The sequence below is a fragment of the Rhipicephalus sanguineus genome, chromosome 11 (assembly GCF_013339695.2).
Source record: "Rhipicephalus sanguineus isolate Rsan-2018 chromosome 11, BIME_Rsan_1.4, whole genome shotgun sequence".
Lineage (NCBI taxonomy): Eukaryota > Metazoa > Arthropoda > Arachnida > Ixodida > Ixodidae > Rhipicephalus > Rhipicephalus sanguineus.
In genome coordinates this window covers 2,921,158-3,043,053 of record NC_051186.1, presented here as the reverse complement: position 1 = coordinate 3,043,053, position 121,896 = coordinate 2,921,158, and the positions used below count along the sequence as shown (strand labels likewise).

The 121,896-nt window shown below is 47.1% G+C and overlaps 4 protein-coding genes across 7 annotated transcripts in view; 3 read left to right on the top strand and 1 right to left on the bottom strand.

Moving 5' to 3' along the window:
• Nucleotides 1-367: 367 nt before the first annotated feature.
• On the top strand, nucleotides 368-58,859 carry LOC119374469 (transient receptor potential cation channel subfamily M member 3-like). The gene is given in 32 exon segments (XM_037644577.2): nucleotides 368-495; nucleotides 1,018-1,110; nucleotides 3,208-3,387; nucleotides 5,152-5,370; nucleotides 7,132-7,309; nucleotides 8,378-8,579; nucleotides 9,424-9,580; nucleotides 10,661-10,757; nucleotides 10,827-10,948; nucleotides 12,729-12,920; nucleotides 14,159-14,287; nucleotides 14,830-15,032; nucleotides 18,777-19,029; nucleotides 20,617-20,701; nucleotides 20,788-20,836; nucleotides 23,511-23,640; nucleotides 24,063-24,206; nucleotides 26,869-27,099; nucleotides 35,610-35,681; nucleotides 35,683-35,785; nucleotides 37,658-37,720; nucleotides 39,959-40,067; nucleotides 41,242-41,425; nucleotides 42,373-42,521; nucleotides 44,243-44,385; nucleotides 46,555-46,774; nucleotides 47,655-47,810; nucleotides 48,704-48,790; nucleotides 50,122-50,215; nucleotides 55,953-56,051; nucleotides 57,761-57,940; nucleotides 58,727-58,859. Coding segments are annotated over 32 exon segments (4,500 nt in total). The 5' UTR covers nucleotides 368-429; the 3' UTR covers nucleotides 58,838-58,859.
• On the top strand, nucleotides 51,284-55,457 carry LOC119374470 (uncharacterized). Of its 3 annotated transcripts, XM_037644579.2 has the most exons (4): nucleotides 51,559-51,651; nucleotides 52,565-52,755; nucleotides 53,837-54,059; nucleotides 54,674-55,457. In XM_037644579.2, the coding sequence occupies exons 1-4, from the start codon at nucleotides 51,606-51,608 to the stop codon at nucleotides 55,273-55,275; spliced, it is 1,062 nt and encodes a 353-aa protein (XP_037500507.1). In that variant the 5' UTR covers nucleotides 51,559-51,605; the 3' UTR covers nucleotides 55,276-55,457. The 3 variants fall into 3 exon arrangements, with proteins under 3 accessions (XP_049266739.1, XP_049266738.1, XP_037500507.1); XM_049410782.1 differs by lacking the exon at nucleotides 52,565-52,755 and having other exon boundaries at nucleotides 51,284-51,651; XM_049410781.1 differs by having other exon boundaries at nucleotides 51,284-52,755.
• A 42,951-nt stretch (nucleotides 58,860-101,810) lies between the features above and the next one.
• LOC119374215 (uncharacterized) lies at nucleotides 101,811-110,346 on the bottom strand. The gene is made up of 5 exons (XM_049410832.1): nucleotides 110,343-110,346; nucleotides 105,378-105,481; nucleotides 103,342-103,481; nucleotides 102,604-102,671; nucleotides 101,811-101,827 (listed from the first exon to the last, which is right to left on the bottom strand). Exons 1-5 carry the CDS (start codon nucleotides 110,344-110,346, stop codon nucleotides 101,811-101,813), a joined length of 333 nt encoding a protein of 110 aa, XP_049266789.1.
• A 2,833-nt stretch (nucleotides 110,347-113,179) lies between these two features.
• LOC119374121 (glucoside xylosyltransferase 2) overlaps nucleotides 113,180-121,896 on the top strand; it is a 102,792-nt gene continuing 94,075 nt past the window's right edge. For both annotated transcript variants that reach the window (XM_037644188.2, XM_037644186.2), the window contains exons 1-2: nucleotides 113,180-113,479; nucleotides 116,573-116,742. In XM_037644188.2, coding sequence (XP_037500116.1) covers nucleotides 116,720-116,742 — 23 coding nt within the window. In that variant the 5' untranslated portion in view covers nucleotides 113,180-113,479; nucleotides 116,573-116,719. The remainder of the gene's footprint in view (nucleotides 113,480-116,572; nucleotides 116,743-121,896) is intronic.

Genomic DNA, 121,896 nt, shown 5'->3' with positions numbered 1-121,896 from the left:
CCCACGATGTGCGCACAGCCACTTCACTTACAAAAACACGTCGATCCACTTGATAACGCTTGGCGCAATACCATAAAATACAGCATAGAAGTACTCGCCGATTGCTTCGCTTGAAGCCGATTCCCGCAACTCGTGTGATCGCCCCAATTTTTCAACTATGGAACATTTTGTCGGCGCACTACACTGCACCAACAGAGTTGTCAAACATAATACACGCGTTCACACACAGCACAGGCAGATTCTAGTGACTATATAATTCAAAACCTAGACTGGATACGAGAGGCCAGGAATGCATGCGCTTTAAAAGGGACAGAGGAGGAAGAAGACCCACGTGAAGAAGCGTGAAGAAGCGTTCGCACGTGGAATTGCTGCATCAGAAGAAGCGAAGAGGCGCGTTCGAACGCGGCTGTCCCTGCCTGAGCAAAAGTCATGGCTGCCAAGTCCGAGTCTTCGTCCACGGCGCCCAACCGCAAAGGCTCCGTCGCCGAGCACACGGTGAGTACTTAGAGAGACCGACAACCGTCCACAAAAGTGCTTGTCGTAAGGCATTGGTGGAAAGTACATTGGTATCGACCATGTAGCGATATAATACAGCAGGGCGTTCGAAAGCTGAGTGAAAGTTTTATTTTTAAGTTGACAGAGGAAGCTACGAGAAGCCATAGTATGCCGCTCCAACTTTCGGAAGAGCTGTAGCACTATACGACGCGAGTAATCATATTACTCCGTGCCTGTTAGCATACAGCGAGGTGTTTCCCGTATAATGGATTTCCCGTTCGTGGCAATGACGAGCGGAGCAAGCCAGGTGATGATTATTGCTGTCAGAGAAACGGACTCGATCCCAAAAGTTGCGCATTATTTTTACATTCAGTGTCCGAAACGTGCATACACGCCTCGCGCGGGTTCTGTTGGCTGAATATCGTGGAATTGGAGCACAATGCGTTGATTACTTTCCGGACTTCTCTAGCAGCAGACAGTCTTTGGTGGTCGCTAGTCTCATGCGCCTCTTCGCACTCGCAGATGCAGTCGGCCACTGTCGACGAACCTTCATCGCGGTACCTTTGCGGCAAGGGCGAGATCCACTTCTGGAAGAACTTCATGTTCGAGCCAGAAGTAAGTGCATCAACCCTGTCAGAACTGCATGTGATCAGCTTGCTCCTTGTTATTTTGCGCCTACACCTGTATCGTGGCTCCAGTGAAGACAATGTGCGCCATTCAAATGCCAGGCCTCTTCTTTTGTGCGCGCTTGTGTCACGAGAGACGTGTATGCATTTGGTGCGTCATAACACAAGCAAACGGCGCATGTGCACACTGTTTGAAGAACTTATAGCCAGCAACTGAGCCAGAAATTTTTTTCTGTTCGTTCGTGCGTTTGTATGTGTGCGTGCAACAGTGAAAAACCTTCTTCCTGACTACGCGAGTGCTTAGAGTTGAGCAAACCGCGACAGAGCGCTAGCCTCAATATTCGCATCGGTCGCCTCTTCACTAACGTGTTTCGTAGATTAAGATTGAGCATCTGGCCCCGGCCAGGGTAGCCGCATTTGGTGAGGGCCTAATTCAAATTTATCCGTGCAGTTTAGAATAAGGTGCAGTTAAAGAACGCCAAGTGCTCAAAAATGATGTAGAGGCCCGGTTCCTGACCATATATCGCAGTCTCGACTCTTAACTAAAAGTGCTGAATAAGCTACGTCGGTGGTTTATACTGACAGCAAACAGCGCGAAAGAGCATGATCACTAAACGGAGACACACGAGACAAACGCTGACTTCTAACTTATTTTTTTTTTATTCACAGGAATGCATTATATATGATGCGATATGTAAGGCATCTATAGAATGCATTCCTGTCAATAATAAAAAAAAAAGCCTCGTGTCTCCGTTTAGTGATCATACAATGCAGGAATGTATTACATGCATGCCTATAGAGTGTAGCACAAAACCATTTCCACCGTAAGGCATGGCTCAAAAGCAAGCGGTAGTTTAAGCAAATCGATTGTTTGTTAAGGCTCGTTCACAGCTGCGACCAACACCGTTCGCGCCACCAAGTTAATTAGTCGCAAAGCGACTGGTCGAAAACGGTCCCAAATGGCCACTTGGTTGCAAAGCGGTAATTCACAGCTTAAGGGTAGTTCACAGCTGGGACTAGCACCGTTCGTGCGACCAGGTTACTCTCAAAGCGACTGCTCGCAAATAGCCGCAAATGGCCGCTTTAGCCGTAAAGCGACTGCTTTGCCTCAGTCATTCGCTGCTCGGTTTTTCAGTCGTGCGACTGCAGTTGCACACCTCTGAACCAATCACATCCGCGGGAACATGGCATCAGTCTATTTTACGGGGCAGTGACAATGCGAGCGATATGCAAGCAGACGTGAATTGTTTGTGGCGACGGGTATAAATCGCAGGCAGGTGTGAACGTCGGTCGGCTTGAGTCGCTTTAGTAGCAGGTGTGAACGAGCCTTCATATAGGGCGACCGACAGTTTACCCGCACAGCACTATCCATGTAGTGGATTCTATCTAGCGTGAATGTCTCGCACTTCCCGCGTTCGGCACTGTTCTGTGAGACCAAGGATGATCAAGCACGTAATCAGCGAGACAGCCCGGACGGCTAGGGCAAGATGCGGCCGCGTGAGTAAACCGCCGGGAACTCAGTTCCCATCTAACCGTGAACTGAGTTACCTAGAGGGTGTATGTATGCGCAGTTGACCACTGTCGTTAGGCTCTCTCTTATTCTTCATGCTTTCCCCTTCTATGAAAATGTGTTTTGCCACTTGGACCGCGTATGCATATTTAATGCATTCCTGTCAGTAAAAATTATTGGTTGGATGTCAACACCCGATTGTAAGCAGGGCTTAACGCGGGGGACGAAACACAGAATTCGTGATCATGCGTTTCGTCCCCGCGTTTCTCACTGTTTAATGTCAGGTGGGCCCATAAACTGCAGCATTGTTCATGTGAGCCGCTGTTCACATTATTCAACGGCCGCGACACGAGAATATTTTGCCAATCGTATTTTAAGTCACATCAGCTCGAACACAACGATGGCGCAAATACATGTGTGGGTTCACGAATAATGCAGCAATTTGTTTTTTTTACTTGCTTCTTTAGTGCTTCCGATTCTATCACGCAGCGTCTGAGAAGGCGTTTAGCAGCGAAATTTGTAAGACGGGATTACACCTATAATGAAGGCACCATTTTTTTATTTCTCTCATCGCAGGGTCGCCCTTACATTCGGGTGACCCACGACATCAGCATTGAGGAGGTGCTGACCGTCCTCACCCGTGACTGGAAGTTCACCCTGCCTCGCATCGTGCTCGTGGTCGTATCGAGCCTGGCCACTTGGCAGGAGTGGAGCGCCCCCAGGCAGCTTGAGAACTTCAAGGAGGGCCTCATCAAGGTTTGCTCAATTTCCGCGTGGGGCACTTCTGTCGGCAGTGTGCAGCAACTCGAATTCGTTCCATGGGAGCTGCCTGGTGGTGAAATATTTTAGTGAAGCTTCTTGTAGAGGCACGCTTGGGAAAAGGCACTAGTCCGTGCGGAAGTGGCTGCCCAGCGCTTTCTATCACGTCAAGCTGGCTCTGGAGATGAGTGGCGATTCATCGGAACTCTGGTTTGGCTGGTTTCGCTGACTCATAGAATTTTGTCCAAGGCCCACCCTCTATCCATAATATCTGCAAATGATGCCGAATGAGTCCGGTTCTATCGTTCCAAAAGTGCGCGAGTTCTTCAGTGATAAACGAAGTTTCCGAATAAGGCGGAGATGGGTTCCGACGGATTAGCATATTGCGCAGCTGGCGCTCGGCATAGGCGGTCACCAATTTTGAGTGCCTGATAGCATCACGATTTAGTGCTGACCCGAGTAGAGAAATTAAAGGCAGCGGTGTGCGCGTTTTCGTTCTCTATCCACTTCTGATCACCCGACAACGAAGAAGTGTGCTGTGCTCTAGCTTGCAATGTGGCGTTTTTCATTTCGACGGAGGCAAAGTGCTAGAGGCCTAAGATCTTAGATTTAGGTGCCCGTTAAAGAACCCCGTAGGTCGCAATTTCCGGAGCCCTGCCCTACGGCGTCTCTCATAATCATATTTTGTGTTAGGACGTAAAACCCCGAAAATTTTAAATATTTTGCGGCGTATTTTGGATATTTTAGCTGCCAGCGGTGCAATCCGCCACATGCAGAGTTCAGGAACCCTGCCTGCGAGTCTGTCATGATGACTTCAGCTGTCAGATTCTCGCTGGGTAGCGGATACGGCAGCGGGAACCTCGACAGTTGTGCTGTTGCAGTAGTCCATAGGCGATGCTCCGCAGACAGTATGCATGTTGGGGTCTACCACAGCAGCCGTGACAATGTCGCTGGATCGTGCGGCAGCACCGATGTAATTCGTGTCCTCTCGTGCAAATCAGTATTACTAGAGTGCCCGTACTCGCACTTGTCACTTTTCATCATCAACGTGGGTGCTTCATGGACACAGGTGTGGTCTTGAAGAGGCCACGTGAAACCATGGTTGTAAGTACTTTGCCCGATCGACCACGCAGAAGAGGATATCTATCTTCATATCTTGGAGCAACACCTCTCGGCGTTTTTCAGAGGGGTATAGGCGCTCCTTCTAGACGGAGAGGTGTGCTTCTGTGAGTTATATTATGTACTGCTAATTGTAGGAGGTGCTCTGCTGAGGTTTTTGGCAGCCGCAAAATTGCTTGTAGGCGAGCTATGGATTAGCTTCTAGCTTGGGCGTGTCGCGATTGCATGGTGCGACGTAATAACTGACCTTATTGATTACGAATCCTTGAACCAGGCGTACAGTATTCTTTACGCGGGAGTGGGCACCGCTTGCACAGACACTGCAATGGGATAGCAGGCGGTGTCACTTGAACCATTCAAACGATGAAACACATACGCGCCAAAGGTGAAACATGTACCAAACTATGAAACACGAACGTGCCAAGGAGATAATGCGAAAGATACGCGAGCAACAATTACCCATCAGCTACTTGCTTATTTTGTGTCGTTTTTGTATTCAGTGAGGAATGCTTCTAAATGAGCTGTTGTTGGAACACCGCCGTTCATATTTCTCTCTGTCTCAATGTGTCCGTGCTGAGCGTTCTCGCTATGCCTCACGGCCCGGTTCTGTTCGCACCAAACAGCTATTCCACTTTGTCGTAGGCGGCCAACACGACTGCCATGTGGATCCTGACGAACGGCATCAATACGGGCATCGCCAAGGACATCGGCTCGTGGGTCAACGAGGAGCTGGTGCAGCGGCTCATCATGCGCTGTCACCGGCACCCGCACACGGACTTCGAGAAGCGGCCGCCCCTATGCCTGGTGGGCATCGTGCGCGAGGACCTCCTGACGTGCGCCGACAAGTTCGAGAGCACGAAGGTGGGGCACCGCCTGCGTCGTAACTCGGAGCCTAGCGTCCCCACTTGCGTTCTAGCATGCTCCAGATACCAGGCGTCGCTCATTGTCTCTTCGAACCACGCAATATTGAAGGCCGGGGTTATTCCGACCATCTTTCTTACAATGTGGTGAACGCTAACCGAGCTCGTAAAAGACGGGTATCAAACCCGCGACCCGCGCACCTTTCTCTAGCGACCCTGCCCGCACAATGGCTGTCCTCTTCCCATATGTTATGTGCTATTTCCTCAATCAATATGTTCGTGAGCTACACAGACGCGATTGACCTCAGGCATTTTTCGCGAGGCTCCCCATGCTGTCGCTACATCTTAAGACATAACCGTGGACCGAAACCTCTATGTTTAAGAATCGCCGTCCTGATTTCAGTCATGCTGGAGACCAGTATCGATATGTTTCTCAAATCCTGACTTCCAATTCTCTTTCTAAATGATCCATATATGACATAGGTGAAAGGCCTTCTCTCAAATGGCAAGTTTAGCTGACATTTTGTTCAACCTCCACCCTCCCCTCAGCCCGTTCATCCTCTTTCAGTGTTTCGGCCCTTGCGGGAGGAAATATCGTCACTGTGGCCCGCCAGCTGAGGCGAGTTTGAGAGCCCTGTTGCTAAGGGTCGCTGAAGTGAAACTTGTCTCGTTTCTTCACCAACGATCCCGTGACGCGGTCGGCGAATGCCCTTAATATTCTTGGCTCTCCTCGTTCACCCTCGCGGCGCCTCCTCGCCCGCCCGCGGACTAATTCAGGCTCGTTAATTTCACCACTCGTAAGCAATGTGATGCTTCTACCTTTTACAGGGACTAATTAACCTTGTAGAACGCAAGACAATGCTGAATCAGAATGTTCACTGAACTCTTGTAACTGCCAAAAATAAGGCAGATACCACATTTTATGCTAAAGTAAATATTTTGTAACACAGACTTCTTGGAACACTGCTAATCGTAGCGCTGAAAATGCCATCGTGACTCCTCCGAACACTCTAATTTGCTTCACAATAGCTGGATTTAGTGCATACGCTGGAACTTGGGCACACGTGTTTGCCATAGCGAGTTGTAAAATTTCGCGGACTTCAATGTAGGCGTCTGGAAGTATTCGTGGTAAATTTTGATGACATGACCGAGAAGGCACTTCTTAATGTGGTCTTTCTCCTCGTGGAAATCTACATGTCTTCACCGACTGGTGAAATAGACGATCTGGCTGACTAGGGCGCTTGCGTCTCAGATAGCTCGAAAATGTTGTTACAAAGGGCCCACTGTGCAGAAACTTTGAGTAGCGCTTATGGCTGCGGTCCTGAGCGGAGGAAAAAAAAAACAAACAAAACAAAAGAGGAACAAGCTTGCTTAGTGTACCGCTCTAATTTGGCTTTCATATTTGTGCGAGCGGACGATAGTTTATAGCATAGGCGTGCGCAGGGTTCCCCATTAGGGGGGTCGAAGGTTCACCGCAGTGCCCCCCTCACCCTACTAAATCAATGAATGGGGCAGATTTTGCGCCCCCCCCCCTCTTAGGTGACTAAAAGGGTCAATGTACGGTGCAAATTTTGCGCCCCCCTCTTAGGTGATTAGGGGGGGGGGGCGCCCCCCCTGCCCCCCCTGTGCGCACGCCTATGGTTTATAGTGTGATAACTTGCTGCGACACAACATCAATTGTGTCGCAGCAAGTTATCAAGAAACTAACGTGATGTCGAGCATATATCAGCGTTGTAGTAACCCTTTGTTATCTCCTCTGCAGGACGGAACCATATATATCGAAAACACGGGCAGCCGGCCCGAAGACAACAGGTTCGACCTGAATCCGGACCACACGCACTTCATAATCGTGAAAGACGACACGGTGAACAAGAGTGGCCTAAACTACTTCATGCTGAAGCTGGAGCAGCATTTGTCGATGACGCAAGACGACGACAGTGGTCGGTATTGCTTGCAGTTGTCCAAAAAGGATGCGTTCCTCAGCGTGCTACCGAAATCCTCCCTTACGCGCGTTCTTGCGCTTGCCGGTCAAACAATGGCCGCAGCGTCCAGTAGAGTAAGGCGTCATATTAAAAACGGCTGATTTCGAGAGCCAATATTTCCTGCAGATAAACAAAAGCCCTTTCGGAAGGGAATAAAATTCAAGTGTTACATGCGGATATGCGTACATGTAGTGTGTGTATATATATATATATATATATATATATATATATATATATATATATATATATAGGGTTTCGAAAGAATGTTCCTGGCTATTGGTTTAATTATATGAAAGAAAACTAGTCACAGTGAAAAACATAACAATATTTATTCTGAATAAATGTTTTTCACTGCGACTAGTTTTCTTTCATATATATATATATATATATATATATATATATATATAGGGTTTCGAAAGAATGTTCCTGGCTATTGGTTTAATTATATGAAAGGAAACTAGTTACAGTGAAAAACATAACAGTATTTATTCTGAATAAATGTTGTTATGTTTTTCACTGTGACTAGTTTTCTTTCATATATATATATATATATATATATATACATACGCTGGCGCCACCTTCTCTGGGAAAGTTTTCAATAACGCGTACCGGTTTCAATCCCGCGACCTTCGGGTCAGCAGTCGAGCGCCATAACCACTGGACCACCGTGGTGGGGCATTGTGGCAGAATTGTTTATTATTGTTTTCCTATTTTCTGGCGCGTGCTGTACGCTGTCGTCACTTGTTACGACAGATGTACTTTTCCTGAAATGAATTGCTTTGTGAGACATTTGTAACCATTTTCAGACCTGAGTACCACTTCACCATCTCCAAGACCAGCCAACTTGTGGCGTCGTCGCGTAGTTATGTTCACGCATACTTTTCCCTGGAGATCTCGCTTAAGAATTATTACGCCTTAAAAGCGTCAGACGGGGAAAGGCAGCGAGACCATGTGTCATGTCTCGTGTTTGCAATCTATCCCGCCCTTTTGAGCTATAAGTGCGCCTGTTGTGTGTTGCTACTGCAGTGATGCCTCAGAGCATGGGTCCTCCCCCGTCGACGCTGTACTCCGCCGAGATCCCTCTGATAGCTCTCGTGTGCCAGGGAGGAACCGGTTGCAACAAGATGGTCCTCGAACACCTCAAGAAGCAACTGCCTGTCCTGGTCATACAGGGCAGCGGAGGTGTTGCCGATCTACTGGCGCTCGCCTACAACGAGATCGACAGGCGGTGAGTACGAATGGGGCTCGATCCTCGCAGAACAACAATGGCCTCCGGGATTGCGGGCAGAACGGATGTTCGAAATAACAGTGCGGGGAATCTTGAAGGCCAAGTTAAGCAATACCGGAGACAAATGGAGACAAATATTAGCAATAAAGATCGGCAATAAAACCGAATACTCACTCGCCCTCAGAACATAGCCCATAATTGTTTCAGGGTGTGGCAGTTTTAGCGATATACAGAAGTGGCCATTAAAGTACAAGGTTCGAGAGTTAAGTGCGGACGTTCTGACCTGCCGTGCAGCCCGCGTCCCAGAGACCTTTGTTCCTCGCTAGTACATGGAACCTGTTAGATGTTTTAGTGTGTTTTAGGAAGCTTTGGAGGCACGCGTAACATTGGCTGCTCGAAATATATTTTGCTGCTCACAACATATTTGCGCTGCACATTCGGAGACCTGACAGTAGCTCGAAGTGCTCGGAACGAGTATCACCTTCAAACTGGCAGCGGAAATAAAATCCAACAAAATTACAGGAACGTTGCTCATCTTCCGACTTGGACAAATCACTGCAAGAATCGATAAGTTTGAACATTATTTCACTCCTCCACCTGGATCCATCTTTAACCGTGTATGCGGGACGTCGTCACGTGTTCGCCAAGCAGGCAAAGCTGTGTGTTACAGTCATTAATATAACAGTAACTATTTTACTGCAAGAAATTTCGCGTTTGTTACGCATATTTCCACGTAGAACATTGAGATGGCGACAAAAAATCTTGCTGTGGGGCAGTGAATCTCGGTTTCCACACGTTTACGCTGCCTATGTGAAATAACGCCTCTGTTTTGCTTTCTCCTCAGTGGTGCCACCCTTTGGGATCCAGAGTTTATCGAGAGCGTGTTGAAACCCGAAATTAGCACGCAGATTTGCCAAATGTTCCCCAAGTTCAGAGACAACGCATTGTCCAGGAACGTCTTCAAGGACAGAATCATCGAGTGCCTTCGACTAGCATGCCAGGTATTCCAATGAGACTATTGGGCTCTTTACTGCCACAGGCGGAAGGCGCACAGAAGGCTAGGCGGGTTAGGTTCGGTTCGGCGAATTATTCCAGCATACAAGGCGTCTTGTGATCATCAAAGAAAGGCAACGCACACGAGCTTCTGATGAGGAAAAACAATTACTGTATTCTGACTCGCCCACTTAACGTGGTCTCTCTTTGTGGTCTTCGGTGACAATGAAGACTTCTAACGTGGTCTTCATTGCCATCGGTGCTGGTGTTTGAACCCAGGCCCCCACGAAGCTACACACCCATGCTTTCGCAATGAGAAAATATCGGAACCATATCAATATCTTGCATTTATTACCTGTGTGGTTAGGACTCTCGAAGAGCAACCTGCGTAATAGAAAAGACAGTAGCAATATGACACCTTATATTGCCCCTAGATAAATTTATTGCAATGCATTTGCGTTTATAAGTAAAGCCGACATGAAAGGGGCGGAGTTTTGTTTTTGTAAGCTGCCTTTCGCGCATCGTATGTGGCACTGAAGCCTACGCATAATGTTGATGCGTCGCGGTAGATGCTATCAAAATTGTTTGAACGTTGATGGGCACGTTCACAACTTGACCTTTCACACGAAACTGTCCTCCGCCGCCTCACTTCTGTGTCGTGTGCTAGCCTCGCAAAGTGGAATGGCTCTTCAAACTTTTTTTTTCGCACTCGAGTGCACCATTTCGACTCGAATGTGACTTCTCAATTTCGAATATTTGCCTAAAGTACATGTTTGATTGCTATAGGTGTTTCACGGTGTATACACATCTGGTGTTTTAAGGCGCGTGCGTGCGTCTTAAAACACAATGCAGAAATCAATAGGCCAGCTGGGGACAAATAACTTCAAGAAACGGTGTAATATGCAAGCGACAGTGGAGTCATTGACAGGGGGTTGCAACTTGGCTGCACAGGGGCCTAGAACCGTGAGCGCTAGATGTGTGCGACAAAACATTAACAGCAGACCTGAATTGTAGGAAATGTGCTATTTAAAGACGTTGACTCACGCACGGCCCACACCGCAAGACTCAAGCTCGTCTTTGCTTTGCAGACTCAAGAACAGATGTATTTCACCGTGATCAATATACACCACCACCGCAACAACCTGAAGCACCTCGACGACATCCTGCTCAAAGTAGTGTTCAAGTGTAAGTTGCACCAGAACCGCGTGGTGTGCGACGACTAAGCGAAGTAATGCGTTGCATATATGTGTGCAGCCCAAGTACGGCACCATCACGCGCACCAAATGAAGAAAGACCTGCTGCTGACGTTGGACTGGAACTGCCCGCACGTCGCCATGACAAAGGTCTTCTCAAAAGACTTCGCTCAGCAGTATCAGGTGACTTACTTATTGAGCATGCCAGTTTAGCGTGATTAAAAGCGATGTGTGTCATCACAGGATTGGAAGTGTAGCACAAATGTCAGTATGTGTTGTAAAAAAAGCATTACCGTTGATAGTATTCAAGTGACGCCAATGTACACCATGTGATCCGAAGCTTCTGCTGTGCTGCCGGACATGATAATGTTCAGCTCATCACTGCGCTTGCTGTACAAAAAAGGGATAGCGCCGACGACGTCATAATGTACATACGTACCCTTTATAGTAGACGAAGAAAATCTATTAGACCGTCAATAAACTCAAGCGCTCGGGGCGGTTGGTATGCTGCCACATATATTAGATGCGAAGCAGCTCTTTGACTAGCTGTGTAACGCTGTCCCTCCGTCCGCACAAACGCGAGGTAACGCGCTTCCCTCGGCGCAGGTGTTGGAGCGGTGCCCAGTAGGTCACGCCGCAGCTGGGCGTTGACGTCACGCTCCCCTCGCACGCTTCTCTCGCAGGTGCGCACGTACGTCACTCTCTCCCTCACCCGCCGGAGCGCCCGCAGCTGCCGGCTCCAACGCTCGCTCGCCTCCCGTGTCTGCGTTTCAAACAAACGTTTACGCCAGTAAACGCTACACCGAGTTTCGCTTCAAACGAATCTTCCAGCGCTCACCGCAGCACCCGCGTTAGCGCCGTTCAACCCGTGACGCCACCCGTGCGCAACGCTGCTGCTTCGCATCCCATCAGGGTTCCCTTCGGGGAGATGGTCCAATTTTTATTATTCTGGTATGGGTCTGTAGACACTATAGGTTCCTGCGCACGATCTGCAGTGTACAATATAAATATCGGATAAGAAAAACGGTTGTGATCCAGTACTGTTCGTAACGGTGTTCGAATTATAATGATCGAATGGAATGCAAATATGCGGAGGACAGCGCTTTCAAAAATCCGGCAGATCCCACATTGTGGGAATCAATTTCATGCGAAGCAGTCTGCGTGTAGCAGCCTATGCCGGATTTTTTTCATTGAACTTCATATATGCCGTCATTACTTAGTTGTGTCAATTCGGATTCTCGATACATCATATACTAAGTGTCTATTCAGGGAAAAAAATAAGATTTTTCAGCGCTTCAGATTTTAGAACAGTACGAATGTCTGCAAAAGCATCATGTGCCTATGGCATCGTGTGGATGAGTACGAGATATTTGAAGTCGTTTTGAATCCCTCCGCGGCGGCCGCATTTAGTCGACGTTCATGAAATACAAAAACGCTTGTGTGCTTATTTTAGGAGCGCGTTAAAGAACCAAAGAAATAATGCGCGCACACCCATATGGTTTATGTAAGTTTGTCCTTTTCCTTTCAGCGCCTTAAACCTGTGGATTATTTTCCTTTTACGGCACTCATATACTTTCTGAGCACATGCACAATTCGTGCGTCGAACAACACGAAAATGTGCTTGTGCAGTACAGGATAATTATAACTGTAATGGTGACGATGATTATATGCAGAGTTTGTTGGGGCTAGGGCTGCGTGAAGTGCATGGTCAACACTCCAGAAGCAAGTTCAAGGCTATAATAGCGCTTTTTCAAGCCTGAATAGCTTTGAATAGCAAGTTAAAGCCTGTAATAACGTTCATTCCTTTAGGAGCACCAATGATATCGGCGGCAAGCTCGAAAGTACTACACTGCAATAGGGGCTTCCAAGCTTACCTGCGATCTTTTTTCGTCGGCATGCACCACAAAAGCTGTGTAGGCCCGATGAAAAAAAAAATCATCACGCCGATGTTTATCTTTTATAGATCGACCGAGAAGAGTTCGAGTACGCTCTGCTGCGACCAAAGCGAGAGGAATTCCTGCACATCTTTCTGAACCGAGGCTTCCAAGTCCACAAGTACTTGTCGCCCAAAAGACTCCGGCAGCTCTTCTCGAAAATTCAACACGAAGAGTTCTTTCGTTCTGTCTGCTGGGAAGGGGCCCTTGGACATAGCACGGTACGGCTTTTAGATTATATCGTATGTGCACATAGAGGGCTTGCCCCAAGCGTTACGTTAGTATGAGAGCCTGCGCATGCGCATGTATTTCTTGTACATCCTTACGCCGACAAGACGTTCGTAGTGCAGTGAAGTTTTTACCAACCTGCGGGGCAAAATGGGAAGCAGCGTGGGGAAAGACGAGACACAACAAAACAGACAGAACCTGGTTCTGTGGTACTACGATTACTTGGAGCTCAAGCATCGCCAGGTTTACTTGAGGCCAGTGACACATTCGTAAACTGAGATTTCATGGAGTTCTTTTTCTTTCTTTTCTTAATGTTTCCAACAGCGGGACATGGCCATATATATGTACGGTATACATCACACCCAGAAGAATATGCCCTCACGAAAGGTCCTGTTCTGTTATTTTATGGTAACGAACGATATTTATTTTAATATTCACTGTTTAAATTCACTGTCGAATTTTACCCCGTCTTAACGTGCAATAGGCCAGGTTCCGGTATCACCTGCCCTGCCACCGCACATATACTCGCACACTACTTTTGTTAGCGCTGGTTAACGATAGCTAGCGTCGCGTAAATGTCTGAAGTTTTGGCTGATGCGGCTATTTTGGGGTTATACCGGTATCGCAGGGGCACTTTTGATAGCGATCAGGGCCGATCCACAGTAGGCTCCATCCGGATCATGTGCTACTACCGTAACTCTCAGTAACAATCAGGCACGGATGGGACGATCGCGATCAGCGCGTCATGATTTGGCTCCCGCATTGCGATTTGGCCAACGTCTGCGCCTAACTCGATCCGAATTAGTTTGTACCGTCCAGCAGAAACCATGTTTGATCGCGATCAAAAAATCCGATCCGTACCGGCCCTGATCGCAATCTGAAGTGCTCGTGTAACACCCGTATAATAACTGAATGATGCCTAATGACGGCTTGACTTACATGATGCTTACAGAATTGAAATTCAAATAGTGTCTATGCACTCAGGCATGCGCTGCTTTCTCCGTTAGGGTTGGGGAGGGGGGAGGGAGGGGAGTGGTGAAGTTTTGCCCCGTTCTTCCGGACACCCCTCCCAGCGAGTCCCTTACGACTAGAACATAGTGCGAAGACTCCCCGTGCTGACGTCTATGTATTCACTACCTGGCAACTCCGCACTAGCCGTTTTCTGCTTTTTCTTGTTTGTAGGCCTAAAAATAAAGCGCCAATTCGATAATACGTTTGGGCGTGTTCGCAGCTGTACAGAATTGGCAAGAATTTCATCGAGGGCGACCTGAACTGGTTGATAGAGACGACGAGTGGGATGCGCAACTTCATCGACCCGGATGAGCTGCTGATGAACACAGCGCAGGGTATTTACATCCAGGTGAGGCCCAGGTATACACAGTGCATGAATAGACACAGTGCACAAGCTAGCGGGCTGACAAGCTTGATGCGTTTGCATTTCTTCACGACCTCATGGGTCCAGGCAACCCGACGATACACGCAACATTTAACATCTTACTAGATCGGTATATAAGATTGCGCAATATGTGCAGCAATACTCAATCCGTTTCATGCTAACTTCACGAATAACAAACTATTTTTTTCCTTCCTCTTAAGAAATGTTACTGTGCTTCATATATGCTGCTTTCGCGTGTGAGTTTCATATTAAGAATTTCTTCGTGTATTCCTCGCACATATCATGTAGAACTCACGTTGCTCGTAAATGATTTGGGGGGTTATCCGTCAAATCACTCACTCGGTCATTTTCTTCGCATAGTAATTGGCCCATGTGGCTCTCTCTCTTGTATACATTTATCACCTATTGACCGTTCGTAAATGGCGGATGGGAAAGAAATGAAATTGACGAAATGAATGGCTGCGTCATGCTAGACCTACTACAGCACCCTACTTGCCGCTGTCCAGGACGCGGCCTCAGCTGAGCGCAAAGCCCTGGTCATCCTCTCCTTGTGGGCAGTGTTCTCCAACCGACGCAAGACGGCCGAAGTCCTGTGGAAGAACTGCGACCAGCCCATCCACCTGGCCCTGCTCGTGTCCATGACGTACGAGAAGATGACCATGTACGTCAACGAGGGCACCATCAAGCACGAGCTCCTCGACACCAGCAAGTGAGTGGGCACTTCTTACTGGGTTGCTTGCGGAGGTCAAAGGGGGCATCGAACACCTTTGAAGCACCTATAATCTTTTTCCGTGGGTTGCGTAGGCTGACGGCAGGGGCTAATTTTAGCTTAGGGCAAGGCAGCGGCAGCAATAGAATCATTATTTTTAATCACGCAGTGAAGTCGCTACATCGCTGTCGACCGCATAGACGCGTAGTGGCGCTCCCCAGAGCTACTGCAGGCAGAAAAGACGGCTAAGAGCGCAGGCCCATGATTGGATAAATATAACGTTAGATGTGATCGTTCCGTTGCACTAAAAAACAGATTATTATTCCGTTTTGCTTTCGTTTTTCTTCCTTTTCCATTGAGCGCCAAATGGACGACCACTGCAGCTAAAGACACGATAGAGGCGCTGGATGCTATTTCACCTCTGGCGCTTTCCTTTGCTGGTCGGATATGTTCATACGAAAGTTTTCGCTCGCTTCGCTTCTTGCTTGTGTACGTCCGTGAGCTACCTCGTTTGGTACGTGTGGTACACTCGTGATTGTTCTTAAAGCGGTGCAAGTATCGCCCTTCGAGTTCGAAGGAACTATTTTGTTTGTTGTACTTTTGTATACTAACGCAAACAGATAGTGCCGAAAGAATAATTGGGACTTCAAAATACGTAGGGGGCGCTGCCTGCTTCTTAACCTGCGCATCTTCCCGAACAGCCTCGTTTTGTACTTGTCGTGCAGTCACTAGTGTTAGGGTATTCAACAGTTGACTTTCACCTTGGCACATTGTTATCGTTGCACACTTTTTCACGGGGTGCTAAAGGTGCGGCGCGACGTTGTTTGTCACTAAGTTTCACACGCGTGGTCAAATATAAGCTCTGGAAGTACAAAAGTCAGTCACATATAAACAAAAATATAAGCACTAGGGCCTGTCATGCCACCGCGCGAAGTAGTTTCTCAACGCTGTGAAACAAATGTTGACTGCACGTATTTCGCATAACATTTTTTTTTCTGCTCTACTTTCCTCTCCTCGTAGCACTTGTGGTATTTTTCAATTTTTTCGTGGTTGGTGCTGGGCCCCCTGAGGGGCTTTCGCGCGTATACGTTGAAGTAAACAGTGTACCCCGTTTCCGAATCTGCCAAAACCCACAATTTGCATCCTAATTTGACCACTTTGTCCCTCATGTACTGCAGAATACCACACTGACCTTTAGATTTCGCCATTTCCTCATCCACGGAGACGTTTCGACGCGGTTGTAAAAAATAACGCGGATGAATCGTTGATGTGTTGCAGCAGAGAAGACAAGCAGTAATACTTCCCGTGGTATGCGACGGTGGTCTTTTCCAGTTCAGAGACGCTCAAAAAAAGAAAGCAACGCCTTGAACCTTTGCCGAGGCATCAGTGACGGTGGTAGAAGGCCTGGTAATACCTGTCGTCGACTCCAATAGAAATGCAGGCGTCGGACTTGGATCATTCCCGTGTACACCAGAAGTCTGACTAACTTGCGCATCTCCTCCACAGTGACCTCCTCTAACTCCGCCGCTCTAACTGTGGGTTGGTTTTTCGAAAATATGCATCCACGCTTGCTTATCTGTGTCGTTGCATGTCTCTCTGGCAACTTCGACGGTGAATAACAACACGAAGAAGCCGACACGCGGCCCTCCGGAGTGCTAGGTCAAGGTCCACTCCGCGATGTCTGCGCGTAGAAAACTCCGCTCTTTCTGACGCCGGCGCCAAATGCTCCTGACCGAACGAAGTTGACACCTTGAAGATAACAGCTGCGACCTGTGCTACGCAACGCGTGGGTGTGTATCAACGCGCGACAGCAATAAAACGTCCCGAGGGAAGAGTGAAACTTACTGGTGGATGCCTGCTAATGTTGAGGAGCGGTTTGAAGCGCTATCGCCGTCCGTAGAGAACTGTGAAGAATCGAAGTCGTATTCCGTGTCTGTGCTGCTACCATCATCCAGAAACTCCTTCTCAGGTTCGTCGTAGTCCGTTGAAATTCGCCGTTTTCGTGGAGCACCCGCGAGCGATGTGGACGCCATAATCGAAACCCCGAGCGATCACCTCACCGACTTCAAAAAAAGGTTAAAAATCTCCCCGCGGCGGCAAAAAAACCTCCAAAGCGAAACTGATGAATTAATTCCTCTCTTACCCTTTCGAGAGAGTGAGCTGTCCAGAAGCACTCGGAGGGCGCCAAAATTTGAACTTGAAGTTATCGCTAGCATACTTACGATAGGAATAGGCGCGGTCATGAAAGCATTGAAGAAACCTGAAAATGTTTCTTTTACCATGGGCACAAACCTACTAGGCCGCTTCAGTTGCTGACTAAACCGCCCTAAATTTCATTATAAAAGATATCTACTTATTCTGTATATATATATATATATATATATAATATGGGTCATTTCATACAAGTGTACCAGGTAAATTTTCGACCATCTCCGATCATGCTGAAATAAATTGGGCTGATATGTGTGAATGTCAGATGTAGTTACTGAGGCGTTATATTTCGGAAAAAAAAAATGTTTGTTGCCTAGAGGGCGTTTCGAACTCGGGGCACGAAAGTGAAACTGTGTCGCACATAAAAATTTAAAGATTTTTTTCTTAATTTCAAGGCGCTGCCCTTTCATGACTATGATAGTTCATTCATTTTTGTATCAACTTTCATTATTTTTCGGCTTGACGAAAAGTCGCAAGATGCTGCATGTTTAGCATTTCTTAGAAAGAGCAGCGATTCTTCCGCAAGTAATGTATTCACATTGAGGGCTTTGTAGGTTCTTATAGTAAGTGATAAAATTACTGCGGGATCGAAAGAAGAAGAAACGTTGCCACAATATTGTGACAGAATCGGGAAAAATGGCGTTTTGACCCATATTGGGGCTTCATTTTCACAATGTAGCTGTCCAAGTAAAAATATGACTTTTGCATCGTTGTGGAGTATGCTTTGTGGGTACGACGTACAGAAAGTTTGAAAAGAGTAGTTTGTTTTAAGCGAGAAAAAAAATTTTTAACTGTACAATCACAAGGTCGTTCGAAGTTTTCCTTTGCCTCGCCTTCACTGCATAGCACGTCAGCGTAGGATTCCTAGGGTGACCTCTTCGCACCAAATAATGCAAGTCATACAACTGCTTGCCACTTATTTTAGTAATACTGCTGTATATAACGTCAAAAATGGCGATAGTGCTAAAATTATGGAACGCCACTAACCCCTTGGACCATCAAAGGGCAGGTCATATTCAACCGCTTCATCGTCCAAAGGGGCAGAATTATAATGTAGTCAATGGCGTGCAGAGCTGTTCTAGGGCGTCGTGTTTGTCTTATGATAATTAAGATACATGGTGTTACGTAATAATTACCGGCATCGAACCCGTGACTTCGAACCCGCCGCAGTGTTCGAATAGTTATGGTGCTGAACTGCTGATCCGAAGGTTCCTGGATCAAATCCTGGCAGCGGCGGCCGCACTTTGATGGAGGCAAAATGCTAGAAGCCCGCGTGCTTTGATTTAGGTGTGCGCTAAAGAACCCTAGCTCGTCGAAATTTCTGGAGCCCTCCACTATGGCGTCTCTCATAATCGTATCGTGTTTTTGGAACGTAAAACCCCATCAGTAATCATTGAAATTGGGCCTAGAGTGCCATAATTTCACTGCTTGGAGGGCAGTAACTTGAGGGGACCGGGTTTTGAAGTACGCACAGTACCTTACCGCGCTTTTACGAGTTTCCCGCGATACTATACCGGTGATGCGTTCTCCAAGGTATTTCGCCGGGTTGGCTACCGGCGTGCTCGACTTGTGCTACCTGGACTCGACGTGCCGTGCGTACGACATCCTGAGCGTGCAGAGTATGGATTGGAAGTACAAGACAGCCGTCGACATCGCAGCCGAGGCCAAGAACCGCAAGTTCCTGGCGCACCCGTGCTGCCAGAAGTGGCTGACCAACCAGTTCCTGGGTCGAATCAGCGTCCGCGACATCACTTGGGGATTCTTCAGCATTCCTCTATGGCTGAAGGTAGTACCTATTGCGGTTAAGCGTGTTCTTCGTGTAGTTCTGCCATAGGTCGGCAAAAATGTGGAGCTCACTCGGACTCACTCCAGAAATATATTTCACGCTTAGGGATGACTCGGGCTCAAACTCGCCAATATTTTCCTCAACCGGACTCACCCAGACTGAAACTCACGGCTCGATCTGTATCTGAGAGAGTTCGCCGACCTATGAGTGCTACTGACTGAAATACTGTTGAGAATGAAGACGGGGGTGCAGAGCTAGCGTTAAACTTTGTCAAGTAGATAACTTTAAAAAGCTTGGGAACAGGAAATGAAACCGGCGTCAAAAAAGAAAAAAAATTCAGGAGCCCTAGCCCTATCGGGAAAATGGGCCCTCAAGAGAACCTTGACGCGTCCGTGACTGACGTGCTACTTTCCCTTTTTGTTCCTTCGCATTGTACAATGTCCTTACTGGTTTCTTCCGTGCCGGGAATTGAACTCTCATCCACGTGCTTACTTAGCAGCGCAACGCTTGAATGGCTACAGGCAAGAATGAGGGGGTCATGCGTACACAGCCAGGCAACAATGAAAGATCAGATTGCCGATAAAAGATCAGATTGCCGTATCAGAAACGGCCGATCGCCGACAAGCGCATGATCGAGAGAGCATTTATTATTAGAAAACAGCGCATACCAATACTCACGTCACCTGAGCACCTTCAGGGGCTTATTTGTGTACACCAGCAGTTCTGTGCACTGGCGGGCGCCAGGTTTTTTTTTTTTTTTTTTTTTTTTGCGGTCACACCTACAACACCAATTTGTGGGGCACAAAAGCTTCGCTTAAAAACGTCTAAAGAACAAGGAGTGACAAATACATAATCATTACGTCGTGACGTGTTCATCAAATACCAGTGTTCGTTCTCCAGAAAGTACGTATGCGTCTTAGTTTACACACATGTGACCACTGCAATCTATGTAATTTGCTTCTGTTATTTCCCTTATGATATATTAATGCGCTCACCATGCAGTGTAGCACTTCGTGTGTGTTTCCGTTCTCCGTCTTTGAAGCCCTATTTAGGACAATGCTTAGAATGCTAACAAGCAAGGCCAATGTCCCTTTTTATTAACGCGATAGCGTGAAACAGCCTAAATCGCACACATTCCGGTGTCGGTGAAAATACATTTCGAAAAGAAAGGCCGTTGCAAATATCCCCACTTCACATGTATCACGTGGGTTATGTGCAGGAAGTGCAATGTGCATCTTCGTTTCACGCCAGGAAAGGAGTGTCAGTTTCACACTCACACGTAGGGATCATGCAGCGATGCCTGCCTTAGGACTCCTGCCTTGTGTTGCCCACAGGCAACAAGGCTACATCTCGGCAACCATATGTAGACATTTCTTGCCTTTGCAAAGTGGGCTTTGTAATGCTGTAATATGTACAAACATATCAGAAATCAATGTTTTTTTACTATTTTAATGGCTCGTCAATGAAGGGTTAATTGCTTTACAAGCTCGCAATGACATTTAACTGCGCGGAGCCGCTTTCTGTACCAATGATAAATGTTCGAATGAAACAAGCATTCAAAAAGTGATATTTCATTCTTTATTGCAGGTAATTCTGTGCGCATTCACGATCTTGCCAATGTACATCTGGGTGCGCATCAAGAGTGACCCGCACCAGATGGAATACGGCGAGGGTAAGCGTGTATCCCAGCTTGAAGAAGTCGTCATCATTAATCTATTTGTACGTTGTAGTAATACCTCTATCTCTCTCCGATTGTAGATGACGAGTTCGATAAAGACTTCAGCTCCAAGAATATTACGGAGGTTGTGTAAGTTCAACGTTCTCTCTAAATTAGCATACTTAAATTGGAAACTGGTAGCGGGTTGCTTTTGTTATTTTGTAGCAGTAAAGTGTGGGTGTTTTTTTTTTAACATTTGTGCAGACAATATACTGAGTTCGTATTTCTGTGCATTATTGTCTGCGGTTAACACCCACCGCAGAAATGTAGCAGGTAAGGTGTTCCGTTGATCAGCTCGAGGACGCAGGTTCGATTGCCGTGCACCACGGCCGCATTTCCACAGAGGCCAAAATGCAGGAACGCCTGTGTACTATAATGTTTAGGTGAACGGTAAAGAACTCCCGACGGTGACACTTAAACCGACCACCTGGCACGTCGAAAAAAAAAATTTCGCTTAATCTACACGGATGTACAGTTTTATAACGTTGATGAAAAAAAAACTTTGAGGACGCTTGAGCTTCGCCTTCAAGAGTACAACCCGATAGCTTAATCAGGCCCCATGCACATCGCCTTCTCAAGTGCTAGCCTGGCTTCGGTCCTCGGTGCATGCCTCAACCGCGCCGTAAGGAAACGAACCACTGTGCGCGTTAACATTGGCCGTTTCAAAGTATCCTAGAATTCCTAGTTGTTAAGTCCCCACCACACCATAATTATTCCTTTTTGCGAATCAGCGAAGGGCCCACTACGCGTCCGTAAGGCAACACGCGAACCTACGCAGCTGTTCACTTTGTTGATGCTTTTGCTGCTAATGATGATCAAATATGTCTGAGCGATTTGTAATGGGTGGGCCTTTAAAACACCCACTCATTGCGCAATTCACATGCTTTGACGCCTGGCGCGATTCTACGCTTCTGCCACGCAATAATAAATGCGTTAAGGCGACTCCTTCCACTACATGGCATTCATATACTGTTTTTTTCCGAAGCAGTTTCAAGGAGGAGAGTGGCTCTGTGGTAGAACACCTGCTTGCCACGCAAACGGCCTGGGTTCGATTCTCACTCGAACCGGAAGATTTATTATTTTATTTGCACTTTTCTCGATTTTTCGGTGACAGACGAGATCATGATATTTCGCCCACAACCAACGATGCCGTCACCGACGCCGACACCGGAATTTCCGCGAAACGAGCGCTTGCGTTAAAAATTGCGGCAGAGCCAACGCGTCCTTTTGATATTTACATACACGATAAGCTTGAAGAAGAAAAAACACAATACGTTAAAAAGGAAGGACGTTTAGTGTAGCGAATTCGGAATGTAGGAGCCCTCGCCCAGTACCGAGTATCTTGCCCACTGAATTAAACCAGCGCCTTCTAGGCAGTAAGCTCTTTTTTATTATGATTCTTCTTAGACCAAAAGTTTTACGCCACTAATTTCGTAACACTGCCCTTGGTTATGGAAATCCCCCTCCAAGTAGCGTAATGTGATGAAGCAAAGTACACAGGCCTGCTATCTAGAAGACATCGCGCGCGGTCCAGGCCACCCTTAGTCCCGCTTTCCATTATCTTGCCACCCCATACGGCGCCTGCTAATGGTCGTGTACACGCGCGTAGCCCTCTCCCTTTAATATACAAGCCGGCGCTGCCACCTCTGGTAAAATTTCCCATGGGGCGTAGCGCTCCGCCGTCACGTGACAGAGCGGTGCGTGGCGGCGGATGTTTGACACTGGATTTTTCGTGTCGTGAGCGTTATAAGGCTTTGGCCTAAATGAATTTTATGAAGTCTCTGTCTCCCTGAGAACATAACTCAATTAAGCTTTACCCATTAAGAAGTGCCTAGTCCCTTGAAGATGACATGCAAATATATCATGTCACGGCGAGTTGGCGAAGAACTTACAAGTTCGGCGTCACCACTGGTATCCTCTTTTTGCATGTTTTCTTGTGAGCAATACCAATAGCACAGTGGTGCTATTGGTATCCATTGTGAAAAAGTATACATTTAACTCAGACGCCGCGGCCATCCACGACATTGTCCTCGGTAGCAAACTGCAATATTTCGCTCGTGACTAAGCGAAAGTTAAGAACTCATAGTACGCTCTTAAGGGGGACACGTAAAAGCAGTGTGTGTGGAGTACATACACCCGTAGTTTACCCCCTGAGCCTATCAGCCGGCGTAGCAATCGATGACTTGAAGATGGCTGTGCTCACACCTTTGGCTCTAGTGTATCCTTGAAAGGGACATTAAAGCCGAACAAAAGGTTCTCTCAATATTTTATTATCGCAATCCTAATCAAAGGTTCACTATTAGAAATAAAATAGATGGTGGCATTTACTATTCAATTTCCCTCCAGAAGTCAGCGCCTCGATGTCAATTGACGACATGAACTTAAAAGTGCTTTGTCGTATTTTGGCCACTCTGGCTGAATAGAGCTTCTTCAATATTCCCATATTAAGTCGCTGGCTCTATTAGAACGCAATGTCCTAAGTACATTTGCACTGAAGAAATGTGTCGGCCTTATAAGGGACGCTTTGAAAATATATCATGCCACAACCAATTGGTGCGCGATCCTCAAGGTGATGTCACCGTCTGTACTTTCGTGTTGCATGTTTTCTGGCCTAGTAAGCGCATTCTTGGGACAAAAGTGGCACCTTCATTATCGTGAAATGGTAATATTTCGGTAAGGCACAACTAATTTCATTGTTTAGTGCCGCTTAAACACTCGGCGACACTGCACGACTATTGCTTTTAAATCCTCCACACGTCTGCAGGAAGTTCGACCGGTGCGACACGGGCGGGACCGTGGGTCAGGAGGGAATTCTCATACGTCAGAATCCTCCAATCTACCGAATGGTCTACGTCATGTGGAATGCCCCCATCACGAAATTTTGGGTTTATCAGGTAGCTGCATCAAGATTGCTCTTCACACAATAACTTGTGCACTGGGCTAGCTGTTTATATGCATACTGAAGTTATTTGCGCTCTACGCCTTGTGTTTGTTTATCGCTTCAGCCCACTCTTTATTAAACCGACATAACTGCGTTCTCAGGCAGGCGCGAAAGTCCATGTTTGTAATCTTAGTTATGACGTCTACTTACACAAAGGGCTAGCTAGATGTCCAGAACAAAATGCAGCCGGTAATAGGGGCTGCTAAGGCTCGCAGGCTTGAAGGGGGGCATCGCCTCCCCATAGATTAGTTTGTAGCTCAGTAAGGGGAAGTGGAGTGCTACGCATGACCCCCTTTAGACCCCCCGTCCCCCCTCCGTACCTGATACCAAAGCTTGAGTATCTTATGTGCGGCACAAATGTTTTATCTGTCGCAGATATTTTATATTCTCTTTCTTGGGACATTGAGCATCGCCGTGCTGTGGCCTTCTTGCGGTGACCCCACGCTGGACACCATCTGCGTGGTGTGGACGTTCCTTATCGCCGTGGAGACGATTGATCGAACGTATCGCCTGCATCTCGTGAGTGGTTCTACTTTCACGCGGCTACAAAAGTTCCTGACACGGTATACACACGCGGAAGTTTGTCTATGCCGGGTTAATTCGTGCGTCAAAGACGGGGAAAGTGTATAAGGGATCTCTCAAAGCCTGTGGATTTCTTTACTGGGTCGATCAAGGAGGCAGCTTGGCTGGAGTTGGATGGTAAGCAGCTCACTTCTGGTAGCTAATAGCTTTGGGACGCTCCTATCGATGTCTTGCCCACGTTTCTGCTTTGGAACTATGCCATAAATTGCGTCACGGTGTATTCGGGGAAGTCCTACATGCCGATTACGCCGTTTCCTTTTATTATACTTGATTGCTATCGCAAGACAATAGTTGTGCAACTCATCCTAAAACGTTCGCCTAAAAGCGCTGTGACTTATTTTGTGAAGTTTTGAGCTGTTTCCTAGGCGAACCCTTCTGAACTTGCCTAACTACGTAAGAGGACATACGTATTCAAGGACACCTTTTATACATAGTCTAATATGTAATGTCCTGCTGACGATCCAGTTGCTGGCGTACTTTATAGAACTACGCAACGAGGCAGTAGATCGTACGGTAGTGACGGATTCAAGCGAGAAAACTTAGGAACGCTCTCATTTCCAGCGTGGATAGTTCGCGTCATATAGGGGTAATGTTGACTAATGCGTCAGAGCCAAAATTATCTTTAGCGGCCCGATTTGTGGCGACATATGACGCGCTAATCGCGAGCATTTACTCATAAAAGTCGTTAAGTTTAAAAAAAAATATAAGGCAACTTCGCACTGGAGGTGCCAAGCCTGAAGGAAGTGCGGAGCTGGGCAGCCTTCTCTTTCTTTCCTCCTCACTTTCTTTTTCTATTTTTTTGTTTTTTTCTGTCGTTTTCTCTCCTTCATTTCTTTTAATTTCTTCCTCTCTCTTTGTCTATTTCTTTCTTTTTATTGCTCTTTATATTTTCTTATTTTTTCCGCTTTCTCTATTTGCCGCTTGCTTCCTCTCTTTTTTTCTATTTTGATTCGTGGTTTTGCCTGCGTTAAGCCAAGCGATGACAGCATACGACAGCCCGGGCCCCTAAAGTGCTCCGCACTTATTATCATCAAGGCTCTCGAAGAACAAGAGGAAGATGACCTCTTGACACGAGCGCGCGCTCGATATGCTACAGATGGCTATGCTATTCGTAGATTTGCGTGTGTTACGCCAGCATACGAGGACAGCATACGACAGGCCAGGCCCCTAAAACAGTGTCGCACTTCAATCCGTCCGTGAGCAGTGTACGTAAGTATCCCCTTTGCAACAAGCATGAAGCGAAGCTATGGGCTCTCAGGTTTGTTGCTCTTGTATCTTACCTGAGTGGCAGGTAATAGGAATAGCGAAGTGATAAATCTGGCGCATTTTTGGGGTTGACACTACAAAAATTGCTGCGGTCCAGGTGGTTGCGTGACATGCGGTTGCGTTTAGTGGGCTTTTCCAGTACTGCCGATTTGCCGGGGTCAGGCACGTCATCACTACGTGCTGCGGAAAGCTGCCCCAGCGAGTAATGGGTTTCGCGTTCACTCAAAGCTCTGACGCTAGCATTACTATTGCGAATAGTGTCTATAGGGACACCCTCGGCGGGTTTTTCCCGTCGCCGTCATGTTCTGTATATGTATTGCATGCCATTGCAAGTGTGCATTTGAGCTAACTGTGATGCCGTACTTCAGAATGGGCGGTCAGTCGTATGATAAAAGACTCGCGAATAAATGCTTTGTAATGTTCTGCTCGAGTTTTGTAGTACCGACGTAACCTCTTCACGAAAGTGTCGATTCACATAGGCATTGTGGAAGTTCCACAATGCATCGGCCACGGTACCCTTTGGATACAAAAAGCAGCAGCTGATCCGACGCGCCCTGTTCGAATCTATATGCAACGAATCCGCTTAGCATCTTCTTCCTCACACACGCTCTGATCATAGGTGTGCGCACAGGGGGGGGGCGGCCGCCGCCCCAATCACCTAAGAGTGGGGGGGGGGGGGCGCAAAATATGCCCCGCACATTGACCCTTCTAGTCACCTAAGAAGGGGGGGGGGCAAAATCTGCCCCATACATTGACTTAGTAGGGTGGGGGGGGCGCTGCCACGAACCTTTGCCCCCCCTAATGGGGAACCCTGCGCACGCCTATGGCTCTGATGCTCGCGGATTGACATGTCCTCCTATAAGGCGTATTCCCCTTACATTGTGCAAAGCAGTATGGTGACCACGATGTCAATTATTATTTCTTATTGACCTTGTGTGACGAGCCTTCGTTGTAGCTAGGTGCACGTACCGGAAGTAGATTCTAGAAATGAACTTGGGAAATGAGTGCAAAACCAAAAAGGCGTACTCAGAAGTCGCTTGGCTCGCTCAAATTCAGGCATAATTGCGTTGGCTCTGTTACACTTGTTTTTTCATTATATCGAAGTGTAGTCTGTTTGGACAGACGCAAGCTTCCAACAATAGCAGCTGCTTCATTCGTCTATAACGACAGAGGATCACAAAGAAAGCACTCTAAAATATGCATCTCAGAGGCTGTCAATTCTGCTGGCTCGAAGCGATTGTGGAAGCCGGAAACAAGTCATACGCGATGAACCTTGCAGAAAAACAGCCCATGCACTCATGAACGATGTTTTTTTTTTTTTGCTTCCGTTCAGACGAACGCCAACGTTCCCTTGCTGTCGAAGTGCATCGAGGTTTTCCTCATTATGTTTTTCTGCGTCACGTACCTGTGCTCGAGGCTGCTGAGGATCGGGCTCTTCGAGGACCCCTACAATGGGAAAGTGCTCACCTGCGTGGGACTGCTGTACTTCTATTACCGGCAGACGCTCATATACCTGCCCATATCACCGCAGCTTGGTCCGCTCCTCCACATCGTGAAACTCATGGTACGGTGTTCTTTACACCAGGCAATTACGCTGAAAGTACCAACACTTGACTAGAACAGCAAATGATCGAAACGAGCATACCCTGACTTTCTACTTTCTATGCCTTCGAATGAAAGCATGTGTTCGCTATGCGTACTTGATTCTGGCACGAAACTTCTAATTTTGGCGGTTTTACGTGCCAAAACCACGCAATGATTCTGAGGCAAGCCGCAGCAGAGATCTCCAAGAAATTTAGACCATCTGGTGTTCTTAACCGCCCACTGACATCGAACGTTGCACGGGCCCCTGGCGTTTCGCTTCCATCGAATTTCGACATCCGCGACCGGGCTCGAACCTGCGACTTTCGGGTTAGCAGTCGATCTTGCGCGAAACTTAGACCGTGAAAAAGAGACAGCGGTCATAAGACGGCGATGTTTTTTTACTGTGTTGTTGGTTGTTTTCTCGCCTGGAACAATACTGTATAGTCTCCCGATTCTGTAACAGTACCACGCAAGCGCCGAATTAAAGGCCGGCCGATTCGCCACTCTTGCTGATCCCGTGGCATCGCGTCGCTAGATGGCGTATATTATTATTATTATTATTATTATTATTATTATTATTATTATTATTATTATTATTATTATTATTATTATTATTATTATTATTATTATTATTATTATTATTATTATTATTACGTCTTGTAGCAGCGCGATGGGACGGGATCAGGAAGGGTAGCGAATTCCACCAAGTTCACTTGTACCGTTAGTTTTGTGTGCTAGGCTCTTCCCACAGGCATGACTCTACCCAATTGCGATTAACTTAGTGGAAAGCATCCTTGCTTATCGGAGACAGCAGCGGAGCATGGACCCAGACACGTTTTCTTTAAAACACAATTCGCTGCAATCCACCAACACGATAACATGAAAAACTGCGGAAAAAAAAGGCTTATTTGTGGCCTCTGCGTGCGCACTGGAGCACGACACGCTAAAGAAGAAAAAAAAAGGGGGGGGGGGCAGGAGCCCTTGTCCCACAGACGTCAGACTGTGGCCAGGTGGCGCTGCGAGAAAAACCGCCATCAACGCCCTCATCGCAGCCCTGGCGCTAAGTCGGTAGTTAGTTCAAAGAGAGCCGGCAGCTCTGTAAATTGGTAAATATGAACGTTGTTCTTCAGTCCTTCACGTCCGTGGAAATTCAAAACGCAACAGTAGCGTTCGATTGCGGCGTCTCTTCGAAGCGCGCGGTGCTGTCGGGTCTGCTTTTGTTTTCGCCATCGTTTTGGCAAGCGATCCAACAAGTACATCATGGCGGTTCGGTGTCGCGTGCGACTAGCGGAGAGAAGGAGGAGGAGGAATAAACATTTTATTCAAATGGCAAACTAAGGTTCCCGTGGTTGGAGCCCCTATTCCAGGGCCCCACTGGCTCGAGCGGCTCGCTTGGCCTGGTCCAAGGTTGCCTGCTGGCTTTCAAGTCCTGCCGGGTGAGTCGCACCTCCCACGACCTATCGAATTCGTTGCGTGTGATGAGTGGCGAGTTGCCCTCTGCTGGTCTTTGTCGGCAATTCCAAGTGATGTGAATGAGTGTTGGTGTGTCGCCACACCAAGGGCAGCGGTCAGCGTATTGGGACGGCCGCATTTTACTGAGTGTGTGTATGTTCGGATATGTGTTTGTTTGTAGGCGTCTCCAGTCCCTGGATTGCCAGCTTGTGAGTTTAGGGTGGGGTGGCGCCATTGTCTGCCGCGCCCGTCTTTGGCTCTCGAGGATATCTCGCGGCAGCGTAGGTACGAAGTAATCCGCCCGGGTCGGCATGTCCGCTGCTCGGAAAGTTAATGCTCGAGCCAAGCGGTCCGCCCGTTCGTTTCCACCTACACCTTCGTGAGCGGGGCACCATGTGATGCCGTGGTCTTCTTGGAGGTTGGATCCTAGTATGCGTAGGACGCTCTGGGGAAGGACGCCTCTGAGAAACAGTCGACAAGCCTCTTGTGAATCTGTGATAACGTGCGCAGATTGTCCGTTGCCCTCTGCTGCCCGGATGGCTAGTGCTATGGCCGCCGCTTCTGCTACGGCGATGCTCTTCGTGCGTATTGTCGCCGACGTGATCGCTTGGTTTCCATTGGTGACGATCGCTGCAAATGCTTTTTGCCTCGTTGGGTATGGGCTGGAATCTGTATAATAGGTGTCTGGGTTATTTCGTAACCGTTCCAGCGCCACCGCTCTTGCTCGTCTGCGGCCGGCATTAACCGTCGGGTGCATGTTTTTCGGGATCGGGGCGACGTGTATGTGTTCCCTAACTTCTCTGGGTATTTGACGAGTCTCCTCACCGCAGAACTGTGGTGCCAAGGGGTAGTGAAGCCTCTTTAGCAATGCTCTGCCTTGCATCGTCGAGTTGAGTCTTTCTCTCTGCGCGATCAATACGGCTGCAGCGTGTTCGTCGTATGTATTATAATTTCCCAAGCTTTCCAAGCGCTCTGTGTCAGTGCAGTCGGGGAGGCCCAATGCGGCTTTGTAGGCAATGCGTATGAGTATGTTGACCTGCTCTGCTTCCCATCTGCGTGTGAGTTGGTACGGGAGAGCATATGTAATGCGGCTAATGATGAAGGCATGTACCAGCCTCCTGGTGTCCTCCTTCCGTCATGCTCTCATTACTGCAGGTTACTCTCCTTATGAGTCTCGCTACGCTCCTGGTTGTGCGTTTAAGTTTTTTTATCGTTGACGACACGCTGCCCGTCTCCTCTATCAGCATTCCCAGCACCCTGAGCTCCGACACTTGTTTTATCTGGTTTCCGTTCAGCTCCAGGTCGAAAGTTCGGGAGCGCGTGCGGCGGGTGTTTTTGGGCCTGATTTGTATGAATTCAGATTTTTCCGGAGCGCATGTCATGCCTGCCCTCTTGGCGTATTCATCAATTGTGTCGACTGCTCTTTGTAGAGTTTCTTGTCGGTCTCCATAGGATCCTTTCGTCGCCCAAAGGGTGATGTCGTCGGCGTAGATGGCTAATCCAAGTTCTGTGTCTTCCTCCAACATTAGAGCCAATTTCCGCATCCCTATGTTGAATAGTAGGGGGGACAGTATGGAGCCCTGTGGAGTGCCCTTAATCGCTATGCGAGCCCTGTCGCCTCTTAGATGGCCCAGGCCTATGGACGCCGTTCTGTTGTTTAGAAAGCTTTGCACGTAGCTGTAGGTTCTCTCCCCACAGCCTATCTCTTGTAGGCCGGTCAATATAGTGTCATGAGATATATTGTCGAAGGCTTTCCGCAGGTCCAATGCAAGCAGGATTCTATTCATGCTTCCAGGTGGTGGGTTTAAAACTTCGTCCCGGAGGAGTAGGAAGACGTCCTGCGTAGAAATCCCCTGTCGGAAGCCAAACATGGAATTTGGTAGGAGATTGTTGTCCTCTAGGTACCTCCCAAGTCGTGCATGGATGACCTTCTCGAAAAGTTTACCCAGGCAAGAGGTTAACGATATTGGTCGGAGATTCTGGAGCGATTTTGGTTTTCCTGGCTTGGGTATTAGGATTATTTCTGCCTCCTTCCATTCAGGTGGTATAGATCCCCCTGTCTTCCAAATCGTGTCATTGAAGAACTTTGTTAGCTGCTCTAGGGTTTCGCTAGCTAAGTTTCTAATCATGGCGTTCGTGATACGATCCGGTCCGGGCGCAGTGTTCTTCTTAAACGATTGCGCTGCAGTGTACACTTCTGCGAGTGATATCGGCTCATCAAGGGCAGGGTTTGCCGGACCCATATAGGTTGTCATGGTTGTCCGTGTTGGCCTTTCTCCCAGGTACGTCTCTTGGAGCTCGCGAAGAAGGTCCGCGTCTGAGCCTGTGTAGTGATTAAGTATACGGCGGAGGGCGAGCGTGGTTTCTCTTCGTGTGTTAGCAGGAGTAAGCATATTACGAAGGAGTGCCCAAGTTTTCTTCGTGCTTAGATTTCCCCGAAGAGAGTCGCACAAGCTCCTCCAGTTAGCAGTGCACAGCTCTTGCGAATACGCATTGGCTGCCTCCGTGAGTTGCGCTATGCGCTCTCTGAGCTTTCGGTTGTGGCGCTGCTTCTTCCATCTTTTGGTGAGGCTGCGTCTTGCCTCCCATAAGTGAAGAAGATGGTTGTCGATGGCTGGGTTTTTCGGCGTTGTTTGAATTCGTTTAGTGGCTTGGTCCGCCGCCTCCCGTAAATACGTCGTCCAGTCTTTTATTGTATTGAGGTCCTGAACATCAGTCTGGCATTCCCTGAATTTCCTCCAATCCGTGAGGCGTGCTGTACCGGTCGGCTGCCTTATTTTTGCCGTTTGTATAGAGATGCTGAGGATGTAATGGTCGCTCCCGAGTGTCTCGTCTAGGTTAGTCCAAGTGACGCCTCGTTCATCACTTACGAAACATAGGTCAGGAGCCGTGTCTCTAGCCACGCTGTTTCCCAGTCTTGTGGGAGAGTCTGGTTGCGTGACGAGAATGAGATCATGAGCCTGTGTTGCCTTCAGTAAGCTGGTTCCTTTTGCCGAATCTCTTTTGTAGCCCCACTCTGTATGCCAGGCGTTGAAATCCCCTAGCAGTATTACTCTGTCACCTCGTCTCGCGCTGTTCATAGCGTGTGAGATAATGGGTGTAAAGTCCGCCTTGCGTTCTCGAGGAGAACTGTAGACATTCGCGACGATGTTCTTCGGGCGACCTCGCTTAACAAGCCATACTGTTGCTATTTGGTGTGCTATGTCAATTCCTGGTACAGTTTCTACGCTTACATCGAGATCCTTCCGAACCAAAATAGCCGTCCCCGTGTTGGTGTTTGTGTGAAGTGTGTATCCCAATACTGAGCGTTTTGGTGTGCCTGCTTCTTGCAAACATATGAGATCTGGCGCAATTGCGGCGGCTTGCACGAATTGTGCTAGCGCAGATTCTTTGTTGCGCAGGGAACGGCAGTTCCACTGCCATAACTCGAGATTCTCTTGGCGACGTGTGATGTGTCTAGCCATCATAGGGGCTCTCAAGTGTATCCGTGTCAGTCGTTGCCAATACCTTAGGACTGCGGCCTCCAGGGCTTGAGCTTCCCCGTTTTCTTGATTTTTTTACCCCTTTGATGGAGTCGTCGACGTATCTCTTAAGATTTCCCAGCTCCGCAAACAAAAGTTGGAGTTGGGTTCCTATGCTGTGTAGCTGTCCCTCCACATTTTGCGCTTTGGGGGGAGCTGGTTCTGTTGCACATGTTTGTATTTGTGTTTGTTGGCTTTGTGTGTTCTGGCTGATCGTCCTACTAGCCAAAAGTTGTTTGAGTGCTGCTACCTCTGCCTGTAGTGCGGCAAGACTGGATTTAAGTTGCTTGTTTTCTGCGATTATTCTTTGATATTCCTCGTGTTGTGTTATTGGGGTGGTCGTGTGAGATGCGACGTCAACCCATCTTACCGGCACAATTGCAGGTGGAGCTTGCTTCTGCTGTCCCACAGGTTCCGTGGTGGCTGTAATGGGAGTCTGCGATTCCTCTGCTTTTCGTCTCGGACTGTTTGTTCTTCTCTTCTTGGATTTTGACCTCGATCTTGGTTTGCGTGGTGGTGGAGACTTGGAGCAGGCTCGGGCTGCGTTTCGATCGTGGCGTGTAGGAGTACTGTGTCGGCTCGCCGATCGCGGCTTTCCGTCGTCGCTAAGCTCCGATTCCTCTTCATCTGATGAAAACCAGCGTAATTCCTTACGCTTAGGGCTAGGCGGGCGCTTTCGCGGTTGCCTGGCGGGGCGCTCTCGGCTGCTTCAGTCGCTGTGTACAGCTGCGGTCACCTGTGACGTGTTCTCCTCCGCACGAGGCACACTTTGGCACACACGCATGTCCGTCGGTCGGGTCTCTCGTTCCGCATATGCGGCAGACGCGAGCGTCCGGTTGAGGACACACATCTGTACGATGGCCCTTGCTGCAGCAGGTCTTGCACACTTGCACTGTGGCTCTATACGGGTGGCAGGCCAGTTCACCTCCGCAGTAATACACAAAGCGCGGGAGAGTCGGGCCACAGAAGGTGATCTTTGCACTCTTCGTTTCTCCCATCATGCGTGCTTGTATTATTTCCACACCTTGCGTTCGCACTCGCAAGTTGGCCATTAGCGTTTCAGCTGGGGTGCGGGATGGTATGCCGTGTATCGCTCCCATGAGGGCTTCTTCACCAGTCGCCGCGTACACGTTTACGGCATGTGTGCGACCGTTTATTGTGAGCGCGGTTATGCGACGAAGCCGCTCCGCCACTTCTTGCTTCGAGGTGGAAATGATGGCTATGTTCGATCCCGGTTTTATGCGTAACAGAAAGTGCTCACCTGTTACGGTGTGTTGGCAAGCTGCGGTGACTGCCGCTGCCATCTCCGGGGTAGTGATTGAGCGTAGTGGTAGGCCCTGGTGAGGCCTAATTACAATCTTAAAGTCGTCCTTTGGAAGCGGCGGGAGCTTGACCCCCTTTCTTCGTCGTGGTCTTGGTTGAGCTTCTTTTGTCTTCTCTTCTTCGGGTCTCTTCTGCCCTGTTTCTTTGCTCTTGCTTGCTGTTTTTTCTGTCGTAAGGTGAGAACGGTGTGCCAGTCGTCCTCTGATGTCGTTCGCTCAAAGGCTTCGGGTTGACTTGCCGTTGGCATGTTGCCCTGGGCCTTGCTTGTCGAAGGTCCGGCGAGGTCCATGTCCTCAACCAAGGTGGTAGTCGAGGTGCCTGCTGCTGGTGGTCGTGTGGAAGCAATGGCTTGTGGCTCCATTTCTCGTTCAGGCAGCTGCGTAGTGGTCGATGTGGCTCCCTAGACGCCGGCGGCGTCGGAGCTGCCGCGCCGAGATGGCGTTTCGTGCAGCTCGTCCTTTTCGAAGGTCACTCTTTTCCGAAGTCTGCGGTCCGTGCGTTTGTCCGAGGTCCACTTGTTTGGTGTCCAAATGCTCCCCTGAACTTCACGGATCGTTTGGTGTCACTTTTCCGATGGTTAGAGGCACTTTTCCAGCGAAAACACATGAAAAATGTGGAGCGCGACGTGAGCCACGCAGCGCTCGTATAGACGCTCGACGCGTTCAGCGGAGAGAAATTCACAGCTCTCTGTCTGAGTGTTAAATGTGCAAAACACACGCACTCGCTAGTTGTGGGCAAAGTTCCACAGCGAATTTGCCCTCCCTTCTCGCTCCGACAGGTGGCGCTACCTGTCTTGCGAAACTCCACAGTCTGACGTCTTTCGGGAAAATAGGGGCAAACGAGGCTTGGAGTGTGCCTGCCTGATCTACTATTTTCCTTCCTTCCTTCCTTGTTTCTTTCGCATTGCGCAATGTTTCCTCCTCTATCCTTCCTTCATGCCGGAAATTGGACCGTCATCCAGATGCTTAGCAGCAGGAAACTTCAGTTGCTACAGGCAACAACGAAGGTCACTCGTTCATACGCATAATGTGGAATAACAAGTCATCTCGATAAAAGACCACATTGCGGCATCAAAAACGCCTGGCAGCTGACAAAACCACGGTCAGAGACCATCAAGTATTGGAAAACGGCGCATGCAAATATGCCTGTGACCGCCGTACCTTCGAGGTCCGCATTTCTGTACACGCGCCGTCGCCGTTTTTTTTTTTTTTCTTGTGACGACAACGCCACCAAAATCAGCGTGTTGTAACAAGTTTTCTAAAAAAAAGCGCTAGCTTGAACCTATTTAATAGTGCCAAAGGCTGTGTCGTGCTCGTTGGAAGATCCTAGCAGACGAAAGATCTACAAGCGAGCTTGGTGCGCAAGCGCCGCTCCTGCTGATTTCGTTGCGTGACGCTGCTAGAATGCGCAGACGGTCCGTCAGTTCGCGGCCGCGCGCTAATACTAGAGTACAGTGAACAAGCAGATCGCTGTAGGTAGAGAATTTGACACTGTACGGTTTGCTTAAGTACTATATCGCCCGGGAAGTTCACTTGAAAGGGATATCGCCATTTACAAAAAAATCGTGGTTGACCGCTTCAATCACGTTTTTTTTTCTTTTTTTTGTACACCACTTGTTTTCACACCTTCCGTGAACTGTTTCTAAGGAAAAAATAGCTTCGGTTCATTTATGTTTTCAAGATAGCATACTGCAGTACTTAGGGTTAGTGAGCGCCCGAACAACGATGAAAGCATATGACTAAGAAGTGAAGGCGAGTATAGGCATGGTATAGTGAAGGCTGTGACAGTGTAACTTATGAAAACTCGCGGGAACGTTATTGCTTTCCTCAAAACGTTTCAGGAAAAGCTATTGCTATATGGGAAGTAAGTGCCATTCACCAACACGTCATACTTATGAAAATAACTTAATAGGGGCCACTCCTCCGGGCCACAGCAGATGAAAGTAAATTTCTGGGCTATTCAGAGTTTTCATTGGCGTGTTCTTGGAGGAAACCTAGATGGTTGAGACTCCTACTTGGCACTGAAAAAGTTAAAGCCGAAAGTGTGGTGATATTAAGGACTAGTGACAGCAACTAGCCCATCATCTTGATATCGCGATTCTAGGACACACCCCCATTTGCGGCTCTTCAGTCGCAACCACTCTAAGCACGTACTCTCACACGACGTGTATAACACCGATCCTTCTCAACTGCAGGTCTGTCGAGATTTCGCAAACTTCATGCGCATGGCGCTGCTGGTGATCATATGCGGAGGCATCGTGGTGCACTGTCGTGCTGTATCCCGACTACCCGATCACGGTCGAGCTCTTCCGCAGAATATTCCACATGGCCTGGTTCTCCCTCTGGCTGACGCCCATCGACGACCTCGAAGGTGAGCGCGCTCCGTGCGGCCTTTCCGCAGGGGAGCTTTCTTTACATCCACAGGCTTGCAGGAAGAAAGCGGGCAAGGGGGGAAGGGGCAATCCCCGCCAATCATCTAAGGGGGGCGCCAACTCTGCCCCATACATTTATTTACGCAGTACGATCTGTCCTGTCATTTTTTAATAATGTACAGGGCTTTGGCCACGCAGGTGTTTAGCGCAAATGGTGGCCGAGGACCCCTGGTGTTCCATTAGAAGAACTGTTTACTTCCCACATTTCCCTCAGGAAAGCAGAGGACCAAAGGCAGACCGCTTTCAGAATCACGGCACCGCTTCGTTTTCATTTTTGCGTCCATTGCGCAGATTGTTTTGTTTAGACTCGATCGACTGGGAGAGAGGTGCGGGGGGTGTGGGGGGGGGGGAAGAGAATGTGGTGAATCTTGCGTGCCCACGGCTAATGAAGAGCAGTACGCTCGCCTGTGTTTACACTTGTCAGTTTCGATCTGCACGGTCGCACGAGAGCATGTTACTGTTTTATGACGTCATCGTTGATGGAAGAAACTGCAATGAAAAGAATCGAGACTCAACCGTTTTCACGAGCATTTAAATACAGAAAGTTATTATTGCGCTCAGAAATGGGCCTCGATGTTTCCCGTGCATCGTACTACGAAGAAAAAAACATTTTTTCTGCACGACTTCTGACCACGTGGGCAATGCTTTAGAATTTGAGTTGTGGCAGTGGTTCTCGCTCCGTAGTCCGTACTGAACCTACGGGTATAGCCCTGCGCGGGGTCCACCATTAGAGGAGGGGGGGGGGGGCATGTTTTTGTTTGCGGCAGCGCCACCCCGCACCCATTGATCCAATCCGACAGAAAACACGTTTCGCAGTGTGTTCAAGAATTTTAATTGAGCGATGACAGGCTTCACACAACAGCATGCTTTAGGATCCCATTTTTCGGGGGGGGGGGGGGGTGTTGAAGGCTAGAAGCAAACATTTCGTGGAACGCAACGTGACGGTGGTTTTCAGCCGCCATTATCGTCAAAAACCTGGGTGGCCATAACTCTCCACTCAAAACAATGGCAGGACATGCCCGACTGAATTGATATATTGGACAGATCTAGCCCCCTTTAGTTGATTGAGGATGTAGGGGTAATGTTACAGTTGATACCTTACTTGCGTTTAAATGGGAACTTGATTAAAATAATTTATAACCTGAATAATTAGCATAGTCATTCAGTATTACTTCGACACAATAGATCATTGCTGGAAGACAGGCATCGAGTGGTGCTAGAGCAGGTAGCGAGCGTGCATCATTGAAGCATTTCTTTAAATTCAGGGAAAGCGTTGTTCTGTATACCCTGAAGATGGCTAAACGCACGGAAGGGGCAAGTTTTCTTATGTATATCGAAGTATGGTGAACAGTTCACGACATTTCACAAAGTGGCAGTTTTTACGTAGTGAACCAAATGCAGCGTCATAGCGTTTAGTATGATTACGAAGGGTCTCAAAAGAAGTTTCCCCTAAGAATCACGACAACAAAGTGCATGAGGCTACATGAGATAGTTTCAAATAAAGTTTATGTTTACAAGGGGAGTGTCAGCCACAGCCACTAATCGCGGTTGTGGTGAACCCTGAACGCACTTAAAAACGGTGCGCTGATCGCCACCGTACTGTCACCGAATGTTACATCCGGATGGTCCCTGAGGTGGGCTTATTGTCTAGACCTCAGCTTTAAAAACTGTGTATCCGTTACCAATGATTTCATCTTTAACCAGTTGCTCTGTGATCTCCGATGTCACTTACTCGGGCTTCAACGCGTTGTTCGACAATATACACAGCGAATCTGAATACGCGGCAGTACACGGCCATTCGATCTTTGCAGGAGAAACCAGGTGCGCCCAAATACCTCCGCCAGATCGCGACAAGGGATGTTTCGTCAGCAACTGTAAGTACGACCACAGCATATTTATTAATTCGGTAAGCGTACCTCAGCTGGCAAGTGCACTTCCCTTGCTTTTACTACGGCGGCATTGTATAGGTGAGTGAAGCAACTGTGACGGTGTTCGTAAAGTTAGAGAGCACCGCGCCACCTCGAAACAATAATTTTTATTGCGAAACAATTTCCTCAGCGAAGTCATTGAACAGGTAAGAATGAACATGTTCGAAAATTCAGTCGATCTACACTCTAAAGAAGTGTATAGCAGGATAAAGTACCTATAAGCAGACGAAGAACGTTGATCGATACATAATATTGGTGATTGCGAGGTGTTCTACGTATGTCCAATAACATGATCCAAATAATTGGGAGACCGTGGGCAAAACGCATTTGTTGGCGGCTGAAATTCCTATGAGTCGAACATAAATTGCGCGCTATTTTCAATGTTTTGGTTTGAATTTCGCCATCCAAAATAAACTTTTCGAAAGTAACACACTTCTTTCTCTTTATGGCGGTCAAGGCGCAAGGCTCATATTCACCTAATATAAATCTCGAAATGGATTGCATACTCTTCGTCTATGTTTTGTTTTGTAGTCGCTAAGTACTGCCATGCAGCAAAAAAAACGCGCAAGTGCCCTTTGCTCTAGTGTTGGAAAGTGCCACCTCGAAGTTTGTACAATAGTGTAAAAATCATTATTGATTGGACGATAGCACCTCTGGCCTGCTTCACATGTGTAATGTGAACATCAACCTTAACATTTTCTTTTTTCACACATTGAACGTGCAGGGCATGTGGCCCAAATGAAAATTGTGAATTGTGTTTTCGTAGGATCCAGGCTCACTGAATGTAAACCGTGGACTCTACGAAAACAGCTGCAGAAATATTACTTCATCTTGGTTCAATGAGCCCAAATTCTTACAAGATTCTTACAAAGACCTCTCGGCCACTCATATTTTCCACAGACGTGAAGTGCCAAGTAATTCTATGACCCTTCAAGCCTGCGCACTGTCACTGTCCTATTGCTTAATTGCCGCGTAGTACGACTTGTTGAAGTACTGATGATTGGGCGAGTTGGTTTGTCGCACTTGAAATGATAAAGTAAAAGCTCGTTAATTCGAACTCGGTTAATTCGAACTAACAGTTAATTGCAACTGACGCCCTCGTCCCGGCACAGCCCTCTGCCTTTATATGGCGGGAAACTCTCAATAATTCGAACGCGTCAGTATCCACAACGTTTAATTCGAACCGAGAGCCTCTCGTTTTCATTGCTCCTCGCATAAGTCGGTCGCAAAGTGATCACAATGTGTTGCAAAACCAAATCAAATTTACTAGAGAGGCAAATCAGCATTTCTCAGCATGTGAGAATTCGGACGCTGCGCAGGAGCTCTTGGGCAAGAACGATGCTCACTGGAGTCGCGACAGAAGAAGCGCAAGCAAATGCGTGTTACTGATTACTTTTAAATTTGATTGCGTTACCTCTGCCATTAAATAAACATGTTTCTGAGCATAAATCGCGTTTTTATTATTTTATATTAGGCCTCACTGCTCACATGAATGCATGTCCAGTGTATGTTTCTGGCATATCATTGACTGATCAATTAATTCTGTTCGCAGTTAGAGCTCCATTAACCTAATTTACGAAATCACCTGCCACAAACGTGTAGTAGCGCCTAGTTCAAGATAACGAGCCCAGAGGTGGCTTCTCTGTGTTCTGCCCGCTCATTCTAACTCCGCTTAATATGAACAATTTTATAATCCCCTTCGAGTTCGAATTAACGAGCTTTTACGTATATCCAAGTATGGCCGAAGTTCATGGGAAGATGCGAGCTGGAATAGATTAAACACTGGAGCGAACGCTTCGGCAAGTGGTGTTGGCTTGTTCAAGATGCAGCCTTGAAGATGACAAGACCGCCTGCCGAAACGTTGTCTCCAGCGACATCCCGTATTCAAGAATTTTGCATCTCTCGAGCTCGTACAGCGCATCACGGAAAATGAAGGAACGCATGAGCAGGCCAAACGAAACGACAAAGCACTCTGTCCATTTGCGTAGCCGGTTCGACCGTATCTTCATTTTTCGTGATGAGCTATATCAGTTCGAAGTTCAACTTGTTCAATTCGAAACTTATAGTGCTGTGGCGAACTAGTGATGTTTAATTACACGTTGTATTGTTATTTATAAAAATTCAACATTGAGCTCATGCGGTAGCTTAAAGAACAATAGTCATGCCTCTATTTTATAATTGCAGATTCGGACGAGAGTTGCCCAAATGCGGGTCTGTGGCCCTACGTGTTCGCGGTGATCTACTTTGCGCACCTGAAGCTGATCCTTCTCACGGTCCTGGTGGCGCTTTTCTAGTAAGGGAAGAACATTTATTGCTTCTTTGTGGAATTTGAAGCCAACGGCCGCAGTTACCGGGCCATTGATTCAACCGTCAGAAATTGTCGAGGCTTAGAATAACGAAAGCTGAGCTAGCTGATACGTATTCTTGTTAAAAAAGTGGGCGTACAAACACGAAGACTAGAGAGACTCAAGACACCGCAAACGCTGACTAGCAACTGAAAAAAGCTGCACAGCGGCGGAAAGACAAGGTAGGCACAAAGACTTACCTGCGCATGCCCAGGTAAGAGGCGATGCCAATCAATCCGATACGCGTGGGGGGGGGGGGGGGGCTCTACGTGAGCGATAACTGTTCGAGCATTTAATTTCTTCTTATGCAAGTTAATACACGGTTGGCTGACGCATGCGCTACCGCTATTATTGATATGCCAGGCCTCAACTATTAGGTGGTTTGCGCGTCACAATCATTGTCGAAGCGTTGAACGTTAGATGAACAGTTTTGCCTTACAAAGTATACCGGGGGATTGACTTAGCTGCACATTGAAAACCTCGCAAGGAGCTAAGCTTTTGCCGTTTCTTAGGAGGCTGTAAAAGAAGATTAGCACACTTTGATTGAAAGCGTAGGTTTTCTAGGGCACACATTCAACGGATATTATTACGAGAAATGTTCGATAAATATTCTGGGACCGCGAAGGGGCAGGTGACGACGTCGCCTTGCAGTTGTCGTGCCGTATTTACTATTTATTTATTTATTATTTATAGTACCCTTCTGGGTGTAAATACATTGCAGAGGGGGTGAGGGGTATACACAGCAAACAAAAGCATAAGTAACAGTAAAATGGAAGCATTACACAGAATAATTATAAAGACCATTTAAAGGGCATTAGCGAACGTCTGGTGAAGTAAATTACAAACAACGAGTAAGGTAAATTACGTAACAGAAACAGACCTGTATTGCTACAGCAGACTTGATAGGACATTTTTAAATGCAATTGGATCAATTATATCAAATATGAAAGCAGGTAAGTGATTCCAATCTCCTGCTGTCCTGGGAACAAGTGAATGCGAGCCTGCAGTAGTTGAGAAATATTGTGCGTTAACTTTGCGGTAAGGGTAAGGTCGGTGTGAGGCAGTAACGATGAAGTAACGATTGGTAGTGACGATGAATGACCAATCATTATCTCATCGCAGTAACACGGTCGCCGAAGTGACACCACAAGCGGACGCCGTCTGGAAGTTCCAACGGTACGAGCTTGTCATGGATTTCGCCATGCGGCGCTGCTTACCACCTCCACTCAATGCCATTGCTTACGTCTGGTGCATCTTGGCCGCCATCTTCAAGGTGTGCAGGCGTGCAATCAGGAGGAAGAAGCGAGTACGCTAATCTTTACTTCATATCACGGCTGTAACGTCATGCTCGAAACCACGTTAAACTTCGACAGCAGCGCTTACAAATTTCTTCTGCAATTTTTTTCTGCGCGTTCCTAGGGACCAAAATAAAGTTATTCATCCATCCATCAGCATTCTTTCAAATCGGTCCTGCGGAAGCCCGCGAAGGGGACAGAAGGGTTTAGAAAGGGAAAATGACAAGCACCGGTTTGTAGCACGAAGCCACAAGGAAATATGTGTGGATTCCCTTGTGGCTTCGCGTTACAAGCGGGTAGTTATCAGTTATCCCTTTCTAAATATCTGCGTTTTTGTGCACCGATATCCGCATTGATGTATTCGTGGAACTATGCGGATAATAAAAACGGAGTGGCGTCGTTTTTTGAAGCAAGGAAGTAGTACTTTTTTTTTCTGAAATGCCTGTAGCTTCCTTATATCGGCATAGCAATTTTGGCATAATTTTTTTTTTCTCGTAGGTCTGTTAGTAGAGTTACTAAAACTTTGCAATCGGTCAATAATTTAAAAGATGGAGATCCCTAACGAGAAAACAAGAAAGTGTAGTTGGCTAATTTCGTTCTCATTGAGAATCGCTCGACATTACCTTGAAATTCATAGCAAAACAGTGATCAATAGAGTTAACTGTTCTCCCACTTTGGACACCATAGTCAAACTTAAAAAGATTGCCTGTTGTCGAATGCCACCCTGGCCTATGAATACGGCAGCTTACGTAGTTATATTTGCCATGCAGATGGAGAGGTTTCAGTGTGAAACTGCGGGAAAAGATTCAGAAGTCTGTGACGAGATTTGCTATAGCAAATGCCTATTTTGCCAGAGTTGCTCATTTTGTGGGATCCTTTACGACGAACGGTAGCGCTCCATTGTTCTGGCATTGCTCTTCCGAATACGAACCTCCTTTTCTAACCTTTTCTCGCCCAGCACTTGCCTCTGCACCCGTTGGCGAAAGACGTCAGCAAAGGTCAAAAGTTGTCTGAGCTGGACTACCACTACTGGAAACAAAAAGCTTTGGAGTACAGCAACAACCTTGCCTCTGCCAACCAGAACAGAGCCCAGATGATGTCCGACAAGTACGTTTCTTTAAATGTACAGTTCCTGATGCAAGCTAGAAATTATTTAATATCCCTTCTAGTGTTGTAAGACAGGATAAAAGAAACGAGCACTCCTGCAAAGCACCGATCAAAACATTGCACCTGTTCATAAAAAAAAGGAAGTGGGGGATATTCCTGTTGCGCATAATGAGAGATTGAACATTCACAGAATACGCGCAAACTTATGGTGTGCTTGTAGATAGCCATAAAAGAGACAGATCTCTTAGTCTAAAGTCGCCTAAATTTCAATGTCTTTTTAATCAGCGATCCCCAATGATCAGCTGGCTCTCTGCCCTTATGGGCCGCAAGTGTTTCCATAACTCGTAACACCCTTAAATGCTAAAGGGTGTGTTAGGTAAAATATTAACCCTTACGCAAAGCAAAATGCTATTTGGTGAACCAAAACAACCTCACACCTCCGTTTGTGCACATTTCAGTTAGGCGAAAGTGTTTTCCTTGCTTGAAGTCGCTTTAAGGGTGTAAAGTGGTTTACAGTGTGGCGTACGAATTCCACTCTCTATTGCGTATTAACAATGGAGTGAAAATGTTTGAGGCCCGTGTACTTAGATTTAGGTGCACGTTAAAGAACCCCAGGTGGTCGATATTTGCTGAGCCCTCCACTACGGCGTCTCTGATAATCATATCATGGTTTTGGGACGTTAAACCCTAGATATTATTATACTGCGTATTGACATGTCTTCAGAAAGCAAACACACAGATATCGCAACAATAGCGGCGGGAAAAGTTATCGGCGTTCGACTTTTGATTACCGGGTCATGTGCGTCCGTAATATGCACGGGACAACATCAGTAGCACAATCAGCAGTCCCTTCGTGTGTGCTCGCGTAGGTTGAGAACCCCTCGCACATTACACGCGGTGCATGCAAAGCAAACATAACTATTCTCACCTTTTTCGCTATCCTCCTTTGCTTTCTTGCTCCTTCAAGGTTATGGCGACCTTGGCTATGGCGAAGTGTGTTAATATATATATTAAGAACTTATCTTGTTATACCAATGTGTTAGAATAACAGAATAGATGCCATGAGAAAACTGAGTCCTGAATTCCAGCTCCAATATTTATATGTGAAATGAGACATCAACGTATTAAGGGATGTTATGAATGACCGGAATACGGGCATAATTGGGGATATCACAGAGTAGAACTCATCCTGCAGTGGAAATTAAATGGCCATGCAAATGATTATGAATATCATGACCAAGGGAGTCATCTCATATCCATCATAGAATTTTCGCAGGTAAGGCGTAGCCGTGCGATGCTCGAGGAACGTTTTTCATTCCCGGCTACTGCAGCCGCATTTAGATGGGGGCAAAGTACAAGCACACGCCTGTGCTTTTAGAGCACACCAGGTGGTCGAAATCACCCCGCAGACACCACTATAAAATGCCCTGTTATCATGTAGTGGTTTCGGAACGTAACATTCTATAAATTATTGCATTATAGTTAGCTCATAAATATTTGACCGAACATTTCATAGTAAGAACTTCGTCGCGGCGAGTTTTTGTGAACAGCCGCCGCCAGCTGCTACATACGGCTGGTGGCATGTTTCCGCCCCTGTTAAATATTCGCGTTCTGAACAGACAAATCGATTAGCACTTGTGCACCCTATGGTGTCTGTCCTTTATCGTAAACGAAAATCACCCATTCAACAAATTTAGAGAGTGGCGTTTGCTTTTCCACAGCTTGACATTGATGTTGGAGGACGTGGACTACCAGCGCAGTACGCTGGATCAACTCAAAGGACAAGTGGAGGAGGTCCAGCGCAAGATGTCTCTGTCGCTCATCTACCTGGAGACCCTCAAGCAGGCGTCGTCTTCAAAGGGAGGTGAGAGAGTACTTTTATGTTGGCTTACTATGAATCTGCACCATTCGCGATCAGATGTCGTCTCTCTCTGAGGAAGTGCAGAAAATACGAGAAACACTTCGCAGTGAGCTCGACGCTACGACGCTCTGCCGCAAACACGGAAGCGCACAGAAAGCTTTTTTCTCAGCTACGGCTGCCCCGACTTTTGTAGCGTTAGCTACACTTGCCTAGCCGAAGCCGATTTCGCGTGGAGCGTCATGAGCCGTGCTGCGCATGCGCGAGGATCAGTGATGTCACACAGCTGGGTCACCGGAGCTGGCATCTCCCGCGCTCTCCGACACCGCCGCGCGCAGGCTCGCCGCTGTTGGTCTGCGCCGCATTCGAGAGGAGTGACGTCGTAGACACAGTGGCGCCAGCGCGCGCGCAGCTATTCGCCTTCGCTGTGCAGTCGCCGTCTGACACTGCGCTGGGGCCGCTTGATAGCGCCTCTGACTGGCGTTTGCAGGTGAGTAACGACATGGAGAAGGAGAGCGCAAATGCTGCTCGACGGCGCAGAAGAGCCGAGAAGCTTATCTCATCGGATGCCGAAGTAGTTGCCTGGCAATTAGCGGCTTCAGCGTACGGAGAATGAACAGAAGAAGGCTAATAATCCTAGACAATCTGGAAAGCTAAGAATAATCAGCTGAACCTTTGCTAACGTTACGTATATCCTGGCATAGCCGAACTAAGCCACTGCAAATTTTTTTCACGTGCATGAACGCTCGGGTAAATAGATTTCAGAGCAGTTTAAGGTAACCAAGGTAGGTCATAACCAACTTCGACACCCTTATTTCGGCACCTCCCTTAAGTCACTGTGAAGTTTCAGGACGTTAACATCAGTGTTGCATTTAGAAGAATATGTACACGGCCAAATACGAAAAGATGGCAGCGGTGTTTTATTGAAAAAACAGACGACTAGTTCATACTAACAGCTCCTTGAGAAAAGAATTCAAGCGATCATATCGTAAAGCTTGCAGATATTTTTCTTTTTTGTTTTATATGGGTTTTGAACTAGGGGCTGCATATAACTGCAAGTCACCTATTATCAGGACGTCGTCATGAACAGGAGTGGCAGTGGTTTCGAACATCCTGGCCTTTTGTAAGCCCTTTGCTGTCATGGAACACGAACGGCAGGGACATTTTCTATGATGTATATGTCTAGCAACCAGTGCTATCAAACGATATAACTTCAACATTAAAGAAGATACACAATATACATTCAATGTACATTTCGGCATATTTCCCGTAAGATTCTTATGGAAACATCAAATTATTGGAACGTTCGCTACGGAGCGTTTCATTAGGGTTTCCGGCGATGGCGGTCGCATTTAGGTGGGGTGGGATGAAAGAACTTCCGTGTACTTATACCATTTAGGTGAAAGTCAAGGTTATCAAAACGAATCAGAAGTCCCCCTTCCGCGTGCATCATCAATCATATCGCTATTTTTGAACTGTGGAACCCCAGAATTCAGTTCACATCTGCCTTCACAGCGCATTTGCTATAGGGCGCTGGTCTGGAACACGCAGCCCGCGGACCTTTCTCTAGCGGCCCGCGGCTTCACACGGAATAAGGTTTTGTGACTTTGCTAAATAGTACTCGCATTATTTTCTCGCCTATTGCAATTAATAGCGCTTTGTTCGGGTAAGCTACAGAGACAGCACTGATCTCAAGCATTCTTTTTTCGTGAGGCATCACATGCGGTCACTATGAGTTGAAACCTTACCGTGGAACGAAAACTCTACATTTCAGAATTGTCGTCCAGATTTTAATGATTGTGGGCATCAGTACTGATATGTTTTTTTCTAAACCGGACGTGAAAACCCCGTCAGAAATTACCCATATATGCGCTATTTGACAGGCGTTCTTTCAAATGGCTACGTTAAGTGACATTTTGTTCGAAATCTCTCCGAACGCCCCCTTCCCCCCCCCCCCCCCCCCGCCTCCCACCATCTGCACTGTCCCAGCCCTTGTGGCACTAAATTTTGTGACTGCAGCCCACTAGCTGAGGTGAGATTGAGACCCGTGCTATAGGGGAAGGGTTCCTAAATTTTGTTCTGTTTATTTCGTTTGTGTTTTTAGAGTATTTCATTTTCCTCTTGTGCTCCTTCATATACCACGACGTTCAAGCTATATGCCAACGCTTCTTGCAGATCCCATGTCCGTGGCTGCGACCATCCAGCAGCAGACGACTCTGCACTACATCTCTCGCCAGTCTCCCTATCCGGGCACCAAGATACAGCGGTTCCCGGTGCCTGACAAGTTCGTGCCCTGGGAGGTCATGTGGCTGGACTACGAACCGATCGCTTACACCAGGCCCCGGGCACAGTTCCCGGCGCCGCTTCAGGTCTACGTGGACGAGGACATCGTCGTGTGAGCCCACCATTCTACGCGCGCCACGCAATTTGCTGTATAGCTTAGTGTCTGTTTATTGTTAAGGCTTCATCGAACGCGAGGATGTACCGTCGGCGTGAACACGACTGGTGCAAAAAAAAATCATCACGTGGTAACGTCACCCTAAGACGTAAGATAACGTTACGTCACATGATGACGCCGTAATACGGACTCGTCGCTTGATCAAAGGTGGGCCGATTCCGGAGGCACTGCAAAACAACGCGCGGGGTCGAAAGCTTCCAATGCCTCTGATCCCGAAGGTGGCGCGAAACTACGTCGGATGCAGATAGCTTTCGAGAGAGGGGTGCGGAACAATACAGTCGACAGAGAATAATAAGAGGATGGCTTTAGCCTTCGAGTCTCCTTAGCAAATGCATCAAGGAACGTGTGACATTTATTTATTTACTAAATTATTTAGCTATTTCTATGCTCGCAGGGCACAAGGCAATAAAGACCGGAGCAGAAATAGTTAGACACGGGTTCTTTGCTCTTGTAGCATCAGATAAAGCATTGTAAAGTGTGGGGGATGTAGTTTTGTTTACTGTTCCTGGGGTCACATTCGCGAAAACGGTGCAAAAACAACACGAACGAAGACAAAAGACCCCTTATTTTCCTTTCGCCCGTGTGTTCCTGCGCCTTTTAAACAAAGGTGAATACATATTAACTAGCCCAAATTAAGTAGTTTAATACAAGAAGCATTGGTCCCAGATGATTGAAAGGGAACCTTAAATGGACGATCTCCACGAGATGACGTGCAAGACGGACTTAGTAATGACAATCCTTCATTGAGAGGGGCGAGAGGCTTTCTCAGAGGGGGTGAAATTGAGGAGTTTCAAGCACTGCGCGTTTTGCAACGCAGGATCCCGAAAACCGAAAACGCTCAAAGCCTGCCGCCGCTGAAGTGGAACTGCTTGTCAACGTCCCCCGGTGGCATCAACATAGACCGACGCTCGTGGATCGAAGACGCTGACAGTACGAACATCATCTACATTCTCGAGAACGAAGGAGTTCCGAGGTGAGTGGCCACAGCGCCTGTTTGTTTTATTAAGACGAGAGCCTTAGAAGCCTCATCAGACGCGAAAAGTGCCTGTACGCGTCAACACAATTGATGCAAAAGGTCATCATCACTTGATGACGTCACCATATGGCACCGTGACGGCACAAGTCGTCGAATTTTGTGATGTCATCGTGACATCACTATGCCGTCACGTGCATTTACGTCAGATGACGACATCACACGTGAATTCATCACCTTGTCAAAGGAGGACAAAGCAGTACAGTCGATTGAGGAGGAGACGAAGATGGCTTAAGCTTTCGAGTCATCTTAGGCAAATTCATCACGGACCGTGTCATTATTACTCTACCGCAAACAACACGCAGTCAATTCGATGTAATGGAATGCTTGGACACTAGAGCATATGGAAACGTTTTACACGTACATTTTGTAGTACATTTTATATTTTAACTTGCTCCTATGCACTGGTTAGTTGATTTAATAGTCACGAAGTGCTCACTGTATTTGTGCTCACGTACGCATGAAAATAAATGATCATAGAGCACCTTGCTAAAATGGACAAGTGGACGAGAAAAGGCAGTCGTCCCAAGCGGAAAAAAGGAGGCAGAAAGCAGCAGCTTTCTCTTCTCCTTCTCCACTCTTCAAGTTGGGAGGGAGTACGAAAATCGTACATTCCATAGGTGCTGCCAAGGAAGGCAGTTGGGGCCCTGAAGTCCACTTGTCGGAAAAGTTGGCCCCAGCGAAATTCGGTGCTCAACGAGCTTTTGATCACAAGCGAAAAGGTAGTTTTTCTCGGTTCAATTTCTAGAGGGTCGACGTATTGGCGGTTTCACGCGTTTGCAGTTCCGTTTACGTCTACGTGAAATTCATTTGGTGTTTTCTTTTTGCTTCAGGAATCCGGCTGGAAGAACTGGTCTAAAAGGAAGGGGCGCGCTTCCGCGATGGGGACCAAACCATTATGTCCTATTCATTATCAGCAGGTAAACGCCTACTTTTTTTTTTTGTACAGAATCCTAGCCCCCCAGTCAGTGTAATATATTGTGCTTGTCTGGAAGCCATGTCACTGCCAATTCACAGTGCTGGCTTAGCACGTAATGTGCTCCGCGGCTAATCTCGAGGGCGGGGGTTCTATCCCCGGCCACGACGGCCGCATTTCGAAGGAGGCGAAATGCAACGAACACCCGCGTGCTTATATTTGTGCGCATGTTTTGGAACCCGCGACGTTCTGAGTCATTCCCTTGTCCCCGTCTACACAGAGTCTCCTAATCATATTACGGGTTTGGCTCGTGAAACCTGAGCATTATTATTATTATTATTATTATTATTATTATTATTATTATATTATTATTATTATTATTATTATTATTATTATTGTTGTTATTATTATTATTATTATTATTATTATTATTATTATTATTATTATTATTATTATTATTATTATTATTATTATTATTATTATTATTATTATTATTATTGCTGCTGTTGTTGTCGCTGTTGCCTCACTGCACCTTACGGGCTGCAGCTGTTCATTGGTAAATGTTGAAATGTGCCGGACATATTTGGGGTTCAAAGAAAACGAGCCTGGATCAACATTTGTCGTACCTACATGAATGCACGCTCATACCTTCCTAGTTACATGAACAAAAAGGAATTACACTCGAGGGGCGATTATAGGGCAGAGTGTACTTTGTTCACAAGTGCCAGACACACGAATGATATTGGAGGTTTGATTATATTACAGACTGAATCACGATATTTAGACTGTGCTACCAGCACCCGTTTCTAGTGTGAATCGACAAGGAAATCCATGGAGATTTCCCTTTGTGCTCCAAACAGGTGGATGCCATTTTTCTCTTTCATAACCCTACCTCCATCTTGCGGGATTCCGCCGAAATTCTCCTTGTTAGCTCACTTGGTAGAGGGACCGCCGCAGGATGGCGGTGGTCCGGGCTTCGATTACCCGGACCAGGAAATATTTTTCGTCGAACTTTTCCTTTCAGAGGAACCCACATGAATTTCCTTGTAGCTCTGTGCTGCAAATTGGTGGATCGTAATTCGCCCCTTTCAAAACAGTGTACGTAGCCATAATGGTAAAATGGGAAGTCCTCAGGACATCATTTCAGGCACGTCGCCAGAGCAGTAACTGTTAACACCGAGTAGTCACTGATACGCTTACCGATATTACAAAGCATAATTTGGCGCTGGCGAAACACAAGAATGCGAAATGCAAAACATGTGTTTACGGTAGTCACGATGCTTTAAATTAAAATTTGGTTCAAATGTTATGTTTTTCGGCCGTTGCATATTGCAGGTACCAGAAGTCGCGCTCAGCCCTATCAACAGGAAGAGGGCTGGAAATAGCCCTCATGAGGATTTTCAGAACTGATCAGTTTGTGCTGCCAGGTGTAAGTAGTAACGACATGCGCATTCTGATGCGTTCAGGCGTGGACGCAATGTTTGTGCCTTGTAGCGTCATTAACTACATCTTTTACCTCGCCTTGGTAAGAAAAAATAGGGCGAGGAGTTGTAATATAAAGCCTAATAACTGCTGTAATATTTATATGTCTCTTAAAGGACACATGCTTTAGGTGATCGGGGGTTTTCGATGTGGTTATAAGATAAGCTCGGAGTGAACGTTGTCAAGCTGTAGCAAATGCCAACAAGCAGACCTCCAATGGCTAGGGTTTCACAATCTGGCTATCACTATGTGCTGATCTTGTCACACGCATAATCTCTTTGTGCATAATCGCGAAAACTGTTACAGCTTCGGCTGTTCCTGCAACGTCACGTGGATATTTACCTCCTAAAAATCAGATAAACTTGCTAACTTTCGACGTAAACACGCCTCGTAGTCCGATTTCATTGTGCAGTTTCTGTTGTGCTGCAGATAAGGTCTTACGACAGCAGGATTTACGTTGATAGTGGTGAACGGCATTAACACTCGGTTGTTAAGTTGGGATACAATGCTTTTGTAATAATTGAATAAGTGTAATAAGTGAATCGGAATCCTCCATACCGGAGCCCCGCGTGACACACTTCGAGGTTTCTAGACATCGCATCGGTCAACAAGTAACATTGCGGCTTTGCAATTATTCAGTGATGTCCATCGTGTTAAGAGTTGAGAGCGATGGTTCTGGAGGTGTTTTATGGTAATCATTCTAATACTGCACGCATCGCTGATACTTTTAGTTTGGTAAAAGGTCAAGTCTTTGCTAGCAGAAGCGAGTCTGTATCGAAAAAGGCGCTAGGCGTTAGTGTATCTGTTATTTCATGATATGGAAATTGTGAGTGGTGCCAACAGAAAAACACATCCTATGAATGCCTCCTGGAGCATTTTTCCCGCAACTTTCTCACTGCATCACTTGTATCCGGCAAGGCTACTGCATCACGACTGCGCATCGGACATGCGCAGATATTCTCGGCGCGCTATCGTGCGCCTATATAATCAGTGACTGAATAAACCGATCGTTCTTCTTGTTCTGGCCATCATGCTGCATCGTCGTCCTTGCTAGTTACATGGTGTCAGAAGTGGCCGCCGCGGACCGAAGCACGGCAGCAACGGCGCGGAATCGCCATGGACCTACTGAAGCCGCCGGAGCCATTGCGCCTATCGGGCAACGTGTCTGAAAATTGGAAGCGCTTCAAGCAAAGGTTCGAGCTTTTTCTGCAAGCAACGGCAGTCGAGAAGGCCCCGAGAAGTGACTCCTCGAAAGTGGCACTCTTGCTGAGCTTCGCGGGAGACGAAGTGCTCGACATCTTCAACAACTTTCAGTACGGCCCCGAAGAAAGCAAGGAATGTTACGACACGGTCGTGCAGAAGTTCGACGCCTACTTCTCCGAGGTGAGCAATGAAATTCACGAAAGATATGTTTTTCGTACACGAAGCCAGGCGGAGAAAGAACCTTTTGAGAAGTTTGTGCGGTACTTAAAGAAGCAGGCGACACAGTGCAACTTTGGGGATCAGCACGATTCACTGATTAGAGACCAAATTGTGTTTGGTACGAACAACCCAAAGCTGCGTGAAAGAATGCTTGCCGAGAGAGGCCTGACGCTACTAAAAGCCGAGGAAATGTGTAAAGCGGCAGAAGCAGCGGCACTAAGGAGCCTAGTTTGGAATAGGACGGAAGAGAGCATTGACGCCGTTTCAAGGGGCGAAACGGTGACGAAAAAACGGCAGCAGCGGAAAAAAAAGCAGAGTCGCGATAATCAAGCTATTTGCTGCAGGAAGTGCAACCGCAAACATAAACCTAAGCAATGCCCCGCGTATGGTAAATTATGTCATTCTTGCCGCAAATACAACCACTTTGCAAGTTGTTGCCAGAAGTCTACCGCTGTTAGCGAAGTAGCTAATCTCGATGAGAATGACTTTGAGATTCTCGAAATCGGCGCCGAAAATTGTCGCAAGAAAGACTGGACAATCAAGGCTCGAGTAAATGGCAGAGAAGTGACGTTCGAAGTGGATACCGGTTCGCAGGCAAGCTTACTTCCATTTACAACGTACCGTAAGCTTGGATCCAAAGAAGCGTTGCAACCAACCGGGTCAGTGTTGCGCGCCTACAACGGGGGCGTTATTTCAAGTTATGGAACAACGTCACAGAAAGTGTCTGTCGGAACCACCGAGATAAGCGTGAAATTTTTCATCGTAAAGAATGGGCGCCAAGCCATCCTTGGGCTCGATGCCAGTGAAGCGCTTGGGTTGGTTCGACGTACGGTGGACGCTGTCAATGCCTCGTCTGAGTATGAACTTTTGAAAGATTTCAGGCACCTGTTCCAAGGGCTCGGCTGCTTGAAAACTCAGTACAGAATGGTCCTGGATCCAGACGCGGTTCCGGTCATTCAGCCTGCTCGCCGGGTTCCACTTGCACTTCAGGAACCTCTGAAGAAGGAACTACAGCGAATGACCCGGGAGGGCATCATCGTCAAAGAAAATGAGCCAACCGACTGGGTAAGCCCTCTGGTACTGGTGAAAAAAAAAGACGGTGCTCTAAGGGTTTGCATGGACCCCAGAAGAGTTAACAAGTATATCAAGAGGCAGCATTTCCCTTTACCCAGACGCGAGGACTTGGAAGCACGGCTAACCGGAGCTACTTATTTTAGCTGTTCGGATGCAAACGCCGGCTTTCATCAGGTGCCTTTGGACGAGAAAACATCAAAGATCTGTACGTTCTCGTCGCCTTTCGGCACATACCGTTTTCTAAGGCTACCTTTTGGCATCTCATCTGCACCTGAGGTGTTTCAGCAGGCACTTTGTCAGATATGTGACGGTCTGCCAGGCGTGCTCATATGACATCCTGGTCTGGGGCTCAACGAAGGAAGAGCATGATGAGCGCCTGGTAGCAGTCCTGAAAACTGCTGAAACAGCTGGGTTAACGTTTAATCCGCACAAGTGCAAGTTTGGCGTAAAAGAGCTACGGTTTCTGGGTGATATCATAAGTGCGAACGGCATATCCCCAAATCCAGGGCTCGTAAAAAGTTTGGTTCAAATGCCAGTGCCAACATGCAAGGCCGATGTTCAACGTATGCTTGGTGTGTTGAACTACTTTGGGAAGTTCGTGCCGCAACTATCTGAAAGAACGGCCCTGTTAAGAACTCTTATCAAGGCCAGCTCTGAGTTTGAGTGGACAGAAAACCACGCCAAAGAGTGGAAAAGCGTCACGCAAATTCTGACCACTGCTCCCGTGCTCGCAATATTTGACCCACGACGGGAAACAAAGTTGTCTTGCGATGCATCGAAGGACGGCGTCGGCGCCGCTCTTCTGCAACGTCACAATAACGAGTGGCGGCCCGTAGCTTACGCATCTCGAGTACTGGCTAAGGCAGAAAAACTGTACGCACAGATAGAAAAGGAGGCCCTAGGAATTTGCTTTGGATGCGAAAAATTTCACCAGTTCGTCTACGGCCAGAAAGTCACAATTGAAACGGACCACAAGCCACTTTTGTCAATTGCTCAAAAGGAAATTAGTGACATGCCACCTCGCCTTCAACGGTTCTTTTTGAGGTTGTTCAAGTATGATTTTGCTTTGCAGTATATTCCTGGGAAGCACCTTGTTCTTGCTGACATGTTGTCCCGGTCAACTGCTGACAACCAAGACGAGGCTGGTGCTACTACCGACGTGGAAGTTCACGCAATCCAGCTTCTAGGTTACCGTGTCACAGAAGCAACGCAGAAAGAACTGCAAGCGGCAACGGCTCGTGACCGCTACCTACAGTCGGTGATCGCAAGTTTGTCGGTGGGGCTTCCAGTACAAGGTGAACTAAAGCCTTTTGAGCAAGAACTCTCATTTGTCAACGGAATACTTTTAAAGGCGTCGAAGGTTGTTATTCCGAAAAGCATGCGACAAACTATGCTTGAAAAAATCCATGCAGGTCACCTCGGCATGCAAAAATGCAAAGAAAGGGCCAGACGCCTCGTGTTTTGGCCGGGGCTTAACGCTGAGATTGCTTCCATGGTGCAACTTTGTCCTACATGCCGCAAGTACGCTTACAAACAGCCCAAGGAACCGCTTCAAATGCGGCCCGTGCCAGGTTGTGCATGGCATAGAGTTGGAGCGGACATTTTTTCGTTTGCGGGGACTCGTACATCGTTGTCTTTGACGCCTTATCAAACTTTCCGGAAGTTCAGAAACTACCTGACATGTCGGCGCAATCAACCATTGCAGCACTGAGCGCTATTTTTGCCAGATTTGGCGTGCCCGTCGAAGTATGTACTGATAACGGCCCACAATTTTCCAGCCATGAATTTCTTTTGTTTTCAAGGAGGTACGACTTCACGCACGTCACTTCAAGCCCTCATTATCCGCAGTCAAACGGGCTTGCGGAAAAAGGTGTGCAGGTTGTGAAGCGCATCTTGAAAAAAACTGCAGATTCGGGCGACGACTTCTGGCTGGGCCTGCTGGCCTACCGCTCTACCCCACTGGAGGACGGGCGATCCCCTGGTGAACTACTGCAAGGAAGGCGCCTTCGCGCCAACCTCCCGGACTTCAGTGCGGTGACCGCAACCGACGTCAAGAAGCACAGCCAGGCCCAAGGGGGAAGACCTTTGCCTCCTCTGCAGAAGGGTGTCGTCGTGAGGCTCAGAGACGCTGCATGGTCCCGAAAAGCTCAAGTGGTGGGTTCGCCATATCCAAGGTCCTACCTTGTCAAAACGGAGGACCAGAAGCTGTTAAGGCGCAACCGTCGTCACCTACTTCAAACTGGCGAACGGTTCATCGAGGAAAGCGACGACGACATTGATACCAGCCCAGCGGACAACGTTGGTGGCCATCCGACAGTGGCAACTTCAACCTCTCCAGCCAACGGCCGACGTCGCGAAGTTCCGACGTCGGGCGACCCTTCGCCACCTGTGGTGCGTCAGTCAACTCCACCACCGACGCCAGCTTTGAGAAGGTCGACTCGAACCGTGAAGCCACCACAGCGTCTTCATTATGACAAGGACTTTAACCAAGTGTCTGATATCATTTTTTGAAGTGCCATGTACTTACCACTGTTTCGGTGGGTATGTAATTTCTTTGTTAACGGAAAGGATGTATCCGGCAAGGCTACTGCATCACGACTGCGCATCGGACATGCGCAGATATTCTCGGCGCGCTATCGTGCGCCTATATAATCAGTGACTGAATAAACCGATTGTTCTTCTTGTTCTGGCCATCATGCTGCATCGTCGTCCTTGCTAGTTACATCACTGAAGTGATATCGAACATTCAGGAGATAAGCGCCCCGTGATTACCTTGCTGATCTCTTACTAATTCAGATGCGAAAAAAAAAAAAAACGCCGCCACAGCTCTCTTTTTCTGGAACCAGTTTTCGGCTTTCGAAGTGTCCTCTAAGTAGGGAGCATATGAGTATTCAAAGGCTCGAACAGGGTTGAGTTGACGGCTGATGATAAACTGTTCCATGATTTTGGCTTGCGGTGCGCCACATGTTAAAAAGGGAACTGCAACCTCTCACCCGAGTAACATACCCGTACTGTGCGTTCAGTAAAATTGTCATTGAATGCTGTGTCCAAACAGTTGAGTTCATTACCTGAATAAAACCGCCCAGATGACTTTCATTAATACGTAAACGGCGATTCTCTAGTCTGCGTTCGCTTTAGTCGATTCGCGAATGTTGACACATGTCGCACAATGTGCACTTTCTGTTCAGGACTTTGTTCCCGGTGAGCTGAAGTACGACGGAGTTATGCGGGTGTGCTTCAAGATTCCCGAGGGCACGCCAATGTCGAGTGCAGAACACGTGAGAGCCGTGAGTGATCGAATGTGTGAATCTCTGTATTCCTTTTCAAACGACCTCATGCTGCGAGTTGAAAACCATTTGAATTTTGATGCTTTTCCAGCGCACACGAGAAAAAGTGAAAAATACGCAGAAAAAGAAAGGCACAAGAACAGTAACAACGCTTTCTTTGTCTCTCTGTGTCTGCGTATTTTTTTTCCTTTCTCTCGTACGTGCTGCATACGCATCGGAGCTCAGTTTTTTAACTAGCCGAAACACTATAAAGGGGCCATGAACCACCCCTCTCTCTTAGTGAAAAAAACAAAAACAAAAAATAAACACCCGCAGCTTAAAGCAGACACTGCTATAAACAGCTCAGCCGAATCTTGCAGTCTTGTTGCAAGGAGAGTTGAGAAGCGGAGCGCGAAGTAGCCATTTTGCCCAGGCGCGCTCTTTTCACACAGAGGTCTGTCCTCACTCTCTTTGGGACAGCCGGCGCCTGCTGTATGACGTCGAACAGCAGATAGCAGGCTATTGGCTAGTAGCCCGCATAAATCAAGATCGGCGTTCGGATCAGATGCGCATGTTGCCACGGAGTGTCGCCACGTGCTGGCGCCGTGCTCCATAGTCTGCTAAAATTACATAGTCGCCACACTAGCGCGAACAGAAATGACAGCAGAAAGAGCGAGCGCGTTTCGTCATGCGCTCTCAACGTCATGACGCGTCCTGACGTTTCTTTCCCCCGTACCCTCCCGCCCTACGTATAACGTCCAGCGCGCTCGTCGCGACAACAAGAGAGAAAAAGCATGTACGCAGAAATGACGGTCTGCCAGTGTATGTATCTGAAGATTATTCGCTCGTATGGGACAGTTATCTTAAGCCGCATGCAACGGGTCAGGTGGATGAAAGGACAACGATAGCGTCCGCTGGATCCTTATCGTATATTTTCGGTCAAGTGTTGTTCTCTCGACATCAGCTCTGACGCAACGGAACCCGCAGTCGTTGTTCTGGCCCCACTGGCTTATGAAAGCTGGGGTAAAGACTATGTATGCTTGCTCTAAGCGAGGTTTCGAAGTTTAAAGAATCTTGTCTATACGAACAAAATCGATTACTGTGATGTGTAAAAGCTGCCACCGTCAAAGGAGTCCTTGCGAGACAATAGAGCAAAGTTTAACTCTGCATTTACCGCTGTAATGGATTTTGATCAATAACGGCTTGACGACCACTTGTCAGCACACGAATACGATGTCGCCGTAGGCGCATTCTATGTGGTTTGAGGTTGAACAATTTACGGAGGGTCGAAGAGTCCCTGCTATCAATATCATCAGGAGTCCTCCTATATAGCCCACTGATACATGATACAGATCATGTGAAGCCTCGTTTCGCTGCAACCGAGCCTTCACATGATCTTGCGCGCTTTCGTAAGCTTTTGTGGTGGTCTATCCATGCCCCGGTGATCTGCGTCCACTAAGTTCACGCGCGCGAAAGCTACAACTCTAATATCACGGAAAGCGCTCATCTTTCTTCAATGGAGTTATGTAGGCATGCAAGAGTTACGTGCACGAGGGCGCAAGGAACATGACCACCAAACACTATCTTGCTCTCAATTACTGCTGTGTTACTGAGCCGCCAAACAGTTGAAATGTGGACTACGCTCAATTTTTTTCTGATGTAGACCTCATTGTTGGAGTGGACAAGCTGCGCTTTCGATGCTGAGAGAGTGCCTTATTACTGCGTTCCAGTTCTTCTCGGGGTGCCTCCAAGAGCAACCCGACGCGTCTGATCCCAGCCAGGCAGTGGACTGCTCGATAGCTCGCCGGGGTTACATGGACGATCCGATGAACACCGATAACTGCTGGCGAGAAGTCGAGCTCTGGAAAGTTCACTATGGTGGAAAGGAGACGCTGGGAGAGAAGTTTCAGGTATACACTAACCCTCTAGAAAACAAACCAGTATCCTAATTTACAGCAACACGGCTTTTTCTTATACATGGTGTTTCGTAACCAGAACCAAATGTTAAAAAAAAGTGGTTAACTGCAACCGAATGAAACCAAGGACATATGGTTTGCCGTCACGTGGCGCTTGTTAGTGTATTTTTTTATACTGCACTCAATTGGTTGATTCACTAAGATTGATTGTGCAAATTTTTTATAACTGACGTTAGGGCCAAGTGTGTTTCGTTCCGTTGTAGAGGGTGTCGCAGAACGACCGATACAACTTTTTATGTCATCGTACATGCTGCATGGTTATTTTTTCCCGCCGTTTAGAGAAAGCCCGCGAAATATGAAAAAACAAACCACGTGACTGCGATCGTGCGCTACCGTACTACAGCGCTCTCAAGCGTGCTTCCAGCGAAAGAACCGACGCGTCGACCGTGGCGAAATGAGCGGCTATGTCTCCAGGTACAGGCTTCTGAGTGCGTCAGCATTTTTGATGGCCGCTTATGGCGAGGAAGCGCCGTCGTCCATAATAAACGATAGGTTGATGGTCCTCGCCCCCGTTGCTTTTACTTTTACCACGTTTTTTTTTTTTTTTACTTTGCAGGCTTGCATAACTTACATGCCAGCTTTAGAACCTTCTCCACGACTACGCATAGTAATATAAAACTAGAATAAAACAGCTCAATGGGCCTTACATCCGACAGATCTTGAGCTGCGAGGGGAAGAGAAAAACCGGTTATTTAAATCCTTACTTGCTTTCGATTGCAGCCCAATGTGGTGTGGAGGCTCGTAACCGACGACCTGTTTCTCAAGTTGCCTTCCGGACACAGCAACCTCTTCAACGAAGTATGGAACTTTCAAGGCACGCTGACGTTGTGACGTCGGTTAAGAAGTAAGGCAACATTCGGTTAATGCATTTCGATGCTTGACGAAAGAGTGCAACTTTTAGTGATGTATATTTGTACGCATGGGGCTTAGCTCGGCATTTTACTAGCATTTGTGCGTGGCAACGTGACGCCTTCTCTCAAGTGCATGCCGAGCTTTTGGTAATGTAACGTGAATTTATTACAGAGTTTGACAATTGGGGCCCCAAGGAGCTTGGGCACACAAGAAATTTGCGAGCCATCAGGACGCATGCGCAGAACCTAAGCCACTCTTGGGCTTTTGCGCTCGCGTTGACCCAATACTCAAAAATCAAAAACTAGCGTGGGTCTCCAAGGCGTCTTGGGTCCCCATCGAGACGACACAGACGCAGCGCAGGCCACGACGCAGTATTGACCGGGTCTCGCATGATTTTAATTTCGCCACGCGTGGCGCCCCGTGCAAACTCTGCTGCTCCTCCGAGCGCAAGACCAGCCTACCCAATGCAGCTAGGGGACCCTGTGCCTTGGGTCCCCAATTCTCATCCGGTGCAAGTGCGATTCCTTTAGGGTGCTAGAGTGACGCGTCAAGTTCATTGCAAACTGCATGCTCTTGAACGTTCACCTCGGAATTAGGGGAAATCTGAAATTCGCATCTCTTTCTGTGCTACCTTGAACACTTGTTGATTTTAAGGTAATTCCATTGCTCTCTCGTTTGACGTACGAGTGCTTGCATTATTTTACTCCCACTTATTTGTCTTCCAGAACAGTTGTAGTCTTCTCATAGTGGATGATGTAATGACGGTAAAACGTTCCGGCGCACGGATGTCCTTATACACGGAAAATGGGGGCTCTTTTGTAAACGGGCCATGCAACACTTTTTGAACATGGTCGGAACTCGGTGCCGATCGGCAGTCGAATATAATAGCTCTGCGCGCAGCAGGTAAATCGCCGTTACGTTTCAAGGACAGCTACAAATCGATCGCCCTTCTCTCGGAGGGAAGTATACAGCCATTGATTGATTGATGCTCAAGGTCATGACGCCGCTCACGTAGCTTGCCCCTTTGTCAACCTCCCTGTGTAGCTTCCAGTGCGCTCACCGGAACGAAATAAGGGCAAAAGCGCTCAAAGCGCGCCGCGAAACCCTGTAGCTCTGCAGGTACCTGACAGATTCAATTTGTTTTTTGTGCCGCAATAGATTGCTCAGGCAATAATATCCCATAGTGACGTCATTTACTGATTGCTTGTAAAGTGCTGCGGGTTCCCTTTAGAGAGGAAACTGTCCCTAGATATGAAGTCAAAAGAGCGGAGCGCTAATGTTTCGAACTTTATTTAAGCGATCTGTACTGCACTAACTCATCCACACCTATATACTCATTAAAAAATGTGTTTTATTGCAGATACCACGAAGATTGCGACGGTCGTTTCTAACGCGGGATTGTTAGACGAAATAAATAATTGTTAACGGAACTAACCGCCATGCGTCTCCTTTGTATTTAAAGCAGCATTGACATCACTGTACGCATGCCGATCTTTCCACACTCGCGAGTACACCCCCTAGTAATGATTCGGAACTCAAGATGCAACGGAGCTAGGAACGAATAATGATATGTAATATTCATTAATATGAAGTATCGAGTGATATTCAAGACGGGTACTGATCCCGCCAATTTGTAGCGCTTACAGCGCCCTTTCGCGGTCACCTCCAGACCACACGCCAGCTGCTCTCTGGATGCGGAAAAAAGCGACGTGAAGATTCGGTTGACATTTCTTCTGCTAGGATCACTTACTATAATATAGCGCACACGTGCAGCCATGACGTTGCCACCAGCATCGCCGTCGTCGCCAACGTCACTATCTAAAGCTGGTCAAGAAACTATACTGGAATCCGGAATCGCCGAGACCATATGCAAATTCGTTAATTAAGAGGGTAGTTTCTAAGAGTGACATACTTCTCGAGGGAACAACGCAGCCACGTTGAAGGTGATTCTACCAACTCCCTGGACACTTTAGCAGACACTGCGTACCAACTCCTTAGATGTATAAAGAGTGGAAGAACGTCAACAAACATACCACTGCTGGTGGCTCAGTTTCCGGGTATAGAAAGCATGTGTGAGTACAAGCTGCCGTCAATGAGAGCCCACCTGCTTGTTTTTTCTGGAGTATATGGATCAAAATTTACCTCACTTGGTATTGCACTGCCTTCACTTGGTATTCCACTGCCTTCAGGAACGGGCCCTTCATTGACCGTACCATGATGTGGATCAATGACGTCATCATTTGACGTCATAATGACGTCACAAAATTTTGTGTTCTGAGACGTCATCATGACGCCAAATTATGACGTTAATATCTGACGACATTGCTCGCTCGGAGGAGGTCACGTGCTATTTCTATCTTCGTGGACTTCGTGGACGGACGGCGCAAGATCAACAGCGTGTCGCATTAGACGGTACCCGTCTGCTTCTCCAGGCTCTCCACACTCCTCAGGATATCCTAGAACACAGCGTCGACAACGACGGCGATACTCCCCGCCCCACTCTCGGCTCGATGTTAAAAAGCGCATGAGTGGCGCCGCCTGCAGACAAACACATATCCGCACCTGCGTTTAAAACATGCCATCCACCCAACCGCATACGCGGGTGCTTGCCCGTGGTGTGGAGGACAGCCAACTCTTTATCAGATTACGTGGGAATGCGAATTAACGCCCCCCCAAAATTAACTCTCCTCAGATTCCGGCGCAAAAATTCAGGATGCAGCAGAGGGAGACCTTGCTCACCAGCGGGGAAAAGGTGGACCAAGTGGCTCTCCTCGACCAGGCGCGGCAAGCTGCTGAGGCCAGTGGAGCCCTGGACTACGGGCCCCGCCCACCTGCTTCTCAAACCCCTTTTCTTTTTTAATAAACGTTTTTCAATTCAATTCTAGAATGGGGTTTGTAGCGTTAGCGTTGCTTGGCTGCCATGCGCCATTTTCATAACTTGACGTGCGTACCAGAGAGGTTATGGCATGGCGCGTGCGCCGTGGCGACAAATGCTAACACGAAGCATTCCGCACCCTGTACTAAAACTGCCTTTCACAGCAGAGCTGTAAGTCTTACAGCCGCTACTACCCTTCCTGCGATCTACTGGCCTGTCAGAATGCCTCTGAGTGGAACGCTTTCGTGTGTGTGTGTGATTTTGATTGTTTTTTAAATGCGAATGCATTTCTTAGTCGGGCTGTGTGAGGCATCCGGCGTTGTCCGCGCGCCTCTCCGCTCTCACTCCCTCTCCCATAGCAACAGCTGCGGGCGCGCGCGCTTATCCTCGCCCCTAGCAACCGGAGCAGGTGGTGCAGGCGGAGTAGCGGAGAGTGAGTGGAGAGGAGGAGCGCGCTCTGGCGTGTGAGGGCGCTCGCATCGCGGAACCTCGGCGGAGCTCCCGCGTGTGTGGAGAGAGTGTGGGAGAGGGCAGGTGCAGTGCTTCGCCGCTCCTTCTCTCGCCGTTCGCTCTTTCTCCTCCCTACGCCATCGCCTCAATGCAGTGCGTTTGAAACGCGTTTGTAGCGTTTGTGCTGCCTTGGCACAGCCTGAAAACAGCGCGTTCTAAACGCGTTTGTGCTGCATTGAAGGCGGTGGCAACATCCCTGAGGTGATTACGAACGCACGTATTAAGTGTTCGTTGAAAGAGGCGCCCAAAAGGGAGACACTTGAGCGCGTCGATGTGTCCAGCTTTACGCCATTAAAATTACTACGCCGTGTACTCTCGGCGCAAGAAATGCATTCGCATTTCCTCACGATTCCCTTCGGGGAGGTGGGGGCATTTTTCTCCTTATTTTTTTTTCTCGCTCTCTCTCTCTTTGAACCCGTTATTTCCCAACCCCAGTGCAGGGTAGGATACCGGATACTACCTTCTGGTTAACCTCCCTACCTTCCTCTTCTCTTTCTCTCTCTCTCTTTCTACAGCAGAGCTGTTATGCTCGAGGTTGGCCGTGGGTCGTAGAGAGACAATTATCGTCATCATGAACCGGCACCTGCTCTCTTCTTCATTGCCATCTCCTTCTTCACTCCCAGAACACGTGCGCACATTTCTCCGGCGTGGGACGCAATAACTCCGATGAGCGAGAGAACAAGTACAGAGGGAGAGAAAGAAAGATGAGAAAGACAGAAATTCTTGGCACAAAAATTTCTTAGTGAGAGTAAGCATAGCCATGTGTAGTATAGTACAGCAATGGGTGGGGAAGAAGAGAGGTGAGAGTGTAAAAGCCTAGCCAAGCCAGGACCAGCTAGGTGCCCATCAGCTCTGCTGTGGCTCAGCTTTGCTCGGCTTAGTGCAAGCTGCGCTAATTTTATTTACAGCCCCGCTGTAAATCTGCGTGCTAGTGGCATTGGAAGATACGCCGCGTCGTGCACATCAAAGCGTTGTCTAAAAGACAAGTTGCGAAAGAGCCTCTCTGTGCGTAGATTCCAACAGAGCACGTTGAATCTGTTCAATTTCTTTCAACTTATTTATTACTATTAGCACAGCCTTTATAGGAAACGTTTTGTTATACTTTACATTCGTTTTTGAAGCGAAACTGCGATCTTTTAGAAAAACATCCTTTGCGGCACCGCTTGCGTATTGCCAGAGTCCTTTAATACTTCTTATGATCGCGAAACATCGCCTTCACGCTATGGGGCAGGTTCATACGCTGCCCAAAGCTGCCGCAACGTGGCGCAACTGTGCCACAGAGCGCATCGTTAGCGTGCCGAAACGCTTGCTCAGTGCGACACGAGCTGATGGTTGTGCTCTCTGTGCACCTGCTGCGTAATTTTTGAGACAACTAAAACGTGAGTGTGGGACGACGATGGCGAACACGTTTGACATGCCTGCGGGTGTTTCCATTTACAAGAGAACAGTCAAACGGCCCGTTTGGTTTAAAGGTACCAACACATTGGCGGCGCGGCGGCACTCTCCCGCGCGCCGTTCGCCGCTCGCTCGTCAAGGAGCAGCGCGAGATATGAGAGTGGGCCCTACCGCTGTTAGACAGCGCTGATTCCAATTTCGAGTCGATGTGCACACATGTGCTTGCGAAACACATTGATGCCTCGGACATCAACGCTGCCAGCGATTCCAAGTTGAATGTCCTAAATTTTGTTCAGAAGTGGCATCGCGTCGGCGAGAAATTTATAGCTGGCGAAGGACCTCACTTTTATTCTCTTGGTCATTAGACGAAGTCATTCTACAGAGACAGCCCTTGCAGTAATTATTTATTGATCTCCTTTTAAAATACTTCTCACAATTTAACAGAAAACTTAACAGCCGTGCTAGGCGAACAATCGGCTCTCAGCGCAATCAATAAATCGCGATTTCTTACGGGTGAATGTGATTGCAACAGCCCAGGTGCTTACCTCTTTTTACAAGTGGCACCACTGGGGCATGGTTGCGAGCGCGCAGCATTTATATTTTAGGCAAATGTTAAAAAGTGCAATTTATTAAAGCGTTGAGACTAACGGCGCTCACCAGGCCACGGCGGCCGCGTTTCACTCGGGGTGATCGCCTTAGATAATCAAAAATGGATCCGGAGTCTCCCTGTCCGCCGTGCCTCTTAATCATATGATGATTATGGCGCTTCAAATTTCGAATTTTTGAGTCTTTTAGGCTGAAACCACCGCGAGCTGCACGTTTTGAGCGGCTACTCGTTTCGCCCAGGTGCTCATTTCAATACTTACGATGCACTCAGGCATTCGTTTGCGCACGTTGTGTATTAAATGTAGCTGCGTGAAAATAAAGAGACCATCGCGGTAGTTTAGAAAGCGAGAACACCGAGGATGTCCCACACACAACCACAGCGATAGCAGCTTTCGCATGCCCTCTCATAGAGTTACTGTATATGCTACCTTTAGGTAGCATATACAGTAACTCTACCCTCTCACACACGGCTACGCCTCTGGCGGCGGCCGCTGGCTCCATATGAAAGTGAGGCGGCAGTTTCGTGACTACAAGAAGTATGCTTCGCCGTGATAGGTAGAGTGGGAATGTGAAATTACGCTGGATAAATAGGACAATTTGCTAGTCACAGCAGCAGCTGTACGAAACAGCATTATACAGCTCGATTTGTAACTGCACTGTGAGGTAACTTCGGCCGTAGAATTCTGAATTTGTCATGGCAACAAGGGCGCATGGTACGCAGGTATTGTGCACAGTCCCATCCCGAGTCCTGTACTTCGTGTTTCACGACTACCGCAAAGGAATCACTATAGATTATCACATGAGAAGTTGTCCGGGCCTTCAACCGGCCTGTGCTCACCAGCTACGACGTGTCAGGCATCATCCGGGCCGTCCACTTGACATTCGCCAATAGACACACCGTTCTGTTTGGTCGGCAAATTCCAGATATATTCAACTTTTGCCGCACAACAGTTTGCTGGCGTGAAAAAGTAAGCGCTACAAAGGCGGCTACACATTTGGGCGTTGCTATTGTCTGACAGCTAGAAAGGTTGAGGGCGACAAAAGAGATGTGGGGTATATGGCGCGCTCACGCGGAGAAAGGTCGAACCATAGTAGTCTCCTTCCAAGGCAGGCGCAATCGCCAATAGATTGCCATAGACCTACAGCGCCTGTTTACCCACTTGTACCAAAGAACTTCCGACATGAGCGCCACGGTGGAAACGAAGACTCCCAGTCCGTAAACTGCACAGAACAAGAGAAGCGTGGGAGATGACGATTCTTCTTCCTTGCTTTTCCTTTGAGGTACCCGGTGTTTCATGAAAGGCATGGCCAGTCCGGCTTCAGCGACGGCGAGCAGCATTCGTCTGTGCTGGTACCTGCACCAAACCAGTAGGTAAGGACAACGTAAGAGTCGTTGGCAAAGAGAAGCCATTGTTTTGTCAGTGTTGCCGTAAGTAGCCGAGCGGCGGGGGCAGTGTGAAGGCGCAGGAAGTTTACAATTAGGCGACATTTGAAAAAAAAAAACATTGCAACCTTTATTTGTAGGACTGGGCCTAACGATTAATGCACTGTATCTGCAGACTTTCGCAAATAGTGCAGAACATATATCTTTACTTTGCGAGTAAACTTTGAAAGACGTAGGCAAGTGAACACAATACGACACGGGGGTACTTTTCCCTACCTCTGTGTTCTGGGTGCAAAATTTGTGCGTGAATCAATGCAAGCCTCTCAGCTCACTCGCCTTCATTTCAGCGTGACACTTTGTTTATGCGCATCATCCAAAGAATAACGTTTGGATATACATACGGGATGGTATGTACGAGAAACGCGAGCAGCAACAAGCAATATCTAATATTAAGTGCACTACAAGGTGAAGACTATCCTTAGGCATCTTCAAGCATCCCTGTCTTATATCAACCTAACTGTTCGTAATGACACGGAAAGCGTCTAAACAAACAAAATGTCACACTCATCGCCCTAAGCCCTTTACTTCTATTTATAGTGATACGTATTATACCAAAATTTATTGTTTTCGGGAATTGTATGGCCTGCTAAGCTTGTTTTATGCATATTCTCAACAAAGAATGACTTGTACTCGCGTCATTTATCATTATCGATACAGGCGGCTCATAATAACTTCAACCTATGCCCCAGTTAAACCTTCCACATATGCAAAGTCAACACAATGCTGCATCGGCTACCCTTGCAGCAAAATTCCCAACTTTAAATCCCCAAGAAATAGCACGTGACTTGATCATTGATATTATTTCTCACTTTCTGTAAACCTACGGTTGTATAGAATAGCCGTTCACATGTGGTCTCCACAAGTTCGGCACCAAACGTAGCACGACTAAATCGGAGAACTCATGACACGGGGGCTAGCAGCGGGCACTGTTTTGGTGCGTTGACTGGCATCTTTCGCAGCGTGCAGAGGAATATGTGTTAACTGAGAATATGTAGCATAACATTTGCTTAACTTTCTACCAAATTATTTGAGTGTTCTTGCCTTATTCTACGTCCCAATAAGGTGAAGGCAAAAAGCTACATAAAATCCGCATGACTTCCCAGCTGCGACAGCGCATCGGCTCGCACTAACATTATCGTAGTCGTGAGAAATTCACAGGGGATACGCTTGAAAATCGCGGAATAACGTACAAAAAGACAGCACATTATTATGCTTCCTCCATCTGAGCGTTCCACTGCCAACGCCACGTCATAAAAGCAGCAGAAGCAGAAATGCAAATATAGGTGCATGTTTTTGTGCAGGCTTCGCACAGCAGGCCATAAAGAGAAAGATCATAAACGCAGCTGCGAATACTAGCACCATAGACACATAGACGTCTATGAAGGTTTGAAACAATCGCACACACAAAACACATTTTCTCCTGAACACACAAGTTGCCAAATCACTCGATTACCTCGCGTATTCTAAAATAAACATAATGGTAGAACTGCATGCGAATAAACCATAAAATACACACGATGCGCGTTAAGAGAGAGCGAAAAATATGAAAGTGCAGCAATGTTGCTCAAGATGATGGTTTGTACACCAACCGTAGTGGGTGGTCTATTCTCATCGTCGATGCTCGGAGCTGCAATCTGTAGCCCTCTCCAGGAACAAGGCCCCACACTGCAGCTGAGATGACTTCATCCTCTCCACAGGTGGTCATCGCCACGTGTGTTCCTTCACTGGTCATTAGGTAGCATTCATTTTCGCTTCGAGGCAACATGCAGTCAAGTGCGCACAGCTTCCAAGAGTCAATGTTTCCGAAGAACGTATGAAAATCCTTGAGCCACGCATAAGAGTAACAAGGCTGGACAGCGCGTTCTCCGATTCTTACCTTTAGCTGCTCCACGTTTACAATACCGTCAGACGGCACTGCGACAACCTTGATACCGATCACAGCTGTCTGGATGTAGCTTCCTAGGAACAGCATTCCTATCATCCACATGGCAAGCGATATGCCCCCCAGTTTTGCAGCGTTTCCTGCAGAATCGGGAGGACACCGACCCCAAAGAATGCACACGAGCCCCAGCACCTGATTTGCCAAACGAAACCGGCTACCTGGAAAGAAAATGTGATTCCGAAGCCAACTACATAGCGTTATCAAGATTCCAAGAAAGGCAAGCATGCAGTGAAACCGAATTAATGGCTCCCAGGCGTAATCTAAGAACGCAGTGACTTTGCCAGGCCTGCTAAATATGCAAAGATTTGAGGGAGAATACTGAGCGTGAAAATAGTACTGGTATTGAAAATGCTTGAACATCATCAAGTGTCGTGCCACGGCAAATTCGTCAGTGTGACTGCAGTTCGTGTTCACAATTAAAGAATTATTCTTCCTGTCGTATGCGTCTAGAACTGCCATCATTTCCGCGTCTCTTGAAAACCATTGCGGAGGAATGCCATTGCAAATCCGGTATTCATTCCCTGAAGGAAGAGCTTGCTCATTCTTCTCTTCGATAAAGAGGTCGTGAACGGTTACATTCAGTCGTGTATTGCAGTCTTTGAAGCTATTTAGAGGTACATTGAAGCTTTCTTCCGTGACACTTGTTACACTGCAAACATTACTCGAGAACACGCGGAGGATTTCTTCGTGCGAGTTGCCAAATACAAAGAAGCGGTCATTTTCATTGACCCAGGCGCTCGAAATGAAGCGTTGCATTCTTGCTGTCCAATTCCAGTGCGATGGCAGAAAATAGAAACGTGCTTTTAGTTTCTGTCGTAACGGTTCGTTGTCCATTCTGTAATGTGTCTTCGCAAGCGTAAGGCCTGTTACACTCGAATCGACACCTATGAATTTCACTGCGAATGGAAAGTGTTGTACGTGAGTATACAAGATGGGTGTCGCGGTGTATGGATAAACAACTGCCCTCCATGCGTCAGATGGTGTGGATGCTGCCATGGCTGAGATCATCTGCACGTGCAGGTCACCCGACCTACTGACACAGAAAGCGGTTGGCGCAGATATGAGAATTATGGTTATGGCATGCATCCGCGCAGCTGTCCACAGTCTTTTTCGTTTCCCTTCTGACAGGTGATGCTCTGCTCTCTCCACGAATCTACAAAGAGAAAGCGAAACAAAGCAAGGACAAATCATTTATCCGTATCTTCAAGGCATAACTCAAGGTATCTTAAATGTTTTTAACAAACGTTAATCAACTAGCCTGACAATATGTTTTGATACATCTTTAATTTGTCAAAGCGTGTATACGTGTAGTCTTCATTTCACAGGTCTCCTGTACTGCTGCGGTTTTGCTCCCAATGAATACGAGAAACACCAAAAGCCAGGTCACACATGAAGTATCTAAACGTGCCTGCAATAAATTGCCGTATTTGCTCGATTGTAACACGAGCTTTTTTCCAGATTTTTGCTACCTACAGTCGACCCTTGCGTTACAATCGAACAGCGAAATTCGATTTGCTTGAAAAGTGCAATGGCGCACCTTATTCTAATCGACGGTTTCAGTTTTCGCGATTTCGCGGTTTCTTACTCTGACGGCGAGCACTCCGCGTTTCTCCTTGTGCCGCCGTGTGTGGCAGACTGGCAGTCTCGGCCATAGGCTTGTGCGGGGTTCCCTATTAGGGGAACTGCGTTTTTGGCTACACTAAGAACAGTGTTCAAGGTTCAGCGATTCGCAAAACATATTCCACACAGGCGGCGCAACAGTTACATACTGCCACCACTTGTGCACCAAACGACGCTTCGTTTTCAAACGAAGCAGTAACACGCATGTGCATTTGATTCATTGGTCAGATCTAGCCTTAACTAATGGTGAACAGAGTGTCAGATTGCAATTATATATATATATATATATATATATATATATATATATATATATAAATTGCAGATAGTACCTCTTCAGAGGTCCAAACTGCACGTATCTGCTTTTATTGCGATAGCAATTATATGGACAGTCTCGGCTGATTTTTGCCGTCGCCGTCGCCGTCGCCGCGCTGCGTATATGTATAAGTATGTATATATACATCAACATCCCAAAGAAAAATAAGTCAGAAAAATGCTTCCGAAGCGCGGAATCGAACCAGCGACCTCTCAATGCGCAGCGCGGTGCGCTAAGCACTACTCCACAAAGCGTATATACCTCCGGCAGCTAACGGCGAGCCTTATATACACACCCTTCACCGTTTGAAGTCCTCCGAGACGGAGGCGCTTATAAGCGTTTCTTCATTACCAGCGAGATGGCGCTAGGAGCGCGCGGGCGCACTTAAAGGCGTCGGCCAACTCTCTCGCTTCTTATATTTGCGCAGCGAGAATCTTGCCCTTCCGCTGTCTGCTCGCGCGGGCGCTCGAACAAACTGCCGCAGTGTTCATGATTCTCAGCAGATCGAGTTACGTGGCAGCTCTCACCGCGCGTCGCGTGCGTGTAGCTGAAAGCGTTTCAGATGTCGTGCACGTAACGTACGTGTACTTTTCACGTTTGCGTATGAGAAGTCCCTACGTACGTGAAATTAAAACTGTATAATAGCTGCCGGGTAGTGATGGACGCACGGTAGTCGCAGCGCGTCCATCACGGGCCGCTTTTCTTGCTATCGCATTCATTGCTTCGCCCTTGCGGCGAAACTGTGACTTTTTTCTTCTCACCTGTTGTATAGATAGCAAAGCAACGCAAAGCGTACTGTCGTTCCGTTCTGTAGCAACTCCACACAATGAATATGCTGTTCTCTGCTGCGGTCTACAGCGATACCTCGTTTTGACGCGATTACTTCACGTCGTTGTAATCAGTTTGGCGACGATATCAATCTCGACAATTTTCTGCTGGCGCCAATCTGCTTCCTTGGTGCTTGCGTATTCGCGGAGCTTCTTTCCAAGTTCTTTCGTATTGAACCGCCACTGGTGCGAGATGTCCGAATCGAAAATTTTAATCTGAATGCCTATTAGGTCAATAATAAAATCGTCCTGTGCTTTCTGTTAGCGCTCGTCCTGTACCTTCTCGTTGTATACGTCTCCGCCTTTCAGCGCTCCATCAACTATGCAAATATTACAACGAGCCCAACTTTCCGTTCAATAACAGAACCACCCCCACCCCCCCCCCCACCCCCCCCCGAATGAAAACAGTCAAACCCTGAAATTCGAGCGGCGTCGCAAGTAAGCCTTGGGAAAGCACCAGCAATAGCCATGGAACAACCCAGTATAATATCCCTTCGCGGTAATAAATGCATTGGCAACAAAGGCATTGTGAAGGAATTGCGAGGGAAAGTGCCCCACTACATATAAGATTGGTCGCAAATACTCGAGTTGATGCTAACGGTTCATTCTAGGCATTTTCTCCCTTTGACTCATAGTGATCTGTGTCGTCGGATAAAAAAAAAAGAACGTAATCAGCCTATATTACGCGCATAATTAAATAGTACGTTGCTTCTATTTTCATTTAGTTTCGACTGTCATCCGCGGTTATTCACGTGAAATGGTACACAAACGCGAAAGAGCAAAGCATCAACAACACCAATGCAACAAAACAGCACTTCGTGGCATTACCGGCAATAAGGGTATACAGACGAGGGTTTGTGATTGCCATGGGCGACAGAACTTGTCATGCGCGTCTTCTACGACTCGCTTTCCACGCCACGCCACGTCCCGTCCTGGCGCTCCCATAACCTATTCTAACTCGTTGCGTTCGCACATTGCCATCCAGCCTCTTGCAGCGTCGTTTTACTTGCGTAGGTACCCGCCTTTTGGGCAGACATTGTCAAACCCTGTTTCTGCGCAACGCCCCAGCATTATGTGCATGCTACTGTTGTTTTCTTTTTTCTTTTTTTTTTTGTCGCCTTCTCTAGGTTACGCAGAGGAGCGAGTGCGCCGAACAAGCTCCGTTTTTCATTATACTTGCGTTCGTAAAAAAGTTTATTTTATTGCTGCGACGCAAAGACAGAAAGATGCTATTGAGGAAAAAGCTCTGTGTTTGGTCATTTCAAGAGCATCTCGCTAATCGATAGTGCCGTCACAGAGAACAAAAATGCTTCTCTATATCTGAGTTGCATACTTCACGAGCTCGTTTTTCAAGCCGCAATTAAACAAAATTTACAAAAGCGCCACTTGAGTGGTCTTGAAGATTACTTGAAGATTACTGAGGGTAATGTGGAAGTTGGCTTCGAAACTAAGAATCTACTGCAAGAATTAACACGGCCAAGGCGAAAAGCGAAAGCCTTATACAACTCAAGAGGAAGGTGAAGACGCTTCTCTAGAACGCTGGAGCGTCGCGCTCGGCACTGCACGGGCGACATCTACAGATTGCATGTGGTTTGATATAGGCCACACGTGAGCATGCGCCGCCCCCTATGATGATCTCGCCTTGCATTTTCTCTACTTGTTTATCGCCGCGGCTATAGTTTGCTAGACATCCTAGTGGCGCGACGAAGACAGGGTGAATAATGGGACTGCTGAAGCAAAGGCGAGTAGCCGCCGCCATTGGCGCTGCTACGCCTTTTTCTAGCGATAATTCAAGTGGAAACGCTTTACCGTTTCAAGCCAGATCGGGTTGCCTTAGAACGGGTAGTTATTAAGCGAGATTCAGTAAAGAAGAAGAACAATGCACATGCTGCGGGGAAGATTGGGAAACGGCGGAGCATGTTCTAATTGAATGTGAAGATATCCACCCAGGTGTGCACGTTTGGGCACGAGCCTACATGCAGCCTTGGGTTTTAGGGACAAACAATGGAAAGCTGAACACACCCGCGATTGAAATAAGTAAGAGATGGTTAGAATACTGGTGGCAGAAAATTAGAGAGAAAGGACAAAAATAAATATTAGAAAAAAATTAGGGACATTCTGCCGTAAAGGGCGCAGAACGGGGCTGAGAATTTACGGTTTTTTTTTCTGTAGTAAGATATAGATTTAATTGAAGTATAGACATTAGGCCAACATTAAGAAAAAGAAGAGAAAGGGGAAACATTTTTTTTTTTAATCGAGCCTGGTGGCACACTTGTCACCACCCCGTTAGGAAGGGGACGCTCATAGTAGTAGTAGTAGTAGTAGTAGTAGTAGTAGTAGTAGTAGTAGTAGTAGTAGTAGTAGTAGTAGTAGTAGTAGTAGTAGTAGTAGTAGTAGTAGTATCTTTATTTCTTGTAATATAAGAAAAAGGAACAGAGACAAAAGGCATTTCATACGCCTGACAAGGGCCTCTGTACCTGAAGTTCGCAACACATGCACAATCGAAAAAAAAAAAAAGTTTTGACGCATCATAAAACCACATGAGCGCTAACAAAGAAGTACTGCTATCAACACAACCAACACATGGCACGCTTAAGATACTGCAGATACGCAAGTATTACACAGATAAATAAATAAATAAATAAATAAATAAATAAATAAATAAATAAATAAATAAATAAATAAATCCATCCATCCTATAGCAGCCAGCGCAGCCAGCGCAGCACCGGTTCATGCATGCTTTGGCGGCTGCTTGACCCACGTGTTTCCCCTGCCGTAAGACTAACGTGTTTTTTGTTTGTTTCTTTAATAAAATGGTTTAAAATGTGAAATATACGTCTTGTACATCAACTACACAATAGGAGATACGATTTGATCGGAAGAGTTCACGATATGCGCTTTGCTATAAAGAAAGGCGGCTTGCTTCGTTTCGTGGTGGCAGAGCGGTTATCCGGGCGCTACGGCATCGCAGTTCGTCGCCGCAGCAAAGTTGCGTGCAAACTGTATTTTAGGTATTCTAGTTTTTTCTCTTTTTTTTTTTTCGAGGCAATGCGGCAACATTAACTCGGCTGCTCTGATGACAGCGTTAATTTCCTCGCGCCAGCACGCTTATTTATTAAATTATAACTCGGTGCACCAGACGCTCGCGGAGCAAGATGTTTTTCAGTATTATTGCCGCATCATGAATTTCCTTTTGCAATTACGTTCTACCCCGCCACGGTCGTCTAGTGGTCACGGTGCTCTGCTGCTGACTCGAAGGTCGCGGGATCAAATCCCGGCCGCGGCGGCCGCACTTTCGATGGAGGCGAACATGTTTGAGCCCCGTGTACTTAGATTTAGGTGCACGTTAAAGACCCCCAGGTGGTCAAAATTTCCGGAGCCCTCCACTACGGCGTATCTCATAATCATATCCTGGTTTTGAGACCTTAAACCGCAGATAATTATTATTGCAATTAGATTCTGTGGCAGAGGTTTCATTACGTCTGCTTAAAGGTAATAGTGGTGAGTTTTGTGTTCCTAACAAATTTGCAGTAAATGTACCCGATATAGTTTTACATCACCTAGAGGCGTAGCCGGAAGTTGTTTTTGGGGCGTACGGGTCCATCCATACTTTATGTATGTTCGTGAACGTGTTGTTTGTATCCCTGCGTGTACACATGCAAAATTTAAAAATGCCGGGGGGGGGGGGAAGAGTTTAAACACCCCCCCCCCCCCCTCGTGGCTGCGCCAGTGTTCTACGGGGTCTTTCAATTAGCGAAATATTGAAGGACCCTGGTTCTACGTCAGTTTTCGCAGTCACAGTTTGGTTGGTTGCTTACATAGCGCTTGTGCAACGTTAGAAAACCAGGAAAACCACCTGCAGGCTGGCTTCTTGATATTTATATTGCGATTTGATTAGCATATTGATGCTTGCATCTAGCATAATGATCGACGCACACACACGGAGTAGTCAACGTCTTCGCAATTTGCATATATGCTGACATGTATTCATAAATAATTATTAATATTCTGACTAGCTCTACCAAGTACGCACTATGTGTCTTGCTAAGACACGCTGAAGTGGTAATTCCCAGATGTAAATGAAAAAAAAACATTCCGTCTTGTGCAGACTGCATTTCCCTCCGACGGTAGCAAATTAAGGCACGGATACCTCGGGAGCTAAATAATTCTGGGTAAATTTGAGCATGAATGTATAATTTTGATAATAAAAGTTTACTTTTGTGGTTAGTTGTGCAAAGAGATCTGATTTGGGTGCCCAGTAGTGGAGGATGAGGGATTAATTTTGACCACTCGCGGTTCTTTAACGCGCACATATTGAGCGGACATTTTGGCATGTCCATCAAAATGCGGTCGCCTTGACCAAGATTTGACGCCACGCCCCCTGATTTAGCAGCGATGAGCCAAAGACTCTAAATACCACCAGAGACGGCGATTTTTGTTTCACTAAGTAAAGAAAATAAATTCGGTCATTATCGCAATAAGCACTTGAGGCGTTTTCTTTTTTCGAAATGAGTCAAATCCATCCAAACAGAATTTGAGAAAACGGCAACAATTTGCTATGCAAATTAAATACAACGCTGTCAAAGCTATCTATGATATGTTTTACATGTCGGCTAGGGGATGTTTCTGGCCACAATCAATTAAAAAATACGCAGCGGATTTTTTACATAGCAAATTTTTACCGTTTTCGAAAATTCTGTTTGGATGGATTTGACTCATTTCGAGAAAAAACGCCTCAAGTGATCGAAATGAGCGGATAGCATAGCGCCACGGAAGTGAACTATGCACGTAGGCCTCTGAGCATCAGTTATTTGAAAAAATTGGACCATCTCCCCGAAGGGAACCCTGATGGGATTCGAAGCAGCAGCGTTGCGCACGGGTGGCGTCACGGGTTGAACGGCGCTAACGCGGGTGCTGCGGTGAGCGCTGGAAGATTCGTTTGAAGCGAAACTCGGTGTAGCGTTTACTGGTGTAAACGTTTGTTTGAAACGCAGACACCGGAGGCGAGCGGGCGTTGGAGCCGGCAGCTGCGGCGCTCCGGCGGGTGAGGGCGAGAGTGACGTACGCGCGCACCTGCGAGGGAAGCGTGCGAGATGTGCGTGACGTCAACGCCCAGCTGCGGCGTGACCTACTTGGCACCGTTCCAACACCTGCGCCGAGGGAAGCGCGTTGCCTCGCGTTTGTGCGGACGGACGGACAGCGTTACACAGGCTAGTCAAAGAGCTGCTACGCATCTAAAATGTAACAGTGAAAAGACAACTTGGGCAAGTAATGACCACAAGCGCACACTGCTTGGGGCGATCAAAGCGCTGGGCTGTAGCGCATGAAAACCGATAATGATTACATTCTATACCTCAAGCACACCTACAGAGCAACTCTTTTTTTTTCAGAGATTGTGAGCCGCAGTGGTGAAGGCTCTGCAATCCAGTCACTCGCACTATTTTAGGAAGTAAATGACCACGCGTACAACATACAGCCGAGTAACACGTGAAACCAATTTGCCGTAATCAAATCCGGCATTTTATTACACGCACCAGTCTACACACGTGACGGTATCTCACTGCAAATAACACGAAATATACAGCAATGAGATTTTACGTGAGAACAACGTTTTATGTGCTAACACAGCACACGCAGCAAACAATAATGTCGCGCAGCTTTCCAAATCATGCTCTTTCGTTTAAGGATAACATGCTTAATTACACCCGGTTATGTAATGCTGCAATTAGTAAGTCGATGCTACATTCTGTAAATACTGTCAATAAACTTTGTTCTATCGTTCATGCAACACATGCGCACACAACTGTGAGGCACAAACGGGCGATAAAGCCGTCACAGAAACTACTGTATTATAGATGGAAACAGACAGGCTACTTTGCGCCAATTTGGCTACTTCTTAAGGCCAGTCGCGGCGGAAAAACGTCTTGACAACTTTTTGGCTACTTTGCGTTCCCTCTATTTTTGGCAAAGTGTAGATATCACGTGACGTCGTAGTCACTGGCGTTCGAGTATGTGGTATCAAAACATGGCGGTCATTGCGTGTTTCCACCTTCCAACATTGAATTTGGCGCTTGCAATACACATGGAGAGGCTTCGAGCACGTGGACCAATGGTTTCAGTTTACCCACCACCAGTTGCTGAAGGCGACACTGAACTGCAGTTTGACGCAAACAAGACGATCAGGAGTGCTCTGCACTCAACATTAGACATGGGATGTTCGATGAACTGCTTGTGTGAATTCTTATGATCAAGTTCGGGCTGCAACTAAAAAATGTCAACTGAGCGCATTTCTGCCAAAAGAAATTATTCTGAATACGAACATTACAATGTACGGTTGAACAACGGGAATATGGATTTTGGGGTTAATAACGCCGCATTCATTTGCATCGTCGCCAAAAGGCTGTTGACTCAGGTCCTTTCTAGAAAAATCACGCAAGATGCGCGAATAGTGTCATTTTCGCAACAGCGCAAGGCACTTCGTAACTCCCCGCGATACGATTACTAAAAGCAACTAGAAATTTACGTGTAAACCTGGGCAGTTTTGACCTAACTTTACTTGCTTACGTTTTCGCCGAAAGCTTGTTACGTGTAGCCTCTAAATGAAAATGTAGCAGTTTTTTTTTTCACAGAAGCGTCGCTAATTTTGGCTACTTTTACTGCTGTGGGCTCAAGTTGGCTACTTTTCGGCTAGTTTTGCCGATTTTTCCTCTACATTCTACCTTTCGGGCCTGACAAACCTGCATATACATACACAAGTAGGAGACATGGGAGACACGCCAGTGAATATCATAGTTTTCAGGCAAAGCAAGAGCAAGCGATCAGTGTAAACGCAGTTCCGACTCGTAAAACGGTAGTTCATGTCACTTCAGTTGTTTTTCAGGATGAAATACTGCAGCGCAGTCGAAGCGCCTCTCCGCTGAACAGGGCATGATAGCCGAAGTGCGTTGGTACACCGTGAAACTTGTCTCGCTAATCGTCGTGTTGCGGGCAACCCGCAAACTTTTCTCGACAGAAATGTGCAGCGTCGCGGAATAGGCAATCTCAGATCTGGCCCTTTCTCACGCAACGGAAACAACTGATGCATATTTCGAGAAGCTGTTGAAAATACTGCAAAATGGTCTCCAATATGCAGTAAAAATATATGTTCCTGGAAAACCACTCTAAAGTGTATCGAAGCCGTGCTTCTTTTTTCTGACCATAAGTGACAGACTTGTTACTCAGCCGAAGGAGAACATATATGCCGCCAAATGGAAAGCCTTCCATGCAGGTCATTGCGTTAACGGCTCCAGCAATGAATTTTTGGCTTGTTTAAGACAATATATTGATGTTATCACAACGTTAGCTGGTACTTGTCGTCATTTAGTCAAGACAAGCTGACAGAAGGCTTAGGCTGTACAGGCCAGCATTTGTTCATTTGGCCATATTTGTGCAAGTGTTGGCATCATATAGGCAGTGTTGGCTTATGTTAGCTACCACTAACCGATATTACCCACAATTTAGCAAGACTAAGCAACATTACACGTGTAAAACAGTGGTGTGAGCACGCGAGTAAGTACAGTAGGATGCCATTAGTGTTAAAGTAAATACCATGAGCCAGGACACCGCCGCTCGCCGTTCATCTCTAGCCTTTCAGAAACCGCAGGGTTACGCTAAGATATGCCCGCAGATTTCCTTAAAGAGAAGCGCATAATGCGCGCTTTCAGCGATTGCGCTCGTTGAAAGCGGCTACCTCTGCTGACACCCCTATCCACACCACTGCCTTCCTGAGTGACGTGCTCTGTAATTTCTTCTCATGTTTTTTTTTACATATTTCGTTATCTCGAACTTTTTGTTCTGTGCGTGAGAACCGGTAGAATGACTATATGCTTCTTCCCTTTGAACGATAGCGGCTAGCTGCGCTTCATGATTTGGTAATGCCCGCCGTACACAATTCCTCTCATTTTTTCTGATTCTGTAAATTTACCTCTGCGCTCTGAAAAAAAACAAAGAGTATGCGTGACTCCTTTAGGAGAGTCCTGACTTGCCACGTATATGACTCTCTTTACAGAGACACGTTAACTCTCTCCTGGGTCACATGACTCTCCAAAGAGAGTACAATGATATCCGAAGAGAGCGTGTCTCCTTAAAGAGACTCATATGCGTGGCAAGTCAAGACACTCCGAAAGGAGTCAATGGACTCTTTTATTTTCTTATAATGTGGGGGATAGTTCTTTGCTTTGACTAAATGACGCAAGTAAACGTTTTGCATAGCTTTCATAAAACTGACAGCTAAGCATCAACTCATGTCCTCTTGTCAGGTTTTTGAACATTACCTTTGTCCTCTGCATGATAATATTCGACATACTAGCACATATAATTTTTTACACTTCCACGTGGCGCTGACGGGACGGCTAAATGAAAGAATTCGCTGAATAGATTGTGAGGTAGGCTGGCACCCTCCTGGTCGTCGCGTAGGCAGCGTTTGACATCTGACGAACGCCGCAAATGATGAGCGGTTACCGAAACCATCTTTTAAAGCTTACCGCTTCCAGGGAGCTGACGAATCAGACTGTGAGCTACGTACACTACGTTCTTCCGATGAACTTTTTCGGTAAGTGGTGCCGCAGCGATTTTGGTATTTCACACATCATGAGCTAATCTTGCAAAAGGACAATTGCACAGGGTACATCTCGCCAAGGAATACTCGACGGGACGCTAAAGTGAAGGAGTAATTTAGTTTAGACTGATCACATATCCTTCGAGAATTCTACTGTCGTTAATTTCGCCAGCGTGGGTTGATTATAAGAAGAAATGAAGGAAGGTCAAATTCCGGTTCCGAACTTCGTGTCAAAACTGGAGCATTGGAATGTCAGCTAGACGTCATGGATTTAAGACTTTTTTGTGTGTGTTTTGTCCACATATTTTAGACGTGCTATGTTCATTCTTTGGCTGCCTTAGAACACAATACATTTATATTTTACCTATAAAGAATTAGGTATACTATTACAGGCGCCGTCAAAGTAAATGACGTCAAAGCCAGGTAGTCTAATGCATTTGATCATTGCGCATTTTCCCACTTAGCAAGCGTCCAGCGTCTACTCGCGGCAAGAGTGGTGTTCTTTTTATTGTGAAGATTTCTTTTTTTTTTTACTTGTGCGAGAGAAATCGATCTTTTTTTCCTCCTTAGCGTGCCTTTGTTACTTTAACTTAGGACGCAGTAACATGGCTTCCATAAAAATAATATTAATATTATTAACAATATCAATATCTCGGGTTTTACGTGCCATAACAACGATATGATTGTGAGGCACGCCTTAGCAGAGGCCTCGGGAAGTTTAGACCATCTGGTGTTCTTGAACGTGCACTGACATCGCACAGTACACGGACATCCAGCATTTCACTTCCATCGAAATGCGACCGCCGCGGCCGAGATCAAACCTGCGACCTTCAGGTCAGCAGCATAGCACCGTGTCTATTGTACCACCGAGATGGACGTCCCCATCAAAAGTTCAGCTTTCAATGCAGGAATCTAAAAGATAGAAAAGTTAATTTTCTGAAAACATAGAAACCACGTGAAACCATGGAGGCTATGTAATAAAGCTTCCATTATACAGAAAACACTAGGACACAAGGATAAATAGAGACTGACAGCGGTAAAAAAAAAAGATGAATCGAGGTTGGCGAAATAATGTTCTTTTTTTTAACTTTTTTTTTAAACCGAAATTTTTTTCAATTTTGCTGCGTAGCATGCGAAAAATTACAGGTGTTCTTAAAGATTCGGGAAAGGAGAGACAAGAGTGGTAGAGCAAAAATTGGCCACTGCAATTTCATGGTGACAGACATCGCAATAAAAGCCAATATCGTAGGCCCGCAGACTGCAGAAAGGAAACTAGCGCACCTTCTGTCGTATAGCGCACAGACGGGAATAATTGTTACAAGAACAGAGTAAGCAGAGTCGCGAACGCAACGAGAAACAAGTCCAAATACATTTCGCGACATAGGCGTGAGCACGGAGTGGGCAGGAGTGCTAGCGGCGCCACCTGCCCTCCCCCCCCTAGTCACTTAAGGGAGGGCTAAAAAGTCTGCCCCATACTCAGTCAGAGCATTCCCGTCATTGTTCAAACAGCCGGGAATTATGACATGCAGGTTTTTTACGATAACGGTGGCCGAAGCCATCATGTTGCATTCCAAGAGCTGTTTACCTTCCATCTTTACTCGCGGAAAGCCAGGGACCAAAGGCAGGCCATTGTGAGAAACACGTCGTCGCTTCATCTTCATTTTTTCATCTATTGTGTACCATGTTGCATTTTGGACTCGACCTAGGGGAGGGGGGCACTGCGATGAGACCTTGAACATACTGTAGAGACGATTGTCCCAAAGGCTAATGTGACACTGGGGCCTGGGCAAATGCTGCCCCCATCGTGTACCTGCATTTCAAGCTGGCCGCAATATGGATAGACGACAGTTTATTGACATCCATTGTTACTAGAAGGGCGAAATGTCAAGGATGGATTCCCCATTCCAAGACATTAGTGACTGCCGCAAAACAAAACCCAGGCGTCGCATTGCTGCTAGACAGAGGAAGGACTTGTAGCGGCATAAAGCCATTCACAACAACGTAGTGGCTGCCTATGCGCGCAATCTTGGATTCTGTTACACTTAGCCGTGCCCTCTCTCACCGTGCAAATGTCCGCAAATATACGTTCTCGCCTAAAATATCCGCGGTGGAAGTGCGGGGAACGCTTTCCTTCTTTCATCTCCCCGTGCACGTTACTTAGACGTTGTTTACGCACTCCCTCGGCGATTGCCACTGAAGCAACCGTCGTCTTCAATGCTAGTCTAGTCCAGCAACTTGAGTTCCTCTGTCTCGCGGCAGCGTCACGTCACGCCTATGCAGCATTGCTATGGCTATGGCAGGTTGATGACGTGAAATGGCTAAGCGCAACATAGGCGGCTATATGTCTGGCCGTTGGGATTGCCTGGCAGCTAGAAGGCTCGGTGTTCATATAAGGGAGGTGCGGTATGAGGCGCGTTCACGCGGAGAAGGGTCGAACGGTAGTCCCCCTCCTAGGCACGCGCAGTCGCCAACAAATCGCTGTAGACTTACGCCGCCTGTGTACCCACGTGTGCCAAATAACTTCCGACATGAAAGCCACGGTGGAAACGAAGATGCCAAGCCCGTACAATGCGCAAAACAAGAAAAGCGTGGCAGATGACTCTTCTTGTTTGCTTTTTCTTTTTGGCGGCTGGTGTTTCACGAAAGGCACGGCCAATCCACCCTCAATGACTGCAAGAAGCATTCTTCTGTGCTGGTACCTGCATGAAACCAGGAGGTAAGCAGCACGTGAGATTCGTTGGAAGACAGAAGCCAGTGTATTGCAGTGTTCTCGAAAGTAGTATTGCAATAGGAGTATATTGTGATTGGAAGGTGGAGGAAGTTCACATTTACCGTCACCGTTAAAAGACATCGTAAACCTTCTTTGCAGCACTGGCGCTAAGGATTAATGTGCTATAAGCATGGCTACTGTGCCTGCACACTTTCGACAATTATGCAGAAATTCGTAGCCTCCTTTGCGTCTAAATTTTTACAGATTTTAAGTGAACGAAACGCGCGCTTCGTCTTTTCTACTTTTTTGTGTATTCGTGTACTTAATTTATGAGCATGAATTAATACCAGTTTTTTCAGTTCACTGTCCTTCATTTGAGCTTGAAACTGTTTATGCGGATGACCCAAAGAACCACATTGGGACACACATAAAGGATAGCATACGTCAGCAGTACCAGCAACTACCAGCAGTATCCAATAAAAGCACTACAAGACGAATACTATTATCAGTGATGCTCTGTCGCCCCTGTCCAGAGTCAACCTAACTGTTCCTAATGACATGGAAAGCATGGAAATATTCTGTTGCATTGATCGCCCAATGCTGTGTAACGATTACATGGACCTATATAATAAAGGCATAGGACAGCAATATTTATAATTTTCGCTAATTGTATCGCCTGCTAAGCTTCTTTTATGCCCAGCCTTAAATAATGACTTCTACTCGCGTCATTTCTGTTACAGGCGGCGCATAACGCTATCAACCGCATGGATAGACCTATGACTCATTTCATCCGTCTGCATATATACAATGTCATCACAGGGCGGCATCGACTGTCCTTCAAGCGAAAATAACTGCACAACTTACAGTCACAAAGAAAGAATTCGTGACTTCACCATTGATATTATTTCTCACTTTCTTTACGCCAGCGGTTGTACGGAATAGAGGCTGACGTGCTATCTCGGCATGTTCGGCACCGAACGTAGCACGATTAAATAGGTAAATCTCGGCAGGGAGGCTAGAAGAGCACAATGGTGTTGTGCAATGACTAGCATATTTCGCAGCGTACAGAGGAAGAGATATCAATGGGTACTCGGCGATCTTTGCACGATGAATTTACACATGCTCAAGCCCCACTTATGAAGGAAGTCGGCGAAAAAGGAACGAACAAAGGGTGACCTGCTTTATTCAAGGCCAGCGCCTGCACGTCGATCGCTGACATATAGCGTGTGAATATCAAAGCATCCACATGACTGAGAGCGTCAGCAGGTGCGTTTCTTTCGTGCCACGGATGTCCTGGATGTCAGCGCTAAACACGGGTGGGCTGCCCTGCCATAGCAAATAACAGTAGTCGGGTCGAGGCTTATGTATCCTCTGTAGCCATAGCAAAGGATCGACCCTCGACTATGTACGGAAGAGGATGAACCGCAATGTAACGATGTAACGACTTCCTTCTGAAAGCCCTTGATCGTTCCCAGGTGGGTGCGAGTCTTTCCATTAGAGGGCTAGTGGCGCACGATTCGCTGATGCGTTAGAGAATCGCCGCTGATGCCGAGCTCGATGCCTTGGTCCTTGGCATCTCGAACCTAATTAGCAAAATCAGTGCGGCGTCCGCCAATTAAGGAGCCCCTAATCTTGCTCAAGGCATGCTCGGCGTTTGTTTCACTACTCACTGACGATCCCTGGCTCTTGGAGACCGCGCACGTCATCCACCAGAGAAGGAAACTTGCTTACGAATGAGCGGTATAAAATTGCCACGACCGTAAAGTGGCATTTCTAAAGGTGAAAGCCTGTAGCTATGGCAGTCAGACAGAAATGAAACATTCGAAGACAGCAGGCGAATTCCGCTCGAAGAGGTGATTACCGAGAAATTCGTAATCTCTAATGCTCGACTCACTGTCGCTTGCGAGGACGCTTTGTTGAAATACTTAAAGGAAAACGCATTGCATTTAAGGTGCTCTTCTATGCGTGAACTCTTGCACTCGCTAGTCGGCCACATAAGGTAATATACAAACACAACGTGAGGCACTACGGATCAGAAATTAATAGTCAATACCACGAAAAATGCAGGCTGAAGGGTGTTTCAATGGCCTGTCTTCGCTACGTTTTCTTCGCACAGACGTTAGCCGGGACGCAGGTGCCACGAGGCATGGGCACCTCACCGAGAGAAGATGAAATTTCGGTACGTTGAACAGAATACTAGCCTGCAAGTGTACTGGTGCTAAACGACTAGTAGCATTTCTCTGGAATTCCTCTAGTCACCGGGTGTTTTTTTAGCACCATGTGGATGGGCATCTTCTAGACCAGGGGTCTCAAACTCATTTCAGCTAGCGGACCGCCGTCACGAAATTTACTCCCGCAAGGGCCAGGACAGTGAAGGAGATCGAAGCGGAGGGTGGGTGAACAAAACGTCATTTGACGCTGCCATTTGAAAGAACGTATTTCCCATATCTCATATATGGATCATTTCTGAAGAGGATTTTGAGTGCCAGGATTCGAGAAACACATCGATACTGATTTCCAGAATGATTCAGATTTGGAAGCCGATTGTGAAATATACAGATTTTGTTCGCGGTTACGTTTTAACACTAGGTGACCGCATGGGGTACCTCATGAAAAAAAATGCTTGAGACCAGTCCCGTCTCTGTAGCTTACCCTTACAAAGCGTTATTAATCGCAATGTGCGCGAGTGCCATTTAGGAAAGTCAGAAATATTTTATTCATTGTGATGCGGCGGGCCGCTAGCGAAACTCACGCGGGCCGCGTGTTTGAGACCCCTGTTCTAGATACTAAAGAACGACTGATCGATGGCCAGCTTTGCGTTGTTATCAAAATTTTGCCGGGCTGCTATGTGAATGTCAGAGTGTAAGTCGGCTCGGGCGGAAGAAGTGACAAAGTGGCGACATCCTTTTAACAAATGCTTTCTTCCAACCGCCGTTCGGTCATGCGACTCTTCACAGTGAGGCGGAGTTGCTCGGAGGATTTCATGAAAGACGGACGTGTCCCGCGATGCCCTGTTCGCCCGCTCAGGACGTACTTGTGCCCCTCGCCGTAGACGCCCCGTGACGGTTGCCTCGTCCGCCATGCCGTGCGCCTCTCAACGACCGGGGCTTCGCCGCTCCGTCGCCGACGTGCATCGTGCCTCTAGCCGATCGTGGTCCCGTCCCTGAACTCTTGTGACCGGCTCCCAACCCATCTTTCCTATCTCTTTCTTCTCCGTCGCTGTGCCTTTACTACTATCCTTTTTCTTTCTACTTTTCTTTTTATCCCCATCCCCCCACCCCTACAAGGCACTGCGCCGTGTCGCCTCAAGGCAGACAGAAATTAGGTGCTCTTTTCCTTTCCTCAATAACCACTGAAGAAGTGAGGCTGACACGATCCTCTCCGAAAGCGGTGCAACACGAGGGCATAACTACAGCTTCTGGCGCGGAAGTTCTTCGGGCGTAAATAAATATGTCTGGTTAATTTTTGAGACGCCAGATTCACGGGGGGGGGGGGGGGAGTTCAATGCATAGCTATGGTCAGTGAGCAAATACGTACTGATCACAATAAAACTGGCGCGAGAATTCGTAGGACGCCACCGGAACGTTTTTCGCAGGCACAAGTTTTGGCCTGATGAGTCATTTGCAGAATGCAGGAATGTGTGTGTCGTTTATATTTCTTGGTTGAACGGGGCAGGAGTCGCCGTGGTTTGCGAGTAGGCAGAATGGTGCGCTCGAAACCCGTTCTTACTTCCTTCTGTTGCAGCTCAATAAAAGACAAAGAAGTGCGAGAAATGTAAATAGTGTCCTGAACATCTAACAATTTATTATTTTCAAAGGGCACTGTTATTCAGTATGACATCACCGTCCGTGGGGATATAAATCTACACTAGTTTTTTTTTTTTTTTTTTTTTTTTGTGAAAGCAGGCTACATCTAATGATATGGAAAACCATCCCTGAAAAGGTCAAAGGAGCACACGTGCTTCATGCGGTTGCGCATTCCTCCCGCCATCAACCATTTTCTTTTTTTTTGCCAGAATAATAACGCATGTTTTCTTTCTATTTCGATTTTCTAAATAACCCTTGCGTCTAACAGAACTTAACGCGTTGACGGTCTCTCCATCCCTTTTTTTAACAGTGATGCCAGATTATGCGTGTATGATGCTATTAAAGTTTTGTGCACCGTACACGCCCGTCTTAGCTCACCTGACGAATTAACACACGCGCTCTAGGAGAAGTGCGTAATGAGATTACTGGCATAAAAAGCTCCGCGCAACCGAAGTACACCTACATAATATATGTCACAAATATGCAACGCTGATCGGACACATGGGAGAAACGCACACCAGAGCTTCCGTGCGCGTTTGTCCCTTGTGCCCTTCCACGTTGCGCAATGCGCCGTATATATTGCTGTACCAACGCGCCCATTGTTCAACCTAAACTGTGATATATGCATTTATATATGGTACCGAAATTCTTGGCATTATTGCGTGTTCAGTTGCCCTATTTTCTCTATTTCCCTTCTTCTGCAATGTGTAGTCCAAACCCTCACTTTTGCTCATGTCGTTAAAAGCGCGGATGACTTTAGGGGCCGGGCTGTCGTCTCAGTCATCTCATGTCGTCGCTTGGCACATCACGCTGAAAGTACCAAAATAGGTCAAAAGAGGGCGCTACACGACAAGTCAGTACCATGGTCCACGGTAAAATGACGTGTCAAGCGACGCCGGCTGTGAAGCAAAACATTTCGCTCATGTCGATCAACGCAAACAGGACAAGACAGAAGAATGTACATGACGGAGAGCCTGTATCGTTTACTTTCTTCTGTCTCCTGCCCTGTTTGCGTTGGCAATCGTGAGTATATTCCTACTTGCCCAATTTGTCACCTTAAACGTTTAACTACCATGAGTGCGGCTAGTAAACGCTGCTGAAATCAACGTCGCCGGTTGAAGCCACATAGTAATGATTACTTTACGTACGAATGATAATAAGTGTGACGATCTAAATGACCCTTCGCGACCAGCCAGCGAATCCTCACGTAATCCGTACGAAACGGCTCTCTATCAGCAAAGTAAAGTCAGGCGCGAGGCTGACGACTTCGATGAGACAACGTTTACACGAGGCTTACTGCAAGACTCTGGAAAACGTCTTGCCGGAGAAGTACCACCGTATTCCATGGCCTCGTGCAGGATTAGCGCCAGGCTCATCGGCCGGCTGGTACGAGGCAGTTGATCGCGACATTTAATAGAAGAGTCAAAGATCAACAATGATCCAGTGGGGGTCTTAGGCCAGGGGTTGCAGCCAGCAGAGCTGCACGATGGAGTTGTAGAGCATCCCTGCGAAGAGAAGGGCCGCGGCCCTGACCCCCGACCTCGTCTTCGCCCTGGATGCTCGAGGGGGATTCAAATTAATGACGAGAACTCCACGAAATTAGAAAGGCACAGCGGACTCTCTACGGTAAGTACCCTCCGCTTGGGTCAGCGCCAACTCACCGGATGGTGCCTCGTCGAGAACTGTCGCGTACCAGAGATTGAACCACTTCGAACGAGGAAAACGCACGTGCCGATTTCCCTTTTGTTATTCTTGGGATCGAAATAGGTTAGCTAATGATACACGCATAATTGTATTTGCATTGCACTCAGTTGATTTTCTTGTAATTTCTCCTCTTATATTGGCACATTAATCTTGTTCCATGAAAACCTGACTTACCGTCATCCCGTCTCAGACACCAGCCCAACCTAAGAACGGAACCAGCGTTTTGTCCGGTGGCCACGACGCGATAGCAAATGTCATCGTGAGCAAAGACACCGGGTCGTCTGAAAGGTTTTGCGTGCCAAAGCTACGATATGGTTATGAAGCACGCCGTAGTGAGGGACCCCGGAATGATTTCGACTACCTGGGGTTCTTTAACGTGCACCTTAATTCTAAGCACTGTCCTTTGCAAAACGTTTCTTCCTGTTCTGTGTTCTTCCCAGCCAGCATGGCCCTAGCGTGCGTCTGCAGCAGGGGCGTAACCAGAAATTTTTTTCGGGTGGGGGTTCACCCATACTTTATGTATGTTCTTGCGTGCGTTTGTATGTGTGCGTGCATATATGCGCAATCAAAATTGAAAAATTTCGGGGGTGGGGGGGGTTTGAACCCCCCCAACCCCCCCCCCTTGGCTACGCCCCTGGTCTGCAGGTACCTACTCGTCGCTGCTCGGACCGGCGTTGATTTCAGAATCGCTTCTTTGATGAGGATCGAAGCGAGAATGATTCGCGACGTCGCGAACCGCAGCGATTTTCAATACCTCAATATTTTCTTCATCACATGTGGACACTGACGGCGGTGGCGACGACTGTGGTGGTGACGAAGACATGACTACACGTGCACGCGTAGGATACGAAATGGCAGCTGAAACTCGCGTCACCGTTTTGTGTGGCCACGTGACCAGATGGGGCCCTTTCGGGGCATGACCGCGGGGGCAGCGCTGCCCGCACTACAAACGGGCAGATTTTGCACCCGTTTTGAACCGTGCTCGTTATTCGTCATACTAATCAATATTACAGATATTTATTTATCCCGCAGTGGCATTATGAGTGGTGAATCTGTACTAGGGGGTCTGTAACTACACGTGGACGCAATAAACGCGACATGCGTAAAATTGATGCCACTGTTTCTTTAATGTAAAAGGTGTGTTAATTCTAAAATTAGAGTGTGTTGTTTCCGACGGAAATTTCATATCGAGATCAGTATAGGGAGTTTTCAGACAGAGGCCCCAAACTTTCGGGCGCTTTGCGTGCGCTGGCTTTGGGTCACGCAGGCGGAACGAGTTTTCGCGTAATGTTTTAAGCTCACTTTTTGAGTCTTGCGGTTGCAGTGCGTGGTGGTCAGAAGGACAAGCTGCGATGAATAATTAAAAGCTTTTGCAGAAATTCGCTTCGGTACACGTTTTTTTTTTTTTAATACGTGCAGCCAAGGTGGCGGAATGCAAGAATTGGCAGACGCCAACAGATTTATGAGCAGTGCAGACATATTTCACCTTGAAGACGACCATGTGTTGAATAAATCGTTTCTTCCTAATAGCCGCCGAATTGCTTAATTTTTCTGTCGGCTTCACCTACAGACTTCTTAAACCGAGTCAGTTTGTTTTTTTTTCTGAACGGACAGTCTTGACAGTATAAGGGGTGCTTGGTAGGCAGGTCTATTGCAGAAATTTCGGGAGGAGAACATGCCTAATGCATCACACTTTAACTACTACTGCAGCACCCCCTCGCTTCATACTCTCCTCCACGCGGAAGGGAAGGGGGGAGGAGGTCCCGATTTAAAAGGCGCGCTCTTAACGTCACCACACCTTGGGCGCACGTGATCTTATGTTGTTTCACCACGCTGGAGCGCTAGTTCCTTATGGTATTAGGCGGGCGTTTTGAAACACGCTAGGACTGGTAATAATCAATGACCCTGACATTCGTTATACGATACGTTAAAGCATTTACGATTTGATTTCGGGATCATCAGACACGAAGCTACTAATTCAAGCACAAAAGTCACAAACAAAATTTTGCTGTCAGCGCTTCTTTAAAAACGCTCCTAACGCTCTATTCACACACACACACACATCACTTTGAGAAAACTTCATATTTCGTAACACTGAGAAGATTCAGCCTCAGGGTAGAAATTCGACCTTGTATGCGGTGAGATTTTTAAATGCGAATGCATTTCTTAGTCGGGGTTTGTCCTGCGCCCCTGGCCGGCGTGTGCACAGGTGTTATCTCTCCGCGCGCGCTCCTCCTCGCCCCTAACAACAGCTGCGCCGCGCCTAGCAACCGGAGCAGGTGGTGAGCGGCGGAGGGTAAGGAAGAGGAGGAGCGCGCGGGCGTGTGATGGCGGAGCAGCGGAGGGTAAGGGAGAGGAGGAGTGTACCCAGTGAGGGCGCTCGCATCGCGGAGCTCGCTCGGTGGAGAGAGAGCTCGGGCGCTCCTCCTCTCCGCGCTCGGACCTATATATATCATGCAGGGAGCGCGCGCCTTGGTGTCTTGATAGCGATGGAAGTCGGTGTAGTCGAATCTCTCGCGGCAACGATACTACTAGGACGAAGTGTAACACAATGCAACTCGAGCATTACGCCTCTACACGCACACCCTCGTCTCTCTTCATTAATTAGTCGCACACTCATCGGGTGCACCCAAATGCATTGGCATTTCGTCACGATCCCCTTCGGGGAGGTGCGGCTTTTTTTAGCGCATAAGCAACACAAGCCCGAAAAAAGGGTGTACACAGTACGAAGAATTGTGCTGTGTCCCTCCGTTTTCCTCCTTGTGTTGCTTATGCGCTAAATGTTCTTACCATGTAGCATAATGTTTGTTTTGCTATCTACAAAATTATTTTGATACTATACTACATCATATTAAGTTTAAGGCGAAAAGCAACGTCACCATTCGCATGGCTTCTCAGGTGTGACAATGCATCTGCTGTCCTTTGTCCTTATTACCGTCATCGTCGTCATGAGAAATCTGCACAGGATAGACTTGGAGATCGTGCAATAACGTACAAAGGTGATACTAAGTTATTATAATGTCTACACAAGCGTTCGAATACGAAGACCACGCAACAAGTGCAGCAGAAGCAGAAACAGAAAAAAGATGTGCATGTTTTAATACTCGATCATTTCAGAAGGCCTTAAAGGAAAGTACAGTCGTGGCCACAGTTCTAAACACATGTCACGTAGAAATATAGGAAGGGTCGAAACAGGTCACGGCATAAATATCATTTTCTCCAAAGCATAGAACTTGCTAAATTTTGCGTATACTTTCCGTCTCTTGAAATAGACAAAATGGCTGAAGTGCACGCATATAAACCATGAAGAGGCACAAGATACGCTTTAAGAAATAGCGAGAAGTATGAAAGCTGCACAACATGCTGGTTTCTACCAACCTTAGTGGATGGTCTATTCTCATCGGTGATGCTCGGAGCTGTAATCCGTACAGCTCTCCAGGAACAAGGCCCAACTCTGCAGCTGACAAGACCTCGTACTCTCCGCAGGTTGTCATCGCCACGTGCGTTCCTTCACTGGCCTTACGGTAGCAATCATTTTCACTTTCAGAAAAATAATCCATCCATCTAAAAAGTAAGTTTACATCATGAGGGCGAAGAAAGTGAGCAACGTTTTCGGCCCATGCATCTGTGTAACAGGCTTCGACAATGTTTTCTTCAACTGCGAACTTTAGTTGATCCACGCTTGTAATGCCATTTGATGGCACTGCGATAACATTGATACTGATGACAGCTGTCTGGATGTAGCTTCCCAGGAACAGCATTCCTATCATCCAGAAAGCGAGCGACAAGCTGCCGAGTTTTGCCACGTTTCCTAATGAATCGTGAGGGCACCGTCCCAAAAGAGTGCAGGCGAGCACTAGCACAACGTTTGCCAAGGGGAACTGGCGACTGGGAAGTAATATGCGATTCCGAAACCAACTGCAAAGGGTTATAAATATTCCTAGACAACTGATATTAATGTGAAACCAAAGGAACCACGTGCGGGAGTAATCTAAGAATGCAGTTACTTTTCGAGGCCTGCTAAATATGCAAATATTTGTGGGGGAATATTGAGCGTCGATATAGGAGCGATCTCGAAAAAGGGAAAACATCTTAAAAGTTTTCGTGACAGTAAATTCAGCCTCATTACAGAAGATGGTCTTCACTAAGGAGTTATTTTTACTGACGTATGCATCTAGAGCTGCCATGGCTTCAGTGTAAGCTAAAATGTTGCCTGTAGCGATGTTACCGCAAAATCGGTATTCGTTCCCTGTCGGAAGGGCTTTTTCATTCTTCTCTTCGATCAAAAGTTCATGAATGGTTACGTTAAGTCGTGTATCGCAGTCTTTGAAGCTATTTAGAGGTACATTGAAGCTTTCTTTCGTGACACTAGTCACGCTGCAGATACTACGTGAGAACACGCTCAGTGTTTCTTCGTGCGAGTTACCGAATACAAAGAATCGATCGCCATCCTTTACCCAGTTGCTCGAAATCAGATCCTGCACTTTTACGGTCCAGTTCAAATACCAGGGTAGAAAATAGAAACGTGCTTTCCATTTTTGCTCTAACGGTTCTTCTGTTCCATAGTGTCTCTCCTCACGCTTAAGCTGGGGATCACGCGGATCGACTCCCATGAATTTCACCGCGAATGGGAAGTGTTGCACATGAGGATACAAGAAGGGTGTCGCGCTGGTTGGGTAAATGAGTGCCATCCAGGCGTCAGACGATCTGAATGCTTCCATGACCGAAATCATCTGCATGTGCAAGTCGGCCGACCTACTGATATAGACAGCGGTCGAAATATATATGAGAACAAAGGCTATGCCACGCATTGGTATAGCTGCCCTTGATATTTATAGCGGGAGACGCTGTGCTCGCACCAAGGATCTGCATGAAAAAAGCGAGACAAGGTAAGCACGAATACTTCATTCAAATGTCATGATGCAAGGCGCCTCACACGTTTCCACCAAGCATGAACCAACTAACCAAACTACATGCTTTCATAAGAGAATAATAATAATATATGGGGTTTCACATCCCAAAACCATGATATGATTATGAGGTATGCCGTAGTGGAGGGCTCCAGAAATGTTGACCATGCGCTGTTCTTGAACGTGCACTGACACCGCACGTACACAGGCCTCTACCGTTTAGCCTCCACCGAAATGCGACCGCCGCGGCCGGGATCGAACGCGCGACCTTAGGGTCAGCAGCAGAGCACTGTAGCCACTGATCCACCGTGGCGGACATGTTTTGATAAGAATACCTTAATTTGTCACAACGTATATGTAGTACATGTAGTCCTCACCTAACATGCCTCTTGTACTGCTGCGACTTTGCGTCAAATGACTACGAAAAACACCAAGAGGCAGGTCGCGTGTGCAGTATACAAATGAGTTAAAAACTCATGGTGCATCCATCAGCTGGTGATCATCGGCGACCACAGCGTCATTATCAGACTCAATATCTCTACAATATATATTATACACAGTATTATTGTATTAGTATATAGTATATATTACATCACCGTCATTAGATTAGGGCGCAGTTGTTACATGTATTATATGGCATTATGAATATTACGACCTTCCATCTCCACTGCTTGACGTTGGCTCTTGGTCGCCCGCATTTTCTCCATGAAATGGTCGGGCGCGGGCTTCCCTGGCAAGGCACGCTATCGTTTGGACATGTTTAAAGATATATCCTCTGTGTCACACAGGAATGCCTAATAAAAATGGGCGTAAACTGCTATGCCACATGCAGTACTTAAGTTCGCTGTTCGGGCAGGTGTCCCATTGATCGTGATATCTGTTCAGCAAGACAGCACTTAGTCTTGCAAGCTAGCAGACAGCTTGGAATCAATGGGCACTTGAAAGAGCTGAGATTCGAAACAAACATGCTGCTAAGCGCTTGTAGTTCATACAGGACGTTAATCGCATCCATACTAATGCTGCAATGGCGCTTTTGGTTGGAAGAAGACACTAGTTCCAGGTCGTGTAATTTACATAAAGGAACTCGACACACGGGCCCCAATATTTACATATTGCCAACACTTGTGCACCAAACCACGCTTCGTTGGGAAATGCTGCAGTAACGTGCCTGCGCATTGGCTTGCTCGCTCGGAAGATCTGGCCATAATAAAGGCGCACACATAGGACGCCGCGGTGGCTCTGTGGGTATACGGTACTCGGCTGCTGACCCGAAAGGCGCGGGTTCAATCCTGGCCGCGGCGGCTGCATTTCCATTGAGGCGAAATGCTAGAGGCCTGTGTACTCTGCGATGTCAGTGCGTGTCGAAGGATTGCAGGTGGCAGAAATTATCCGCAGCCTCCACCACGGCATTTCTCACAGCCTGAGGAACTAGGGAAGTTAAACCCCATAAAGCAACCGTTGCACACGTTGCGTCAAATAGCATCATCATCATCATCATCACCATCAACATCATTTCCAGCCTGTTTTAGTCCACTGAAAGACGAAGGCCTCTCCCAAACATCTCCGGTTTGCCTTATCTCTAGTGCGAGCTCATTCCAAACTATTTCTGTGAACTTCCCAATTTCGTCACTCCATCTAACTCTCTGCCTTCCTCAACTGCGTTTACCATCCCTCGGTAACCATTCTGTCGCCCTTACACTGTCCACCGGTTGTCTGTTCTACGATTTGTGTGACCAGCCGAGGTCCACTTATTTCACTTGATGTCAACTAGGGTATCTGCAGCCCCTGTTTGTTGCCTGACCCATTCCGCCGTCCTCCGGTCTCTTAACGTTATTCCTACCACTTTACGTTCTTGCACGCTGCGTGGTCCTGAACTTTTTCTCTATAGTCGTTTTGTTATCCTTCATGTTTCAGCCCCATCTATTAGAACTGGCAGTAATCAGTGGTTGTATAATTTTCGCTTTATTGACAGGGGCAGATTTCCTGGCCTTCTTTGGAAGTGCCTGCCGAATGCGCTCCAGCCCATTCTTATTCTAACAAGAGAGCCTAATCACGAAAAAAAAAATTCACTGAAGAATGAGGCTGGGCGTCAAATGAGAAATGGTTCTATGTAGCACGTAATTACTGAGTATATCGCAGACATATATGGTCGGTAGGTTTGCATATTATGCTACACTACAAATTATAAGAGCGACTAAAAGACGCGTATATCATGCATAATAGATAGCCAAAACGCACAAGTTGGAAGTGTCTGCTTTTCTTCTCACCTGTAGTGTAGACAGTGAAGGAACGCAAGAAGTGATGCCGTTCCGTTCGGTAGCGACTCTACACAATGAGAGCGCTGTTTTCTGCTGTGGTAGGAGAAACCAGCAGCGATATCTCGTTTTCACGCGTGATAATAATAAGTTTGATACGATAATGCGTCGTGCCATGCCGTAATAATAAGTTCGCGTCGTAATATTGTGTTTGGCAACGATAGCAATATTGACAATTCTCTACTTGCACAAAGCCGCCTACTTTCGTGTATGCAGCGCTCCTTTTTGAGTTGCTTCTTATTGAACCGTCGCTCGTTCGTGTTGTCTGAATCGAAAATTTTAATCCGGTTGTATATTATATGGATAATTGAAATCCACTCGGAAGAAAACAGCAAAACTTTGAATTTCTAGCGATATCAAATTCAGAAAAAGCATCAGCAATAGCGCTGGAACGACGCATTATAATAGCCGTTTTCTGGTATCGCAGGTGAATAAGGCTTCGTTGAGGATTTGGGAATGTAAATGCGACAGCGCATGAAAACGTCGTTTCCGATATTATTGCAAAAGCAATTGTATAGACACTCTAGCCGCACTTTTGCCGTCGCCGTCATGTTCCGTATAGTCGAATAACTGATGCTCGAATTGAACGCAGCATTCATTTATACGCTTCTCCGCAATTCGGCGCAGTGATGAGTGTTGTCGTATTTAAAAAAAATAAGTTAATGGGGCTGTAATACGTGCATAATTGAATAGATGCTTCGATTATCATTAGGTATCGGCTCTCGTGCGCGTTTATTCTTATGATTCGGTACAGAATCGCGAAAAAGTAAAGCACAAAGAACGCCGATGCAACAAAACAGCAATTCGTGGTATTACGGCCGACAGAGGTACATACGAGGATCGGTGGTTGCCATGGGCGACAGAACTTATTATGCATGTCTTACAATAAGCTCTGCGTGACAGAACTTGTTATGCACGCCATATCGTGAGGTAAACCTCCTAAACCTATTTCAACTCGTTACACTCGCAATTGCCTTCCGGTTCCTTGCAGCGTCGTTTTATTTGCGTAGGGCCGCAGCTTTTAAGTAGATGTTTCCATGTCACGTTACCGCGCAACGTTCTTTTGTTGATCCCGTTGCCTAGGTTACAATGACGAACGAGTGCGCTGAAAATGTACCGCAGTTCAATATGCTTTTTAAATTTTCTTGAAGCATAAGAGAGAAAATTGGAGACCATTGTAGGGAAAAACTTTTACTCTAAAGATTTCAATATCATCTCGCAAATCATTATGACAGCCATAGAGAACAAAATGCTCCTGTATAATTGCGTTACATATTTAATGAGCTTCTTTTGGAAAGCGCAGTTATGGAAATTTCGAAAAGCGCGGTTTGAGTAGTATACCTACAAACCGCGCTTTTCTTAGCTTCCATATATGGACTCTAACTTCAAGAACGCTATAAGTAATGTTAAAGGTATACCTTCAAAACTGAGGCTGCAAAACTGCACAACTTCATATGCGCAAGAACAAGACGAGCGCCCACCCCTGTTTTCTGGCGAATCGTGGCTATCCTTCTTGTCGGCATTTCTTATCCTTTTTCATAAGGATAGACCAACGTCACGACTGTTCGCGCTGCGAAGAACTGACGTAAGGACAAGGAGAAAAAAGGACATACACGGGGTGACGCGCGTAATAACAGCTGATTTATTTCTGTGCCAGACGCTTGCTTATGTACCACACGGAAAGTCAAACTACACGCAATACGCACTGTGCACTGATAGCGGCAAACAGAGCGTCGGCCGTTGATAATGTGATCTGCGGCTAGGCGTGGTAGCATTTATGCAAGTGGCATCGAACATTCGAGTCTTATCGCTGGTGGCTGCGCTAGTTCCAAAAAAAAAAATCAACTGTTCGCGTTTGTGCGCTCAAGCCTATCAGAAGATTCTAAAATAATCTGGAAGCTTCCAGACATTCGGGCGCGGTTTGCGAAATACAGTGGATATACGTGCAACGAATCGGTTACATGTAAATACAAAAAGGAGTGCACGTGGCAATATACAGCCCTTAGCTTAACCCATTCCATCCATTTTATGTAGGTTTGTGGCGTTCGTCGTCGTGTGCCGTGTGTCGTCGTACGTTCATTTCTGGCGTTCATGTCACTTGCCGCGCTACAACGAAGCGCAATACACCTGATCCATCAGGCGCCAGAACGAGCACGATATAATGGTTTTCTGAGATGTTATTGCTTTTTACACAATGGGTGTTCAAATGAAAAGGTACGAAGCGTCGTAACAACGTAACCGTTAACATCGATGCCTAGCTGCTATGGGAGAATGTAGCCAGAGAGAGAGAAAACATTTTATTAAAAATATATAAACCAAGCATGTGGGAGGGAACCCTAGTCCGGGGTCCCTATGATGATCTCAGCGACGACGCGGACCCGTCCAACGAAGGCCTGGCGGACCTCGGGAGGCCCGTCGCAGAGGGCATCGTCCCACAGCTCTTTGGTGCGGAAGGGGCGCAGGATGACTGGATGGGGAGGGAATAATTTTGCGGTGCACTCCACCGTGACATGAAACGCCTTTGGGGAGCTGCCACAGCCCGGGCAAGAGTCTGCGTAACGGTCAGGGTAGAATTTATGCATGGAGAGGAGGTTGGGGAAAGTACTCGTTTGAAGTTGGTGGAGTGCCACCTCTTCCTCTTGCGAGAACGACTGTGGTGGCGGGGACATGGTTTGTCTAGCTCTGGTGTAGTTTGTTAATATTTCTCGGTATGTGAGTGGAGGACCCACTTGATCTGGACTCTCGGCCTCGCCATGCCGGGCAGCTCGGTGGGCAATTTCTCGAGCGACCGCGTGAGCGTGGTCATTACCCGGCAGTGAGGCATGGCCAGGAGTCCAGAGCAAGTGGATACGTTGTGGGCTGGATGTGTCTATGTTTGATGACTTTTGTAGGATGTAGTGAGCCGCCTTGGGGAAGCCGCGTCCCATCAAAAAGGCTCGGCATGCTTGCTGGGAATCGGTTAATATGTACACCTCTCCAGGAATCTGAAGAGCGTGTCGTACAGCAAGCGCGACACCAAGGACTTCGCCGTCTGTAGGTGTAGCACTCCGCAGAGAGGCGGCCGTAAATAAAGTTTCAGCGCCGTCCAACACTACCACAGAATACCCTTTGCATCAACGTGCGGCATCGGTGTATAGCGTATTTGTTTCAGGGATGTCACATAGCATGCGTACAAGGTACCGAACACGAGCGCGCCGGCGTCCGGCGTCATGCTCAGGACTCATGTTCCGGGGTAGCGGGTGCAGCTTTAATGTTCTACGGACCCAGGGCGGGAGAGCGATGGTGGTGTCCTCGGCGTCATTGGGCAAGACTGGCTATCCCAGTCTCTAGAGCAGGTGCCGCCCAGTGGGTGTGAGCAGAAGGCGTTGTCATGGGCTGGTCCACTGAGCTACCAATAGTTCACTGAGAGTGTTATGCGTCCCTAGGGCTAGCAAGCGTATCGTGGCGGTGTAGTGTGGGAGTCCGTGGGCGAGCTTGGTCGCCTTTGGCAGCATTACGTCAATCCGCATCTGCTCCGACTGGGTAAGTCTGTGGAAGGGGAGATGGTAGGTGATGCGACTGATCACACATGCTTGTACCAGCCGCAGCAGGTCCCGCTCTCGCAGTCCCGAGCGCCTGTTTGAAACCCGTCGCATCATGGCGAGAATCTGTTCGGTTTGTCGGGACAGGAGATCTAGGGTTGCGATTGCATTCTCCGCCGTGTATCGGAGCATGCGGGGGCACCCGTATGCGCAGGAGAGAGCAAAGGCTCTTATAAAGAGCGCTGTCCAATTGATGCGGCAGTGCATGTGAGGACAGGATAGCGTTCACATTGCAAACTTCGACGATTGAGGGGCAGCGAGGTGTTATCTGATTTCTGACAGCGGATGCTGTTAAGCGGGCCTCAATTCATCGCCGGATTGTGAACGTATACGGGAAGACTGTGCGTCCGACAAGTCGGTGAGAAAACGGGAAGCGCTTCAACTTGGACGAACAACTCAAGGACGCTGTCAAGCACTAGGTTTTGTTACGACCACAGGAATTGCGGCAACAAGGAATCTTTCAGCATGTCCATCAAAGGATCGTTGTGCTCAGGTCTATGGCGTATATTTTGAATAAAGTCTTCATTATATCCACAGCGTCGTTTCGTACCTTTTCATTTGAACACTCCTTGCACTAATTTCTACGAATCTAATGGTTTTCTGAGATGTTATCGCTGTTTATACCAATTTCAACGAATTATATGATTCCGATTTTAATTGATATGACGTACCTTAATGTCCACTTTGTTATATACAACCCTTACTTTAGCCCATTGCATCCTTTTACAGCGAAAGCTGTTATGAGATCATTTCACCGGCCGTTTTTGGCGCCGTAGTTGTCCGCCGCCGCCGCCGCCGGTGTCCGTAACCAGTATCGCTCGAAATAAGAAAAAAACGAAATAAGAAAAAAATTCCAGGATGGAACGAGGTTCGAACCTTGGCCCTCTACGTGGGAGCCCAGTATTCAACCTCTGAGCCATGCCGGTGCTTGAAGCTGCTTTACAAAAAGGTCCTATACAGGCTCCATGTCGGGAAGGAACCACATTAGCATATGCAATATAGCGTGGTAGAAGAGTAAAATAAGCACCAAGCGTTGCACAACGCGAATTCCGTAACCAGGCGTCACACAATGCGAATTGCTCAACGAGTAGGTTATTGAATGCTTCCAACCTATTACAAAGGGATCTGCCATAATTCTTCATCGTCATCAGCCACAGCATCAACAAAGTGCGCATAATGCATTACATGCGTTTAGCAGGTACTACGGCTCTCCGTAGAATGACGAAAAATGGCACAGTGCATGCTGCCCCACTTCTCAAAAATTACAATGATTTATAGCGTAGTGGATTCTTCGCAAGTGCACTTGTATTGGTTTCCAAGGAAGCCCATAAGCGCATGATCCATTTCCACGGGGTCTCAGTAAAGTTCTTCGCCCCCCCCCCCCCGTCTCTCTCCCACGTCAACGTGTTATACAGCATGTCGGGAGAGGGAAATAGCGACTGGGCGTCACCCAATGCAAATTACATAACTGGTGGGCCGTTTAAAGCTTCCAACCAATTACAAAGGGCTGAGCCATAATTCATCATCATCAGTCCTCGCGTCAACAAAGTGCGCATAATGCCTTGCAGACGTGTAGCTGGTGCCTCGCTTCTCCGCAGAATGACGAATAATGGCTTAGTAGGTGATTCCAAACTTCACAAAAATTGTGATTTATGACGTAGTGGGTACCTTTCTAGTGGACTTGTATTGTAGCCCCAAGAGAGTTTACAACGCGCTCTAGAAACGCCTCTCTTCCAGCTTTCGCTGTGACTGTGCTGCGATTTGAGCGCAGGCCTGGCGTCATTTTTTTGGTAGGGTTTTGGTAGGTGCCGGGAAAACCGGTATTGCCAGAAGCAATGCCTCCGAGATGAAGAGATGTTTCGCGACTTTTCCGCTTGGGGAAGGGCGCATGCACCGGGGCATCGTGAAAAAGGCGGATTGGAACCTTGTGACACGCGTGTCGAAAATAAACAAGATTTCTATTCCAGTTTTGTAGATTATTATCAGTTCGCCGAATTTTTTCTCTTTGCCTGCAAAAATAAGACATAATCGAGACAAAGAAACTAATCCCGTGGTATATTTACAGCTGAACTATAGAGCGATGCTCCTTGACACAAGCAACGATTCAGATGACTTAAGTGAGCATAAATAGGAGGATAATGAGGTACAGTGAGATATCAGTTTCGCAGTCACTTCAAAATTATGAGACAACAATTAGCTTTTGGAAATGAGGAAATGTTTACTGCCAGCACAATTTTCTGGGCAAGACTTGAAGCCTTTTACGTTGGGATTTCAGCAGTCATGTTACTCGTCGCTGCAGAGATCTTTGCTGTGCTTTGGAACGCCGGCACCGCAAATGTCATCGAAGTACTTGATGCAGTTCCGAGGCACCGAATGTCTGACCTCCCTTGCCACCCAAAGGACGCATTCTGAAATAAACGGAGGAAATGTCGCAGAAAGCAGCAAGACGTCTGGAGGGTAAGGCGCAGTGAAATAAATCCAGCGATCATAATAAGTTTTTTTTAATGTCTTGGAATAATACACGCTGGTATCTAGTAATGTCTGGAGCAGGCAAACGCTATAGTATTAAGTTGTCTGAATGAACAAGTTCAATATTTCTGTCCAAAAGTCAACCATATTTGCCCAACTGTCTTCACACCTTCTGTCTAATCCCGAACACTCTGCGACGTGGTCTCACAATGTCGAGGACCCAACGGTACAAGTGACACCCAAGGCCTCACTCAAGAATATTGGGAGGCCTAGCTTTCGAGCTCACTTCTCTAAAACCAGCTCAAGCTGGTCGATCGGGCGAGGAAGATATGACCACGATTCACGGTACCTAGGATTAGATAGACTGCCCACGTCGGAAAAATCCTCCATAACAGCTGGCAGTGTGATGCTTTCGACGAAATAAAATTGTTATAAAATATATTCCAACTAGTTTTTTTTACGCCCGAAAATTTGACTTATTTAGAAGCTTGAAAAAAGTTACAAGTTACATTACATGAAAAATTACAAGAACATGGCAGCTTAGGAAATTGACATAAATATCACTGTGAACTGAAATACCAAAAAGCATAAGCTATACGGCCGTGTCGTTAACAGTGGTTCCCTTTTGCGCCACGCTGTCTTATCTCAAAGATTATTTCTCCCACTTCAATGTTACGTGAAAATGTCATTCTGTGTTCATATAAGCATTTCATCAGTGAATAGTTATTCAGACGAAAGCGTTGCTTATGAACACGTGACTCAGCATCTGGCTTCCGCGCTCAGACTGATATTGTCGTAATAAAGAAATGAGTTCGCGTGGCAATATTGTCCACCACGTATATACACATGTTCTCATTCGCGCGTCAAGGTCATTCAAACCATGGTTATTACACAGTGTCTTACTCGGTTCATACGTTGTTGTGACGCTATTCTTATCGTAGACAGAGTTCGAAGAAATTACGCTTTTTTAAAAAAGAAGAAGTATCTCAATAAACTTACGATGTCCGTGGTACTCAAGGTCCTCGATGACGCAGTTTTTGTAGTCGGTGTAGTAGAATATGCCTTCCTTGGGGATAGGGTCTGTAATGTGGACAGTGAATGCTATATTTTACAAGACCCATCAATTTGCACAAGTTATTGCGCTGAAAATATTTTGCGAGCTCTTCCCTTTGTGGAGCATCAAATTATCATAATTGTAGTGCAAGATATACAAAGCGACAAAAATCCCAAGACTTGTAACCAGAGGTAGGCACTGAATTTCTGGTGTTTACGCATTGTACATGAAAATCCTTAACAACACCTTTTCATCATGCTCTTTGTTTGCGCGCGCTAGTCCATGAAGTAAACTGATCCGGTTTCGAACCAAGTCATAATGTGCTCTCAGAACTAATTCGACGCCAGTGGCCTTAAATCGTGTGATTGGGTTGCACAATGCTCTTCTCCAAAAGTCTGATTGATTGATTGATTGATTGATTGATTGATTGATTGATTGATTGATTGATTGATTGATTGATTGATTGATTGATTGATTGATTGATTGATTGATTGATTGATTGATTGATAGTTTTTCGCACAAGAATAGTTATGGCACAAACATGGTGGTCAAGGAAATATTAATACTTTAAATGATCTAAAAAACGACAGGAAGGGGAAGGTGGAACCTTGCGATGAAAAACAAATCCGTGAACAGGGGTTACGTGCTCGAGCACACAACCCCTGTTTACGGATTTTTTCATTACTATGAATGATATATAATATATACGTTCAAAAAAGTGCCTAAGATGCAGACCCCAACAGGCGCTGCTCCCTATTACTCCAGAGGAGGTGCCATTGTAAGTGCGCACAACGCCTTATAGTGCTACTGCAAATTGGCGCCAAATTTACAGAAAAGCCTTCAGCGTAAGAAATTGCAGGGTACCATGAGGCAATAGATTGGCGTATATGATCGATCCTGCTCTGTTTGTCTTTTGACATTTGCTCCTTCTGTTTTATTTGTACCATTTGCTTCGTCTGCAATGGTAGTGGTTGGTTAATTCCAAGTAATCACTTTGTACAGCTACTCAGAAGAGGTAAATATCACAAGCACGCATATTGCAAGTGTATTCTGTGAAAGTGAACTTACCATCATCGAGTGTAAAAGTGAACTTTGGAGAGTTCTTTTCGGCTTTGACGTGGAACGGAATGGTTCTTCTGTAAAAAAAAAAAGTAAGAAAGAAAGAATGACCAAGAAATATTCTCCTATTTTCGGATGGTGGGTACCATAAACTGTTAAGTAATTTCAAAGAGGGCCAACGAAATGCCCCAATATATGCTGCATACATTTGCAGGAAAAATGATGATACCGTATAAATTATGCGATACCTATCAGTTGGCGCTGGATGTATGTGGCTCGGGCAATGGAGCCATCGCGCACTGAAGAACTTTGCCAAGATGGCATTCCGGGCTGAGTACAAAGGTCTTAACAACCTTGTGAGTCAATCACAACCAAATGGCAGCACCTCCCCTCCTTTGGTAGTCCAAAAGACAACGTTCTTAACTATGGATGAAAAAAAAAGAAAATGAAGTAATGTTGTGCTTCTCACAATGCCCTGCCTTTAGTCCCTGACCTTCCGGAAGTAAAGATGTGAAGTAAGCAGTTTTCGTAATGGAACATCAGGAGTCTTTGGCCGCCATTAGAGCCAAGAACCCATACCCATAGCCCTGCTATTTAAACAATGACCGCACTGGTCTAACTAAGTAACAGTATGGGGCAGACCTCTTAGGTTCTTAGGGGGTGTGGCCGTCCCACCCCCTAATCACGGGCATGAATATTCTAAGGAAAATATAGTGTCGACTGAGCCCAATGGCGACGGCAACATACCGAACCGTCGGAAAACGAGCCGCATACGTCGCCGTTCTCGCATCATGGTCGATCTGCGTGCGCTGCGCCGTCCAGCAGTTAAACATGGTGTCGTTGTCGGTGTCTACGACCGCCACAGCACTCGGAAAGCTCAGGAACACCTGACACGACAAACATCGAGAAACTTTAGGTTGTATACGTCGCAGCAAAAGGGGGACGCAATACTGTTAACGTACGTACATGACATCTATACGTAGTGGGAATCGCACACGTATTATTAACCTTTATATGCCTTTCCGTGGTATCTTATGGTTGATTAAGGCTTTGATTTATTTGCTCTACCCCGCGCTCTCTTGCTAGAGTTTTTCATGGGCATGTTCCTCCCAAAAAGCCCTCCTCGCCCGCGCGCTTGGTACACAACTCACCGAGCTCACCTCCCCCCCCTCCTCCCCCCACCAAGGAAAAAAAATTCCTGCCTGCGTGCCTGGATGTAAATACACAATTAAGCAATGAAATGAAAACAAAAAGTTCATATACGTGAAGTTCTGAAATGCTTAGAAGTGAAACTGCAACCGACAAAAGCGCGAAATGATTCCACCAGCAGGTTCACAACTTCGTGGCAGTGACATTAAGAACAAGGAAGGACTTATTTATAAACGCGACACCTTCCTTTGTAACAGATTTACGCAATGACCCGAAAAGTCGTGACACAGTTGAATTTACATTCCTAGCCCAGTTGCCCAAAAGAGGCCGCAGCTACTTCCTGAATAATATTAACGTGACAGCGTTAAAGAGCCCGCGTCGCAGAGGGAGACAGAAAGGTTTATTGTGGCAGTAAAGCTCAGAGGTCGGCTTGAATCAATCTTCTGGCCTCAGAAATTTTGGCGTCTGCGATGGCATCTTTGGCTGTGAGCGAAAAATCGCTGTTGTCCGTGAGCGAAAACTCGAGATAGATGCATATAAATCAACCAATAAGTAATAAAAATCTTAGATTCCAGTGCGAATCGAAAAAAACTGTTTTGTGCGTGGCAGTCAGCCCTTTTACCACAGAACCACGCCAGTGATTGAAACTGATTAAAAAAAAAGAAACAGACGTCATGTAGCGTGACAAGTCCCGTTAACACGCACAGTACTGCGTGGAAGAAGTGTAGAGCTCCATCCGACGGCACACCATGTGAATCGCGCAACCAGTGTGTGGTTTAAGGGCCCAGTCATTGCAAAGGGCTCAGGCGTAATGAATCATAATCGGCAGCAGCAACAGCATCAACAAAGTGTGCAGCCTCCATCCTTCCTCTGTCTTCTGCCTTGTCTCGCTATCTTTTTTAATACACGCACAATAATAATCCTTCAGTAATACCTCTGGTAATACTTCCCTAGCCTAATTAAGGCAGCGTTGATGAAAGCAACTAGCGAAAATAAACGACGACAACGAAGGGCTAGACAAGACATGCGCTTTTTGTCTCTGGATTCGTTCATCGACTGTTACAAACCAACTCGCCCTGCAAGTATGGTTAATGCTGCTTACATTTTCTTTGAACTTCACTCATTCTGCTACATGGACTCACGTGGCGAGGAAAGCCGTGAGATAAATGAAAAATTTTTAAAAATATAGGGGGATGCTTAGAACTTTCTAGAGATGTGAAAGCGAAAGCGTATTTAAGCCCACAGCGATGTGGAATGAAGCTCTAAGCCCACGTGTCGAAGCATACACAGCGTGCAGTGAGGTATTCGAAACGCGACAGCAGCGCGAAAACCCACATGTAAAGGTCTACGGAAGCAGTGCGCCTTCGATAGTTGATGATGATGATGATGCTCCTGGGATGATTGGCACCTAGGTTATTGAAGCTACATCGTCGCCATCTTCTCTTCTTCTCCCTCTCTGCTTGCCTTCTTACAGTCCTCTTGATCTTTTTCGCAGTTCGGTAGTGACTTGGTTAAGTGTGGGGAACGCTATACCACAGCTCAACGAGAAGCAGCAGGCAAATTGGGCCCTCCAAAGACTAAAAGGCAACGTTACTCGCGCGTGAAACTGAAACGTTACAAGCATGTCTGTTCACCTTGAAGCTGTCCGCCACATCGTGGTGCAGTTTCCTTGGGCCCCCGGGATCAGCCAGCTTGCCAAGGACGGCTGTAGAATAGCACAGGACAGCGAGAATGGTCCCTGCGGGAGTAAAAACCAATTGAGGCTGTACGTACTTCTCAATTTCAGAGCCGCAAACTCGACACGCTGAATACAAGGAGAATCGCATTGGAACAAGATATATTTATATATCAGGCATTTGTATGAGAAATCCCATTGAACAAAGACGGTTACTGGAGCCAACGTTTAGACTAGAAGACAAGTTCACTTGCCGAAACGTTTGGCCCAGCTACATTCTCTGTTCGGCTACTTCTGATAACTTTAAGCCACCGTCCTTAGCTGAAGTTGTATGCATTTGCAGAGCATTTTCGAAGCGCGCCCGATGTGAAATATTAGTTCTTGTGTTGACATTGCCATACAGGCGTCTTTAGGATGAAGATGGATAAAGTTGTCTTTTGCAGATACTTGCTTCTACGAGAGGAAAGCCTTCAGAGGACAGTGGTATTAAGGGAACACTAAAGGGATGAATAATATTTCTTATTAGTAAACTATCCTTTCTAAATACCAAAAAGTACCGCTCTTACCGTGATAGTATTAATTTCTTGATTATCGACAAAAAACACGCAAATAGGAAATGCAGGCGGTGACACCACCCTAACGTTCCTACTCCAACTTGCCGTGACGTCATAGATTTTTATGACTTGTACTGTTGCCTACGTGGTTCTTAGTCGGTAAAAATAAGTACATGGTGTTCTGATGTGGTTTAACGCACTACGTTTCACGAAATTTCGGGCCACCGATGTGCAAGGCCAAAATACGAAAAAAAAAAACACTTTCACATTCGTGACAACACACTGGCCTTCATGAGCAAAGATTCTGGCGCGAAGCTTATAAACGATACTTTCACCTTCGTTTTGTCCTCTATTATTAAATGTATGATGATGAAATTAAGGACAATAAAGTGCTCAAAGAATAATTTATTAGTCTACATTGGCTCATTGTTTCACATTGGTGCCCCTTTATTATCTTACGCAACGATTAATTGGAACATCAGCGTTTGTCACAGCAAGGCTAACAGTATATGAGGCGGTTTTTTTTCTAAAAAAGCCGAGTCAACTTTTAGTGGAGTTGAGAAAAACGCGGTTGTTTCTTACTGAAAGTATGGTCGAGCCTGCTCCAACAACTTTCTTTCCAGTGTGCTCATTTCACCGAACTACCCGAAAATATATATTGCAGTTGACATGTACATAGCACACTATCGTAAGCATTCAGGAGTAAAATCTGGATTCGGTTTTTATAGATCGGAAAATTTTACTTCGGCTTGTATTGGTTACGCATACGCAAAAGCTGTCTAAATGGCAGCGAATGAACGATATTGTGATACACTGCGACAAAATTAACATCATCATTGTACTTTCGTCGCTGCCTTCCTTTGTTGCATGAGCGTAAGGGCGATGACTATATACGTAGAGCGTGTGGTCCTTCCTGGCAACAGCAGCACTCTTTATGACGATGATGATGATGCTCCCAAGATGATTGGAATTTGGCACCTACCCACTCAGGGGGATCGGCCGAGAGTCGGGCGCATCATAGAGTGTGAAATTTTTTAACTGCTAATAAAGGTTACAGAGTCAATTAGAATGGAAATTTATTTTTAATGAATTCGAGATTTAGCCTAGACTATGTTGCATAGACAGTCGTGAGCGTTTATTTTGCTTTCTCAGCTCTTCTTCTTCGTCTTAGCGCGTTCTTAGCTGGTTTCATTCAGCGCCGTTTAGGATATTATTACTTCTTCTTCTTCAAAGAATAGAACAACGCCCAAAATATCTTCATGTCCGCTGTCTTCCATTTCGAATATACCGTTCTGGAGCGAAAGACAGACGTGATGCCGTATAGCGCAAAACTCGATAAGAAGCACTCAGAGACAGCCAAGAGTAGGAAAGTCAGCCTCTTACTCTTTCCATTCAAGTTTTGCCCTAAAATTTTCGTGTCCTTCGCCAAGTGCCAATTCGCCCAAGAAAAAGCAGTTCTGGAGTGAAAGCACGATAGGAGGACACAAATGAAACAGATTGGATGCGGCCACATTGGTTGTTTTGGTCACGATTGTTGATGCAACGCTGGTTTATTTGGCCTGGCTCAGTTTAATTGATTGAAACAGATGCATGATTTGGCTCATTTTTCCTTCTAAACTGCTTTTTTGAGTACATGTTACAATCAGGAATTGCACAATTTTGATTACAGATGTTTTAAAAGTGAAGGACAGGCGTGCTTTACGTTGCCAGGAAATTTAGCGCATTTTCGGTTTCTGGATTCCGCTCTTTTAGAAAAAAACATGGCTGATCCCTCTGTCATAGGAATCGGTATAACACGAAAGTGACACGTGTCTTCACAGAAGTACTGCTTATTGTGTAGTGATATATGAGAGCTTGTACAATGTCTATTCGTGTTTGGCAGCTATAGCACCGTTTGACGTGGATGCACCCATGTTGACAGCATGTCTATATCGAGACGACTAACGCCCATGATCATGATTAAACCGTTGCGCACGGTAGCTGAAGGTGTGAACATATATTTGGACACAGCGAATTGTGAATCCCGCGTAAGGATGATATCAACAAGCTCATAATCAACATTGGTACCCAGTATGCACTTCTTCAAAGCGTCGTCAATTAAGGAGAGAAACGGCACGGTGTGCGCTTTCTAGTAAAGGGTAGCCGACGCCTGTGCTCATGCATACACAACACACACTACGCTTCAGCAACACGGGACGTACAGGTTCGTAGCCTGAGCCGCAAACTCGTGCGTCCCGCTGGCCTCTGTCTCGCAGGCGCTGCTCTCGCTCCACCAAGGCACGACATTCGCCCGTCGAAATCGCGTCCTTTCTGCAACGCATATTGCAGCAGTTTTGTTAGTCGGTGCTCTCGCAATTGAAGCAGTCGGCGGCGGAGAAATCCCATTGGTGCACGTGGGAGCTGCACTACTCCGATGAGCCGACGCACGCTAACACGAAGCCAAAGGCAAAGAACGTAACTGCGTCAAGGGTGCCTCGGCGACGCCAGCGCGGCCAGTCTAACGCTCTGGTATCGAGACGCTTTAACCATGACCTCCGGTAGCGCGTGCAATCTCGGAGTAAGCGCTAGTAAGTGTCGAGCGTGAAGCATTACTTCTGTTCACATCTCACAGACGGCGGCACCGCCCCGCTCCGCCCGCCGCGAAAGAGAATATGTGAAAGATATAAGGCGCGTTCGCGCCGTGTCTAGCATCTCCCGAGTTAGCTTAGTCGGTAGTGCGTCGGGCGCTTGCCGTCGCGGCCGCAACGTCGTGGGTTCGATTCCCAGCGGGGTATCTTTTTCTTGGTTTTTTTCTTTCTCACCCGTTGGCGCCCATTTTATCAACGTCATATCCGTGACGGATGTACTTGGTGGACCCCGGCATAAAACACTTTCGTGTTAAAAAAACTCCTCATGTGTTAGACATAAGTAGTGTCGAGTGTTAGCTAAGTATAAAAAATCACGCCATATCCACGAAGTGAATGATGATTGAGGAGCTGGCTCGCAGATAATCGGGTAAACCGTGAATGCTCCGTACAATTCCCCTACCGTCATATAAAGACGTCACACGTTGTTATAGTAGCGATTGTGGTCAGGTTGTTGTCGAACCACAAGCGCTCGCAGACCTTGCAGCTGTGGCCGAACGTGTGGTCGTGGAAATCGCGCGCGTCGGCGCCACCAACTTCAGCTAACGACCGCTTTCGGCGCTTGGTCGCTGCATCCCGCGCCCGTACCTCTTCGAGGTTCTCTTGCCGCCGCTTCCGCGCAGCTTCGGCCTCGCGGGCTTGTATCTCGGGGTTCTCACGACGCTGACGTCTGTCTGCGGCCTCGCGAGCTCTGACCGCAGTATCTTGGCGGCGAGCCCGCGCTGCTGCTGCCTTTCGAGCCCTCCGCTTCACCGCCTTGTCTTCTTCGTTCATGTTATTAGTATCGAAGCGCACTGCCGGAGTGGAGCGAGTGCCGCATGCTACAGTTGGCTATGCTATATGTGGTTTCGGCTGCGTTATTATCCTCATCAAGGTTCTCGAAGAACAAGAGGAAGACTTCTTTTTCGCGCGAGCGTGCGCATGCTACATTTGGCTATGCTGTCTGTCGTTTTGCCTGCGTTATATCATCATCAAGGCGCTCGAAGAACAAGAGGAAGAAGACTTCTCTTTCGCGCGAGCTGCGCCTGCAGCTGTCGCCTCCGGAACTAAGGTTACGCTTACGGCGCGGGACTTTGCCCCAACTTAAGAACCTGGCGAGCCAGCTCCTAAAACGCAGAGTAATCAAGCTGACGACGTGCACGAAGTGATCCACAGATAACAAGTTATAATAAAAAGAGAACTTATGGTCCCAATGCTGGGATATGAAGCGGCTATGACTTTCTTTGGAAAAGGTTTTAAATTCTATATGCCTGATTTTCAGTAGGTACACGAAGAACAAAGACGGGGCGCAGTGTGTTCTTGCAGGTGAGCCGTAAGCGTAGGAGCTTAACGAAGCGTTTGTTGTAAGGAACCACGACAATAAAGCGCTCTATTACACGATAAACTATGGTGTGCTCGGACCATGACGAATTGTTTGTAGATGGAACACCCATGTATTTATATTCAAGCATATCTTGCAGTGAAGAACAATTACGAAGTGGGGGCAGGGGATAGGATTAGTGCATCATGACCATCAGATACCTCTTGCTTAGGGCACGAAGGCTGTGTTGCTGAAATCAAGGTTCATTTGCCAAGCCTGGAGCAACATGTACAACATCGTTCGGAGCAAATATTAAAAGGTTTATCTTCTTTAGAGCTAATGGCCTGATAAATGACGTAGTGGTATGGGTGAGACCGGACTTGAATACGCGTGATTCTGTAAGTAACCATCAATGGGGCAAGAAGATAAGTTCACCCGACACTCACCCATTAGTAATGTATTAGTGATAGACAATTTGGCTGCTCCGTAACCGACATAATGCTTGTATTTAGATAGGAAGCCGCACATACAAGTCACAATGGTTCATTTATTGCTATATAGGTTTTCAGCAAAAGTCTGAAGGGAAGAAAACTATCGAAATGATGTGAAAAGTCGGTGATTGTGTGGTCAATTTGAAAATCTAGGTCAAATGACTGGCAGACACAATACCTATAAGTTCGGATAATTTACTTAAAAGTACTCTAAAAGAAAAATTCGTGTCGTTTTAGTAAGACACCTTTTCTCAATGACAAAAGCACAAGATCAGCCGCAAAAAAAAAAAATACATGATAGGCCAGACAACGCACAGAAGAAAAATGCGTGGGGCGACGCTATCTTGAAGTGAAGTTCCCACATGAACTCGCTGTGACGTCATAAATTCTGACACCGTTTTCCAGGACCTACGTCGTTCTTAATCGGCAAAAGTGAAGGGCGTTGTCCTCTGAAGGGGCCAGAGATTTAACGTGCCAAACTTCAGGGAACTTCGTTGAGACAATGTGGTCAAAGTACAAAAAAGAACTTTGACATCTTTGACGTCACGCTGACGTTCATGCGCAGAGATCTCCGCGGGAAATTTAAAAATGATACTTCGACCTTTACTTTCTCTTATATGAATAAACCTGTGACGATGAAATTAAAGGCAGTAAAGTGGTCAAAGAATATATTATCGCTCTAAATTGATTACTAGCTGTTTCCTTTTAGTGGTCATATAAAGTATTGTTAGTCACCCACGTCAATTATGCTCACAAAAAGATAAAATTTCATGTACCAAGAACTCAACACCAAGCCTTTTCACTATATGTTCTAGAAGCTTGCTGCTTAGAGAGACTGATAAAATTGTTGCAAAGGTCGCGTTTACTTCCAAACTTGTGCCGTGAGATTACCATCGCTGTTTCCGAGGCTGACGGAACAAATGCTGTCGGTAAGTATTTCGAACAAAGACTGCGAGAAATCTGCGAGACAAAAACGCTAACCGAACCATAGAAAGTAAACTGGGAATTCCATCCGAAACCACGCATTTTTTTCCCTAACCAAACTCGGGACGCCTTGCGGAGCACTAATTGCATCAATCTTTAAATAAACGCGGCTTTCCCTACCCGCTGCAACTTTATCTCTATGTTAAGGTCATGAGTCCCGAAAATTGGGTAACTTACAGCAGAAATGATTCGCCTCCATCTCCGGCAACTCTGTCTGCTGACACGGGAGCCTGACCAACCAACGAGGACCTGGGACGAAGAGAACTCGTTTTATGTAGCCGGGCCTGAATTTGAATACGTGTCGGACTGTCTTATCGAGACAGGATGCGCCAGTCCTTTAGTTTTTTTGTTCTCACAGCGAAACCACATGGAGGAGCGGACAGTGACATATTCCGAGCTGCCAAGCCGAAAGGCGAAAGACGCTGGAGAGTTTACGAAAGGAGAGGTGGATCGCGAAGGCCTGTCCGCGTTTCCGGTGTCGACAGAGCCAGTTTAAAAGAATATTTCACGCCTCTTTCCTTGCCCCCGGTCATGGGACCGGTTTGTTCAACAGTTGTTTGCGCGACATTTCTTTCTTTGACTTTGATAAACGACGCATTCGTGAGGTGAGGTAAATGATAAATTTCCCTGAGCGGCAACCAAAACAACCGCTGCCATTCAGAGAAGAACGCTCTACCGTCGTCGTTCGCGGGAAATTGCCACATATGTTTGTTATCTTGTAGTTTCCTCAAGTCCGTTTATGTAAAGCGGAATGACTTTGTTTTGACACTTCAAATTCAATCCGTGCGCAAGCTTTTTTTTTCTCGATTTAGATGCTGGTGTAATGGCCAATTTTGTTTTGTTTCTTTCGTGATCGGCTATGTTGCAGTACCAGTTCAAATTTACGCAGAGATACCTAAACTTTGTGGATGTATACAAGCTTAATTAGATGATTTTTCATCAATCAATAAGCTTCGTGATGGAAGCCAAAGGCAGTGATGTTGGGGGAGAAGGGTGCCGTCAGGCTGGTGCCCCCTCTAAGGCATTGGGTTCGATTCCCAGCGCCGCCTGACACCCAATGGTTTTTCTAAAGGCAAGAGAGGTACCCCGGCCTGGGGCTCCATGGTGTGAGCAGCAAACTACCGTCAACACCGAGCGCGAGGCCAGGCTACCTCCCTTTCCATTAGAAGAACCTAAGAATCGAACTCCAGAACTGGTGGCTGGTGTAGGTACTCTCACATATCGGGATGGTGGCCTCTCCCTCAACACAGAAACAGCTCGGTTTGTTGCAGTGATGCATCCTAAGGGTTCGTGGTGTTTATTTTGCGCATTCTGTGCTTATTATAATTCTGTTACGTCACCACTGCATTCTGCAAATCCGGAGAGGTTAACCGTGTACATTTAAATTTAGCGCGCTCAGCACACCTTTCGATTGCAGCGTCCTGTGGTGGCGTCATTGCAGGAATAACGACTACACGCATGGCCTCCAAGACATGTCCAAGATTTGTTGGCAACCAACTCCCGAGTCAAATTTCGGAGGTCATGCTACACGTATCTCCGCACATGACGACTCTTATGCCGTTGTTTTGCAAACTCTGCGCGCTGTCTAAATGTACAGTCGCTCTACGCATGCTAAGCGGTTTACCGAGAATAACAGCACATAACTTTGCATGGCACCGTAACTCCAACTTAATATTTTTTTCCAAGCGCCCGCCCTGGTGCTGGCAAGGAGAATTCTATGTATCCTCCTTGGGTGCTGGCCTGGTGCGACGAAAATTCGAGGGCCCATCAAGCAACCCTGCGGCGTGCGAAGCGCGAGTCAAAATACAAGCTCAGCGTCGTCAGCGTTGCACCCGTTGCACTAAACTCTCTTTATGTTGATCCCGCTATTATTGTTCTTTGAGTCAGGCATGGTTTTTCGCACATGCCTGTTGCATGAACTCGAGTTAGACGAAGCGATGTAATAATGCAACTACCGTGTACTAAGTAGTAGGAACGGTGCAAGTTTCCAGAGACCACTTCTCCCGGTTTGTTTACTAGGCCACGCTTCGGCGGTAGGTATGGGTGAAGGAGCCATGAAACCGTCCAGTCCGTGGCTTGGTCAACGGCGAGCGCGACAACCCGGAAAGGTAACTACGTTCCTCGCCTGATTTGTTATCTCAGGCTTCATACATTCCTCGCAAGTTGCGATAATGGGAACTTGCCCCAATAGTTTTTCGCCCTGTGTCTTGCAAGACGACCTTTGTGCAGCGCGAACGCGATACAGTCGCTAGCACAAGTTGCTTTTGTAAATCCTAATCTAGTTTGCTTGTAGCTATGAAATGACACGATTTCGTTTTCAGATGCGGCTCTCAGTGCACGCCAAAAATTTTGTCACGATTGCCTAGGTGGGATTCATAAACAATTTACACAGAACATTCGTGTGACGTTATATGCTTTTGGGAATGGGTATTCAGTCGGCACGAGGGGGCTTTTTGGCCTCATTAGCTAATAAAGGCTTACAGCGCAGAAAAGACAGACAAAGGAAGAATGAGTGAAGTGTTTTCATTCTTCGTTTGTCCGTGTTGTTTCTCCACTGTAAGCATTTATTGTATAAACTACCAGGCCCAAAGAATTACCCACTTCGTTAGCTGTATTATATGGAAATTAAATTACGGCTTTCAGGTAGCAGTCAAAGAATCACGCAGTCTCTCCTGCAGGCGCGCTAGAGCCCTTCGCTGACGACTCTGGCAATAATGACTGGCAAAATAGTGAGAGCCGAAGGCGCACCACGGAGGGGCAAATGTTTTGGCACTGCTCCCCCCCCTCCCTACCCCTTAGTAGAAAGGAAACAATGTGCTCCTGTAGTCCGCAGCCTAGTATGTTAAATAACGACACATTGGTTATGCTTAGTACTGAAAAGCACTTAATTAAAGGGACCCTTCCTGACACAATGCTCTCACTACCCTATGGTACAAAAGTGCTCGGCACAGCACTCGACCTAGGTCACAGACAAACCTGGCTGAGCTTGGCCAAAGGTTGGTCCACATTGAAGTATTGACACTGGCATCACGTTGGCCTATGATGAAACTACTGACATAGGCCTAAATAGCCAACCTGACCAACTGTCACCCACCGTACAGTGTAGTGTTGTGCTCACTATAAACTACACGCCACCGCGAGAACGCGTGGCCAAGTGCATTGGAAGGGTGTACAGTTGTGCCGATCGTTACATGTTTTTGTGTTATCAGGAGAGGGTTTGGCTGTTCCTGCGAGTGTGCATCACCTCCACTTGCTTTCACGCTTGCCCTTGATTTGTGATTTGGTCATATGAGCTTAATTTCAAGGGTGAGAGCAAGCAGGCTTTCACGCTTTCCCTCCTTTTTCTCCTTGTGGTGATGTCACCTTCCAAAATAACTTGGAGGGTGATATGAGGGCTAGTGAGGTCGATGTGCATTTTGCAGGAACAGTCACTCTCTCGATATCTCCAGGCGCACACTAGCATATGTAGGGTCGTGATAAGGCATGGTGCAGCCCTTGCTATTTTAGGAGCATAAGGTAATATTTTCTGGAATGTGGCGTCTATAAGATTGTTCAAACTTTTTATGATGCCGTGATCCATTGGCTGAAGAGCAGTAGTGGTGTTCACTGGAAGAAAAACCAGCTTAGTTCAGCTTCAACCATGCACGCTTAGCAACTATGGAAGACATGCCTCTTGCCGAGCTGAAATTTTCGGCCCAGTTTTCTGAGCCACAGCTTGGAAGCCTCGCCCGTCATCCAGGCTTTCTTATTTTGCAGCACAGCCTGGCGGCAGCATATCAGTGTCTTTGAAACAACTAGGTTTCTGTGATTTTCCTGTCACAAATAGGGGAGCTTCTCTGTCCTAGTTATGTTGGCCCCGATCAACATTGCCATGCACTCTCTGCTGCATTGCCGCCTGTGTAATCTGCCTCGCACGTGATCGTTTTGTTAGGTAAAAGTTTAAGAGACAAAGTGGTCTCGTCAGGAATGAAAGCATCGGATGGTGCATTCCTGTTCAGGTGAAAGCAACTGCACCCAGCGGTCTCATGGACACCAGATGCAGTTTGGGTGAGGCTATCGCCAGCCAACATTCAGAGCTGCGGCTGGCTGCTCTAGAGAGGTGATGTGTGTATGCTAGTGTTCCGCAGGCGACAAATGACCAGAAGCTTGGAGCAGGTGGAGCAGAAAGAACTGCCTTGTTTTGTTGAGGTGAGATTCTTGAAAGAAAAATACAGAAGAGGGGGGAAGTGGAGCAGTAACTGTCTGTCTGGTGAGGACATCACAACTGTGCCACTTGGGCGGGAAGGATGAGAAAGATAGAAAGAAAGGAGGTAGAGCACAAGGGAGCCCTGAAGCAGCAAATTTTCTGTTGTCCAGGTTGAGGCTCGGAGGGCGCGGTTATAGGCGACCGGCAAGTCGCGCAGTGTAGATGAATTCGAGCGCCGCACAAAGTGCATTGCAGACAGGATAATGAGTTTCAACTGGATGAAGTCTTTGCGCCACCGTAGTATGGGGCATTCCCTGCCTCCTGAAAGCATGAGGCTCAACAGCCTTATTATGCACATCAGAGGCTGAAGGTATGCTCCCACACCACTGCTGTTCATGAGTGGTACAGATATTGGTCACATCACATATGCCGCTGTACATGCTGAGCCCATGTTGCTCCAGATATGATACATCCCTTTCTCTTTTGAAAACGAAAAGAAAACATTTGACAGAACTAAAACATTTACATTTGGGAAATGACATTTCAAGCATATGTAAGCATCTGGCGTACTTCACTCTCTTATTGACCTTCTAAGTACAGGTTGTTGGTGCTGCCGCTTGCTTGCAGGAGCATCAAATGAGGCAGGATTGCTCTTGTTGGCGGTGACACTGAGGTATCGTTGCTGCAGTATGCTGAAGAACTTTGATCTGCACCTTGGCTGAGGTTCTGCGCATGCTCGTGAAGGCCTCTCTGTCGAAAAGCTTCTCTTGTAGGCATTATATGTCTCTTGATTGCACTGTAGGATTGTGCCATCCTCACTGATTATATTGTATGATTGTGGATATGTCATAGGCTCGATAACTTGCACTTCCGTGCCCCACAGCCTTTCTTTGATGCGAACCGTGTCTCCCAGGTTCAGTGGGTCAAGTTGTCAGCAGGAATGGTTGTTGCGATGGTGCTTTTGTATGCAAAACAGTTGAGGAAATCTCAAATAACTTTGTCCGCTTGTTTACAGAAACCGGCTGCGTGGAAAGGGTCTGTTTGGTGGTTCTACGTTACGATGCCACGCCTAGCGTCCAAGCAATGTGACGAGTACTGCTGGCTCTCCAGGAAGCCCTGCAGGAAGAATTGGGACATATGAAGTATGCAGGCATCGTAACGAATGTCACCGAGCCGACAGTTCGGGTAAGCCCATTTGAGTATGTACCGACCCCAGGAGGATTAACCCAAGCAAAAAAATGAGCTCGGCGGAAGCGTGGGCTGACGCCCATGGCCACGTACGAAGGCGATGGCCCGTTCACAGCCACTGGGATGGGGCCGAGCTTGGTTTTTGTAAATGGCCAGCCAGTTTGCTGACCACCGGCACGTAGTTGGCAGTCAGCGTTGGGCCAGCGTCATGGCTGCCAACGTCTTTATTATGGCCCACGCACGGGCCAGTGACCTTTGCCCAACGGTCATTGCGTGGCTTGTTCACGGCCAACGTTCGTTTTTCAGTATTATATCTAGGCTATGATATACACTCACATGCACTGAATCCGCTTCTTTACCTGGCTTAATAGTAATTAGTGAACAATACATATTTAGGATAAGTCGCAAGTTGAGAACCATTTATTTTTAAAAAGTCGCATTATCTATTTAAACAGCTTCAGCGCATGTTGAATAGGCAGAATTAATTCCCGTCAGCGTGCACGAACTATAGACAGTAGCTGCTTAACCACAGAAACAGTTTCGAGACGTGCGAAGTCAACGTCGGCAAAATGAGTCATACTTGCTCTCTTCTAGTATTACATACCGTATTTACTCGAATCTAACGCGCACCTTTTTTCCGGGAAAACGAGTCCAAAGATCGCATGCGCGTTAGAATCGAGTACCGGAAAAAAAAAAAAAGAAACTCGGTTATCATATTGCCATCGACATTTCAAAATGGCCGCCTCCTACGCGCTTTGACCATTTCTGCCATTTTTTCAGTTCGTACGTATGCTGAGGAGATTGTCATGCCGTTCTGCGTTCGCATCGACGGCATGGAAGTGCCGACTCTAAATACTCGACGAGTGCACCACGATGCCGCATTTAAAAGAATAGTTATTACATGTGCAGAGAGACGGACGGAAATCGGGCCGCATCGCGGTCGTTCGAAGTTCCCGAAACATGCGTGCGAGACTGGCGCAAACATAAGCAGAAGATTTTTTACAGCAAAGCTTCACGAAAAGGTTTCAGTGGACCAAAGCAGGGCCGCCGAAATCGAAGAGTGTTGAAAGCGACAAGGAGTTGTCCGACAGCGACGAGGACTGATCCATTACCCGACTCGTATCGCCGCCGTAGTGGTGACAGTTTTAGCGGCAAGGCCCGCTTTTTGACTTTGTGTTTTACTTTTTTGAAAGTTTAGTTCCTTAAAACCCAAATACTTGTTCTTCGAATGTGCGAAGTTTGACTCCTACGGACTTCTTTTGTTCTTTTCTCACGAAAAATGGGTGCGCGTTACAATCGATGCATTACTTTTATTTTTTTTTTTTTTGGTCGCGGAAAACGGGTGCGTGTTACAATCGAGGGCGCGCTAGAATCGAGTAAATACTATGTTCCCAGTGAAGCTAGAACTATATGACGCCAATGCATTTTCGCCGCACAGTTGAACACAACTCAAAACTGCAGTTCATAAAATTAGTTACAACTAAATGCCATATGTCTGTCGTGAGGTTCTAACACGACCATTTAAGATGTCGCCTGAAGTCAATAATTAAAAAGGCTTTAATGCAATTCTGTGAATTAACTATTGCTACACTTTTATTTTCTATGAGATAGTAATTTCTACCTGTTATAGCACAGTAATAAGGCAGCAGAAGCACACTATACATTGGTACATCTGCACAAAAATTTTACGAAAAATGGATATGAGAAACTAGTATCTTTGTTACATGCATGTGTTCGTGTCTTAAAGTGCACTACAGTAAAACCCCGTTAATTCGGAATTCACGGGACCGGAGAGAAAGTCCAAATTAACCGAGGGTCCGAATTATCGGGAGTACGATCAAAACACTACAAAGCGTTTCCGACAACAGACTTTTATTTCTTAAAGAAGTCTGTGATTGCGGTTTGCTTCGTGGAGGAAATGTGCGAGGAAATCACAATTTTGCGAAGTTCCTGTAGGTGGCTCAGTCCACGCTCACTGTCTGAGGAAATCATGCAGACGTCCTCCAAAACGGCCAACGCGTGTGCAGCCTCCGTCATTGTGTGGCGTGGACGTTCGTCTGATTCGCTCGGGTCCTCGTTAGCCGATTCTCCTTCGCCATCCAACACCTCGGCAACGATATCGCTGTCAGTCACTTTGCTGGGAACGGCAACATCACTGTCTATTGCGAAGTAATCGCGCAGGGGCACATCGGCTGCCATGATGTTCCCACATCGCCCGTCTTGCTCTTCGGCCACATCCGGGTCGGCCATTGCAACATCGGCCACATCTGGGTCAGCAACGTCGAGCACGAAGCCGCTATGCTTAAAGCAGTTGGCGACTACTTCAGGCGGCATGTTATTCCACACGTACGTGAGCATGTGAATTGTGCTGAGCAGGCTTACCTCACACGGCTTGCCTGCCTCCATGCAGAGCAACATTCCCTCAAGCACCTGCCGTCGATAGCGGCTTTTCACGAACTGTTTAATTCCCTGGTCCATCGGCTGAAGGGAAGCCGTTTTGTTTGGAGGCAGGAACAGAAGGTCAATATTGTCGAGCCCGGACACCTTCGTGTGCGCACTGCAGTTGTCAAGCACAAACAGCACCTTCCGAGCCTTGGCCGCAAAGCGACGGTCTAGCTGACGCAGCCAGGCTTGAAATATTTCGGCGGTCATCCAAGCCTTTCGATTATAGTGGTAGTCCGACAGGCAGCTGCTTGATGTACTTAAAACATCGTGGCTTCGCGGTGTTACGAGTTGCGTCGTTGGCCGACGCGGACCCAGGGGGTAGCGTGGAGCTGAGCGGCGGGAATCGTACCGCGGGCCCAGGGATGTCCAGAACAGCAGGAAGCCGAGGCAGAGAGACTGGCGTTGAGGAAAACTTAACAGACGTTTATTTACATCATAGAGGACAGGATTGTCAGAACGGCATCTAGTCCGATCGATCCGTCCTCAGCAGACGCTCTGCTGCTCTTTAAATACCGTAATTACTCGAATCTAGGCTGACCCCGATTCTAAGCCGACCCCCTAAAGTCCGAAGCTCGAAAAAAAAAAAAAAAAACTTACCTCGAATGTAGGCCGGGTAAAAAGCAAAGACTTTCTGAGACTGTGTATGCCACCGGCATATCAAAATACATCGGCATTTGGTCCGCGTTGCCGATTTGGCCTAGCAGATACACTCTCCCTTTCCTAAGCACGAAACGCTGGAACTCCAGCAACTTCTCTTCATAGTCAGCCGGTAACTTTTGGGCGATTGAGGTGCGTCTACGGAGGCTGAAGCCAAAGCGCTTCATGAATTTCTGCAGCCAGCCTCGGCTGGCTTTGAAGTCTGCCGCCGAAACACCTTGCTCCCTTGAAAGCGCCCTCGCCGTCGCCTGGAGCACTTCCGTTGTCACTGGAAGGGCAGCTGCTCGCTGCGTCCGAACGAACTCCGCCAATGCCGTCTCCATTTCAGGGTGACGGCCTTTCCGTGGACCGGTAAAAGCCATCCTCGTTGCGTCGCACGCGAAGAGCTTCTCCCGTTGGACCCTCCAGCGACGAACATCCTTTTCATTCACTCCAAATTCCCGCCCGGCTTGAACGTTGGAGGACGACTCCGCGGCTAGCACAACTTTCCTTTTATACGCCGCACTATAATGACTACGCTCATTTGGCGCCATTGAGCTACGTCACACACAGCCCACTCGAAGTGAGACTCGAACTGACGAACGGCTCGCCTCAACACTCGCCACAAAGATAAAAATTAAAAATGGCGGCCTCGTGTGCGTACTTAAGCCAGGTGTTGGCTCGGCTACTAACGGCTACAATACTGTCTAGGTGGCGCTAGTTTTGCAACACTTTTCTCGATGAAAAATGCCGCGTTTTTCAAAATCCTCGAATCTAAGCCGACCCTGGAGTTTGATACAAAGAAATTCCGAAAAAACTATCGGCCTAGATTCGAATAAATACGGTACGCTTCATTTCCAAGACAGGAAAACTCCTTAACTAGAAATGTCCAATCACAAACGTGCACGCTTTTGAAGGGTCCGTCCCTCCTACACATAGGTCACCGCCCCGAGGATGGCAATGCAGGGACCACTTCACTCCCACTCTCCACGTCCGACTCGCTCGGAAGAAAGGGGGGGCAATGTCACTTCGGGGAACTGAAAAACTTTTGACGAACAAAGGCACCAGCTTCCACCAAAACACACTCGGCATTCCATGGAGGAGACCCGGCTGAAGGACTTGATTGCCGTCACCCCTGCAACATACAGCCGGCATTCCTCGCATACTGGAGAAGCCTGCGCGTAGCTGCTACCTTCCAGCCGAAGCGCCCGGTTCAGGGAAAGATGGCAGGTGTAGGTGACAAATCCGTTCTCCGAAATCAGGGGGGCTCCAAGAGGTGGGAAGTCTCGTTTGGGGACAGCTGAGCCCAGGACCCTCGCATCTGCTTTGTAACAGCTACTGCTGGCGCAGGACCCTTGCTTCCGTGTTGTAACAGCTTCCCTGGCGGCAGGCCGAGACCTCGACTTACAAAGGTCAACGACCTTTGTGGGGAGAGGTCGATGAAGACAATGCTGGTGTGCTGAAGCCGTGCACACCCCGATGCTGCTCTGCTGCATTCCTCCGCCACCTCCGGCGATCTCGAAGATCTGGTAGTGTTGTCCAAAATCGGAGAAGAGCTTCTTGCTCTGCTGGCCAACATTTCTTCTCGAAAGACAGCACCTGTGTCAGCCACGCGAGAACCACAATCACCAAGCAGGCAAGCGCCCGCACTCTCTCCCTGAGACCCACCAGGCTTTTACTTCAAACAAAGTGACCTGTTCTCAATTACAATAGCCGCAGCAATTCCAACAGCCCAACCTGAAATAAGCAGCTCAAATTCACAAACACATGTCGTGATGTAGCACAACCACAAAAAAAAAACAATTGTAAACCTCTCACATAAAAAAATGAACCCAAATACACAAGCCAGAGTATCCGACGCCATCAAGTTCCCTAAATCGCACGCCTTGACGCCACTCGCAAGCGCTCTGAAGGTTTGTCAACAAGCAACCTCAAGATAAACAACGCTAGCCTTTGGCTAAAACGCTTTCGCTCATTGCACTTGGCAAATGAGTACTATTACGTTAAGAAAACAAACACGTAACCAAACAACTATCTCAGTGTCTGCTTCTGCGATAAAGAGGAATGTAA

Coding starts and splice junctions, on each gene's coding strand:
- LOC119374470 (XM_049410781.1), top strand. CDS start 51,385: ATGGACCTACTGAAGCCGCCGGAGCCATTGCGCCTATCGGGCAACGTG. Junction 52,756..53,836: donor AAAATGAGCCAACCGACTGG/GTAAGCCCTCTG, acceptor TTTGCTTTGCAG/TATATTCCTGGGAAGCACCT. Junction 54,060..54,673: donor GGTGGGGCTTCCAGTACAAG/GTGAACTAAAGC, acceptor AAAAAACTGCAG/ATTCGGGCGACGACTTCTGG.
- LOC119374215 (XM_049410832.1), bottom strand. Junction 103,482..105,377: donor ATGTGGCGGACAGCTTCAAG/GTGAACAGACAT, acceptor TTGTCGTGTCAG/GTGTTCCTGAGCTTTCCGAG. Junction 102,672..103,341: donor GCTCGTTTTCCGACGGTTCG/GTATGTTGCCGT, acceptor TTTTTTTTACAG/AAGAACCATTCCGTTCCACG.